Below are 144,179 nucleotides of genomic sequence, written 5' to 3'. Positions count from 1 at the left end.
GACACGCAAGTGGCGGGAATCAACGCAGGAACTCGTGGATAACCACTCCCATTATATCAGTATAAATAGTACCATCTGCATTCACAGCGGCATGCACTTGAAAAAGGATCAAAATATCCGAAACGCGTTGTGCTTCATGCCTTGCTGTGGTACCTGGACTTCAAAAGGTCTTATCATTGGGCTAAGCTTGATGGTGTGTTGATGAATGGCCTAATTGGATGCCTTCAACACCTATTTTCTCACACACCACCATTCCTATTTGGTATGTTCCTTTGTTCATCCTAAAGATATGTTTATTGGATGATCTCGTCCCTTCCTTCGTGATAGTAGGAATATTGGACTAATTTCCCTTTTTTTGCACTTTATATTTATTCATTCACATGAGATTATGCACTGTGACACTTTATTTCATGTTGAATTGTGAGTTTAATAAAATTGTTTACATCCTTCCAGTAATTAGCGCAATTGTATCCATCTCTTTTATTTTCTATGAATGTAGGAGCATTGATGTTCACTCTTGTATGGTTCTAATTGCTGCAGAATACTGGTTTATTGCGCAATTGTTATTACTATTTATTTTGTAATCAGCAATCTGAAAACCACAATTGAACAATTTGAAGATTTATTGCCCGATATTAGGATTTTCCAATCTAGCAATCTGTGCCCATACATTACAGATCATTTTCAGTGATTTGCAGATCATTTTCAGCAAACACAGATCTGCCAATCTTGAAAGGCTCCATCATTTTACTAGTAACAGTCTGCAAATCTGCTGATCATCTCCATACACAAGCAATCTACAGCCCCAATCGATCTGTGAAATCCAACATGTTGGACAATTTGATTTACCAATTCCGATCACTTTTTGGTTGAAATCTGCGATCTGTGAAGCTCATACATTGCAGATTTTTATACACAATCGTCTGCAAATTGCAGAATTGCCACAATCGATTGCTGATGTATGGGGGCCTTTGCTCCCATTATCTGGAGCCTTGAAAATAATAATAAAAGAATAAAACACCTGTCTTATATAAATATATATTATATGTGCCAAACTATGTAACTGCTTTAGGGCTCATTTGCAGTATGACATAAGTCAGTTTTATGGCACGCATCTCAGGTGGAGCAGTGCACGCCCTCTGCAGCGTGGCGCACATAGGTGCTGCTTTCACAATCTCCCTGAAATGATTTTCAAGAGTAAGCAAGTTTGTCTTTTATATACCTTTTTCTATGAATGGCTGAGGGGTTCAGTAGGCATTTTTTGGCAATGTGTAAGTACTGACCGCTTTTCAGATGCAGAAAACAAATACTAAATATTTTCCGCTTCTAGCTTTTTGACCTTTAAACTCATTTAAATCACAGAGAACAGCCTGCATATTACTACAGCTAGATTGCTAATGGTGCTAGTACAGAAAATAACTGTATTGTCATGATCAGTGTATTATAGTGAGGTGTAACAATAAAAGGGAAAATAATCTGGTAAACATTAAGGCAGGGGCATTTAATTAGGGAGGGGGCCCATGTGCAATCTCCATGCCTCCCCCTGTGCAGTCTCTAGTATTTTACCAGATTCTGCTATGCATTGCATACACAATATCTCCAGTAAAATGGCTTCTGAAGAAGGCACCAAGAAAATGGACCCAGTGGCCACATGGTAAGTAAATTCAATGGGTGCAGTGAGGGCAAGTGCATTGTTGCAGTAATATTTAAAAAGTCATGTAGTAAATGAAGTACATATGGGATTGTACAGCAGTTTCGACATTTAATAGACATGTTCCCCCAGTACATTCCCAGAAAAATTAAGGGTCTATGTATGGATGGAGATAAAGTGGACGGAGATAAAGTACCAGTCAACCAGCTCCTAACTGTCATTTTTCAAACACAGCCTGTGACATGGTAGTTAGGAGCTGTTTAGCTGGTACTTTATCACCGTTCACTTTATCCACATCCTAGGCTTAGTAAATAGACCCCTGAATTCTCAAGGGGCTGTAAGCTCCATTTGATCAAGACATGTAACATTTGCTGATGCGTGCTGATTACCTTCCATGCCCTCTGATCATTACCTTCCAGGTCTCGATCATTTTTTATCCAGCAAATATTTTATTAAGTAGGAAGAATTTGCATATTAATCTCTGAAATTCAGCTGAAGCTAGTTGCTCATCTATAGTCATGATGTCTAGACCAATCAGATTGGATTCAATATTTATGTTTGGTGCATTATTATAAATATAGGATATAACTGCATTTTATACTGATCGCTTGGGGGCAAAGATTTTACAGTTTATCTTTCTGCAATTTTTAGCATAACTGATACAAATCTTCCTAACCTTGTATGTATGAGCATTTGTTAGATTCAGTTTGTCGTAACTGCAATAGTGCATACAAATTTCTTTATCTAAAAATTGGATTGTGATTTTTCAATACTATTCATCCCAATCATCTGTTTGGACTAAATGATAATTGATTAAAACATGTAGTTTATTGACATTTAAAATGATGCAACCATGTGTAATTAATTGTAGGCATTATTGATTTGCTTTTTTAATTCAAACTAGTTCATTCTGCATTTAATGTCTATAGGGGCATTATTAGATAAATCTGGAGTAACTTTTTCTAAACCAGCTGCCGTAAGAGCTGTGACATATTGTTATTTCTTATTTATTAGTACATGCAGAGCACATAAAGAAAATACATACGTGTACATAGTGAAAAGACATATAAAAATCCCATTGCATTTATCTACACGTTGAATATGTGTTAGTCTCCATTTAGATGTATTTCACATATTTGCATCTGCATTTTTTTAACCCCTTTGTGGCACCACTACTGTGCTGAGGCATTCTTCTGTTTGCTCTTGTGACAATACAACAACTGACTACCATATACTAATGCTGAGCACACACATTGCCGTAACTAGACTTTTTGGTGCCCTGTGCCAGAAAGAGCATTGTGGCCCCCCCCCCATTTTTTAAATAGGGACATAAGAAAGTGCACCTGAAAAAGGGTCATGGCCTCATGGGGAAGGGCCAGGGAAGAGATGGGGGAGGCCAGGAGATGCCGGGGATAAAAGAAGAGGAAGCTACAAGTGGGAATGATAATAAACAGGAAAATTGACAGGCCCAAACAGCGCCCCCTGCTCTGCGGTGCCCTGTGCCATGGCACTGGTTGCTCCACCCTAGTTACGGCCCTGGGTACACAGATCAGATCAGTCAGCAGACCAATCCGGTGTTAAAACGGTCGATTGGTAATCTATACACACTCACCAATCGGCCACTCGATGTGTCTGGGCTGGCATCACAACTGAATGGGCATTTAAATATGCCCACCCAGTTGTGATGTCAGTGTCTGTGGTCCCTGCAGCCAGTGGGTCACCTGTATCCCCAGACAGATGCACCGATATAGCCTTCAGATGGAATGGGTATGAAGTCCTGTCGGATGAATAGCCTAACCCTAACCTTCCCCCCTAGGGGTGCCGAGCCTCCCCCCCCCAAACCTAACTCTAACCCCGCTATGCTCCCTAAACCTAACCCTTCCCCCAGTGGCTAACGCTAAGGACGCCCTGGACTTACCTCGTTCGGGCTGCCGTCCTTCGGTGTTCCAGTGTCGGGATTAAGATAGGCATCGGTATTTTGATGCCTATCTTAAGTTACTTGCCAGGATTCCTATGTCGGTATTGAGACGGCCGCCGGTCTCATAACTACATCGCCCTTCAGATATATGGGCATCGGCTGTGCTGCTGGTCTGGCCTGATACGTCTGTGAACGATGTTGTTCACAGACATATCAAGTGTACACACCCACGGATGCACTCGCGATATATCGCTCATCGATATAACAAGCGATATATCACCAAGTGTGTAACCACCTTAAGGCTATTATCCTTTATAGTAAAATAACCTCATATAGTTGTATTCACTATAGAGAGTGCCACCTAGAGAACTCTTGATAGTATGCAAAAAAAAGGGAAAAGAACAGGATCGGTCTCATATGGTGGAGCACATATAGAGCCTGAGTCTAACGCACCACCGATGTTCAATTGAGCAATTTTTTGCTACTGCACATATGTAAAAATCCCTAAAAACTGTTATCGTGCATATGTCCCATGGTGTCTACGCACGGAGGTGCAATTGTGTATTGATATGCATAGTAACAGAAAGGTATTGGAAACTTGTTGGGCGTTCCTGGTAGAGATGAGCGGGTTCGGATTAGTTTGGATTTTCCCACCAAATTTGGATTTTTTTTCTCGCCAAAAATCGGGTCTCAGAAAGAGGCAAAACGTCATCTTTCATGAACAAACATGACGTTTTGGCTCTTTCTGAGTCCCGATTTTTGGCTGGAAAAATCCGAATTTGACGGGAAAATCTGAACTAATCCGAACCCTCTCATCTCTAGTTCCTGGGCAGAGACTGGGAGGTGGCTATTCAGATGTACAAAAATGGTCTCTCTTATGGGAGTGTCGCGGTCATGTTGATCAAGTGGTTGTTTACACAGAAGCTTAATCGCTCACATTGAGGCCATACTCAGATGGGAAATCTGTACCTAGCATGGAGCTGGTGCACGCTTAGCTTGTGCGATTGAGAGTGGTGTCTAAGGATGCACCAAGCAGTATTACAGCCTCTAAAGAAACAGAGTGGCTGTCTCAGTCCTAGCCCATTCAGATGCATGGCTGTACACCAGGGGAAGGCTAAAACTACTAACATTAGCATATAGTCACAGACAGATTAAGGGAGGGCACAGGGGGTAAATACCCCCGGGCCCTCTTCTTTTGGGGGCCCCCGGCCGGAGCTGCTCCACCCTAGCTCTGGCTGCTGCTGCTCTCCTCCCATGACAGGGCCAATCCAATGATTGTGACCGGGCCTTGTGCCTGCGCCACTGCAGTAATCAACAGGGCGCATGCATTGCGTACCGGAGCTGGGATCACGTGACCCATCACAATAAAAAAAAAATTTTTTGGATTGCACGTGTGATGTCATGACAGCAGCATGATGAAGAAGAACAGAGACTCACTGTGAGGAGCCTGCTGTTGTCACCACTGAAATGAAGAGGACTCTGGAGGAGCTAGTAGAAGATCTAGGTCAGTGAGGGGGGGAGGCATTTGAGGCTATAGAGAGATACAGAGGGGTGAGCCGAGGCTGTAGAGAGACACGGGAAGGGCTGAGGTTATAGAGAGACACGAGTGGGGGTGAGCTGAGGCTGCTGGAGAGACACTGGGGTAGAGCTGAGGCTATGGAGATATGTAGCAGGTTGAGACGCAGTGGCAATAAAAGGTTGGAGAGAGACACAGTGGGGAAGGGGCTGGAGATTTTCCGCAGCCTTCAAGATTAGTAGGAAAATGGCTGGGGCACATAATCTTCATTAGGACATCAATTCTAAAAAAAAATATTACCTTTGTTGTATGCTAATGACATTGGTTATATTTCTACATAAACAGGCATCTTCCAGAGCATGTAATTGCCTATAAAATAGTGAATACCGACTGAAGTTATAGTCTGCCCAGGAAGATCAATTTCTTAAGAGGCACCCCATTGCAGAGCAACAACCATATAGGTAAGAAAAGACTCAAGCCAACTGGCCTCTACCTAGCGGGGAGGGATGGGGGGGACAAGAAACATTTGTGTACTGGGCCCAAAGATTCTGTTGTGCTGCTGTCCGGGGAAGTTTCTGTTTATCATCAGCCCACGCTGCCAGCAGCAGTTGCCCGGCTGCTGCTGGGAGTGCTGCTGCTGGAAGAGCTACTGTTGGCAGTGGAGGCTGGAGAGAAGCAGAATTGGACCCCGCACTACACAAGAGGAGGCTCCTGAGTCAGCCCCTCATTGCAGGAGTACAGGTAGGACCTATATTTCAACCTCATGGAGGTCCTGGCAAGAAGATGAGAGACCCCGTGTCTTAAGTGCCCCAGGCCCCCCAAGGGGTTAATCCGGCCCTGGTCGCAGAAGTGACTATGGCAACAGACAGTAATGTGGTTGCAGCAGCGATACTCAGAATCAGGCCCATAGCCTTTGAAGATATTTTCTACATATTTAAAAACAAAGTGTTCAGGAGATGTGAAAAAATAATAGAATATTCCTGAAATGTTAAAAGAATGGCTGCAGGCAGTAGCAAAGCTCTAAGTGTAACAAATATTAGTTGCTTTTACCCTTCTTGTGAAATATCCAGGATAATATCCTTATTACAACTCAGTGTGCTCTGTTACATTGTAGCCAGATTCTGTAGGCAACTGTTACTATTATCTGAAACAATATATTTTTTGTAATAGTTTCTATATCTATATTCATTTGTGTCACAAAGATGTAAACGTTGCTGTTGACTGTAATGAAGTTTCCTTATTTCTTTAGTTCAAATAGCAGGATGCAGAGTTTCACATTCAGGCAACATTGGTTCTTATATATAAACCATTAATATAAAGCAATCAAATCACCATAGTTGCCAATTATATTCACTGCCTATATATTATGCCCCCATTTCTTATATTTTCACACTATTTCATCAGTTTGATATCAAGTTGCTCTATTACATAAGGTCACTTCGTTGGTAGGATTTACAGTGAAATAATTCAGGTGGAAAAGTGATATTACATGTATATGTATCAATCATTGGTAGTATATCCTTCAAATAGGCTCATCAAATAAATCCCCATGCAGCTGATCATATCGATTGAGGGAGAGAGAGAGAGAGAGAGAGAGAGAGAGAGAGAGAGAGAGAGAGAGAGAGAGACAGACATATATAGATATAGATTTTTTGTCCGCACGCACAAATTATCATTTCAGCATTTACCATTATTTTTCATTGTTTTTTTTTTAACAAATTTGTTATTTTTACATAGTTTAGAAGCTCAATAAATATCAAGTTTAAGTCTTATATTCTATAGTCTCTTAAGAGCTACTAATATGGTAGACAACAAGTTGATCAGCGGCTTTGACAAACCACTCCTTAGTAATCCATAATTTAGTGCAGGAAGTTGCAGGAGCACAGAAATGCAACAACCACTCCTTCTCCTAAGTTGAAATGCATATTACATTATATTATCTGGTAAGCAATCACCATAAAATAACTAGTAAGGAGCCAAATAAATTGAAAGAGCTGAATTCCCATCTGAAGTCAGGATAGGGAGATCTGGGTATTATAAATCCACAACTCTGGGATTCTTAATGACTGTTCTACTATAGGGTGTATTGTCTGGTGATCACGAGACAATTACTGCCAAGGGGTACATCATATGAAAGAGGGGACAAATCTCTTTCAAGTGAGGGGCCACATTGTTTTTTGGAGCCAGGATGGTGAATATCACCCCTTTCAAAACCCTGGGCTGCTTATTATTTTCTGTACCGTAGGGTCTGGTGATCACATATTGTTGTCAAAAGTTAACTTAGTGGCCACATCATTTTAAAGTGATAGTACTCCTGAATTTATTGAAGCCAAGATGAGAGACACAGTTGCAGTTGGGGTGCACAGAAAAAGTATTGGACATTCCTGGGCAGTTATAGGGTGGTGGTTAGATAGAAGCATAGAGATGGTCAGTCTTATGGGCATGTTATGGAAGTGTCACTGATAGTGGTTGCAAACTCAGACACTTACTGTAATTGCCCATATTGGAGGGCATTCTCTGATGGAGAATCTACACCTAGCATGAGGCTGGTGCAAGTTTCGATGGTGCGACCAATGACTGCATCTAAAGATGCACCAAGCAGTACTACAGCATCTGAAGACTCTCAAAGTGGGTGCCTTAGTCCTTGCACAGTATACCAGGGGAAGGGGTTATACTGGCATTAGCATAAAGTTATGCAACTATGGCAAAAGACTTTAAAGCTATTGCAACAACGTGCGACTCTGAATCCATACCTTGTAGTCTAATGAGACACTGGTTTTCACCAGGGATGCCTGCAAGAGGATTTAGGCTTCGCTGTACATACTGCGCAACTTGTGTCCTTCCAGATGAGTATGGGTCGTGTCTAGTAGGGAATAACACAATAGCATATATTCTGTTACTCAGTGCTCAAAGTGGGCCTGTATACGCTGTTATTACATACTGCCATTTCCAGGCTCTGCTGGTGAAACATTTAAAAAAGTTAAAACATTAATATTGGATAAGTAAGTAACTACAACCTTCCACAAGATACTGAAATGCTAATTTTGCTAAACTTCAAACTCCTCAGGACTTTGTGTCTGTGAACTTCAGAAGGAGTCCTGATGAGAACTGATTAATATTTAATGGTTTGAGTAAGGATATAGGGAAGGAATTTGGTATATGCAAAGATGGTGGTAAATGAAGCTTGTAATATACCGGATTTAAAATGCAAACAATCTAAAAAAGGACCAATGTAGCGAGGAGCCAGTTTCATGATGGGAATTAATAGATGGATATTCTTGGCAGAAAGCCAAACACTATCACCAAATTTGGGACTAGCTCAGTGAAGAAATTAAAACACTCAGAAGCTTTTTAAAATTGAGAGAGTCACCTGTGCAGATATACAAACCTATTAGAGAGACAGTAACGGATAGGGAGGATCCATATAAAGATGAATCATCACTTCTGCTTTCCATGGTTTGCCACTGGCATTGAACAATGGATGAGAGAGCTTTGCATACATGAGCAATCAACTGGAATCAGAAAAGGTAAGTATTTAAAAAAATATTTTTTAAATATAAAAAGTAGTTCTCCCTAGTTGTATAGTAGGTATAAAGTAATACAATCACAACAGAAAGCTTTAGGTGCAGTATTCCACAATAGTAACAAGTTATAAGGGCATTCAATGCCTCATAGGGAGAAACATTTAAAGAACAAATAAACAGATTTGAATCATACATAGAAAATATTAAAGTCACTCTCATAGATTATATTACAAAAATAATTTGAGATTGACTAAGATACATTTAACTATTAGTTTTGCACATAACTAGCATTAGGTAAGTCTGGTAGTTTATAAGTGCAGAGGTTCAAAGTACTAATAGGCAATTAGAATCCCATGTGGATATACTGTGAAATCACTTTCTCTCAGATAATATGATGTTATAATAAGAAAATGAGATCAATTGACTAAGATTCTATGAATCATTTTTTTGTGCCAGTGCTGCATATATTTTATCAGCAGGTAAATCTGGTAATTAATAAGTGCATAAACAATTAGGAACACCCAGTGGTCTGACTTGCGTTTCGCCATGAGGGTTTGATCACAGGGCTGTATATCTGTACAGGTGACTCTCTCCTCCACCATTCACTGCCACGTGCAAACAGTGGACAGAAGAAGTCCCAGTGCTCATTTTACCACCCTCTGTTTCTCTTTTGTGGCATGTGTGCAGCTCTCTCATCCCCTGTTCACTGTCCTTGTGACACATAGGGTGCAGCAGAAGTTGCACAATCCCATTTTGTACACATTACTCTATCCCTTTTGAGGATTACATTATTTTGCACCTCACTTGAAGAGTACCCCTTCATTATTGGTTTAAGCTTGCAGGAAAGATACATTTTGGATTATCCATGAAATATATTTCCATTACTAAGAATGTGGTGCATTCATTTTAATTGTGTTTTTATCACTGAATACCTTGTCACATATTTGTTATATTTTGCCATTTTTATTTACATTTTGTATATACACTATTGTCACAGTGTTGTGCATAATTTTCTGTAGTTTTGCAATTTTTTTGTTGTTGTTTCTATAGTTTTTTCTTATGTGTTGTAGGCCTCTTTATTTTAACATATTTACATTAAAAAAAATAATTACATTTACATCATACTAACAACAAGTGAGGCCTCAACACAATGAGTACACTTGACCCTTTTTAACATAAGTCTAAACATAAGGATTTTCCAGCAGCACCTAAATCTTGTAAAGCAGGAGGGAGACTGTACAAGGGTAATGTTGAGTGAACAGTCAGTAGGTGGAGGTAAGGAATGATACCTAAATTGCTCTTTGTTTCCAATTAGGATTTGACATTTCCCAGCAGCTGAATACATACAGAGGCATAATGTGTGATGGAAGTTTCTATCCCATTGTTTAGGAGATAAATGAGAATGTCCTATATGCATTAGCTCATCAATAGAATGGACTGGCACTTGAAATTTGGGTGCCAGTCTAATCCTCATGTGGACTACATTTCCATTATACAAAGACCTTTCCCTGAGATGAAATCATCCAAATACATGCAAAGTTCTCAGGCAGCCAATACATCCTTATCATGTCTACTAAACTCTGCCAAGATATTGTACCTAAGGCTTCATCCTACTAGAGGAACTCTCTAGACAAAGTGCAGAATTATACCATGTAATAGCCAATTGACAGCAATCCATGATGCAGGTATAAAATGCTGGAGGCAACTGACCACACACCAAATATCTTCTGGAAGTATTTCAGGAATCCAGAGTAACTGTGTAGCATAGCTTCCTTTCTTTCCCATAGCGGAGATGCCCAAGCCAATGCCTGGCCAGAGAGGTGGGAGATCACACAGGCCACTCTAGTTCTGCCAATGGGAAAATTCCCTGGCTTGAGTTGGACACTGATAAACTTTGACGGAAAGAGAAGTGTGTATGGACAGGTGAAGAGAAGGTGTCTAGACAGGTGAAGCCTTCAGAGTCACTTGAATTGTGTCCATGCAAGTGGATACTTTCTGTAGATATATCATAACTTGGTTTTAAAAAGATTCTTTTTGGTGTAGGCCAATGGTTCTCAACCTCAATGCTAATGTATCCCCAATAGGTCATGTGTTGAGGATTTCTGTCTGTGGAAGCAGGTGGGATCATTATTGACCCAGCAAAAGATATCCACAAAACATGACTTGTTGGTGATACTTGGGGACTGAAGTTGAGAACCACTGGTCTAGGCAAAACGTGTGCCATATCTTTCTACACAATAGGATTCTATTCCACCATGGTCAGACTTTATTGTCAGACTTGTGCTATTTGAGAGAGAGGGGGAGATGTATTTTAGTGGTACTTATCGTGCTGCTATAACGCTTCCTGCTTTGCGTCTTTACTGAGGCAAAGCAGGAAGCACTAATAGTGACTAGCATGGGGGAACATGAAAAAGTATATTCTGTTACTATAATGAAGTTGACTGGGACCAACTAAACACACACAATATACAACTACAATATAAATATAAAGGAGCCAAACAGCAATATAAACACCACTGAACTATAGCTATATATACATACATATTAAAGTACTTTTTTGCTACTCTATTAGAAGTCTCTGAGTGCTGCCTGAATCGCATCTTTTTTTATATATATATTCGCATGTGGGAACAGCAGCACTCACAGGACTTCTACTGGAAAGAATAACACCACAACAGGGATATTCCCTTCAACGTTTTAGTCGTTAGACTCTTGATAAAAGTCTATCGACTGAAACGTTGAACGGAATATCCCTGTTGTGGTGTTATTCTTTCCAGTAGAAGTCCTGTGAGTGCCGCTGTCACCACATTTGAATGGGTTCAGTATTCCCAATACTACAGAGGGCACCTGGGTGAGTATTAGCGTTTATAAGTGGAGTGCTGACTATTCTTTGCTGTATATATATATATATATATATATATATACAGTCAGGTCCATAAATATTGGGACATTGACAGAATTTTCATATTTTGGCCTCTATTCACCACCACAATGGCTTTGAAATGAAACAAACAAGATGTGCTTTAACTGCAGACTTTCAGATTTAATTTGAGGGTAATTACATCCAAATAAGGTGAACGGTGTAGGAATTACAACGGTTTCTATATGTGCCTCCCACTTTTTATGGGGCCAAAAGTAATGGGACTATCAACTCAAAAGCTATTTCATGGACAGGTGTGGGCTATTCCCTCATTATTTCATTATCAATTAAGCAGGTAAAAGGTCTGGAGTTGATTCTAGGTGTGACATTTGCATTTGGAATCAGTTGCTGGCAACTCTCAATATGAGATCCAAAGAGCTGAAACTATCAGTGAAGCAAGCCATCATTAGGCTGAAAAATCAAAACAAACCATCAGAGAGATAGCAAAAACATTAGGTGTGGCCAAATCAACTGTTTGGAACATTCTTAAAAAGAAAGAACGCACCAGAGAGCTCAGCAACACCAAAATACCCAGAAGACCACGGGAAACAACTGTGGTGGATGACAGAAGAATTATTTCCCTGGTGAAGAAAAACCCCTTCACAACAGTTGGCCAAATCAAGAACACTCTCCAGGAGGTAGGTGTATATGTGTCAAAGTCAACAATCAAGAGAAGACGAATATAGAGGGTTCACCACAAGATGTAAACCATTGGTGAGCCACAAAAACAGGAAGACCAGATTAGAGTTTGCCAAACTACATCTAAAAAAGCCATTACAGTTCTGTAACAACATCCTATGGACAGTTGAGACAAAGATCAACTTGTACAAGAGTGATGGGAAGAGAAGAGTATGGAGAAGGAAAGGACCTGCTTATGATCCAAAACATACCACCTCATCAGTGAAGCATGGTGGTGGTAGTGTCATGGCGTGAGCATGTAAGGCTGCCAATGGAACTGGTTCCCTTGTATTTATTGATGATGTGACTGGTGACAAAAGCAGCAGAATGAATTCTGAAGTGTTTCGGGCAATATTATATGCTCATATTCAGTCAAATGCTTCAGAACTCATTGGACGGCGCTTCACAGTGCAGATGGACAATGACCCAAAGCATACTGCAAAAGCAACCAAAGAGTTTTTTAAGGCTAAAAAGTGGAATGTTATGAAATGGCCAAGTCAATCCCCTCACCTGAATCCGATTGAGCATGCATTTCACTTGATGAAGACAAAACTGAAGGGAAAATGCCCCAAGAACAAGCAGGAACTGAAGACATTTGCAGTAGAGGCCTGGCAGAGCATCACCAGGGATGAAACCCAGCGTCTGGTGATGTCTATGCGTTCCAGACTTCAGGCTGTAATTGCCTGCAAAGGATTTGCAACAAAGTATTAAAAAGTGAAAGTTAGATTTAGGATTGTTTAGTTTGTCCCATTACTTTTGGCCCCTTAAAAAGTGGGAGGCACATATAGAAACCGTTGTAATTGCTACACCGTTCACCTGATTTGGATGTAATTACCCTCAAATTAAATCTGAAAGTCTGCAGTTAAAGCACATCTTGTTTGTTTCGTTTCAAAGCCATTGTGGTGGTGAATAGAGGCCAAAATATGAAAATTCTGTCAATGTCCCAATATTTATGCACCTGACTGTATATATTATATATATATAGTATATATATATATGTGTGTGTGTATATATATATGTATATATATATATATATATATATATATATATTTTCTCAATACTGTCCAGCACTCCAAAAGGTCATTGCAGACTCATACCTTGCTCCTTGTGCCCTCCTTGGTGGATTTGCACCCCCTCAGTACATCATAGCAAAATAGGCGGCATTCCAGAGACTTTTACCTAGAGATCAAACACGCTGTTTCACGGAGGTAAAAGTCACTGGAGTGCCGCCTATTTTGCTATATATATACCTGTTCCACTTGCGACGGCACTCAGGTATAAAAAACAGCAACTCAGCAGCCGGATTAAACTCCAACGTTTCGATGCCAAGTTTATTGCGTCATCCTCAGGGTTTTTTTGTATACCTGAGTGCCGCCACAAGTGGAGTATTTGTACTGGGTCCCCCTGTAAGGGTACCTATGGAGGGCACCAGGGACTGTTATATCATTCATGGGAGTGCCGCCTATTTGGAATATATATATATATATATATGTGTGTATATATATATAGAGAGAGCGAGAGAGACTATCATTATCATTAGGATAATGTAGTCTAAAGGATGATGTTACTTAGTTAGAGACAGGCTCACTCTGGTGTCTGTCTCTTCTCTTCTTCAGCCAGGCCAGTCGTAGCCACGGCAAGTTTTACAGCTCCTGGGAGCCTGCTGGCTGCTGCAGTGCTGACATGATGGGCACTGGGTGGCGGCTGCTAAAAGAGGCAGATGCAGAGCCGTGAGTTGTGACTTACAACTCAGCTCCGCAAAGGTCCATGGAATAGGGGCCGCGGCTGGGCATGCGCAGTATGTCCTGCCATGGCCATCGTGCTCATAACCAGAATGAGCTTCTGAGCAAACACGGGTATATACTACATACACAGATGTGGGCACATCTCAAGATACATCTGCATATGGGCAAATTAAATTAACATATATTATTGTGTGCACACTTTTTGCATACAATGTACAAACGATTTACTTCCAAGTCTCTATGTCTCCATCTCATTAGTACTACTAAGCTGAGATAATTAATATAAATGTTGCACTTTAGAAGATTTGATTTAATTTATGATTTTTCTAAATAAATTGCTATTCTTACTTATATATGCCATTGATCTATAGTAATTATTTAATTCTTCACATTCTGCAACATTCTGTGTTTTTAAAGTTAAGTTTTATTTGGAGACCCTACAGTTTCATACTCTGCTGCTCTCACCACCTACTGATTAATGAGGCATAATAACTCTGTTCATTCGAGTGACTACAGTTATTCTATACAAATATTTGTCCCTATCTATAATGAACTACTGTACATATCTGCAAAGGCAGAACATTTGGAGAGAACATTTCCTCACACTTTTAACAGTGACCAGCCAGGTTGGTAGAGAACTGAGGACCTCATTCAGAGCCGCTCGCAAAATGCAAGCACTCACTCTGAATGAGGGCAGCTGCATCGAAAAAATGATCCGGCCTCCGGCTAGGCTGAGAGTTACCACCCACAGCCTTAATGAGTGGTCAGGATGATGATCGCGATGGTCAAGACCATTGCAACCATTGGGGCTTGCGAAGAGACCCTTGTGGTAGGGTCTCGTCTGCCGCAAGCCCCAGAGAGCTTTCGGCTCTAATAGAGCCGGAAACTTTCCGACTGACATCACTGGTGATGTCAGTGGGGCCGCCCACAAACGGCAGGCGTTCGCTTGGGAACGCCTCCATTTGTGAAGCCACCCCCCCTGCCACGCCTACGAAACGGGTCAAGCTGTCGACAGTCGCCCCTTTTGTAGTGGGTCACGGAGTGAAAGAATTTCTCTCTCGCTCTGGGGCTTGTGCACGTGCAATGCAGCCTCTGCGCGTGCGCACAGCCAAACATCGACCTGCTTGCGAGCACTCAGGCACTTGCGAGCGGGTCTGATTGAGACCCTGAGACTTTTTGGCATATTTTTTTTTTACATAAATAGTTATTAGCCTGTGTTACGGCGAGTATATAAATGTAATTCTGTGGACACATTTATCACTTTCATTGGTGTAATTGAATTAATAGTCCATATGGTTAGCCACTATCTTATTTGACATTCTACTTCTATAGTTATAGTCTACTTGTCTAGTCTACAACTACATAAACTGCTAATGGTTATAAATTGTACCACTAGGACCTTGTTATGAAGAAACTAGTAGATGTAGGACAGAGTGCATTTCATATGCAAGGAGTTAATTGTGGGTGTCGGTCTCTGGATAGTTGTTTAGTGAGGTAGTGTTGTGGGGTGAGGTTAGGTTTGGCTAGCCTGTAGGAATGGCAGGGGGTGGGTAAGTGTTATTCCAGAGTTGCTGCTTGGCAGCCATTTCATAGAAATTTCTCTGGTCGGCTGTTTCCCGCCCTCCCTCCCTTCATTGAGGTGTTTGGTGTTGGCTTTTCCTCTGGCGAGAAAGAACGGTAGCAGTCGCCATCTGTCTTTCGAGCTTGAGGTGCTCTCCCTTCCAATACATGGCTTAGGCTGATTTTACCCTACTGGGGTCAGCGGCAACCACCTAACCAGGTGGGCCTCACGTCGTGTCATTGGGGTGGGAGGTGGATACCTTGGGTGTGGTAATGGGTTAGAAGATTGGTGTGAGTATGCAGTTGGTGATCTTGCATTGTGGGGGCGTTCTTTCTGTGACACCATACTTTGTCTGTCTTTCTTCTTCTATTAGTTATTTCAGTTATGCATTAAATAGTTTAATTAGTAAATAAATAAATAAAGCTGAACTTCCTTTCCCCTTATACAAGTCTCTGTGTTGTTATATCATTATGACTATTGTTGATGGTTTACCCTGCACTGTTAGGAGGGAACACTCATCAGGCGATGGGGAGTTTATGTAAAGACCAAATAGGATGATTTTCTTTTACAAACACGTCTGTGTAGTTCTTTCAATTTGAGAATCCTAAAGTAAGGATAACACTTCATCTCTTTATACTTTGTTCTGTTTTCATCTCTGAGAAAAATATATATATTGTTCAATTAAAGGTAACCAGAGGGGAAAAAAACCTTTGGTTTTCATACTTTAATGTGCTGTATTCATGTTTATACATTAATCCAAATTATGCATACAATATGTAATAAGAAATACAATAATTATGATCATAATAATAATAATTATGATAATAATAAGTGCAGGAACTTACATCCACGCGTAGATTCCTTCTGAATGTTGCCCAGTAGACAAATTCTCTAAAAGTATTTAATCCAACACATGATATCCTGGTGTATTAAATAGGTCTGGTCTCGATGGGTTTGTCTTACCCTCTGTAATATTGAATGGGAAATTTCCCAAGTGCTCCTCATAATGTGTGACAGGCAAGGTTGCTATGGCCAGCAATGTAATTAACGTTCTGCTGCACCACACATCATCTTCTGCCTCTGTTACTTGGTGCTGTCAAGGATGCGTTCAAAATTCAGTTGTATCAAATTTACCACCTCAAGCCCTAAGTATATTAATGCGCGAAATACAACCTGCTGTCCTGCATGATATATATATATATATATATATATATATATATACACATATATACAGGCTGAGTCTCCCATATCCAAAATGCTTGGGACCAGGGGTATTTTGGATAACGGAATGTTCCGTATTTTGGAATATTTGTATATCATAATGAAATATCTTGGGAATGGGACCCCAATATACACACAGAATGCATTTATGTGTTATATACACCTTATACACACAGAATGCATTTATGTATTATATACACCTTATACACACAGAATGCATTTATGTGTTATATACACCTTATACACACAGCCTGCATTTATGTGTTATATACACCTTATACCTGCAGGTCATTTCATACAATATTTTCAATAATTTTCTGGCTCAAGCAAAGTTTGTGTACATACATGAATTTCATTTATGTTTCATATACACCTTATACACACAGCCTGAAGGTAATTTTATACAATATGTTTAATAATTTGTGCCTTAGACAAAGTTTGTGTACATTGAACCATCAAAAATCAAAGGTTTCATTATCTCAGTCATGCCAAAATTATTCCGTATTTCGGAATATTCTATATTTTGGAATATTTGGATATGGGAGACTAAACCAGTATATATATATACTGTATATATATATATATATATATATATATGTATATATAGCCATACAGTATTACCCCCTTGTTTTTAATCTTCTCAGCTGCAGTCCTCAAGTACCACCAGCAGGTCATGTTTTGTGGATTTCTTTAATCATGCACAGGTGAGTTAATCTATTTTGCGTCCACATAGAGAAGTTCTCTAAACAATATCTGGTGGGAAACATTGAGGGTTGAGAACCACCATTTTAGATATTAAACTGAAAAGGATTCAACTTTACTTAGGTGCACATGGTGTAAGATATCCCATTTTTCCGATTTTGGCAAATCATAGACTTGCTTTCCCTTAAGCCTGGAGAAGCGGAACATAGGCAGGCAAGCATGCTCTTGGTACAGTAAGGGCGTATTCAAGTGGCAACATAATTAGATTTGAATGCATCTCAGTTATGTCTATTAGGTGGTCTATGTCTTCTGGGAGTGTTTTAGGTTTCATTACTTTTTTTATGAGAATAACTGTCAGGACACTATTCTCTCTTATGTATATGACACTTCATTATATTATTATATTTAGTACAAACAGGGTAATATGATTATTGAATTTACTACTAAAGCTACGTACACACTACACGATGTGTGTACCCAGCAATGGTACGATGCGACAACACGATACATTGCGCTGTCCGTACACACTGCACGATGCAGTGGACAACAACGCAATGTGCAATTCTATGCTGCATTTAGCAACATGGCGTCATTCATTGCATCGTCCCATCTACCGTGCTGCACAGCGACCTGCGGGCACACTTGATCAGGCGTACACACTATGTGATCTGCATGATATATAGCTCTGATTTGCATCAGAACAATATATCGTTCAGCAGATCATGTAGAGTGTACTTAGCTTTACACTATTAGGGGCTGATTGGCAATTGCAGGCAAGTCCATTTTGCAGTAGGATCTTGTGAGTTATAGCAAGTTGCCATGCATGGGAGCCTGCACACGAAACTTTCAGCACTTACTGCGCATTAAGGGCCTGATTCAGACCCACTTGCGAGCGGCTGTCCGCTCGCAAGTGGGTCGATGGTCTGCACTGAGCATGCGCACGACGGAGGGAGCTCCGTCGTGCGCATGCGCCAGACACGACGAGCGAAGGACTTTCCTTCGCTCGTTGTGTCCGATCAAAGGGGGCGTGCTGTCAATGTTGATTGACAGCACGCCCCCATTGGTGGGCGTGCCGGGGGCGTGCCTCCCTGACGGGGGCGTTCCCACGGGAACGCCTCCCGTCAGAAGCCGGCCCACTGACATCACTAGTGATGTCAGTGGGAGTGATTTTGGCTCTGATAGAGCCAAAATCACTCCGGAGCTTGCGGTTGAAAACCTCAACCGCAGGCTCCGGCTCGCAATTTCGATGGTCGCGATGGTCACGACCATCGCGGCCATCAAAATGCACGCTCGTATAGCCTGTGGGTGGTGACCCACAGCTATACGAGCGTCCAGGAGGACGCTCCATGAAAATGGAGCCCGGCCCTCATGCAGAGCGTGCGCTCTGCTCAGAGCGTACGGCTCTGAATGAGGGCCTAAGAGTCATAGTTATTTCAGCCGCAACTCCTCCTGCTGGTTAGTGTGTGTAACTACGGGGCAACTGGTCGTATGTAGGATAATTGTTCTGTGGGTGTGTAGACGGAATTACAGGCTACTCAGAAGTGAGCGTACGCAGAGATCCATCTAACAGATATATGATATAAGAACCTGTTGCGCTTTTCTTACTTTGCATATTCAATTTACATTATAAATACAGTTTTAATTTCAGAATTGCCTATCAGTCCATGTCACACAATTAATGGAAAGCAGAGAAAGACCAGGCAAGGTAGATCACAATAATTAGTTTCTTCATTCATGGTAATCCCCAATACCTATTGAATCTCTTTGGGCTTAGCTGTTACAGGTAAAGATGTTCAATATGCTCTAGGATCATTGCTAGAGGCCAGATGATATAGGGACAGTACATGCATCAGCACTGTACACACATGGGTCATGCCCTGAGCTTACAGGAAAGGTCATTTTACCTTCAGTTGCAGTAGGGGGGCTTACTGTAACAGAACTAAAGTTATGGGATCAGCTAACAGAAGATAAAGTTGGGTAATGTGCTAGATAAATTGCAAAAAGTCAGTAAAAAAATATATAATCGACAAAAAGGACTAATTAGTGACATGCACAAATAATAACGGATTTGCTTGCACTCAGCAGCCAAATAGCAAAATATATAAAATATTCCGCTTAATTCTGCATTAAGTACATAACAAAAAGCAGAAGTCTCAGTTGCATAGTACAATAGGTTTGCTGATATACGTATAAGCTATCCATTACTTTCAAGGTGCTTCTGCCAAAAAGATGATCAAGACTAATGAATGAGAGTAACAAGAGTTAGTGATTTGGCTCATCGCATGGACCAATAACATCCTTATAAAATGAAAGAAGATTGTTTGACAAGACCAGTCCAGGCCCTTGCTGAATAGGGTCTTTTCACAACCTTTAAAAAATCTTCTGTACTATAGATATTATAATTCATCAGTTACCAGACAATGACCTTGGGTGTATCTAATAAGCAAAACTAATGCAAGTTTGCGCTAATGAAGTTTATTGCTTGTTTCGGCAAGTTATTTTATACTATTTTGTGGACGGAATTCTATTCAATGTTTATAAACAGAGACTGTTAAAAAAAAAATAAGTCTATACAACTGAGGCTGACTATGTATATTTATATACAGTATATAAAATCAATTGTCCTGACTCACTGACTCATCAACGCCCAGCCCAAACCCTGGACCTAGAAACATGAAAATCAGGGAGAATATTCTTTCCATGACGTAGGTGCCCACTAAGAAGGGTTTTTTCGAAATTCTACTCCTAAGTGGGTGAAAAGGGCTAGAATGTTACCTCCCCCTGTGCAATGTCCTGCCTGACTGACTCATCGTGGCTGCAGCACAGTTCAGAATTCAAACATCAAGGGGCATATTTACTAAAGTGCGGCAATCAGTTTCTACTTAACATTTATCTAGCATATTCTAGAAGATAATAGCAAGAATGTGATTGGTTTCTATAGGCAACATCACCAGTTCTAAAAACCCGCACTTTAGTAAATTTACCTCCAACTGTCATCCCAAGTGCTGCCAAACATCACTGCCAGTTGATGTGGCTCCCCTATTTGAATAGTGATGGAAGGGAATGTGTTACTACAGAGGTGAGAAAGGAAAATGTGTTACAACAGCAGTGAGAGGGGAATGTCAAATGTGTTACTACGGGGTGAGGGAAGGGAATGTGTTACAACATGGGCGAGGGAGGGGAATGAGTTACTACAGGGGTGAGCGAGGGTAATGTGTTACTCTAGAAGTGAGGGGGGAATAAGTTACTACAGGTTTGAGTAAGGGTAATGTGTTACTACAGGTGTGAGGGAGGGATTGTATTTCTACACAGGTGAGGAAATGGAATGTCACATGTGTTACAACACATGGACAAGGGAAGGAAATGTGTTACTACAGAGGTGAGGGAGTGGAATGTGTTAGTACACAGGTGAGGGAGGGTAATGTCTTACTATAGCAGTGAGGGAGGGGATGCATTACTATAGAGGTGAAGGATTAATGTGTCATTGGAGTGGTGAGATGGAAATGGAAACAGTAAATATCTAAGGTCTACCCAGGTGAAACCAGGTACATCAGCTAGTTTATGTATAAACATATGTTTAAGTCAGGAGTTTTCCATTATTTAAAACTCCTAGTGATGCTCACAATTAATGCAATATTGATTAGTGGCAGATATTCAGAGCGATGTGCAATGATGAAAAACATCTGCCATTAACTGTAGAGACAAATTGTAATTCACAAACCGCAAGACCTACATTGTGCAGATCGACAAGTGCATCTACTTGTCTGCCAAGTGTTTTTTGAAAACGCAAATATAAAATCAATTTGCTCCTAGTGTTGCAGATTGTGGATGCTCCAAAAAGTGAGCTGGGTGGGAACAATAAAAAATTACATTAAAGTTTTTGCCTAAAGCTGAAAACACCCTTGTCGATATATCTTTAGTTCGATCGAAGAACGATATATTATTAGTGCATCAGCAGTTGTGTACACCCGATATGTCTGTGAATGACGGTCACAGACACATCAGGTTGGCCCTGCAGCACAACTGATGCCCATACATTGGTTGCAGGGACCGCTGACACTGACATCACAACTGGGCAGGCATCTTCAGTTGTGATGTCAGGCCAGATATATTGAGCGGCCGATTGGTGTGTATAGTGTGCTGACCGATCCGTCATTAAAGTCTATACCCACCATAAGATATTGTTTGGTTTAGTTTAATTTATGGCTTTAATAAATCATGCATAATATTAGTGAAGGGACAATATCCACTCTCTCCTTTTATCCAATTTTAAATATCCCACAGAATTAAATCTTGGGTCTACAATTCGGACCAAAGTACGTTGCAAGGAGAACACTTCATCCACTCAACTCTCTCCATTAGGCAGCACGACTATTGCATCCCGATCCATGAGCAGCCTCAAAACATTGGCTGTAATCGTGCAAAAATAGGCAAGTGATATCATAAATCTTATTTTTCATAAATAACGAGAATGTAGAGTGTCATTATAAATCTTTCCAAAAAGTGCTTGTCACCCATCTGATCGCTTTGTTCAATAATGTTTTAAAAGGCGACCCCCTTCTCAAAACATATTGAATCTAAAATAATTGTGATTCATAAAGAGGACCCCACTCACTGGGAATGATTCAGAGGTGGTCACAATGTCTATGTCTGCTTAGCTGAGTAATTGTTTTAATACTGCACATGCGTAAGAGTGGCACTGCGCATATGCCAAATTTCATTACCGATGGTGCTCACAGTGTGGACGTGGATGCAGTGTGATGGACAGACAGGGAATGTTTGGGAATGATTCAGAGGAGGCCGTAATGCCAATGTTTCCACAGTTCAGTTGAGTGTGATTGACAGACAGGGAACATTTGTGGGTGGTAGTGTGGAGGGAGACTGAAACGCAAGTGTGTCCCGACCGTTTGGGGGCATGTCTTTGCCTTCAACTGCAAAACCCTACACTATAGTTAAGGCTCAGGCGGTTTACTTCTGATGGACATACTGAGAAACCCAGGGACATATTAAGAGGGGAGAGGGCCCGTGTGCATTCTCGTCTGGGGCTCCCTCCTCTCTCCTTGGCTGCTTTCAGCGAACTGACAGCAGCAGTAGACTCTGGGCACTAGTCTACTGTACATGCGCAGATCACCGGGAAAATGGCGTGGTAGCCATTTTCCCAGTGATTTCCTACTGCGCAGGTGCAAAACGCTGGGAAAATGACCACGGCGGCCATTTTCCAGGCATTTTGTTTTGCACTACTCCGTGGAACTTCGGAGAGGTTAGTATAAAAAAAGAAGTATGGGTGCAGTGTGTGTGGTGTGGGCCCCCCCCCCCCGTACCAAGGGGCCCGTGTGCACCCATTATAAATTAGGGGTGAGCGAGTTCGGTTCTACTCGGTTCCGTTCGGTTTTAAAAACCAAATCTTATTGGCTATCCAAAACTTGTGATAGCTGATAGCCAATAAGATTCGGTTTTTAAATCCGAACGGAACCGAGTAGAACTGGAGCCGCTCACCCCTATATATAAATACGTTCCTGGAGCAACAGTAGGGTTGCTCAGAACATCGATGCTGCATCCGATGTACAACCAATAACACATCTCATACAACTGCTACATTCGGTATCACAGACGTACATGCATTAGTGTCCACCTCTGAATCAGGCCCACAGTTCCCGTTATCTTATTTTCCTTTTACATACGGACTTTCAACCTTATTCTAAAATACTGTCCTCCCATTTAAACACGGTTCTTCCCCATTACGATTGCTATGCCGTCGCAGCACAACATAGGGACACCCACCTTACCTTACACACATTCCATAATGTTTGGAAAGACTGCAAAACCATCGGTAACATGGAGTACCATCGCAGCCTCACGCACACTTGCACAAGCTCTGACCTTACTTAGGAATTGCTATCCTCATCACACGCACTGAGCACTTGAGCTGCGTTTGGCATCGCAATGGATAATTTATGCATGCCCCTGCAATGACGCTCGAATGCACTGGCATGGCTGACCACCCCCCCCGTCACCTCCCTCAATCACTCTGTGATGGGTCTGCACAGCCACGGAGATCGCAGTCCCGATCGCAGTGGCTAGTTGATGCACACACACTGCGATGCATACACGTGTGCAGAGCGCAACAATTGGCTGATTGCATGCATAATTGCAGTTGCGATCCATAATGAATCAGGCCCTATATTATTGCCCATCTGCTAGCATTTCATTTAATGGTGTGGTCACTGAACTTTTCTCTCTCTCTAGCGGGACTAGGCAGGGATGCCCATTATCCCCCCCTAATATTTGCTTTAATTATAGAACCCATGGCCACTAGGATCCATTTCTTCCAGAATGTTGCGAGTATCAAACTAGGCTTCAAAGAGTTTAAAAATCTCCTTATTCACGGACAATGTTTTACTTAACCTCTCATCCCCTCACTTATCTTTTTCAAACCTTTGGGAAATCCTGTCTACCTTAGGGACAGTCTTGGAGTACAAGATTAACTACTCTAAATCTGAGTCTCTGCTACTTCATTTTCCTGTCTCCCTCATAGATAAGCTGCAGGATAGCTTTAACTTTGCATGGGGGGCAAATAAAATATGTTATCTTGGTATCTTCCCAACCCATAGTTACTATTCTCCCAATAAAGAAAATTACTCCATTGTACTTTCGTTCATAAAAGCTGATTTATTCTGTGGTGTGGCCACATCATCTCATTGTTCGGAAGGATTGTGGTCCTCAAAATGAATATCCTGCCAAGCCTCCTTTACCTGTTTCAGATGTTAGCAAAAAATATGGTAGTTGCTCAATCAGCTTTATATACTACAGGTGCTTGTAAAGGGCGGGGTTTACACTGAACACAGAAAAAAGAAAATTGCCCTCCAGCATACTGCAGATAAATCAAAAATACTTGAATCCTACATGATAATAGAAATTCAGAGGTTTACATACATTTGCAAATATATGAATAAGCGCTGGGCCGTCGTCAAGGCTCCTCTATACCAGCGTCCCTAAAATTAAGGGGTTCACGTCCGAGAAGCAAGGCACCCCAAAAAAGTCCAGCCAAGGACCACCCCCAGGGCATCACACGAAAAGGGGAAAAAAGGTGATAGTGAAGTGTTAAAAGATAGGTGTGTAAAGATAAATCAATAAGTGTTAATGAGATGTAAAAGAATTAAAATGACATAAATAATACACAAATGCATAGAAAAGTGAAAAAATATTCTATGTGAATTAAGTGGTGATGCCATGAGCAAGGTCCAGCCAGAACAATCCCGGGGGCCCCACTCCCAAAAGCTCACCCCAAAATAATTATTGCTACATAATAGTAGCACCCACTCTGGGTCATATAATAACAAATTGATGTACTGCATGATAACAGTACATGTATGAGCTGAGAGCTAACTTACCTTGGAGGTACCCCAAAAAACCTCCACATGGCGCTATAAGGATCAGCACCTCCTCCTAATGCTGACTCCTTTCATGCCTCCAAACTGCAAGCAAAAAATATGGTAGTTGCTCAATCAGCTTAATATACTACAGGTGCTTGTAAAGGGTGGGGTTTACACTGAACACAGAAAAAAGAAAATTGCCCTCCAGCACACTGCAGATAAATCAAAAATACTTGAATCCTACATGATAATAGAAATTCAGAGGTATTGGTTTACATACATTTGCAAATATATGAATAAGCGCTGGGCCGTCGTCAAGGCTCCTCTATACCAGCGTCCCTAAAATTAAGGGGTTCACGTCCGAGGACCTCTAGCATCTGTCTCTTCCTTGGCAGTGGCCATTTTTGGATGGCCGTTTTCAGGAGAGTCCATGCGGACGGCTGGTCCGCATGGAATCTGCTGAGAAAACGGGCAACCAAAAATGGCCGCGGCCAAGGAGGAGACAGACACTATAGGTCCAGTAAGGACCTCTAGCATTTGTCTCCTCTTTGGCGGTGGCCATTTTCGGATGGTCGCCGGATGGCTGTCAGCTTTTTTCACCCCCCCCTCAATCCCCACCCGGTGCACGTGCACCTCTAGCCCCCCCCTAGATAGATAGATAGATAGATAGAGTGGATTTATCGCCAGTGCGGCTGGTGTGTCACACCGGGGGCCTCGTCACTGGTCAGATCATCTTCATTGATGATCTGCAGCGCCATCTGCCTTCAGACTGATGGCTGTCAGCAGCTGCTACCTGACCGGATTGCCTTGGACAATACCAGGCAGGCTGTGATCTCGCGAGTGCCGCAGACAGGAGGAGAGGGCTTCTTTGTGTCCTCTGACCAATCTATCTGCTGCCATCTGGACTGCAGGTCACCATTTGCCTCTCCCTGTCACCCTATACCCATCACACTTTGCCTCTCCCAGTCACCCTCTGACTCTGTCACCCTCTGCCTCTCCCTGATCCTCTGCCTGTCACCCTCTGTCTCTCCCTGTCACACTCTGCCCATCACCCACTGCCCCTCTCTGTCACCCTCTATTGATCACCCTCTGCCTCACCCTCTGCCTCTCCCTGGTACTCTCTGCCAGCAGACCCATCTGTGGGGACTGCAAGCTACGCTGCTGACATCAGACTAATGGGGCACAGATTATAATTATTTGATTAATAAAGGGCACAGATTATTATTAGGCAATGGGTTGCTATCTGTATTGTTTGGCGGTCACGTGGCAAACTATTATGTGGCATTTATAACTCAGCATGGGGCCTAGAAGGAGGGGACTCAAAGCATTGGGCCCACCACTCACAAGTTCTAACTCTGATACATATATAAATATCCTACTATCATATATATAGTTATTAAATAGATAGATATGTATCATACTGTATATCTATCTATTTAGTAGCTATCATACTTGTATGTGTTTAAGTTTTGGGTTTCTTACACAGGTCTGTGAGAATGTATTGCTCTATAGTCTGAGGTAATCTTAACAAAACAGTATGTAATATGGGTAAACTCTTTACACGTAAATAATCTGGTAAAACAATCATAGAACCTTGTGTAAAAAAAACATCACTAGCTAAAGAGGTGTGGATCTTCCTAAGTATTTTTCAAGGACATGATATATTCTTTTAAGCAGTTAGTGTACAAAATAATTTAATACAAGATGAGGCATTTAGTCTGAAAATATGGCAATTAAATAGTATCCTTTCAATCATAGCATTAATTTAAAAAAATTTCACTCAGACTCCAACAGCCAGGAGGGGAATAAATGTTATATATTCATTTATATAATCATGAGAAGGTCAACTGTGCTGTACTAAAATACAAACATTAATATGATCAAATCAATTTACACATAATCTATATCAAATACACAATCCATAGTAAATGAATCATATACCATAGAGTCACTGTTGTGAAGTGTTTAATTTTTTTTTAGTTAGAACATAATTATCTTAATATGTCAAGGATATTTTCTAGAGATATAGAAATGTATCTTAATTGTTATTACAATTGCTTAATCATCACTATAATGAATACTATGATACTGAACTCATGACACACACACACACATATATATATATATATATAAAACAGATGTGCATGCGTGTTTTATATATACTGTACATATATATATATATATATATATATATATATATATATATATATATATATATAGTATATGGCATTAGTTATTATGTGTCTTAGGTTGAATGAATATGTATACTGTACTTAGAGTATGCTTTTTATTTTGCACAGAATAAGACGACCCTGATAATAACAAGATAAATAATCCTACTGCGATAAATCTGACCAATTTCCGATGAATCAGCAACTGTATTATGTCTTGGGGGAAACATATTTTTAAGCAATTAGTCCCCACTAGTGTCTTGTTATGCAATACAGATAGTACCATACCACACTTTAAATATTTACATATAAAAGGATCTCTTTTGATATATGCCAGCAGATGTAAAAATGACATCAGTAACCCCAAACATCTGGCTTAATACACCAACCATATCGGTTCATGATGCCACCTTTAAGAGAGTGTGGTAAATGGGGGTGGGGGGTGCATAAATATGCAGTGGGGCTGAGTGATTGGATGTGTAGGGAAGGGATATAGAAATGTAATGTGATTATTCCAGCCCCATCCAGGATTCAGGAGAGAGGAGAGAACTCCCCTTCCAGCAGGGACTCATGCATCAAACTTCAATTTTCCGGACGATTGAATTAGTGATTTTTTTTCTCCTGAACTAAAATACACTTAAGTCTTTGGGATTAATTACTACGTTCTGGTCCCTCAGACTGTAGTATTACTTATCGTTGCCACGTTTGACATCCTCCCTGACACCTCATAAAATAAGGAACTGAATTCCACTGACTCAACCTGCAGCAGCCCTGTTGGATCATGCAGGGGGGTGCACTCATTTTGGGAGGTTTTTGATAAGTGAACAAGATGAAATATGGACCTCATGTCACCTTTCCAGGTACCCTGTGGGAGATCATCTGGCAGTGGCTATAATCATATACACAAAATACAGTACATACTAAGCTATGGATGTGCGTACAGGGCAATACACAGACGTAGTGGAGACAAGGTGGGAGTTCTAGAATGGAAACAAACGGCCAATTGTGTGTGAGGTATTATTCCAGCACCCATGAGTGTACTTGGCAAGAATCTCTAGACATCCCCTTAATGCCAGAGGAAATCTTATACATTTATGAGTCTCAAATCCCAATGCAAATGCTGAACATGCTGCGCGCCAGGGATGAGTTCAGATCTGAAGCTGAGATATAATTCACATCACTGAGCTTAGACACTGGAACACCTGCTTGTTACATACACTGCACGTTTAGTTGTGCTCTAGAACGTAGTCCCAGCCCACAGCCTCGCAGACCTCAGCTATTGCACCAGGCAGGCAGAAATTTAATTACAAGCGCACTCTTGGGTCGTCCACATGGGTAGACTTTATGATCCACCGGAATAAATGCAGCCTTGGCGCATTAACTGTACTGACATGGCAAACAGATCAATACTGGAAATCTTCACATCTCCGGGTATTCGGGTTTCTTTCTTCCATCTCGCTCCATACAACACAAATCGATTGTGTATCAAGTTGAAAGGGTGTCACCAAGTACAATTCTGTGTATCGATTGTTCTGTCACCCGGGTGACGATTCTGTCCAAATACTAGGCTGTGAAGGATCTCTACTGGCAAGGGTTGAACATCGGAACCATGGGCTGAGGAATATATATATATATATATATATATATATATATATTTACAAGCACAACATGAGCTACGGTAATATATATAATGTATATATATATATATATATATATATATATATATATGTATATATATGCACACACTGTATATACAGTGTGCATATATATATATATATATATATATATATATATATTGCCGTAGCTCATGCTATGCTTGTTTAAATACAGCTAGTGAACATACAGATAGATGATAGATAAATATTTACAATAACAGATCTCTCTCTCTCTCTCTCTCTCTCTCTCTCTCTCTCTCGCTATACATCGGAATCTTAGAATGTGAACTGATACCATTACCACTGGCCTGAACACCTTGCCGCAGATTCGGTCCTAAGTAAATGAATTAAACAAAAATAACCAAAATAATGACAGCTATAATGGCAGTAATATTTGCCCCAGTACCTAACTAATAAATTACTTTATACAGTACATGGCAATGACTTGTCACCAGGAATCGGTATGTATGTTGGCCACTCCTAACTAGCTTTATATCAAACATTTATTTACACCATCCCTGAAAGCTGTGGAACAGACAGTGCACTTATTTTTGCTGAATGGGTATATTACCAGCCTTTGCCACGTGTGGTAAACTTCACTGCCCTCTTTGTATTATTCATTCAACCATTTATCTCCCAGCACATTTCAGGACAAAAGCTCTAACCCAAATTAACTCTACTCCGTTCTCCCTTTCTCCTCTTCCACTCCATTGAATTGTAGCGTTTTCAGCCTCATTAAACCCACTCTAAAACAAAGGGATAAAAGCAAAAGAGGGGAGAGGATAAAAAGAAAAAAAAGGAAAAAAAAAGAACAAATAAAAAGGCTTTAACTAGATCCTGGCACAAGTGTCACAGGGGCTAACATTTACGACTTGCCATCTTAGCATAAAGCACTTTAGTTGAAGATTGAAGACTATGTAAAGGGGGAGGGGGAGTAAGAAAAGACAACAAAAACAATCATATATGGACAAAAGTCAAACCTATGATTCCCACCCAAAAAAAAGGCAGAGCAGTGTTCTCCAAGGCAGGGAAAGGGGGTAAAGTGGATTTCATTGTAATTCATAGACTTGCTCAGAATGCCAGTAAACACATGGAATTGCACAGATGCCCTTCATGAAGAGAGAGCCATGTATTCATTATTGCTTTTGTAAAGTGGAGTTAAACAGTCTCAAGGAGGGTTAACCCAATCCATCAAATTGTCTAAAAATTGTGAAGGAAATTCAGAAACCATATGGCCTCCAAACGCTCTTCTCATTCTCTGTGAAGGGCCACGCTTGTCTCAGCATTGGGAGCTGCAGGAGGCTGTGCACGGACCATTGTCACTTGTCACATCAGGGAAGGGGACTCATTTGTCCCCAGTTTTCATGCTTTACGCTAAAATTATAGCCCCATCCATTTTCAAAGCGAGAGAGAGAGATTTATATAGCCTCGGAGAAACTGGCCCAAAACTCAGTGGTTTTTTTTTTTAGACCCTTCTCCCCCCCCTCCTCTCTCACTCCGCCAGATTTGAGCTTCTCACATAAATTTTGCAAAGAAAAGCAAAACATGGGTTGCTGGGTCAAAAAGGCAAGGCACACTTTGGATATAAAATCACCATTATGCTGAGGTTTTAAACTCAAAATACTCTGATAGGGTGCAGGTTCAGGGCAGACATAGGTGCTGATTATCGCTATTTAAAGGAATGTACTTTGCCCACATGTGGATCAAACGGGTGTTGTGAAGAGCCCTACATATGTTTTATTCATTCCAATTACCGATATAATTCAACAAGTTAAAATCGTTTTAGTTATTTATATTGTTATACAAAAGACAATCCACGTGTTAACGTTATAGGCAATTGGTCGTAGTAGTAATAATAATAATACTAATAATGACAACTATATATATATATATATATATATATATATACATATATATATATATACCTATGCAAAGATGCAATATACATTTGTAATATTATTAAAATGTAATTTATTTTATTATTGAATTTGAAAAAGATTCTCTGTACAATTTCAAAATAAAGTAAACAGACCAGCATTGATTCTGGCGCTTAAACTTAAATAGCAGGCCTTTACAATGTTCTTTTTTTTTTTCTTCTTTTTTTTTTACAATTTTAACAAACCCTTTTTTTGTCTGTACATTTCATATTTATATAACTTTTTTTTAAATGTAGTATTATGCCGTCGTATTTCATCGTATCATGCAAATTTCTAGAAACAAGTAAAAAATTATTGATTCGACCTTTGTATTAATATTAAGAAAGGTAGGGTTATTTAAATAGAATAAGAAAAAAACACATGAAGAAAATATATATGGTAAATGGTAGAACGAGATACATAATCAGAGATGAGAAAATGACATACCCTGGCAAACACATGCCATGTAGGGAAAGAAAATAAAATCCAACAAAACGTAAACAGTGATGTAAAGAAAGCAAAAGAAATCATAAAAAAATCCGTGCAATTTAAAATAGAAAATAATCATGACAAGAAAAAGCAGATCAATTGAAAATAGAGAAAAAGGTTGTGTCGCCAAATACTCATTAAGATTATTTTTTTCCCCCCAAAGCTACGTGATGGGTAAATTATTTAGAGGTTAAGAATCAAAGCTTAAAAAAATATGTTTAAATATTTGTACAGAAGCCATACACAATTGCACCATTCCAAAAATAAAATAAAACAAAATATTTATAATAATAATAATGAACAAAAAAAAAAGAAGAAAAACTACCTGATCGGGCAGTCGTAGTAATTTAAGTCTTTTTTGTGTGTTTTTTTATATTTCTTATTGCTTTAATTGAAAAGAAACTGCCTTGGGTGTAAGGTATGATTTAGTTTTCAGCAATGTTTTATGAAACAACAAGCGCAGCATACAAGCACTGTCCATTCTTGCTTTCATGTTAGTCTTTTTCGTGTGTATTATAATGAATAAAAAAATAAAATAAAAGTCAGTCGTCAACATCTATTTCCACGTCATCTTCATCCTCCGAACACTCCTTGCTGGTGTGCCCTTCTGTAAGAGGGGATGAGGGAGATAGCTGGAGGTGGCTGTCCAGCACCAGCTTGGGGGACCGGGACCTGCTTTTGACGCTGCTCATGGACTCCGAGTCCTCCAGTTCTGATATGGTGAGCACTGCTTCCACCGAGGATGGGCTGAGTTTTTTGGAGGACTCCACATCTGCTTTCATCTCCTCCAGGTCTCTCTTGAGTTTGGCTCTGCGGTTTTGGAACCAAGTAATGACCTGGGCATTGGTCAGTCCAAGCTGCTGAGCGATTTGGTCCCTGTCGGCCGGGGACAAATACTTCTGATACAAAAATCGTTTCTCCAGCTCATAGATCTGGTGGTTTGTAAAAGCTGTTCTCGATTTTCTCCTCTTTTTAGGGGTCTGCCTCTGACCAAAAATGGTCATCCCATCTCGCCCTGAAAGTAGAAGATCATTTCGTCAGGACTCTAATGAACCTTTCAAAACACCTTAATATATTTTATTTATTATTTATTTCAAGTTCAGTTCTGTGCAAAAAAAAAATGTAAAAAGAATATCAGCAAACATTTTTCTTAATCTCTCCAGATATACACCAAGAAAAGTAATTTACAATAATTATTCAGTATTTGTCCTATGCTAACAGAAATATTGTTTCATCATTTTATTCGCTTTAGTATATTTGTAGTACAGCGATAAAAGCTGAAGCAAATAAAATTGAAAAACCAACTTTCAATGATGTAATTCACTCAACAAAAATATCAACACTAATAATTATAATAATAACTATTATTATTATTATTATTATTATTATTATTATTATTATTATTATTATTATTTGTCTTGTGGCTGTAACGGCTATTATATTTGTTTCAATTACCCGAAAAAAATAAATAAAGACTTGATCCCTACCTTCAGCAGCCTGCAGGACACTGACTTCCAGACCTTTGAAGGTTTTGCTGGCCAGCTCTTCCAGGGCACATAGAGGTGAGGTCTGGGAGAGGAGAGTCCTGCTGGACAGGGGTAACCCCGCAGGAGGGGGCTTCTCAGAACTGGTCAGTAGGTGAGCTGTCCCACAGATGGTGTAACTTCTCCTGACTGAGGGCTTGTTCAGGATGTCCTCAATGCTGAAGGGAGTCAAGGGCTTGTTAGAATTTGCAGGAGGTGGCAAGTGGTCCAAAGCGTTCCTTCTCCTCTCTTCCACAGAGGATGATTTGGCTTCTTCTTTGGAAGTCATTTTGAGCTCCACAAAGGCGAATGCTTCTCCCCCCCAAAAAAGTTCTCTCCAGTAAGTCCAAGGTCTCTCTTCTTGCTGTCTTCTTAAAGGCAGCCTCGGCAAGGTTAAAATGAATTTAAAAGGGGGGGAGGGAAGTGGGAATGAGCACTTACAGATTCCACCACCCTGATTCGAAGATTACTTTTTGCACAATTGTCCAAGAAGCTGACTTGCTGCTTATAATCTACCCCCTCGCTTCTCTCCCTCAGAGTCAATGCAGACTACTCCCAACTAAATTCATCCTTCAACCGGGGAGAAAGACAGAAAAAAACACACTGAGAGACTGATACATTGACTATGGCTAACAAGTTATTGTTGATTGGGATGTAATCAATTATCTCCGATGGCATGTCTCTCACTCTCTGGCTGCCTCTCCCTGCCTAATGCAGGCGTTTGCAGGCTGGGAGCTCCATTAATTACCAGGCACGGCTGGTAGGTGGAGCCCAGCTGAATTATAATGCCTAATGCACTTGTCACTTTCTCCCCCCTTATCATTTGTTTGGCCATATATATTTTTTAAATTACATTACCCACAGTACATCCAGCCTTTATTCAATAAGGATATTGCCATACGAATGAAAAACTAAAACAAACAAAAAAAACCCCAGTATGTCTCTTTGTTTTTTTTTTTCTGTTTTTTTTCCACCCCATTACCAATAGAGAGATGATTTTATCGCTTCCGTCGCTCAAAAAGAGCAGAACGTAATTGCGGATGGCAGGTAAGACAATGGCATGCTTAATATATATATATATATATATATATATATATATATATATATATATAGATGATCCCTGTTATTTTTCCTCTTATGATATATGCACACACACATTGTTTCATTGTTTAAAATCATTGTATATACCTGTTATTATCTTACAGTGCGTTTTTGCTTACTATATTGGCAGCTTTGCATTTAATATGTGTGTAGATTATGTACTTTGCATTGTCGTTTCATGGCGTTCTCGGCTATATTTAATTGGCAGTGATATTAAAACCTTAGGGTCCCTGAAGAATTTTCAGTGTTAATTTCCCTGCGTTATTTAATTGCTAAACCCTTTTTATTTGTACTAGTCGGCTGGTAGTATGTTATTGTTGTCATTATTGCCATTATTCATATTTTTATTGTTACCTTTGTCATGGGTGTTTTATGTCTGTATTAAACCAAACAGAAGGCAGAGCTGGGTAAAAATACTTCTTAATATCTCACATTTGAGCTACACGTTCCGATCACTTTAATAAAACTCCAGATGCATCTCAGGCTAAAATGCAACCAAATGATGGCGTATATGCCCTGACATTTGACGCTGGCATTCAGTGGGTGCAGAGAGACGAACAGGGGACGGTGAGTGTAATCCCTGTGCTCCTCTCTGAGCTCCGGGAGGCTCGTAAATCCAGCTCCCTTCCAGAGTCCGCAAAATAACTCCTCATCTGATACAAATATGAGATAGATCTCACTAAACCCCTCGTACATATTGTAAATGCACATTAAGGTGTAAGATAAGATAGGATGGAGGATACAGTTAGGTAAGGCCTGGGCTCAAGGTCTGACTCACTCGCATCTCATGCTTTCTGCTGGAAGTATTTATTTTTATTATAGCAGAACGATACAGAAGGACCGAATCAGACAGAGCTATATATATATATATATATATATATATATATATATATATATATATATATATAAACAAATATATATATATATATATATATATATACAAAATTAGCCAATACAATATATACCTCAATGTTTGTTTTTTTTCAAATGCCTGAATGTATATTTTAGTTATTGCTTTATGACATGCGGAATACTAATTGCACCAAATTTCACACGCACTCCAATTGCAATGATAACAATTATTCGACAGATTGATAGATTATATAGATAACTAACTGACTAGAATATGAGACTTGTCTATCTATCTATCTATCTATCTATCTATCTATCTATCTATCTATCTATCTATCTATCTATCTATCTATCTATATTTCATGATATATGTATCTTTTACCCTCCCTTATTTCATATGGGAACGAAAGCTCATAGAAGTTACTGGCTCCATCTCTTAAAGGGGCCGTCGTATGTGTAACGTGTTAGTACAGTATCTGTAGTGTTTTGTTTAGCACGCTGTAATGATATTATCAGGATGAAGATGTACAGGGCAGTGTCTGCTGCCCATCATCTACCCTCTGCCTTTATTCTGAGATTCCGATCTCTCCCTGACGCTCTAATCCTAATGAATGATGCAGTGATTGGTTCCTTCTAATGATCTGTCCACCCTGTTATAGCTGCTGATTTTATAATGAAGAATATAATGGCGTATATGAGCTGGGTTTTTCCGAGTGTGCTTGAGTTTGTGATCAGTATTAAATCATTGATTTCTGCGCCCCTTCTTCATTGGCACCGGTAAAAAAAAAATATAATTATATATATATATATATATATATATATAAAACTATATATATATATATGGTTCTGCTCTCTACTGATGACTGAACCAAGTTTGCTATTTGCTACTTAGCGAAATGTCAACCTTAAAATGTTTGTTTGTGCAATCTACAATTTTTCATAATGGCCAGTGGGGCACTAAAACTTACCCTTAGAATAAACAAAAAAACAAAAACAAAACATATACAGCATTTAATTTAACTTTATACAGTGCATTTGGGCTATTTGACCCTGACTTTTCCAGTTGTGTGTGTAGATATATATATATACACATGTATATAGAACCCTATAGCGACAACAGTATAACTAACGGCATTTTGTAAATGTCTACATTTGTCTCTATATCAAACTTGAACACTTATCTGTGTAAGTAGGTGAAGGTAGGTGTGTGTTATGTCTTCTGATCACGTGAAGCCGTCTGACCAATGGAGTTTCTTCATTTCCCCATCACAATATATTGATAAAACAAAAACAAAGAAGCAAAGTGTATGAAGTCTGTGCAGACCCTGCTGGTCATTACTAATGTGTGTCTGTTATCTTTATTACTTACACAGGTATTGGCCAGAGAGAGAGCAGAAGGCATCGATGTGGGTGACAGGATGCAGGAGGATGGAGGTACTTTTTAGCAAGAAATCATATAACATATCTATTTAATTTATTTATCTATCTACCTACCTACCTACCTACCTATCTATCTATTTGTCTATCTCATATCTATCTATCTATCTATCTATCTATCTATCTATCTATCTATCTATCTATCTATCTATCTCATATCTCTCTCTCTCTCTCTCTCTCTCTCTCTCTATCTATCTATCTATCTATCTATCTATCTAATCTATATATCTGTATCAGATAAACACAATTGCTTCCTATACTATAACCTGCTCCGAAATTCATCTAAGTTTGATGGTGTTATCAATTGTCTTCACAGCAATTACAATAATTTATGACATTTATATACACAATCTTAGACATTTGATTGACCTTGTTGTGAATAAAGATGATCCCAGTGTTCTATTGCACAGATTTTGGTGAAGAAGATCTTCTGTATTTCTAATAAACTAGCAAACCTTATGAAGATTCTACTCAATGACCTTACTCAGTAAATATTTCAGATGGTGAATATAAGACAACTGAATATGTTCTTTAATGTACACAGGTATAAATGTTTGGATTGCAAATCCCTATGTAAAAATATAACAAAATTCCCAGAAGCTGGTATGATCCTGTTGCATACATGACCAGAGAAGTACACATTGATGACATCACTGGGCGGAGTCTAGTTTTTGTGGGCATCGGGACAGCCTGACAGGCCAGTAATGTAGATGATCTGATTCCTGCAACTCATTGTCTAATTACCCTAGTCTTGGCCACAATGATAAAGGTCATCTAGGCGATTTTCTATACATTTATTGTGGGGTTGTTTGTTTGTTTTCTGCTTATAGATAAACATGATCATTGCATCTGGTTTTGCAATGGAGACGTATTTGAAGTTGTATTAAGTAATCATTTGAAACCATATTGTTTAAAATCATTATCATTAAAGCTTACACTATTAATAGGACTCAGGTATTTAGTGCTAGTCTTTTAACAAGTGTCACCGAATTAATTGCCATAATCTATTTATTTTTGCCGAAGACCTCGTAAATTCACAGACATAAAATAACGTCTGGGGCTAATATACACTACAAATCCCCAGATTAATGAAAGGAACGCTGCAGATTGGGAACAGCGATTGATGTGAAAGGCGTAGTAATGACTACTTGCAGCGTTTCAAAGCAAAGATTGGATTCTCTTGAAATCTGCAATGTGGGCAACCATATAATAAGGACATAAAAAGCCTATATCAGTACATACATAGATAATAATAATATCACCACCACCACATCACTTATCCATTGACTACAAAGAAAACGATTATAAATGAGTCATAGAACGGTGTGGCAAAGGTTCTGCATGTAAATACGAACTACAGTATATAGGGCTGTAGTGAATGTATCAATTCCATTGAAAGCATTAAAGTATTTACAGAAATGTTACACATGTAACTTGAAACAATCTCTCTGGTTTTTACACCACATACATTAGCAAATGTAGATTAGCATTAATTTGATTCACTGGATTGTGCCAAAGTTCCAAAGTTAGGGAGGGTGGGAGGTATAGGAACATCTGCCTGAAATGAAGTTGCTATATTATGTAGAAATTGAATTAAACTCTCGGAGTCACTAATTTGAAAGAAGGACATTTCGGCACTATTGACAGTGTCTAATTCAATAGCATACCACATACACATCCTACGTATATGATAATATATAATATATTTATTACAGAAAACTTGTCTATAATATTGTTATTGTCTGCTTTCTTCAATACACTAATCAGTGCAAAGGATAAGGACAGGACCGTACAGAGTCAGCAGGAATTCTAGTAGATTAAAAAGATTCACCCTGCCTGCCACAATAGTTAGAGTGGGTTGGAAGGAAACCTCACAACATGCATAATAAGAATTTAGAATAACATGTAAGGATTAACAAATTCTGGATTCATTTTAATGACACAGGAGTGTTTGTCCCATCAAACTAGAATCTAGTAGTTGGGGAATTGGATTGTTACGAAAGCACAGGTTCTCAAACTCGGTCCTCAGGACCCCAAACTGTGCATGTTTTCCAGGTCTCCTCACAGAATCACAAGTGAAATAATTAGCTCCTCCTGTGTATCTTTTAAAATGTGTCAGTGAGTAATGAATACACATGTGCACCTGCTAGGAGACTTGGAAAACGTGTCCTGTGTGGGGTCCTAAGGACCGAGTTTGAGAACCTCTGTACTAAAGCATGCTAGCCAGCCCAGGGTGGCTGCTTACTGCACTGATTATATAGGAAGGTCCAGGCTGGCTTATTTTTTTTTTTTGAGTTTACAAATTACACCTCTGGTCACGCATATAGAACTTTTATTCTAAAACTTTGTTTTCTTTCAATGAAATATGAATATATATATATATATATATATATATATATATATATATATATATATATATATATATTCACTGTATATAAATGTAAGATAATTCTAAGTTAGTTTATCCAGCCTTTTTAAAGTCAGATCTTCCTTTGTTTGTCATGAGAACAATGAGAATTTTACTAAGTCTTATATAAACTGACATTAGGATTATTATTGGGGAATCCAGCAGGTTTCACACTATCATTGTTATGTGGTCAGCATCCCTAGTAACTGAGCTCCCCTTTGCTATGATATAGGTATTAAAACGTGCTAAATACGTGGTGCTGTATAATTAGAGATTGTATGTTGGATCAAAGGAGATAACTTGACATTTCCTCAACTTTGCTGGTTGATCAAAACTTTTCTAGAACTAATCTGCAATTAGACATGCACTCATTGTTTTTCATTATTGTCACCAAATGATCAGATGATTTTCTATATCTTTGTAAATATGTATTCCTCTTGATTTAAGGTTAAACTACAGCAAAGTGAATCCTAATAAAACCTGTATGCCTTTCTAAAGCTCAAACTCCCCGTCCCTCTGTCCTACTACAGACTCATGTAATACAGCATGACTTGGGACCATGACCAGTTATCAGTCAGTGTAGTTTAGAAATGATTAACTTTTATATCTGAAGTGAAGTGTAAAGTTAGGTTTTTCCACCATAAGACAACATAATAGAAAAATAAATTACTATTTGAAAAACATAAATGGGTCTTTTTTATCTGGTATTTACTTAAGTCCTCTACATAACATTCCCATTAACCTGTTCCAAACAACTAAGAAAATTGAACCTATATTTATTACACAAGATTAAGGATTTGCTGTATGCTATTAATCAAGCAATCAAAACGTACTGACCAAAGTATTACTAGAATATTGCTTTTTTTCTTTAGACAAATAGTTTAATTTTTGTAACTTTGTAAAAATCTTATAGGCAGGATAGTAACTTTGACATAGACGAAATACAAAGGCAAATACTAACTAACTGATCAATGTCACATACTGGTAATGTCACATTGCGACCATTCGCCATACTGAGCACTGATTACATCATATCATTGTTATAATGGAGATAAATGCATACACAAATTCTAGATCAATAAACCTAAAAGTGACACTTTTATTTGCTATGATTTTAGATTATAAGGTGCAGACATTTTGCAATGGTAATTTCCTATTAAATTTCCCATACAACAATATGGTGGTTTGTGAACCTCAATGTGGAAATATAGAAGAGCCAGAACGTCTCTTAATTGTCAATTTGCATAGTTTATATCTTGTGTGGCGCTGACTGCGGCTCCTTATTGTATTATCACACATGTAACCATCCACTTATGACACATGTGGAAATTAATTTCCAATTATCCTTGCAGTTTCAGGCCATTCCGAGGCTCCTCCCCTGTAATAATGAATAATTATGAGACAAAAATATCTTCACACTCAAGTTTTCATTTAAAGGACTGTAAAACAGATCGTCAGCCTGTCTCTGTCTATTTATATCAAAAATATGTTTATTAGATGGGAGAATGTATGGGTTGAGGATATCAATTGGTCTACCAGCTCTCAGGCAGATATTAAGGGGAGAAATGCTCATTTAAAAAAGTTGCAATATTAATATACAGTATATAAGCATGTGTAGCGAGTTATATTAATTCCCTGCTCACAACCTAGAGTAAAAAAAACCTTTATTTTATAATTGTTCAATGACATAAGGAACATGGTTCTCAATGAAGAATATAACCTTTATTCACATTTTTTTTAATTGTGAAATAATATATAATATATATATATATATATATAGCATATTTTCATATATATTGATATCCTTATCTAGTTTAGTAATGGATAATATGTGAATAGACATCCCTCTTTCATGTGCCAAAGTGTCACTGTTGATATGATCATCTCATAAACGTCTACAGTGTAAATAAGCAGACACCTTTTTTTAATTCATTGTTAAAATTTAGAATACAAAATTCCTTCTCTGGCATGGAAAGGCAACAGATATAAGATGAGCCTAAATATGGATGCTGCATGTACTTATCACCACACTCAAACCTCAATGTGAAAAATACTATTAAAAATGTAAATAGGTAACTAAAGCTAACTAAAAATACATGTAAATAAAAAAAAAAGTTTTTTTATTTTTTTTTATTTTTACACTCTATATAAATTACCAGTTCACTTGCAATACCTGCTTATATCTTTGGTTTATTGGCTTTTACATGCATTCCAGCAACTTTTACTAAAGTTATTCCTGTATTATTTTTTCTCCTATCTGTGCTTCCTAACCATGTATTTATAGTATCAAGCAGTATTATTTGTCTTTGTGTTACCTTGCTGTTCTCTCCGCACAGCAGAGCATGTTTCATACAAATTGCTCACAATAGTATTTAGAGGGCAGATCTGAGTCTTAGTACATGACATAAAAAAACTTCCTGATAATATAAATACATTGCTTAAAAGCATATGATGAAGTTAACTTTAAAATACAAAAAATACAATAATGACCATAGTACAAGTTGCAAGTGGGCAACCATATAAATCAATACCATCAGTTAAAGGTAGAAAAAAAAAGAACCTGTTTAAAATATGAAAACTTCCCATCCCAGCATAATCATATACGCACATACACAGATATTACAATTGCAATATTAATTGAAAGCTTATAGACAACTGTCATCCTAATATGTTGTGTTTTATTGAATGACGCAGTTGCACATTGAACGCATCTGCTATCAAGGAAACATTTTGTAGGTTATTCCTGTGGAAAGAGGTGATGGAGGACAGCACCTGTGTACCTGGAATAACAATGTTCACTCATTTAGAAAATAGACTCACTTAAAACAATGTTTTTTCCCCCCCTGAACATTTCCTAGCACAAAAGTCACAAAAATGCACAGTGATTTATGGCTGTGTTTTATGTACTGTGCTGTATGAAGCCTCCACTGCCAAATTCAGGGCACTTAGATTTAGCAGCTGTTTAATTGCCTCTGATTCTGTCTTTGAGCTCATTGACTAAAATGTCAGTTTTCATACGGTTTTGCCACACCACTTTGCAGTTTTTTTTAACCCCGTGTTTGCTGAGAAGTAATAGGCTAAACAAGAAAAGAGATGAACAAGTGGGACATATGGACTTCACAATCTTCCTGTTTAGTTTAACAAAAGCCTCAGGTCACTGATCTGATGTCTGGTTAATGTTTAGGTTCTTGGAATGGTTACATCTTGGCCTAATTTCTCTCACTTCAGAGTTTTCTGGGCAGAGGCCCGATAGCTGAAATACTCGGTGTTCCTGTGAACATTTGCGTGCCATGGCTATAGGTTGGTCTAACCTAACCCAATTCATCACCTACTCATAGATGTGTTTGCGGTCTAATAAATGATTGCAATAAGTACTTTTAACCAAATCAAGCTCACTTGCAAAGTTATTTTAAAAATGTCCAAACCAATATTCTAAACATACTCTGCTTGTAACAGAGTCACAATATAGTAATCTTTTTGCAATGTACCACTTATTTTATGCCCATTTTTTCTCTTAAGTTGATTGGAAGGATAGAGATGAACACAGCTCAAGCTGGGAGTGAAGTTTTACTTATTTTAAAGCAGCCATTTAATTGAAAGTACTGTAATATCATTATTTGGCTGAATTGTGAAATGAATGCATGCAGCCAATTTAGATGAAGATCTTGCCTGATCTTCCTATTGGTTCATGTGGTCAAACTCCCCCTTCATCACCCCAGACAAAAGTAGGCTGGTGCAACTGCTTCATGCCTGGATGGGCAAAGGGGGAGATGTACTAAACCTTGGTGAGAGATAAAGTGGAGAGAGATTAAGGGGTCCAACCAATCAGCTCCTAACTGCCACTTTACAGGCTGTGTTTGAAAAATGACAATTAGATTGGTTGGTACTTTATCTCTCTTCACTTTCTCTCTTTCCAAGGCTTAGTACATCTCCCCAAAAAAGTGGCTGCACTGTGGCACAAGCTAACATTCAGTGGCAATGGGGATGAGCCTTAGAGACAGAGACAGTGCTTAGATTTGACTTTGTATAAGGGCATTGTAAGATATTCAGAAGCTGCCATGCAGTTTCTCAAGGATGAAAAATCTAGGAAAATGTGTGGTTATTCATCTATGTATGTACATGGCATACAGCCAGACACAAAACACATAGTAAAAGACAATAATCTATGGTCTCAATACCAGTTTCTAAAAGGAGACATACAGATTTGTAATCCACTTGCACATCAAAAATTACAATCTAACAGTTATTAATCAAAACTCTCTACTCTTACAAATGTATATATTTATTAAGTGAAACTTGTCATAATTCTTTGGCTAAAATGTCACTTTCCCAAGGATTTATTTTCTAATACCCCTTTTCCACCAAAATTCAGGGTCTGACCCAGAGTTGGAACAGAGTTCCTATCCGGATCAGACCCGGATTTAACAGGGTCTGATAGCGCCATAGCGCCACTGAAGCCGGACCAATAGGCCGGCTAGCAGTGCACTCCAGGTCATCGTGACCCGGAGTGCGCTGTTCTCACAGCAGGCTTTCATGGGCTACGCCCGTGTTAAACCCTGCTAGTTATCTGGGTTGGATTGCCGGGTCACTCAACCCAGCGATCCAACCCTCTCCCCTTTTACACCAGGGAGCTGCCCGGGTTAACCCTGCAATAACCCGGGTTTTAGCTTCGGTGTAAAAGGGGTATAACTGTGCTTTTATTTGTAAAATTTGCAGAAGCGACCAATCAGATCCTTGCTGTCATTATCTGTTTTGCACTAGACAAATGTAAGCTAATTGTTGATATGTTGCTGTGAGTCACTATTAGGAAGCATTTTAGGTCACAAGCCCTACAGATCATTATTGTGGAGTACAGGACATATATCACTTTTATAATAAATGTGTCAGAATATGCAATATGTAATTGAAGTCTATATTACTGCACAGGATGACAATCTACTGTACGCTGGCTTGTTAAATTCGTTGACATTGGGTACATGATGGGAAAGTCCTGCAGGCTGCGCAATGTATGCGAATTGGAGGTTTTCTAAAAGAGATGGGTAAGAATCTCTGTATCGTAACAATCACCAACATCTGACTGTAACTCTAACACATAACAACTACATCTGTCTTGTTAAGAAAATGGTGTTTAGAGCAAAGTGCGACTGTAAACGTTTCTAGCAGAGGAGGTGTAGTCGCCGAAGAAATCCATTCATGGTGGAGTCCCCTCATTAGGCAGGCACCTGTGCCCAAGAAGAGGAAAATTGTGGTAATGCCAGGAAAGATTCAAAATGTGCCAATGGTGTGGATGCTGTGATAGCAGAACATAATTCAGTTGCACTAATTAGTTAATACCACTTTCATAGCAACATTTAAGTCTTATCTGGCATCTGAACCTCTCATGGCCCTGAGAGGCTCATAAGATTGTTACTGATGTTGGTAGTCAAGTGGCATCTTTAAGGTAAGCAAAAGGTGACTGGGATATCTTCCTAATGGAGGAAGACTCCATCTTAGCGGAGCTCTTTTTTAATACCCATGTGCAAGGTAAAGTAACTGCTCCAAGTTTATTCTGTCATCTACTGTTTAAGGAGCTGACTCAGAATTGCACGCAAGTACAATGCTGAACGCAGATCCCGATTATCAGGAATCTGCGTGTGCGCAGGACCCATTCTGTGAGTGTGCAGAATGGGTCCTGTATAATCGCACGCAGCTCCTTCGATGCCTCTGCCTGATTGACAGCAGAGGCATTTAAGGGGCGGTGCGGGAACAAGGTCGGCCAGCATTACCGGAATCGGGGGTGTGTCCACCCCATTTTCCATGAGTGGCAAGGCTAGGGAACGCATCTAACAATGCAATTTTCTGGCATCGCAAGCCAGCCAGCCTGAGTAAGCTGAGGCATACATTACACTTACCTCTTCTGCATCGGCAAGCAGTGAATAGATGCTGTGTGGATATGCGCAGTGTCTCTTAATTGGAGAGAGGGAAGGGGGGGCATAACCATCAGTGGGCAGCACAGACGGTGTAATGGTTAGCATTACTGCCTCACAGCACTGAGGTTGTGGGTTTGATTCCCACCACGGCTCTAACTGTGTGGAGTTTGTATATTCTCCCTGTGCTTGCGTGGGTTTCCTCTGGGTGCTCCGGTTTCCTCCCACACTCCAAAACTATACTGGTAGGTTAATTGGTTCCCTACAAAAATTAACCCTAGTGCATATGTGTGTGTGCATGTGATAGGGAATAAAGCTTGTAAGCTCTTCTGGGGCAGGGACTGATGTGAATGGCCAAATATTCTCTGTAAAGCGCTGCGGAATATGGGGGTCATTCAGACCTGCTCGCGAGCGGCAGTACGCTCGCAAGCGGGTCGATGTTCCCCACTGCGCATGCGCATGATGGAGGGAGCTCCGTCGTGCGCATGCGCGAGACCCGGGGAGCGACGGGCTTTCCATCGGTCCGGGTCTCGCACCAAAGCGGGCGTGCTGTCGATGTTGATTGACAGCACGCCCCCTTTGGTGGGAGTGCCGGGGGCGTGCCTGCCAGACGGAGGCGTTTCCATGGGAACGCCTACAGTCTGAAGCCGGCCCCACTGACTTCACTAGTGATGTCAGTGGGAGTGATTTTGGCTCTGATAGAGCCAAAATCACTCTAGGGCTTGTGGCAGGGAGACCCTACCGCAGGGTCTCCGTCGCAAGTCCGATGGTCGCGATGGTCAAGACCATCGCGACCATCTTTTTGGCTGCTCGCATATGCTGTGGGTGGTCACCCACAGCTATGCGAGCGGCCAGGAGGCCGCTCCATTTTCATGGAGGTGGGCCCTGATTCAGAGCGAGCGTTCTGGTCAGAGCGTTCAGCTCTGAATCAGGCCCAATGTGTGCACTATATAAATAACTGGTAATAAATAATAATAAATAAATAATCAGTGCCCAGAGTACTGGGCATGCCCCCAGCATGACAAAAACAGGTGGTGTGGCTCGCAGGTATGAAATTTCCTGCAAGGACATGCCCATTGTCAGTAGTTCATGCATATTTTATTGGGGCGCACGTCTTCAGCATGTGCAATAGTCCTGACTTCACTTTCCAGAATGTTGGGAGGTATGAATCAGCCCCATTGTATATCGCCACTGCCTAGAATCAGATTGGTTAGGGGTAAAATATTTTGTTTTATTATACATTCATTTAAAAGTGTCAACATTAATGGTTTGACGTTGGTGAATGGATTTGAGATTGATCTGGAACACTGTGACCATAAGGATCATTGATCCTTAATTATTAGTATAGGGACTATATAGGGGTGACAATGTACTACTTACCTCAGCCTAAGCTTGTTTAAGGGGCCCTGTAGGAGCCCAGGCCAGCTGTGGAGGGGAAAAAATGCCCCATCCTTTGTGCGCACCGCCACTGCGCAGCGCTGTGCATAGCAGTTTCCATTATTATTTTCTTGTGCTGGTGTGGCCACGCCGCCATGATTTGGCGGCTAAACCTGACCACTTTGGGTGCGATCAGCATGAAAATCTGGAACAATTGTATAGCGGCCCGCGATCTCCTGTCACTTTAGACGGGAGAAACAATTGAATTCCGCACACAGACTATAGTTTGCAGAGAAACAAATGCTGCAGTGCTAATGGATACTTTTGTAGCAATATTAGTAATTATAAAAAGAGATATTCTATGGAAAAAAATATACTAAAATATATATAATAAAACCAATGGGACTGATTCAGAGTTGTAAACAATGCCGATGTTTACGGGTTTGATTGACTATCAGTAAACTATGCATCCATCTAAGCCGCAATGCACATGCATCATGGTAGATTACTATAGTAGTACGCAGCGACTTTTTACTTGCAGTGTGATTACTGGTCAGGGAGTGTTTGGCAGAGGTAACGGGTAGTGGTGGTAAAGAACTCAGGTGTGTTGTGACCATTTTGGGGCGTGTCCAACCCTGTGTCTGCTATCCCATATGTAAGAAAAATGGCTCCTGCGACTGCGGGGCCATAGGGTTACTCAGGGCTGCGATAATCAAAGGATCTGCGACCAATGCTGCGTCTTTGTACGCAGATGCTTGGATTTGCAAAGCTGCAGGTGGGCATCTCAATACATCTCCAGGCATCTGCGACATTTGCATATCTACGCATAGCACCTGTGTATCTACGCACATTAAACGCAGCGGCAGCCCAATATATACCTATGTGAATGGTCTTTTTGGATTCAATTAAAGAACTCAATGGGTATTACTTAATAAAAAAGTGTAAAAGTTAAATTGTGTAGTAACTCATAGCAACCAATGAAACATTTGCTTTTGTTATATACCTTCTCTATACTTTGAAGCGGCAGATGCTACAACAGTATGTCGCCAATCTCAACATTTCAGCGTTAACAACAGCACATAGTAGTGACTGGGGAAAGATTTCTCAAACCTTCTAAAGAGGACAAGTGGGGGTGTTACTGTTACCCCATTTATGTGCATCTCTGCATTCTCATTTATTACAGCACACAAGATTTATAGGGAACCTCTATATAGGACAATTACATGTCATTGGATAATATTACATGAGAGAAATAATACAAATAATACAAATATTTGAATGTAGAAAGGTAAGAATAGCTTATAGTAAGAGTGTAAATAATAGAAGGTTATTACAGAGGGCTCTTCTTCCTCCTCTGCTTTTACCTTCCCTCACTTATGCAGGCTTGCCTACCCTCCCAATTTAGCCCAGAGCCTCCCGATTTTCGGGTGCCGCTCCCTGCCCCCCGGAAAGGCAGGCAAGCCTCCCGGAAGCCTGTGACCCTCCCGACCTCCCCCCAGAAAAAAATAGAAACTGCCGCAGCGGGTAGGGCGGTGACGCGATTCGCGCTGAATAGCGTCATTGAGGCCTCGTCCCCTGCTTCACAATGCTGGAAAAATGGCATTGTGAAGAGGGGGTGGGGCCACGATGACACGATCGCGCGGCCCCGCCCCGGCTCTGCCCCCAATGTGACGTCAATGGCCCGGCTCTGGCCCGGCTCCGCCCCCAATGTGACGTCAATGGCCTGCTACGCCCCCCGCTGTTACACAACAATCAGCTCCCTTCCGGAAGGCTGGAGTTGATTGTCGGCAAGTATGCTTGATTTATGCCATTCTTCTCATTGTCAACAATGGCACCACACCTTTGTGTTCCGAATGTGCTGCTTTTGTGTGTATTATAGCTGCATGTGCAACAGTGGTTATATCCTATGTTCTGCAATGTTCTGTACTTTAAGTATTTTGCTTTTTTTTTTTTTTTGTTTGCACTGTTCTTTGTAAGGCAGGCTCCTTATGGCACCATATAAATAAAGGATAATAATAATAATAATAATTCCTATGTTTAATATAAGGGACAATGTAGCTCCTACTGTAAATTATATGAATATTAGAATTCATTGAGTAATTCTGTGTCATATAAAAAGGCCCTTTGAGAGGTTTATAGAGACCTCTTATAAAAAAACAGTAAAAATGCATTTAAATTGTATTTTAAATTAAGCAGTAGTGGGTGTAGTATCAGAATTTACAGTAGTGAGTGTAGTATTATATTAAGTGCCATTTCCTAATAAACACGAAAATGTTTGCATAAGAACTGCTGCTTATACAGTTATTACTTACATGACATGCATACTATATAAGTGTATATATTTCTCACTAAATATGAAAATTGTTTGGTATGCTTAAATTGGTACTAAGGAATGAACGATCAGTGGCACCCTATATTGAAGCAAGACCATTGTTTGCACATAAAATATCAAACAATTTGAGAGATTATGGGCTATATCAAAAAGGGTGAGAGTTTAGAAAATGTGAGAGTTTAGCAGTAAACTCTCAGTCTTTTTAAAATCAGCCAGTGTAATAGAGCGTGAGAACATGCAAACTTGCATGTTTTTAGATTTAACGCTCATCCAAATGATTTCCCATTTTGAAGATAAAACTCGACCATTGTGAGAGTTTACTGTTAAACTCTTACATTTTCTAAACTGTCACCCTTTTACATTTGGCCCGATGTGTCAGATACGGAATCGGTATGCAATACCAACAGACGGGATCCACGCGGTCAGAATCCTGACGCCTGGATCCGGACAGGGTTAACATACCGACACTTGGAGGTCAGTATGCTAACCCTCCCCCTTTCCCTACCCTAACCCTAACACTCCATCCCTGGTGCCTGAACCTAACCCCCCCTCGTAGTGCCTAAACCTAACCGCCCCCTCCCGGCACCCTAAACCTAACCCTCCCCCTTAATGCCTAACTCTAACCCTCCCCCTAGTGACTAACCCTAACCTATAAAACCTAACCCTACCCCACACCCCGCTCTTTATATTCGACATCCTGGAGGTCGGGATGCTGGTGCCGGGATTCTGACCGGCATCGGTAATCTGGCACCGGTAAGGTAAGCATCGGCATCCAGACAGCCGAGATGCCGATCGTATACCGTCAGATACTTATGTGATTAATTCTAGTTGTATTAAAGGCAGTTATTTATACAGCAGATGCGCCCCTTGTAAATGTATGCAACCTTTTAAACCATGTATTAATAGAAATAAATCATATACTTAAAATTACATATAAATTGTGAAATCTTCTATTTAGGGTACATGTAGAAGTTGTTTTGTAGGCTGCACCACTGATCAATAAACAGTTGTATAAGTTAATAGTTCTTCCATTTAAAGATAATAACGCAATGACACAACATAATACTACAAGTTATAATGGCTTAAGAACTGATTTGAAAATAATTTATATTCTTGTATATTATAGGTAGATAGAATTTCAGTTAGCATGTAATATTATACTATTTATTTTTTTATATCTATAATTAGTAACAAATATGCTTATTAATTATTTTTGATGAATTAATTAACTATCATTTTGTGGAGAATTCCGGTCCAAAGAGAGCAACTTTTCTTCTGTAACAAGATAAGTGTTATTTTTTCAAGTGTTATTTAAGGCGTAAGGGGATACCATCCAAATAAAGTGTATGTATATGTTTGATTCTGGTGAGTATAAACACCGGCTGGATGTGCAACCTCTAGCTGCCTTTAGGCGCAATTTTAGCCAGTGCCAATTTTCTATATATATTATTTTGGGTGCATATGTTGCACATGTGTGTTTAATATGCAAATAAAAGATTCTATGTGATATAGTTTATTCCTTGATACCAGTAGCATATATTTTAATGCTTTCTTTAGCGTTATAGTCTCAGAGTCCCACAAGTTATCATTGATATCTGCCCAAAATACGTATATATGTTTACATGTATATAGTATTTACAGTTCTTCTGTGGTTGTCACTACTAACTTCTGTGCTGTGAATTTTGTAATTCTTTGATTGGCTACATATGTCAATCCTTCTGGATAATCTCTTGCTGATTGGCTACAGGGTGATTTTGTCCTGTGAATAAGTTTTAATGCTTTGATTGGCTACAAGTTGACCTAGCCCACTCTACTACATATGCCATCAGATATCGTGGCCATACACTGTGAGATATTTTACAGTGTATGGCCATAATATCTGTGTTCCTCCCCGGGGAGGTAACATTTTCTCATTCATCCCTTGTGAAGTAACAGGGGAAACGTTGCTTGGTTGGCCACAGCAGTCGCACATACACTGCCAGATGCGGCCAACCAATTGTCAGATCTTTTGGATATGCAAGATAATGTCAGTTGCAACAATACACTGTTATTGTACCAATCAGCTGATTATCGGCTGTTTGGGTTGATAATTGAACAGTATAGGTCCAGCTTAAGTAGCTGCATCTTAAACCAAGCTTGCAAAATTTCTGGTTAGCTTCATGTTTGTTATAACCTCATCCAATTTAGTTAATAAACCTGGCCACACATCTAAAGATTATCTGTCCAACCAGCCAACTAGTTGATTGGTTGGAATGAAAATCTGGTAACATATGGGAGTAACTGATGATCAGCAATTTGCTCCTAAATGCCAGAAAACAGATGAAAATGGTCAGTCGGACAAGTTTGTTAAATGTTTGATCTAAACAATTTGTTCAAACAACAGTTTTTGTCCATTTTCCAGCATTTGGGAGCAAATTGTTGATTGTCATTTGCTTTCATACCTTACCAGATTTTCATTCCAACCAATCAACTAGTTGGTTGGTTGGATGTAAGTTGGTCTAGTGTGTGGCCAGCTTTACACTCAATCATTAATAAAAGAAGGGACACAATAGACACCAGAGTAAAATTTCAATAAAGTAGTGATATAATAACACTATCTATCTGAGCTAATTGCTAGATACTAAGCGCTCCATTTAACAACATACCTTAATACCAACGGTATATTTCATTTAGTATCGTAGTGAAATATGCCACTGGTATTCAACATTACTTACCTCTCTGATGGGGTCCAGTGACGTTCCCCTCCTTGGTGGTAACCTCCACTCTGCTGCTGGCAGCTGCTACCACTGCCAGCGTAGGGCTGCGATGTCATGCATGAGTGCTAAGGCCAGTCTGCACATGTGCCTGACACTTTCACCCGGCAGGGACCCGGCAGTGCCTGGAAGCTTTGCTGAAGCCAGAAAGGCTCCCATATGCCTTTCACCATCTATAGATGGCGTAAACAATATAGTGACAAACAGCAGTCATCTTAGATTACCACTGTTTGTTAAATATTGAAAGGAAGACATAAAACCTATAGTGAGTGCTAAAGGGGTTATGTCTCATCGTTAAATGGGGCCTTAATTTTGTTTCCACTTTTCTGGATGTTTGTATCTCGGTTATAATGTACCAGTGGTTGTTTGTTGGATCATAGCTTGAGAATCACCTCTATAATGTATGATTAATTCATCCCACTCACTTTGAAATTCATGTGCCAAAATTGTGGAAAAACTTGACTATATACTATTATAGTATATAGTTATTATTCAGTATCTCCTTGCTGTACTATTTATTTTTATAGTAACGCACTTTTGGAGGGTATGTCTTCCGATAAAAATACAGGGCTGTTAAAATTAAAATACTACGTATAGTACTCTGGAGCGAGAACTAAGGCTGGTAATGTAGAGAAATTGGGACAAAGGGTACTTCAGAGGCTGTCCTAGCCAATTATTATAAAAAAAAATGTTTCAGTTACAAATCTACAAGGTGTTGGGAACAGTTGATACATAAGGTAGTGGAGTCCCAATTGCAGCTGCTGGTGAGGAAAATATGTTATTGTGAGACAGAAAAGAAACAAAAAGTAAGTTGTGCAATGCTGCTTATCTGTGTTTGCAGCAATGTATGTAGGCAGGGGACAAAGGATTAGTGTAACAAAAATAACTCTGATTTAAAAGAAAATAATAATAATAAAAAAATATATATATATATTTATATATTATAAGGGCATAGTCGTGCCCTTATATTAAGGCTGCATCTAAAAAAATGGATATCTCCATAGAAAATTCCGGAGGGGGGGGAAGGGTGTTTAATATATATATATATATATATATATATATATATATAATTTATTTAAATAAAATAATAAAAGTACTGAATCTGTAAAGCCTGCAACTATGTTCCAATAAAAGAGGTACGTCTCAAAAGAGAATATTTTTTTCCATGGTATAGTATTTTTAAATTTATTTAATACACCACACATAATATGTCCTGAGGACGGTGCGATACTGGGACTCTCACCAATATTCTGATGGTATCCAGCTGATGTTGGGACATTCAGATAAACAAATAAAAAAACAATTACATTTAAAAGTATACTTATGTGTGGTGTATTAAATAAATTGAAAAATACTACATCATGGGAGCCAATATTCTCTTTTTGCATGTGGAAATCTTGCACTAATGGGTGAATTTACATCCTGATAATTATGGTCCTGTATATCCCCATAAGGAGAAGGTGTCCTGAATGATGATCCCTGGATCTCCAAAAGATAATATTGTGATGACCTCCTTTTTATACCTATATGGTACACACATTAGGAAAGCAATTGTTTCTCACCTGTTTTAATACTGAAACATTGAAAAAGCAGCTCAGTCTCTTGACCTCTTATTCCTGTTACTCTTTGCGAGTGCCCCCATTCCCCACATAAATGCTGTATTCTACTGTGGAAGTTACCAGAAAAGCTGATTACTGTTGGAAGTGGAGTGCCGAGCTTATGCATGTTATACATAGAAATATTTAATGGTGCCTGCGCTCAGCTCACTCCTAATTTATATACAGTAGTTAAGATGGTGAGAGTATTTCACTAACTGGTGTCACAAACTGTATATATTAAGATGTTAGGACCTCATTCAGAGCCGCTCGCTGCTGGAGGGGAGGCGCTCGCTCTGAATGTGGGCGTATTTTTTTTTTCCTCCGGCCGCTCGCAAAGCTGCTTGTGCGAGCGGCCAGGAGACCGTCGCGATTATTGCTACCATCGTGCTTGCAACGAGACCCTGGGGTAGGGTCTAGCTGCCGCAAGCCCGAGAGAACTTCCTGCTCTAATAGATGATTAATAACCCCTCCTACAAACGCCAGGCGTTCCTAAGGGAAGCCCTGCGTTTGTCCAACCACCCCTCCCTACCCGCCCACAAAACGTGGCGAGCTGTCTATCAGCATCGACAGCTGCCCCATCTTGTTGCGAGCCACATAGCGACTGAACTTTAGTTGCTCAGTAGGGCTCGCACACGCCGGACGTGGTGCGTGCGCAGTGGGCAACTATCAAACCGCTTTCGCATGCATAGCACTTGCAAGCGGCTCTGAATCGGGCCCTTAGTGTCATGACACATGTACAAAGTGGTTTGTGTAATAAGATATTTATTAGTAAACAAAGGGGAGTCACAATGCTCCTATTATAAAGATGTCGTCAGGGTAGTAGAAAAGAAGTTATTTGCTGCCAATGGATAGCGGCCAAAAACTAGGTTTAGAGTAAACATTTTTTTTATAGAGTGTCTCAAATCCATAAGAAAGTCAATCCTGTATATATGTAACTGTTCAGTGGGTGTTGTGCTCTGGAGGGGTGGCGTCCCATGCCCTCCGGTCCGTCAACTTACCTTATTAGTCCTTTAGTGTTGTATCTTCTCCTGATTTCCACTTTAGTTGCTGGTGGCTGTGTCCCGCTGCCTGCCTTGGAGTGTTTGCCTGGTTACACGCTCTCCATTTGGCACAATGTAGCTCATCAGCTGCAGCGAGACTGCCGGGTCCCACGCTCTCATGTGATCACGCACAGACTATATTATATATATATACTAATATTATTAGAACGTTGTGTCTGTTTGTTTGCTCCAAGTTGGCACAAAAACTACTGAACTGATTTTCATGAAAACTGCATTTAGTAGTAGAAACTCCTATAAGTAACCTGCACTTTGTTTCACCTCGATCCATCCAGTTAAAGTTGAGAAATAACAAAAACAATAATCTTTGACATCATCAATGCAAGAGATAGGTGTGGCACCATTAGTGCGGCCAGTAAGGGGTGGGGGGGATGTGCTTGGGGCCTACGTTCATTACCGTGAGTGGTGGGTGAATAGGATAGGCTACATAGCAGTCTGTGCACAGGGCACACAGTGACATTGGTGTGAGTGGTGGGTGAATAGGATAGGCTACATAGCAGTCTGTGCACAGGGCACACAGAGACATTGGTGTGAGTGGTGGGTGAATAGGATAAGCTACATAGTAGTCTGTGCACAGGGCACACAGTGACATTGGTGTGAGTGGTGGGTGAATAGGATAAGCTACATAGCAGTCTGTGCACAGGACACACAGTGACATTGGTGTGAGTGGTGGGTGAATAGGATAGGCTACATAGCAGTCTGTGCACAGGGCACACAGTGAGATTGGTGTGAGTGGTGGGTGAATAGGTTAGGCTACATAGCAGTCTGTGCACAGGGCACACAGTGCCATTGGTGTGAGTGGTGGGTGAATAGGAGAGGCTACATAGCAGTCTGTGCACAGGGCACACAGTGACATTGGTGTGAGTGGTGGGTGAATAGGATAGGCTACATAGCAGTCTGTGCACAGGGCACACAGTGACATTGGTGTGAGTGGTGGGTGAATAGGATAGGCTACATAGCAGTCTGTGCACAGGGCACACAGTGACATTGGTGTGAGTGGTTGGTGAATAGGATAGGCTACATAGCAGTCTGTGTACAGGGCACACAGTGACATTGGTGCATACTTGCCTACTTTTGAAAAAGCATTTCAGGGAGTTTGTGAAGCAGCACCTATAAGCACGGTGGCAAAGTGGCATGTACAGCTACATCTGAGGGACGTGTCATAAAATTGATTTACATCCACATGTAAATGAGCCCCAAAGCAGCTAGTAACATCTACTTGTTGATGAAAACACACTGATACTTCTCAGAAAATACATGTAACCATAGGGATTATTGTGCCTTATAACCAATGCAGGGAAATTATACTAATGATCGCATTTGAATGTATTTATCTCTGCTTTTTCTTTTATATAACAGTGTCATAATGGGGGTAAGGTGAAATGAGGGAGATTGGCAGACTCTTCAGGGAGACAGGGAGATTGCTGCTATTTCAGGGAGTCTCCCTAACAATGAGGGAGAGTCGGCAAGTATGCATTGGTGTGAGTGGTGGGTGAATAGGATAGGCTACATAGCAGTCTGTGCACAGGGCACACAGTGACATTGGTGTGAGTGGTGGGTGAATAGGATAGACTACATAGCAGTCTGTGCACAGGACACACAGTGACACTGGTGTGAGTGGTGGGTGAATAGGATAGGCTACATAGCAGTCTTTGCACAGGGCACACAGTGACATTGGTGTGAGTGGTGGGTGAAGGTGCTGCTGCCACCAGTCTGTATAGCGCTGCTGGTCACATGGGCCACTCACACAACAGAGCCTCTATACAAAGCAACACAACTAGGACACCTTAAATAAAAACAAATGATGTTTCATCACCGGTGAGGACTGAAACGTCGATCCTCTGTTTGATGGCTAAACTGTGATTAATGTCCTGCTTTTCTACCATGCAAGTCGGGTGAGTGCATCTCATTCTCTGGGTTACTTTGGATTAGAGCCACTATGCTCTGTTCAATGCTACCCCAGCATTGAACATATATATGCAATTACTTCACCAATATTATTAAAATAGTTATCATTTGTGATACCCCTAGTATATTATAAGCTCCAAAAGTGGATGATATCAATTAAGTCAGGCAATCTTTAGGAAAACTGATGGTCCAAGATTTGTGGACAGTAGCAGAGACATGCACAATATGTTATTAGTTGCCTTTGTCTGCTCACAGTCCTGCATTCAGGTACAATGGGTGATAGAAGCACATTCCATGCTTCTCCACCCTGACGCATTTCATTCTGAGAGTTAGAACTTTTTTGTTTCTTGTCTATAAATTGTGCGATAGTATCAATACTTCACAGGGAGGCAGCACTGGTTCTATTTAAAGGAGACATATGCAATTAATTATTTTTTATTTTTAGTAAGTGTCAAGAACACTGATTTTTGTATTGTACTGCAAGTCAGAAACATTATCAGCTGCCAATAATAAAGCAGCATTGGCAAATTAAAGTTTGCTTGTCTTCCATTGGTGTTGCATGTTTGGAATGAGGAGAGAGTGGAAGGTGAAGATATGAACCAAGAACCACTCACTGTAGAAATCTAAAAACATTCATCTGCTAGTGACCATGATTGTTCATTATTATAATTATTACAATTATTATTATTAGCCTTTATTTATATGGTGCCACTAAGAGTCCACAGAAGCATCTATCTATCTATCTATCTATCTATCTATCTATCTATCTATCTATCTATCTATCTATCAAATCATTCATTTGTATGTATGTTCCCGATAAACTTGAGAACTACTAAACCAATTTTGATTGGGTTTTTAATGTAATGTTCCTTAAGATTCCCCAAGTAAGATAGGCTATGAATCATCTTGCTATCATGTTAATTGGCTACACACACCACACATATACTGTACATACACACACACACCACACATATACTGTACATACACACACACCACACATATACATACACACACCACACATATATATATCTCCACACCACACATATACATACACACACCACACATATACATACATACACACATACCACACATACATACATACACACACCACACATATACAGTACATACACACACACCACACATATACTGTACATACACACACACCACACATATACAGTACATACACACACACCACACATATACTGTACATACACACACACCACACATATACATACACACACCACACATATATATATATACCCACACCACACATATACATACACACACCACACATACATACATACACACACCACACATATACAGTACATACACACACACCACACATATACATACACACACCACACATATACATATACATACACATACCACATATATACATACACACACACACCACACATATACATACACACACCACACATATATATATATATACACACCACACATATACATACACACACCACACATATACATACATACACACACACACCACACATACATACATACACACACCACACATATACTGTACATACACACAACACACATATACATACACACACCACACATATACATACACACACTACACATATACATACACATACCACACATATACATACACACACCATACATACACACACCACACAAATACATACATACACACAACACATTGTCTAGGAGAAAATCTTCACTTGATCGTGACAGTGTTGCAGGGAACAGGGCGCTCCCAACTTCTGTGATCACTGACTTCCACCTGTCAGGTGTAGGACCTTTGCTTTATGGTTGTATGTATATAACTACTGAACAGATTTGATAGGGTTTTCACTGAAATGTTCCTTGAGATCCTCCGAGTAACATAGGCTATAAATCATCTTGCTATCATGTTACTTGAGTACACACACACATACATACACACCACACATAAACACACATACATACACACGCTCACACACAAGACACACCACACATATACACACACCACACACATACATACACACCACACCACACCTAAACACATACATACACACGCACACCATATACACACACCACACATATATATATACACATACACACACATCACACATATACATACATGCACACCACACACATATACACATACACACATGCATACACACACAATCCACACACATGTACTGTACATACACACCACACATAAACACACATACCATACATATACACATAAGCCACACATACATATATATATACACATATACATACACACACATCACACATATACATATACTGTACATACACACACACCACACATATACACATCCCACAGATATGAAAAAAATATATAATTGAATAAAATTAACACCCACTCGTCATCAATGTCTAAAAATAATAATCACTCACCAACGATGGGTAGGCACTGCTAGTAATACATAAACGGGAGCAGGACAAATAAATAACCATGAAAAAAATGAAACAGATTTACAGTATAAAACATTGCAGAATAAATTATACAACCTATAAAAAACATTGCTGCACATGTAGTTATAATACCCACAAAAGCAGTGTCAGCTGAACTGCTGCCATTGTCACTGGGGGGAGACGATTGGTATATGTGAGGGAAGGAGAAGCACATGAAGGTAGAGGGCCCTGCTCCTAAGAACTTATCTTACCTAGAGATGAATGGTTCTTTTCACCAAATTAGCGCAAGTTCAGATTAGGTCAGATTTATCTTATTGCCTATCCAAAACACGTGAGACCCGGATAACCAATACGATGCCGTTTTTGAGATCCGAACATAAGCAAACCGCTCATCTCTAATCTTAACTGAACCTCTTCTAACTGTAGAGAAGGCTGATCATTGTATTGCTTCATGACAACTGCCTAATGCGGAACAGCACCCACTGTTACTTTACTCTATATGCTATGGACCAATGTCCAATGACATAATTCCTTCTTGGACACTGTGGCAGATGAATAGGCACATTATTATGTCAGCAGTCACTGAAATGAAGGATTACATTTTCTGTGCTGTCCAGTAATATAGTTAATAAAATAATCAGATGCAGGATCCATTACCATAAACACAGCCCAATGTGACCTATTTCTAGCATCTAAGCCTGCGATATGTATAAACAGGGGAGATTGTAGCTCATTGGGCGGAATTCAATTGTTTTTGCGGACCGCATTTCCCGTCTAAAGTGACAGGAGATCGCGGGCCGCTATGCGATTGTTCCAGATTTTCGTGCTGATCGCGCCCAAAGTGGTTGGGTTTAGCCACGTAAAGTGCTGGGCGCGAACGCGAACGCGAAAAGTGATGTTTGGGCGCCCAAACATGTCACTTTTCGCACATTTCAGCTCTCATCCCCCAGGGGCTGCGAGCTGAAATGTAGCGCTGGCAGCTGATCGTGCCCAACAGGAGCAAGAACTGAATAGCTCCGTCGGGCACGATCGGGGCAGGAATCAATTGAATTCCGCCCTTTAGCTGAAACTTGTAGTTCTACAACAGAGAGACACGGGTTTCCCATACATGCTATAAAGTATCAACTATTTCTATTCGTTTGATCTTTTGTACATCTGATGTAAAGCATTGTGATTATTTTCAACTGATGTAAGGGACATTTTAAATATTAAAGACATCACAACTCTTTTCAAAGTCATTTTGACATATCAGGACAAATTGCAACACGATCACTGAACAACAATAATCAATCACTTAATCAATCAATCTATAATTAACATTTATCTGTAATGCTGGGCATACACTATACAACTATCTGTCAGATATCTGTCCAGTCTGGATGGTTGCAATGAAAACCTGGTAATGTATGGGAGTCAATGACAATCGTCCATTTGCTCACAAACACTAAAAAACAGACAAAAATTGCCATTCAGACAAATTCGTTAAATCAAATGAATTTAACCAATTTGAACAATCATTTTTGTCCTTTTTCCAGTGTTTAAGACCATATGGTCGATTGTCATTGGCTCCCATACATTACCAGGTTTTAATTCCAACCAACCAGATTGGACAGATATCTGACAGATAAATGTAGAGTGTATGCCAAACATTAGACTATGAGATAAAAAAATCATTGAGTATGATTGGCTGCTATGGTTTAGTATTACATTTGTTCAAAAATGTGAATATTAAATGTTAACGGTACTGCTTCTGTTAAGGGTGATTGCACTCCTGTGAAGTTACACACTGTACAGTCATTCTACCTGATCTGCATTCACCTAGTAGTAAAATTAATTGGATTAAAAATAATTAGATGTTATTTCCCTATTCACTGGACACTATATTGATCAAAACGATTCTTACTGAATAACACTGAGCCGGTCTTTCAGCCAGGTCCCTGTTACAACCCCAAAGATTTGTGCGTACAATCAGCGGTTACACCTTCCTGCCCTCTCTGCTTGTTTTGTGGCTGACACCCTGTACTCTCAGGTGGCAGCTTCTACCAATTGGTTGTCGATCTCCCATATCAAACAAGACTCTACAGTAACTATGACTTGACAGAACTGGCAATCCTAAATCCTAAATAATGCGACTGTATAAACAATGTTGTAATAGAGCAAATTGGTAGAGTGTGTCACCTCTACTCTGACACAGAATGCAAAGGGTTAAACAATGTTCCCTGCAATCAATGGAGAAGTCTTTTGTTTTATCAGCCTGAAATGGCACCGATTATTTTAAAGTTATTTCTTGTTTCCAGTGATCAGTAACATTAATCTTTTGAACAAATTCATAGATACATGGTAATATGTGTGTGCATAAAAATAACATATATATATATATATACACACACACACACACACACACACACACACACACACACACACACACACACACACACACACACACACACACACACACACACACACACACACACACACACGTCACCCCATATATAGCAAATTGCTACTTAAGGGACATCTTATTTTTGAAAAATATCCAGGAGTTTAATTGCAAACTGAATTCGGGCAGGACCTACCTGTTGTAGATAGTTACAATATCACTTCCACTGCAGCCCATTGATGCGTCTATGCAGCCCATACTCTTTTTGGTCTCCTAGGTAACCAAAGTGTTAAAATATATTCATCTTGAAACCTGAATGAATTTCGTTGCGGTATGTACAGTAAATGCCATGATCATCATCAGTTCTACCACCTTTGTTCTTTGTTTTGTTTGGTTTTGTTTTTAGTTGAAGAGTGATGTACTGTATACAGTGTTTTGTGATTGCTCTTCAATCACACAGGCGAATAGCACTCCAATGAGCTGCTTCCTTAGGGCTGTCTTGCTTGCCATGTACACCTACATTAAACCTCCAGCTCCTGTTCATATATTCGTTTTATCTCAAATGAAAATACAATTCACTAAAGAAAATCACTAAACTTGCAAATTCCAAGTGCCTTACATAAAATGTTAAACTTCTGATAGGTGCATAGTGCAGGATTGGTAAATGTGCAGGCCCTCTACTTTTGTGGTACCACAAGTCCCAAGATGAACTGAAAATTAGAACCCTGCGGTAAATTAGAACCTCGTGGCATCAGGAGAGCCGTAGGTCGTCAACTGCTAGTGTGCAAACTATACACAGGGGCTGATAAGACTTTAGACGAAATATCTTTAATTGTTTAGTCATTTTCTAAATTTTTATACAAGCTCATGCATATGTACACTTTATTTTACAAAAGCAAGCGGACAAAACACGTATTTGTCGTTGCAAAATAAAAAAAAGCAATAAATCTAAAAAAATAGTTTTCTCTTCCTTGCAAAAAAAATGTTGGAATAGTTTATACGTTTTTGGCATGTAACAGAGAAACAAAGACAGAACTAGTGACTGTTTATGACGAGTGCAGTTTAGGGGTGATGGAATCAAGGTAATAGAACATTTCACTTTGAAAGCTTTAATATTGTAGTTCTGTGCAGCTCAGCATTTATTAATAATGTATTTTGTATTAGTGACACAAGCTGCACATCAAATAAAGCTGAGGGTTGGCCTCGGAGTTGAAACGCTCATTTTGTAGCGTTAATGAGATGTATTTCAGATCGATGGAAAGTTAATAAAGATGGGGAGACTTTACAAAAGTAACCAGGATTCTTCCAATTACGAACTGAGCGTCTTAATAATTTACACTACAGGGATGGGATTAGAGTGAAACAAAATTGATGCATTTCGATGGGGATCAAGACAGACAACCAAATAACACATTTTCCCACAAATACATTATAGAAGCTAAAGTTCTACCGAAGCTGTGAATTTGGAACATTTTTTTATTATTATTTAATTTGTGCAGAAACAGCACAAAAAATAATTAAAGTGTAATATTTTTCCTCCTTTTTTTTAATTTTCCAATAAAACTTATAGTGAGGAGGAGCAAATGAAAAGCTGTCATGATGTGCTGGAATTTAATAATATATATTTTTTCCAAGACAAATCTTATTTAAATTATTTCGATTTAGATATGCCCACTGCAGTCTGTGCCGTCGACCTGCTCGTACAATAGTCACTGTATACTGTACTCGCTTTAAGTACAGATGTTTTACTCAGATGTGTGTAAAAAGAAGTTTAAAATATTAAATCATTCTGCACCCTACAAACGTCTACAACGACTCATGCTGATAAATACTGGGCATCACAACTACAAATGTAATATATTATCTCCATTATAATGTACTACATTAAACAGTGTTTACTTTTGCACAAACAGTACTTGCAACATGTACATAACACCAAGTACTTTATATATATGGTACCAGGAGTCATATACAAATCTAGAGCCTCAACACTCTCTCTCTCTCTCTCTCTCTCTCTCTCTCTCTCTCTCTCTCTCTCTCTCTCTCTCTCTCTCAACTGTATTTATATTAAGTTGCACATGTTATTCATTTAGTGATTGTATGTTAAGTTTAGTGTAACATCTTATTTCGTGTTTTTTATTATAAAGACGAGTAACGAGCATGAAATTAAATGCATTTGTTAGTGATTCCTAAAATTAACAGATTAAAGTGCTTTCTTTTTTATCTTTTTAATGGACAGTGGGACAATGAAACCTATGCAAAACACAGCTGTTCACAATCCCAGCACCTACGACAGCATACATTTCTGTTTATTTTAGATACAGGCAATATTGACACGGATTTGTGCTATGGGGGACATGTCAGGAAAAGAATGCATGAAAATGTCCATTACTGGCAGCTGGACACACCCTGTTTAATTCGAGTAGTTCATGTGTATAGGGTCTCTTCCGTTATAGTATACCTTATAGTCAGAATGACCAATCCACAAATTCCCCAACCCCTCTCATACAATTTTGCTTGTAAAAGACATGTCTTGGTTGTTGATGTTGTTGTTGTTATTATTATTATTATTATTATTATTATTATGATAAAAACAATAATTATTATTAGCACTACTACTAATACTACTACTAAATATTATTATTATTATTATTATTATTATTATTATTATTATTATTAACAAAAACAATAATTATTATTAGCACTACTACTAATACTACTACTAAATATTATTATTAATAACAAAAACAATAATAATTATTAGCACTACTACTAATAGTAATACTACTAACTAAAATTATTATTATTATTATTATTATTATTATAATTATTATTATGCATATTGCGTTGGTTGCCATGAGTTAATTGGTCATGCTGATTCTGTGGGGGAACGTCTGTCTCCTTTTCTAAAAGTGATATTCGCCTGTCACCCACCCACTCTGGGACACACTGCACAATGTTTATTAGAAAGTGTATTTTTCTAATTAGGATTATTTATAACCACAAAATAAATCCTGACACACCAGGTTACAATGAACTAAAGCGATAAATAATGTTCAGTGGACCGGAAGCTAGGTCTCATTATTTCCTATGTAAAAATGTGAAGCACAGATTTGTATTGGTAATTGTGATTAATGCAATTGTGTCTGTTTCAATTGCACTTTCCAGTTTCACACAACTAGTCAGTTCGTAACCAATCTCGAGATGTGCAACAGTAGCCCCTTCTCATTAATATTTTACTTTATTCTTGTATATATGATCATAAATCCTAGTTAAGGTTAGAACGCTTGTTAAACATTAACACACTGTTTTTGTCAGTAGTTTGTGTCAGTTTGTAGCACAGTGTTAAGTAGCACTGAGCTGTCTGTACGGAACTGACTGTACACTGTAAGCAATTGGGGTTGCGTAGGGATGCTGACTACATCCAAGCAAATGCTGGGGACTCCCAAACAATTCTTATCAGCAACTATTAAATTATAAGTAGAGCAGGAAATCCGTGGTTGAGGTTAATTAGAGACCACGAGTTATGATATGTCTGAAACGCTGGAACCCAGATCAGACTGTGGTGTTGTCATTTGTATCAAGTGGCAGCCACTCAACGTCACAGCAGAAACAAAGTGAAACAGTGTACAGTAACTGTAAGAACGGCGGGAGGTGTTATCACGGCATTTTAAATTCTTCTACAAATGAGAAATTACTAAGCACATTTAATTGGCTGTGGAAGGCAGCTTGTGCCTTTCAAGCTGTGATGGAACTACAAGTCCCAGCAAGTCATGCCAGGAAGAAGCAAAGAGAGCCTGATGGGATCTGCACTACCAAAACGGCTCTTAGAGGGTATATATATATAATCGTATACTATGTTTTTTGTTTTTCTCCAACTTTAATAGAACTATAAGTTCCAGCATAATCTTTGCTGGGACTTGTAGTTTCACAGTGACTGGAAAGCCATAAGTTGCATTAGCCTGATACAGCTGATCGCATTGTGTTAATATTACATTAAAAAAGAGACAAAATAATTTCTAAAAAAAAGTTTAAAATAAAAAAAGATTCTGTGCACCATTAATGTATAAGTATAGTGAAGCAGTACAGTGTACAGTGTAACTCGTCCATTTCCAGTGCTAGTTTATACCAAATGTTTTGGCTTCTACCATTCACACATGTACAGAAGTGCCTAGCCATGATGCTGGTGGCATATTGTCCTATTGGCAGCTAGTATTCAACCATTATAGCAACTATCCCATTATTTTTAGTAGAGTAACATATACTAGGAACTGATTCAGAGATGTGCGCTAATGCCGCCACAGCTGCATAGTACTCAGCGGCAGTGCGAAAATCCGCAAATGTCACAGCGCTGGGATTTGTACTAAGACGCCCACCGGCATCATTGGTCACAGAACACAGAACAGTCAATTATCGGACTTCTGAGTAACCCTATGGTCGCACAGAATGGGCGATGGAACTGAGACACCGGGGTAATTTTTATGGCGGATGGGATAGGAGTCACACACTGAGGCACACCCCAAAAACACACGAGTTTGAGTCAACTATCTATCTATCTATCTATCTATCTATCTATCTATCTATCTATCTATCTATCTATCTATCTATCTATCTATCTATCTATCTATCTATCTATCTTTATAATAGTGACATTCATATAATAAACGAACAACAAACAAGCTTTACTCTCATAAATGAGTATGTGGGAAATAAAGACCCTAAACATTACTCTGAATTATATGCCGGTAGAATTACATAATTCCACAATTTCTAAAATGATACTTATGGCAATATGGGATTTTCACTGGGACATTCTTGGCCTGATTCAGAGACGGACACAATGGCGATTTGTACACAGATTGAGGGATTGTTTGCTAACGCGCATGCGTGAACTCCGCACTGCGCACACGCCGCGACTGCATTGCAATTATGAACACACAGATGACCCACTTGCAAAGTGAGTGGCAGTTAGTCAGCATTTGGGGATGGTAACAGGGGGTTGGTTAGAAAAACGCAGGCGTGTCTGACCGTTTAAACGCTGTATCATTGGTGTGCATCATGAAACTTCTCTGTATGTCAGGCTAGCTGCAGTGTTTGCAGTTGGTCAGACCTGACTTACATGCTGCGTGACTGCCCAATGTGCGTCGATGGTACCGATGTTTACCTGGTGCACGTCATCGTACATATATGAGAAGGCAGCTGTGGGCGTCCCTATGCTTGGCTGTGCTTTGGAAGGCATTAGCATATATTGCAGTAACTGCGATCCATGAGAGTATGCAGTTACATATGCATTACCGTCGTTTCTGAATCAGGCCCTCTGTTCACAGTAGCCCCCCAAATCTGCCCTCTGTGCCCTACCGCTATCGTCATGGCAAATATTGAGGTATATTTTGAATATTATACTTTTGTGTCAGAGCTTTCTTCTTATTGTACTTTGGGTTCATGTAATCCCATTTGGTATCAGGGCTCTGAAGCACAGGCTACTGATCTACACAGAGCTGATACTGGATTTAGAACATAAACAAATGATGGCAGCAGAAAAATATGGTAACAAGCGGGCATGCCCAGGCCCCTTTTCTCTCTCTGGGAAGGCTTCCATTCTGCAAGGTCAGTGCGATGAAAGGCTAAGATAAATTTGGGAAGATGGGTTATAACTAAGCCAGGTGGTGTAGATGGTTTTAAGTAGTGATTAATGAGCTACTGCTATATGATCTAGACACATAAGCAGAGCTGCTTATGCTTTACCTCTGAGCATAGTAAATTCTTGTACACATTGGTGTCACAACGCCTGCTAAAAGCCTCTATATCTTGTACTGTACTTTGTTCTTGCTTTACCGTCAGAATTGCATTACTGAAGTTTCTACTATGTATTTAATGACCTTTATTAGAACACAATTGTATTTTACAGACTCTCAGGGATCTATTCAGCAATGATTTTTTGACATAAAAAATGCGGAAATCTTCATTTCCGCATTTTTTATGTAAATTCACTATTCAGCAATGGGTTAATAGAGAAGATAACGCTATTCAGCAAAGCAAAAATCATTACTTTATATATAATGCCATCTCAGAATGGCGTTATACGAAGAAAATACATAAAATTCCCAAAAAATTGCAGGGACAGAGGGAAATTTTCCCATAAGTCCCTGCAGCATCTTGTAACTCCGTCTAGTCTCCATCCCTGCTTTGCTGTGACCGCCGAGGGTAAGTAAATATCCAGCATGTCAAACTTGCCTAAATTGATTACACAGGCTTTATATTAGTCTGTATACATGTATATTTATGTGCTATTATATTTAACAGTTAAATGTAAACTATAAAAGCACATAAATAATAATATACATGTATACAGAGTACAGACTAATATAAAGCCTGTGTACAAATGTCAATCAATTTGGAAAGGCTGTATTTGGACTTACCCTCGGCGGTCACCTCAATGCAGGGACGGAGACTGTTCCTGAGCGCATGACTGAGCATGCGCAGAAGCAGAAACAGAAACAAAAGATATTGTTTTCGGAAAATGATAACAATGCCTTCTGTAACATCGCAGGGACAGAGGGGGTCATTCAGACCTGCTCGCGAGCGGCAGTACGCTCGCAAGCGGGTCGATGTCCCCCACTGCGCATGTGCACGACGGAGGGAGCTCCATCGTGCGCATGCGCGAGACCCGGAGAGCGACGGGCTCTCCATCGCTCCGGGTCTCGCACCAAAGGGGGGCGTGCTGTCGATGTTGATTGACAGCACGCCCCCTTTGGTGGGCATGCCGGAGGTGTGCCTGCCAGACGGAGGCGTTCCCATGGGAACGCCTACCGTCTCAAGCCGGCCCCACTGACATCACTAGTGATGTCAGTGGGAGTGATTTTGGCTCTGATAGAGCCAAAATCACTCCAGGGCTTGCGGCAGCGAGACCCTACCGCAGGGTCTCCGTCGCAAGCCCAATGGTCGCGATGGTCAAGACCATCACGACCATCATCATGGACGCTCGCTATAGCTGTGGGTGGTAACCCACAGCTATGCGAGCGTCCATGAGGACGCTCCAAAAAAAGGTAGGAGGGCCCTGATTCAGAGTGAGCGCTCTGGTCAGAGTGTTCAGCTCTGAATCAGGCCCAGTGTGTTACAGCAACCGTTGTCCCTGCATAAAATATTGCTGAATAGCAGCCATAAATTTCAATAATTGATAAAAAATCGTGACGATGTTGCCCGATAATATTCTGGGCAACATCGTCACTATTGCTGAATAGATCCCAGAATGAATCTGAATGCTGTAGACCATGTTGAAATTGATGCAAAGTTAAGAAAAGTGTTGTCAGTATGTGTACAGAACCCAGGGCCATATTTAGGACAATGTAACAGGTGCTGCTGGCCAGGGCCCAGGGCACATCCTTAGGTAATTCCAAGCACTAAGTAACCTGCTCCTAGCCTCCTCATCTGTGATATCATGATGTCACATGCGATGGAGGTGGAGGCTCAGGAGGCCAGCGTAGTGGTCAGGAGTACCCTGGTACATTACTCACAGGACGATCTGCTTACATTAGTGATGGACAACAGAAGCCTGTCATGGAATGGTGGACAGGTTTCTGGCGTCAAATCTTCTCTATATCTTCTCTATAACTAACCATTGTAGAAAATACCATGGAGGCATCATCACTTATACAAATATCTTGGGCTGTATTCTTCAGCTGTATTCATCCATCAGAAGACCATCACTAATGCAACATTCAAAGGTGGATAATTTCGCAAAACCGCAATTGAATGTGGAATAAAATATCCCGTAGCAACAAAACCATCGATGGTTGTAAGCCATTGTCTCACAATGTCCATCCCCAGCTTACATTTATTTTTTTACTATCAGACACTAAGCTTGTTTAATAGATTTGAATTGATATAATTTGTAAGGTGGCGAGAAACATTTGAACTCATGTAAACGTACTGTACATTTGATATGCTATAATTATAATATAAAGGTATTTACTTTAATGTACATTCATTTTAATTACTGACTCTAAAGCAATGCTACTCAAACTGTTAGGCTTCCTTTAATTTAGGCAGGTCATAGAAACATAAACATAGAAACATAGAATTTGATAGCAGATAAGAACCACTTAGCCCATCTAGTCTGCCCCATTTTTAAACATATTATTACCTCAACCCTTACTGATTGTTACTTCTTCTGAAGGATATCCTTATGTCTATCTCATGCATGTTTAAAATGCTCTACTGTCTTACCCTCTACCACCTCTGATGGGAGGCTATTTCACTTGTCCACTACCCTTTATGTGAAGTAATTTTTCTTCAAATTTGCCCTGAACCTACCACCCTCCAGTTTCAGAACATGTCCTCTTGTTCTAATACTTCTCTTTCTCTGAAGAATGTCTCCTTCCTTTACCTATCTATATAATATAAATAGCCAAACACAGATGAACAGGTACATCAAACGTGAGATGTACAAATGGCTGGATGGTTGAGGACATAATAGATAATCTACTTTTACATCAAATAGGTTTATGTGTCAGTGCATTTAGCTAGTGTTCAGATCATATGGGTTGGGTATGGGATGCCAGTGCTCAGGAATCCACTGGTCAAAATCCTGATGTCGGCATCCCAACAGGGTTAGAATACCAACACCTATCGGTCGGTTTCCTAACCCTCCCCCTCTCCCTACCCCTAACCCTCCCTTCCCGGTGCCTAAACCTAACCTTCCCCCTAGTGATAAATCTAACCCTCCCTCCCTTCAACCTAAACCTAATCCTCCCCCCATACTGCCTAACCCTAACCCTCCCCCTAACCCTGCTACTTACCTTGGGATGCCTGGGGTCGGGTTGCCGACCACGGAATTCTGACAGGTGTTGGGATTCCGGCACTGGTATTCTAAGTACCGGCATCCTGCACATTGGGATATTCACTGCATCCCAATTATATTACTGCTGGTAGACCAGTGTAACTGTCATAGGAACATCTATGGTATTTGTACGTTACTCTCAGTGAATGCAGTGATGTTAGACGAGGCTTCCTTTATGTTGGTTATGAATCTGGGAGGCCCACTAAAAAAGTTTGAGGAAGAAAAGCCTCTTCTGTAGAATTCATTTAATGTGATCCATGTAAAGGAAATTTGCTTTCTTTGGGTATCTACAAGGAAATGATGTAGTAAAGAATCATATGGTTATCAAGACTGAATATATTTGAGATAATGTTGGTGGAGAGACTTTAGTTTCTTATACACATTAGACTGCTGGCAATTCCTGTGGGAAACCTCTATTTACAGATATTAACGTATAAAGTGGAGAGAGATAAAGTAACAACCAATCGTCTGTCATTTTTCAAACACAGCCTGTAAAATGTGCAGTTATAAGCTGATAGGTTGGTGCCTCATCTCTCTCCACTCTACCTCTCTCCAAGGTATGATAAATCTCATCCCTAGTGTGGTGCACACATGTGGTGTGGAGGGGGAGGGGGTTGTCTGAGTATAAAGAAACTGCATATCTGCTCTTGAGGATCTCATCTTCCCAATGCAAGGTCAAATTGCAAACTTATCCTCTCAGATGGCTACCTGTAAATTCAAGTTATCTGACCTGGATGGTAGGCTCCGGAGAAATAAATTGTGATTTGTGGGTCTCACGGAATGTACTGAGGGGTGGCTGGTGCAATTGTTTGGCATGGACACCTTTTCTCTGCAATTCTCTGTGGAATGTGCCCATTGCCCTCCTTCCAGACCCCAACTATCTGGAGCCCTATCGAGGACTTTCATAGCTCTGCTGCTTCACTAGAAAGATAGGACGCTGGCTTGCGGCTGGTTCGGCTTCATGGTTCCCTCAAGTTGGGAAACCATTTGGTGTCAGTTTTTCCTGACTTTGCTTTTGATGTTCAAAAAAGCCATCTCAGTTCTTCAAATTAAATGGAAACTTTGTTATCAACAATTTCAGTACACCATGCTTTTTCCGGCTTATCTCCAGGTGGTGGCAAACTGGACTACCCACTTCTTTAATTATACTCTGGACGAGGCATGGCTGGAGAGGTGCCTGAAGCCTCATTACTGATGTACCTTTTGCTAGATTTTCTAGTATTTTTCTGTTTCCAGGATAGGGGACTTGTGAGGTTTTTGTTGACTTTATTTGGCCTCAACTGTATTACCCAATTGTTATATTGTATTTTGTTTCATACTAATCTGTGATTTAATGCTGTGTTGCTTTATTTTTTATGCAATGTTGTTATTTGGGGAACTCTCATTTCTATTGGGATCACCACTCCATTTAATATTGGTGGACCTTGCTAGAAAAAGCTTCAATTGAGTTGCCCTATTAGTGGTCTGGATGCATCATTCCACTAATTCCTATATCTCTTAAGGTGTCACAGTTTTGGTTAGTATACATTTTAATTTTCGACTGGACACTCTGCAAATGTACCCCTTGGGCTGCTATGTATTTTTTTTAATTCCTTGCTGTTCAGATTTTGGCTGTATATATCCCTCCTCCTTATACTAATGTTGTCTTAAAGCGGACGCCTTGGTTTGTCACTCTTTTCCTCTCCTCTCCGGTTATCTGCTTGGGCGATATTAATCATGTAATGGATAACTCATTGAACCATTGGAGAGATTCCCTTTCTCCTCCTCCACCCTCCGCTACTCCTTTCTTTAAGTTGGTTGCTGGGTTGGAATGGATAGACGCCTGGCTGGTACCTTTTGCTTCCCAATTTTCCTGTCAGTCTTCCACTCATCACGTATTCTCCCGTATTGATATGATTCTTTTCTCTCCTTTACTGGCCCCAAGGGTTTCTGCAAATGACTATTTGTCAAGAGATATATCCGACCATTCCCTGGTTTGCATTACTATCGGCACTTCACTCTCTGGTGCCCATTTTTGGAAACTCATCCCAAGCTGGTTTGGCGTCCTGGGTTCCGGCTCAAAGTTGGAGGCTGCATGGCTTTCATGTTTTGAGAATAACACTTTGAGGATTAATTTCTGTGGGACTCATTTAAAGTTTTTCTTAGAGGCACTTTGATCAAACATATTGCTAACATTGCATTTTATAAGTGGAAAGGGGATGTTGCTCTTGAGTGTTACTGTATGGACCTGGAAGCTCAATATTTAGCTTTGCAGGCTGATTCTGATTGGGAGGCCATGGTTTGTGCTCAAACGGAGTGATCAGATCACCTATTTGACAAATACACAGGTAGGTTGTTATTTTCTCATCATTTACAATATTCCCAGATGGATGAGGGAATATGGACTCTTATAGGTAAATTTCCTTACTAACTACATATATTAGATTCTGGCCAATTTGCTAGCTATTCCACTCAACTCGGTAGTATAATACACCCTGACCAAATTGGTTTTATGATGAGTAGGTCTATCACCCAGAACCTCAGATCTATTTTACAACCTACAGATGTCTCAAGTGGACGGGCAGTGGTGGTGTCTCTTGATGCTGCCAATGCCTTCAAATCTGTTGAAAGGGTGTACCTTTGGAAAGTCTTGGATATATTTGGCTTGGGCTTGTGGTTCATTGCTCTCCTCTACTCCTCCTCAGCAGCTGTGGTGTCCATGAAAGGTTATGTTACTTTCCCTTTCCCTCTGGTTTGTGGCACTCAACAGGGATACCACCTCTTTTCCGCACTGTTTGTGTTGGCAATTGAGCCTTTCATGTCTGATCTGTGCAGATCCTGATATAAGGGGCCTTTGGTCTGGTAATATTGTTGACACAATAGCCCTATATGTGAATGACATGCTTCTATTCCATATTCTCAGTGCTCCCGATCCCCACTTAATGGACTCCTCTGCCTTCCCCTGCCTATTACAATGGACTCTCTCCTAATGGTACGTGGGTGTCTTTATCATCATTATCCCTGCAGATTTTGTGGCCCGTAATTTTATGATTCTTATTGCTTATTTAAAATAAAAAATACATAAAATGGTTATCCAGCCTAAATATGTACATGTTTTAGTAATGTCCTAATTTTATCCCTATAATTCTGTTTCTGTCATTTATATATTAATAGTAAACCTATTAATTTAATGTTGGGGTAAAATAGGTCTAATTATTAAATACCCGCCATTGCCCGGGTTGAAGAATGGACCGTGAAGATCATCAGTCACCTTCATTTTTTATATTATCCTCGCCTATAACCCCATTCTAAAAACATAGGGCCTGATTCAGACCCACTCGCGAGCGGCTGTCCGCTCGCAAGTGGGTCGATGTTATGGACTGAGCATGCGCACGACGGAGGGAGCTCCGTCGTGCGCATGCGCCAGACGCGACGAGCGAAGGAAAGTCCTTCGCTCGTTGTGTCCGATCAAAGGGGGCGTGCTGTCAATGTTGATTGACAGCACGCCCCCTTTGGTGGGCGTGCCGGGGGCGTGCCTCCCTGACGGGGGCGTTCCCACGGGAACGCCTCCCGTCAGAAGCCGGCCCACTGACATCACTAGTGATGTCAGTGGGAGTGATTTTGGCTCTGATAGAGCCAAAATCACTCCGGAGCTTGCGGTTGAAAACCTCAGCTGCAGGCTCCGGCTCGCAATTTCGATGGTCGCGATGGTCTCGACCATTGCGGCCATCACAATGCACGCTCGTATAGCCTGTGGGTGGTGACCCACAGCTATACGAGCGTCCAGGAGGACGCTCCATGAAAATGGAGCCCGGCCCTCATTCAGAGCGTGCGCTCTGCTCAGAGCGTACGGCTCTGAATGAGGGCCATAGTCTTTGGTTGTGCTTTAACAGTGAATGGTCTTGAGAAGGGACACATTTTTGCAGGCTGAGATGTGAAAAGAACAAAGCTTAGTTTGAATGTAGCATACAAAAGGAGAAAAGCTTTGACAAGGAACACAAAAGTCATTCACACCTGGATAACAATGCAATTTAGGAGTAAATGTCTGTTTGGAATGGGGTATATCAGATGCAGAGAGACTTACAGGACAGAAATCAGTATAGCTTCCCAAATCACTGTGGTTTCAGAAATCACTGCAGAACAGACCTCAGGGCTTGATTCAGAGTTGGGAACTGAATAAGATATAGAAAGTAACTGTGGGGGTCATTCAGACCCGCTCGCGAGCGCAGGACGCTCGCAAGCATGTCGATGTTACCCCAATGCGCATGCGCACGATGGAGGGAGCTCCGTCGTGCGCATGCGCGAAACCCGGCTGGCGACAGCCAAGCTGTCGCTCCGGGTCTGCAACCAAAGGGGGCGTGCTGTCGATGGTGACTGACAGCACGCCCCCTTTGGTGGGCGTGCTGGGGGTGTGGCTGCCAGACGGAGGCGTTCCCATGGGAACGCCTACCGTCTGGGTCCGGCCCCACTGACATCACTAGTGATGTCAGTGGGAGTGATTTTGGCTCTGATAGAGCCAAAATCACTCCAGGGCTTGCGGTCACCGAGACCCTACCGCAGGGTCTCGACGCAAGCCCGATGGTCGCGATGGTCTTGACCATCGCGACCATCTTTTTGGCCGCTCGCATATGCTGTGGGTGGTCACCCACAGCTATGCAAGCGGCCAGGAGGCTGCTCCATTTTTAGGTAGGAGGGCACTGATTCAGAGCGAGCGCTCTGGTCAGAGCATCCGGCTCTGAATCAGGCCCAGTGTACCTGGACAAACCATGTTGCAATGTAAGGGGGATCAAATACATAATTTTTTTGCATGTGGGGTAAATACTGGCTGCTTTATTTTTAAAACTGGAATTTAGATTTCAGTTTTGAATCGCCGCTTCCAAATCTAAGTCTCTCTGCACATTTTTTATCTGCCCCACCTGTAGTGCAGCATGGTTTTACCAAGAAGTTGCTTGCAGTTACTTGTTCTGTCTTACTCTCTTCTCAACTCTTTATCAGGCCCTCAGTGCAGAACAAAAATCATTGTCGAGCAGAAATCTCATCAGACCAACATTGGAGACCATGGCATATGAAAATGTGCTTGGAGGAAATTAGTAACTGTCAGTGCAGGTGCAGTGTGACAGGAGATCCTCTGACTCACTGCTCTTTGCATAGAGCTCTGCCTGACCCCCACTGGTACTTAGAAGCCTGTGCTTTCAGATTAGTGCAGTTTTAGGCACTAGAAGACATCCTGAGTGAACTTACTTAAACAAAAATGTAAAATCAGAGACTCCACGCCCAACTTGGTGGGCACCATGTAGACCTCCATGGCCCTGACGAACTTTAAACATAGCCAAATACCTAATCCTGGTCAAACTATTCCTTTTGGTGGAGCAAGGTACAAAACTCTGCCCATGCATAAAGGACAAACAGACAGACACACTTCTTGCTTATTATATAGATTAATACTATTCAATTTATTGTCTAGGCTGGATGGATGGAAATAAGTCTATTTATTAGGCAATATTTTTTTTTATGACTGAGCAGGTTGCAGGAGGCGGGGGGAGGCGGTAATTATTAAATGTGTTTTTTAACCATTGAACTGACATGGTCTCATGGGATGGACTTTAGCTGACACAGTCGTATCCCATGCTGTTCTGCTGCATTCCCCGGCTTTTAAAGAGGAGATCCACCCAATGCAGTGATGTAGTGTTTAATGACCACCAACATCACTGCCAGAATTGCCCATCAGAATGCCGTGCGAACAGCATTCTGGTTTTCATGTGCGCTGGAGTAAAGTCTGAGGAGGGGAACACAGTTCCCCCAAGCATGATCTGGCTAATCTCTGCAGGAGCAGAGATCAGCTACATCAATATGGACTGATCATCAGTCCCACCTGACCCACACTCTATTTTTCAGCCTTTATTGGGTCTAATGGGTCCCACACAAAAATTGATGCAGGGATGTTAAAGTAGTTAACAAATGACACTGGTCACTGGGTCTATAAACGGATCTATTACACTGGGGGTTACAGAAATGTGGATCTATTACTGGTTGGGGGGGTAATGCTAATGGAGAGCAATTGTCTATTGCTAATGGGAGTGGGGGGTAATTTTCAATAAAATATTTTAATTCCTTTTTATAAATGTTTTTTTACTGAATCAAATAGAAAAAAAATTCTACAAATTTTGAGGTTTATTTAGTAAAAAGAATAGTCAGTTAAGTGGTTAATTGTCAACATATATTTAGGAAAAATTGTTGACAGGAACACATATTCGGCAACACAAAAACATAGAATGTGATTGGAACCTACAGGACCATCTGTCCTATCCTTTTTGTGTTGTACGTACACCCATAAGCCATTCAATTAAAACCACTGACAGGTGAAGTGAATAACATTGATTATCTTATTTCAATGGTGTCTGTCATGGGGTGGGATATATTAGGCACCAAGTGAACAGTCAGTTCTTGAAGTTGATGTGTTGGAAGCAGGAAATATGGGCAAGCGTAAGGATCTCCGTGGCTTTTGCAAGGGCCAAATTGTGATGGCTAGACAACTGGGTCAAAGAATCTCCAAAACGGCTGGTCTTGTGGTGTGTTCCTGGTATGCAGTGGTTATTATTATCATTATATTATTAATTTATTTATTTAATTAATATTATGGGTGACAGTGATGACATGGTATTTAACAATGTCTGTTTTTTTAAACCTTTTTCTTTAATTGCACCTTAAATCTTAGTATTAATGTCAAGTCTTTTAGAACCCACGGTGAAGGTAGACAAACTTTCTTTTCCCAAAAACCCATTTATCGCTCTCACATAACCATTCACACTCTTTTCATGCTAAAGCTATAGACAGCAGGATTGATAAAAGGTCGGCTAGGGGAGCAGCCTCACCTCCAGGTTATTCACATTCAGCAATAATCCCTCCTGGTTCTGTCCATCCAGGTGCAAGGCACTGGAGACAGGCAGCAGTCAGTGGCGTATCTATAATGGGTGTGTGATGCACACAGGCCCATAGGCCCCCACACTGGACACCCTGCACCCAGGGCCGGCGCTACCACTAGGAAAACTTAGGCCACTGCAGGGCGCCGCTGGATTGATGTGTAGTGTGGACCACACATATGTGCAGTCCGCACTTCACTACTAGTAACCAACACACAGCCGCCGTCGTTGGCAGCTGTGTGTTTGTATTAGCAGCCGATGAGAGTCAGACAGACTCTCATCAGCTGCTGTGCCCACTGCTGGAGACGGGCTGGAGCTCACTCATGAGCTCCATTTTTCCCGCAGTGGGTCATGGGAGAGACATCATGATGTCTCTCCCATCATGCAGAGCGTGCCGGCCCGGGGGAGACAGAGGAGAGGAGGAGCAGATGCCGGAGCGGGGATTAAGGTAAGTGGAGTTTTTTTTTTTTCCGTGTGTGTGTGTCTGTCTGGCCGGGGGGTGGGGGTGGGACTACTACTGGCACTACTGGGGGCACTGATGGGGGGGACTGCTGGGGGGCTGCTACTGGGGACACTGCTGGGGGGACTACTACTGGGTGCTATCCAGGGTGGGGGCGGGGGCGGAAGGCTGAAGAAATGCCTAGGGTGCCAAGAAACCTTGCACCGGCCCTGCCTGCACCTATGAGAAAATTTGCGCTGCAGAATCCCCTGTAAGTGATCCCAGCAGGGTCTTTGCTCTCTTTTGCATATGCGCCGTCTTTCCAAATATCGATGGCTCATCTGCATGACTACCAACAAAGGTATGAGGGGGGCCTGCTGCACCTTGGCCCCCTCATCTGTTAAAATGGCCATGGAAGTAGTAGTAGCTGTCGGAAAGCTGTATTGCTGCATTTGCGTTCGCACTGTTCTTAACTTGCACACAGCGATTTCATACAAGTTACTCCATGACCACTGGCATAGTGCTCAGTCTGCATCTGCCCCATAGCGTCCAGCTTTCCTGCCACTAACAGAATTCTGTTTTGTGATTACTGGTACAGTATCTTGAGGGCTGCCACTCATTATATTAAATAAGATAGAATCTAACAATTCTGCAAATAAATTCTGCACATGTCCCTGTCACAATGAGTAAGGATGGCTGTAGCAGACTTGGTTTAGATTTCCCAACAATAGGTAATGCAGGAAGTGTAAAATGTACTCCAGCCTGATTTGTGTTCTGCATCTGTAACCATAGATATGTTTCATGAAAAGAAGTGAGATTGATGGCTGCAGATGGATATTGGAAGGTCGGGCACTGGAAGGCTGGGCTAGAGATGCTGAATCTCACAGGGTCTAGTCTAAAGGTATATTTACTAAAGTGGAGATGTTGCCCATAGCAACCAATCATATTCTACTTAACATTTATCTAGCACCATAGGCGTGAACAGGTGCCGGCACAAGGGGTGCACCTTCGGCACTTCCCCCTCTGCTGGGTCATGGAATGCCCTATCCCCACTCCCTCCGGGACATACATTTCTCACCTGGACTCACCTGGCCATCCAGATGAGTAGTCTATGTCCCGTTGGGAGGTGTAGACGGGGTTGTCCATGACCCGGTGGAGGGGGAAATGCCGAAGGTGCACCCCCTGTGCTGGCGTCTGCGCACGCCTATGTCTAGTAAATTCTAGAAGATCATAGCTAGAATCTGATTGGTTGCTATGGCCAGCTTTATTTTTACATTGCAATTTACATTAGAGTATGGCCATATGGACACTCCCCTCCTAACTCTGAATCTCTCTGCGCATTTTAAATCTTTGCCCCTGCTGTGCAACATGGTTTGCTAAGGTGCAAATCTACTACCTTATTTCTATTTTCTCCCAACTCTGAATCAGCCCTAGGAAAGCTTAAACTACTTGCCTGGCATGGTCGCATCTTTGGCAACCATGCCTGACTATGTGTCACCTGAAATGGTCACAACCTATGCGAACAGTCAGAAATGTACACCGGACGACTCCCGGAGGATAATCTTCCAGTAGCCACCATTGGCAGAGGGATCTCCTGGCCTCTCTGCATCCCAGCACCCTCCCCCCAGGTGTCTGATCCCTGATGACCCCCATCTAAATTAGGGGTGTGCACCGGCCACTTTTCGTGTTTTGTGTTTTGGTTTTGGATCTGGATCTTTCTTCGTGTTTTGGATCTGGATTGGTTTTGCCAAAACCACCCTTCCGTGTTTTGGGTTCTGGGTTTTGTGTTTTGGATCTGTATTTTTTTTTTTTTTTAAAAAGCATAAAAACAGCTAAAATCACAGAATGTGTGGGTTTTTCTGCTCCTATGCTATTATTAACCTCAATAACCTTAATTTCCACTCATTTCCAGTCTATTCTGAACACCTCACATCTCACAATAGTGTTTTTATGTCCAAAAGGTTGCACCAAGGTAGCTGGATGACTATGCTAAGCAACACGAGTGGGCGGCACAAACATGTGGCCCATCTAGGAGTGACACTGCAGTGGCAGACAGGATGGCAGTTTGAAAAACTAGGCCCCAAACAGTACATTATGCAAAGAAAAAAAAGAGGCGCAAGATGGAATTGTCCTTGGGCCCTCCCACCCACCCTTATGTTGTACTATAAACAGTACATGCACACTTTAACAAAACAATAATTTCAGCGCCAGGGTCTGCCACACGACTGTGGCTGAAATGATTGGTTCGTTTGGGCCCCCACAAAACAAGCTGGCAATTAATCTGTCCCTGTACAAACTGGCTCTACGGAGGCAAGATGTCATCCACATCCTCCTCATTCACCGATTCCTCACCCTCTTCAGTGTTGTGTACATCCTCATCCTCACAGAGTATTAATTCGTCCCCGCTGGAATCCACCACCACAGGTCCCTCTGTACGTTCTGGAGGCTGGTCTCCCTGGAAGAGTTGATCATTCATTTTTATGAACTTCATCTTCTCCACATTTTGTGGAAGCAACCTCCTACGCCTTTCGCTGACAAGGTTCCTGGCTGCACTAAACACTCTTTCGGAGTACACACTGGAGGGGGGGCAACTCAGGTAAAATAGAGCCAGTTTGTACAGGGGCCTCCAAATTGCTTCTTTTCCTGCCAGTACAGGTACGGACTGCTTGACATCCCTACTTGGATGCTGTCACCGATGTAATCCTCCACCATTCTGTCAATGGTGACAGTATCATATGTAGTGACAGTAGACATGTCAGAAATTGTTGCCAGGTCCTTCAGTCCGGACCAGATGTCCAAACTTGGTCCTACCTGCCCTGCATCACTGCCAGCAGGTTGCTTAGGATACCTAAGTTTTTTCCTGGCAGCCCCAGTTGCGGGAGAAAATGAAGAAGGAGCTGTTGACGTGTCACGTTCCGCTTCAGCTGACAGTGTTTTCACCAGCAGGTCTTTGCACCTCTGCAGGATTGTGTCGGCCGGAAAGAGAGACACCACATAGGCTTTAAACCTAGGATCAAGCACGGTGGACAAAATGTAGTGGACTGATTTCAACAGATTGACCACCCTGGAATCCTGGCAAAGCGAATGAAGGGCTTCATCCACAAGTCCCACATGCCGAGCGGAATCGCTCCGTCTTAGCTCCTCCTTCACTTTCTCCAGCTGCTTCTGCAAAAGCCTGATGAGGGGAATGACCTGACTCAAGCTGGCAGTCTGAACTGACTTCACATGTGGCAAGTTCGAAGGGCTGGAGAACCTTGCACAACACGGAAATCATTCTCCACTGCGCTTGAGTCAGGTGCATACCCCCTCCTTTGCCTATGTCATAGGTGGATGTATAGGCTTGAATGGCCTGTTGAATTTGTCCATAAACCTTTTAATACATTCCTGCCTATAAACCTCTAAGATTCACCTGCCTAGAACCTCTAAGACAAAACCTGCCTATACCTTCTGAAACCACAAGATGTCGCTAATTAGCGCTGTGTTTGATTATACCATTAATGAAATACTGAGACAGTTGAATAGCGGTCTAACGCGCTAAAGATTATTATTCAGGTAAAAGTACAGATGTTACAACGCTATGATCTAATAATGAGCGCAAATAAATTGTACAAACATTAGGTCATAAGGTACAGTTAAAATGCATGAAACGATTATTAAAGATCAAAATACAATGAGCAATATGAGACAGAGAGACAGAGAGAGAGAGAGAGAGTGAGAGAGAGAAAAAGAGACATCAAAATACAATGAGAGAGATATCAATGTCTGCTGGGAGCACATGTTCAAGATGGCTGGTGATGGTGTGTGTGTGTGAGTTTGTGTTTGTGTGTGAGGGGGGGGTTAGGAATGCCTCCTGCCCTATTGTCCAAACCGCATGGTCTACAAACAAACTCCATTATGAAGCTACCTCATTGAAATCTCCCATAATGCCATAGTTAATTAAATATGCAAGCTGGATATCATATGCCAACACATCAGGCAAACACTGCACCATTTAATATTCCAACATGTACAACACAAGCTGATTCCAATATACAACAATACCATCCTACAACAGACCTCATCCAGTACCCACTAGACCGTGGGGAGGGGGAAGGGCTGAAACACATGCTCTTCCTTTGTTTGCAAGCCTCATGATCCCTAGGCAAACTCCAATTTGAAAACTCACATTAAGTTGTAACTCTGTAAATCATCCATCCATCAATGATCACAATTATAATAAAGACAATATACCTATCTGACCCATACAACACCATAACTGGGTAGAATTATAATTTCCTTTGTTCACCCCACATGGAAGTAGCCATCTCTAATAAACTGCAGACAATATACCTATCTGACCCACACAGCAATTACTTATGACCATTCAAAGCTGTTATTAATTCAACTTCCATAATATATAACTGATACCACCCTATGATTACATTCATGAGTATACAACACATACCAAACCTATCTCTCCCAAGCATTGATATTGTTCAAGCACATGGGAAGGCCCTAACACAGAACACATGGGAAGGCCCTAACACAGAGCACATGGGAAGGCCCTAACACAGAGCACATGGGAAGGCCCTAACACAGAACACATGGGATCTCAATCAACCAGCATCAATCATTTACAAATATTACAAAAACTCCATAATCAATCCCTTTCCTGCATGCTGATAACAGACTATTGTACCCTACAGTGTAGATGAAGAGTACAGATTAGATAACATATCATCCACTGTATGCTAACACAGACTCATGAATATCCTTAGAAAACTACAAACCACACACCATGCTAAGCTAATAACAGATTAACACCAAACATAGCTACAGACACCCAAATAGGCTAAATATTGCACATTTTATACTTAGCTTTAACCCAGAGGAACTGAGACCCATTTTTCCGTTGTCTTGTGAGGGAGCGAACCTCTCTCTTCCAAAGATCTGCAAGTGTGTCTGCTGGCTGTGTGTTCTCAGGATGTGCATGCTATGTTCCCACCCCCTTTTACCTGTGAGGTCATCAGAAATGGAGTATCCTTTTGGTTACCTGAACTACTGCTAATTAAATCCTAGTCCCAGTTATTAGACTGGAATAACCAGTCCTTTGGACAAAAATGTAAACAAGCCTACACCATGTTATTGTCTTTTGGTAAAGGTTAGAAATCTGTTACAGGGCATTTATTGGACAATTCCAAATGGATACAAAAGGTCTCCAACCTCCTTTTGTATCCCCCACATGCAAATCTAAGCTGCTATGGCAAACAACATTTCAAATAGTTATTCTCTCTAACATTCATATTTCATAGCCGCATGTTCTGATCTTCATATTGATGTCACCGGAACGCTGTGGAAACAGAGTAGATCAGTACGGCTCCACACACAGTCAAATTGTCATTTACTAAGCCATAGTTACAGAAAACATTCATTTCTTTATATACTGACATTGTGTTTAAACCAAGTAATAATTATCCTTTTTGCGTTATGGGACCATTGCTTTTAAATGTATGTATGCGGGGAAAACAGCACTGAATTGCGTTGTGCGTCTGAGGGTCGGTGGGGCACTCAGCGAGCAGCACTAAGCTGGAAGGGCATCTATGTGTGTGTGTGGCCATGCCAGTATGATTTTGGGAAGGATCACTAAAAAACTGACTGTGTTTTGTTTAACATTGTTGCAGGGAATTTTGCTACTTTTCAAATATAAGTCTGTGTGTGATATTATACACATAAGTCCATGCATGATGGGCCACATGTACACACACATATATATATATATATATATATATACACACACATATATATACATACATATATTTTTCTGATGTTTTTAAACTGCAATTGCAAAATGTGTTTATACAGTGAATTTAATCCTCATACAGGAAGGAGGCTTCCAGCTGTGCTGACGGAGCCTCCCTGTTTATTCTGCCTGTTTTGGGTTGAAGATGGGCTTTGTATAGGGTTCCAAATGCTAATAAGTTAGTGTTTGTGTTAAACACTGTCTGCCTGTGTTTGAGGAAGGCTGACTATGTACCTTTCTTTTACAAAATAGTGCTGTGAGATTTTATTTCTAAGATGGAGTCTTGACGCCCTTTACAAGATAGCATTGCGCATATTCCAATTGCAAACAGATTCTGTCTTCGCCAATTATCCGGTTTTGACAGGCCTTTTGCTGCTCCTCCATCCTCTGAAGCATATAGAGGGTTGAGTTCCACCGCGTCACAACCTCTTGCTTCAGGTGATGGCGGGGCAGGTTCAAGAGTGTTTGCTGGTGCTCCAGTCTTCGGCACGCAGTCGCTGAATGGCGAAAGTGGCCAGAAATTTTTCGGGCCACCCAAAGCATCTCTTGCATGCCCCTGTCACTTTTCAGAAAATTCTGCACCACCAAGTTTATTTTGTGAGCAAAACATGGGAAGTGCTGGAATTTGCCCAGATGTAATGCCCGCACAATATTGGTGGCATTGTTAGATATCACAAATCCCCAGGAGAGTCTAAGTGGGGTAAGCCACTGGGCGATGATTTCCCTCAGTTTCTCTAAGAGGTTGTTGGCAGTGTGCCTCTTACTGAAACCGGTGATACACAGCGTAGCCTGCCTTGGGACGAGCTGGCGTTTCTGAGATGCTGCTATTTGTGACGCTGCTGTTGTTGCTTCGTAAGGTGATACATGTACCCAGTGGGCTGTCACAGTCATATAGTCCTTAGTTTGCCCTGTTCCACTTGTCCACATGTCCGTGGTTAAGTGGACATTGGGTACAACCTCATTTTTCAGGACACTGAGGACACTTTTTCTGACGTTTCTGTACAGTCTCGGTATTGCCTGCTTAGTGAAGTGGAATCTAGACGGGATTTGGAACCGGGGACACACTACCTCCATCAATTGTCTAAATCCCACTGCACTAATGGCGGATACCGGTCGCACGTCTAACACCAACATAGCAGTCAAGGCCTCAGTTATATGTTTTGCTTCAGGATGACTGCTGTCGTACTTCATCCTCCTCGCTAAGGACTGTTGGAGGGTCAATTGTTTAGTAAAAGTAGTGGTGTTCCTACTTCCTCTCTGGGATGATGAACGACTCCCAGCAGCAGCAACAGCAGCAGTGGCAGCAGTAGGCGTAGCAATGCAGGATCCGCCGGAGAAATCCCGGATAGGAGAGTCAGTCATGCCAGTGACATGGCCTGCAGGACTACTTCCGATCCTGACTAAGGAGGAAATTGACAAGGAGGGAGTTGACGGTGTGGTTTGCAGGCGCTTGGATACAACAGGACAACGGGATTTAGGTGTCCCTGGACTGCTTACTGTCTTAGCCAAAGTTTCTGAACTTGACAGTAACTTTTTATGAACGTGCTGCAGGTGACGTATAAGGGAGGATGTTCCTAGGTGGTTAACGTCCCTACCCCTACTTATTTCACCTTTACATATGGTACATATGACCTGTTGTTGTCCGGATTTGGATAGAAATATTGCCAGACCAAAGAGGTCAAATGTTTGGTCTTCTGCCCAGGCATGACCGTGATGGGCTTTTTCATCCCACGGACAACAACTGTCACCCCCGGAGCCTGATTTAAACAAACCACATCACCATCAGACTCCTCCTCGCCAACTTCCTCCTCATCGCCAGCTACACCAGTATCCTCATCCTGTTGTACTTCAACAGTGACATCTTCAATTTGCATATCAGCAAGTGGACTGTGGGTGCTCCTTTCAGCACTTGCAGGGGGCGTGCAAATGGTGGAAAGAGCCACCTCTTCCCGTCCAGTGCTGGGAAGGTCAGGCATCGCAACCACCACCACACTTGGACTCTCCTTGGGGATTTGTGATATCTTCTTAGAACGCACAGTTCTTCGCTGTGCTTTTGCCAGCTTAACTCATTTGATTTTTTTAGCGGGAGGAGGGCTTCCATCGTCATGTGAAGCTGAACCACTAGTCATGAACATAGGGAAAGACCTTAGCCGTTCCTTGCCACTCCGTGTCGTAAATGGCATATTGGCAAGTTTACGTTTCTCCTCAGATGTTTTAAATGTTTTTTTTTAAGGTCATTTTCCTGAACTTTGTCATTTGGGATTGTATGTGCCCTCTACTATGACATTGGGCATCGGCCTTGGCAGACTACGTTGATGGCATGTTATCGTCTATGTCATGACTAGTGGCAGCAGCTTCAGCACTAGGAGGAAGTGGTTCTTGATCTTTCCCTATTTTATTTTTATCGGAGAAAGTTTAGTCCTCCATTTATGTTATATTGATATATACATGCGGCTAAGGCGCACACAAACACAGAAAATAATTTTTTAATTTTGTTGGAGACTAGTGCACTTTGTGGGTTACACCACCCTTTAAGAAATGAGCCAGCCGGCTCTTTACTTATGGGACACAGGCGCACGCTTGGTGCTGCTCCTTTGTTGATGCACGTGCAGCTACAGCACAAAGACAGAAAAAAAATAATTCTTTATTCTTTGTGGAGCGCACTTTGAGGGTTACACCACCCTTTAACAGACAGATGCACGCTTGGCGCTGCTGCTTTGAGGATGCACGTACAGTGCAGACAATTCACAAACACAGAAGAAAATGTTTTATTTTTGTTGGAGTGCACTTTGGCGGTTACACCACCCTTTAACAGACAGACGCACGCTTGGCTCTGCTGCTTTGAGGATGCACGTACAGTGCAGACAATTCACAAACACAGAAGAAAATGTTTTATTTTTGTTGGAGTGCACTTTGGGGGTTATACCACCCTTTAACAGACAGACGCACGCTTGGCGCTGCTGCTTTGAGGATGCAGGTGCAGCTACAGCCCACAAAATTCACAAAGACAGGAAAAAAAGGAGAATTTTTTATTTTTTGTGGAGTGCACTTTGGGGGTTACAGCACCCTTTAATGGACAAGCCAGCTGGCCCTTTACTTATGGGACACAGGCGCACACTTGGCACTGCTCCTTTGTTGATGCACGTGCAGCCACAGTGCACACAATTCACAAACACAAAAAAATATATATTTTTATTTTTTTTGGAGTGCACTTTGGGGGTTACAGCACCCTTTAACAGACAAGCCAGCCGGCCTTTTACTTATGGGACACAGGCGCACGCTTGGCGCTGCTCCTTTGTTGATGCACGTGCAGCCACAGTGCACACAATTCACAAACACAGAAAATATTTTTTTATTTGGTTTAGAGTGCACTTTGGGGGTTACAGCACCCTTTAACAGTCAAGCCAGCCGGCCCTTTACTTATGACACAGGCGCACGCTTGGCGCTACTTTGTTGATGCTCGTGCGGCTACTGCGCACACAATTCACAAACACAAAAAAAAATATATATTTTTTTTTTTGGAGTGCACTTTGGGGGTTACAGCACCCTTTAATGGACAAGCCAGCCGCCCCATTACTTATGGGACACAGGCGCACGCTTGGCGCTGCTCCTTTGTTGATGCACGTGCGGCTACTGCGCACACAATTCACAAACACAGAAAAAATATTTATTTTTTTGCACTTGGGGGGAGCACCCCTGATGGACAGAGCACCCCCTGGACAACACAACAGCACCCCTTTAGGACTGGGACACTGCACAGGACTTTGGAGTGGATACAGCCCCTATGGACAACTGACTGCACAACACAGTCCAGCCAGCCTCTATGGACTTTGGAGGAGTGGACGCAGCCCCTATGGACAACAGCAGCACAGTACAACACAGCCAGCCCCTATGGACTTTGAAGTAGTGGACACAGCCCCTATGGACAACAGCAGCACAGCGCAGCACAGCACAGCACAACACTACACTGCACTACACTACACTACACAGCCCAGCCAGCCCTAACTCCCACCCTCCCTCTTCACTGTCCACAGCCGAGTGAGAAAATAGCGCCGACGCGGGTACCTTATATAGAATCCAAAACCCGCGAGACCCGGAAGGCGGGATGATGACGTTTTGCCTTGATTTCAGATCCGAGTCAGGCGGGAAAAGTTGAGCCTGACTCGGATCGGCCTCGGATCGGGGGCTCGGATTTCAGAAATCCGAACCCGCTCACCCCTAATCTAAATGTAGTAGCCATCAGCCCCCCAGTGTATACCTGGCGGCTGCACAGAGGAGCAGGAAGCGTAAAGTTGTGATGGACCGATCATTGATAGTCTTATATATCGATGACTGATATGTAAATAAAATCAATATTGTTGTGTGCTTAAAATATATATAAGTAGAAAAAATAGAAAAAAAGGGGGGGGTAGCACTCACCAGTCTTCTTAAAACATCTCTTTATTGCATCTCAGTAAAAATGTTACACCATTTCAAAATCCGACATTTCGGTCCTGTGCATGGACCTTGACAAAGTTCCATGCACAGGACCGAAACGTCAGATTTTGAAATGGTGTAACATTTTTACTGAGATGCAATAAAGAGATGTTTTTAAGAAGACTGGTGAGTGCTACCCCCCCATTTTTCTACTTTTGCATGAAGAGGATTATTGTGATCCCATATGGGTGTGTCACCCCAGCAATTTATTATTGAAGACGAAAGTGTGGACCTATTTGGACTATATATATATATATATATATATATATATATATATATATATATTTAATACAATTGTGTTGGAAAAGCTATAAATAGATGTTCTTGACCTAATTCAGTCATAGAAAACTGACAATTTCTGAGTTACTATAGTTCAGAAACAGAGAGAATATGAAGAGCATCCACAATGCGGAAATGCGGGGCTGTATCTGCTGAGGTCACTCCCAAAGGTGGCTCTCCCAGACTCCGGGAAGAGTAGGCAAGTCTCCTGGAAATGGCTCACTACCGTCTGAGGCCACCCAATTCCCAAGTGAGGTGGGTGATCTGAGGGGTATGATCTCCGGGCCCCGGACAAGTAGCATGGCCTAATCATGGGAGGCATAGCTACGACCCCTTATAATAAAAAAAAAGTTCTTTGCAGCATGGCACGCTGGGGAGGGGGTCGCTGTGAGCCACTCAGCCCGGTGCAAAGCCAGGGGGGCACGATCAGCGTGATCGCTCCCTCCCACAGACAGAGGAGACCGCACTCTCCCACTGCAGCCCAGCACACAGCAGCGTGTGCTGGACTGCTGTGAGGTAAAAGGGAGGGGGGGGGGCGGTGCCAGACCTGGGCCCCTCGACGGGCCTCTCCAGCAACCCAGGGTAATTAGTACCTGCTCCCCCCCTCTTGGCATACCCGGGTATGATGATACAATTTGTGGTGAATCACTCCATTGTGGCCCCACACCTGCTTTACAAATGCCAGGAATTGAGCCTTTGTATGGCAGGCAGCAGCGGCACCATGATAACACAATCATGTTACCACATCCCCACACTTCCCACCAGGATATGACATGCCCCCCCACACCTCCAACCCGCACCTCCCACCAGGCTGCCCAGCTGAAATGTAGGCAAGTCTGTTCTTCCCCTCTTACTCCATCTCTCTCTTCTTGTTTATCCCTTTTTTATCCCTATTATATAGATTATACTTAACATAACCTTTTTTTTTTTTACTATTGTACTCTTTGGAACATCCTCACCTTTTCTCCTCTACAGAGTATTTCTTTCTCCTCGCTGCCTGTCAATGACCCCCCCCACACACACACACACACACATTCCCTCTGCCTGTCAATGACCAGGGTTGTCTTAACAGCAGTGTGGGCCCTGGGCAAATCAATGCACTGGGGCCCCTACTCACGGGAAAAAAATGTAAATGGTCAATAAAATTAAACCTTCCTGCAAACCCATCAGACCTCCCACACATGCAGAGAGACTTTGTCTGACTGGTCTGAAGCCGGCGGATGAAATGAAACTGGGACTGAAGTGAGTACTCACGGCTGTAGGGGGGCAGCTTGGTGGGCCCCTATAAGCTTCGGGCCCTTGGGCAACTGCCCAACAAGCCCAATGGAAGAGATGGCCCTGTCAATGACCCCCCCACACACACACATTCCCTCTGCCTGGCATTGACACCCCCACACACACACTCCCCTCTGCCTATCAGTGACCCCCCACACACACTCATTGCCATCTGCTTGTGAGTGACACCCTCCCACACACACACACACACACACACACACACACACACACACACACACACACACACTCCCCTCTGCCTGTTAGTGATCCCACACACACACTCCCCTCTGTCTGTCAGTGACCCCCCCACAAACACTCCCCTCTGCCTGTGACGCCCCCTTACACACACATTGACCTCGTAATGTCAGTGACAACCCCCCCACACACAAACACGTCCCTCTGCCTGTCTGTGACTCCCCCATCGACACACACATTCCTCTCTGCCTGTTATTGACCCTACTCACACACACACACTCTCCTCTGCCTGTCAATGACCCCACACACATCCACACACATTCCCTCTGCCTGGCACTGACCCCCCCCACACACACATTCCCTTCTGCCTGTCAGTGACCCCCCACACACACATTCCCCTCTGCCTGTCAGTGACCCTCCCCACACATATTCCCCTCTGCCTGTCAGTGACACCACCCACACACACACACACACACACACACACACACTGATCTGCCTGTCAGTGATCCCCCCACAGAAATACCCCTCTGCCTGTCAGTGACACCCCCCTCCACACACATTCCCCTCTGCCTGTCAGTGACACCCCTTCCACACACATTCCCCTCTGCCTGTCAGTGACTCCCCCACACGTATTCCCCTCTGCCTGTCAGTGACGCCCCCACACACATTCCCCTCTGCCTGTCAGTGACACCCCCCTCCACACACATTCCCCTCTGCCTGTCAGTGACACCCCTTCCACACACATTCCCCTCTGCCTGTCAGTGACGCCCCCACACACATGCCCCTCTGCCTGTCAGTGACCCCCCCACACACACACACATTCTCCTTTGTGTGTTAGTGACCTCCCCACACACACACACTTCCCTCTGCCTGTCAGTGACTCCCCCCCTACCACACACACTCGCCTCTGCCTGTCAGTGACCCCCCACACACACACACATATTCCCCTCTGCCTGTAAATGACCCCTCTCGCACACACACTCCCCTCTGGATGTCAGTGACCCCTACACACACATTCCCCTCTGCCTATCAAGGACCCCCACACACACACACACACTCCCCTCTGCCTGTCAGTAACCCCCCAACAACACACACATCCCCTCTGCCTGTCAGTGACCCTCCCACACAGAGACACTCCCCTCTGCCTGTCAGTGACCCTTCACACACACACACACACTCTCCTCTGCCTGTCAGTGACCCAGGGCCGCAACTATGGGTGGGCTAGAGGTGCACGTGCACTGGGCACCAGATTTGAGGGGGTGCTGAAGGGCTGACTCAGCCTTTGCAGGTGTCTTGGGGGCTGTAGATTCCAGGCGGACTAGCCGTCCGCATGGAATCTGCTGAAATGACTCTCCAAAAATGGCCACCGCCTAGGAGGAGACAGATGCTAGAGGTCCTACTGGACCTCTAGTGTCTGTTAGGCCAGAGAATAGCACATAGGGGTCTATTTATCAAGCAGTGAAAAGTGTGGAGAAGTGGACCAGTGGAGAAGTTGCCCATAGCAACCAATCAGCTCCTACCTATTATTTTATAGACTGTACTTGATGAATGCTACTTCAAAGCTGATTGGTTGCTATGGGCAACTTCTCCACTGGTTCACTTCTCCACACTTTTCACTGCTTGATAAGTAGACCCCTTAGTGTTCCCGGAAGTGCCGGGAATGCTGGCTCTGCCAGGAGAAGCTGCATCTTCTTCCGTGAAAGCCCTGGCAACAAGCGTAAAACCCCTGACAATGAGCATGAAACCCCTGGCAACGAGCATGGAACACCTGACAACAAGCATGAAACCCGTGGCAATGAGCATGAAACCCCTGGCAACGAGCATGAAATGAATCACATCCATAGGCAAACGCAGGGGGGGTTTCCGTCTGCCTGGAAACCCCACTCCATGACCACAATAGAAATAGTAATATAATATAATTTTACTAGTGCTGCATGTTATTCTCAGTATCGCAAATGAAATAATTAGCACTACCTGTGGATCTTTTAACATGTATCAGCTAGTAATAAATAACCTGTGCATCAACTAGGAGATCTGGAAAACATTCACTGTTAGAAATGTGCTGCTATAGAGCCCAATATGTACATACTGTATATGTCCAGGGCAGTGCTAGTTTATTCTGCTGCTCCCAGACTCCTGGACTTGCTCTAATACTCTGGAATGGTAGCCACATCTAAGATAAAAGCATTCAGCTCAGGCAGGATGGGCCATACTGCCGCATTTAATGGCTTACTGTGATCTCTGGTCCTGTATATGCTGGAATTACGACACACAATACACTTTGTATGATGCATGTTAAAGCTGGTTAAGTGCTAATTCTACCCTCTTCATGGACTGGCCACACTCACTCTAAAATCAAGCATTTGGAACCCCCCCTCTAGAAATCCTGCATTTGCCACTGACATCGGCTGTAACATTAACATAATGACGCAGTTGCGCTGTGTAATAAGACACAGTCGCGTCTCTCATTACCGTCCACCTCTGAATCAGGCCCACAGACACTGGCTACTACACCAGGCAGTGTCCATACCTTGAATCAGGCCCTGTGTGGTATGTTCTGTCAAAATGATTGGGCACCCAGACAGCACTATCTATAATGGGTGCAGGGTGTGCAAAGGGCCCACACCCAACACCCTGCACCCATTTCTTCAATAATTACCTCTCAGGAGTTGGGAAAATGGTGTAATGGCTATTTTCCCAGCGTTTTGTACATGCACAGAGGAAGAAGTTCTCCAGGAAAATGGCTGCCGCATCATTTCCTTAGAGACTTGCGCATGTGTAGTTGATGCATGGACCCCCTCCTCTCTTAATATGTCCCTGCCAGATGGTCAGTCCTAGGTAACAGTTCTTTTTTCAGAAATCACAGCTTCCAAGTGTTTCTTGTAACTAAGATTGGGTCCTGCTTTAGGAATTTATTTCCCACCCTTTCTTGTATGGGAAATAAATTAGAAATATTCTTAGATTTTTTTACATATACTGGATGTCTGAGATTTCCCCAAAGATTTTCAACCACATTCATATCTGGGCAGTGTGGAGGCCACTGTATTTCACTGTGAGTTTTGTGTTGAGGTATATTTTAGTTCACATGCTGAAATATCAAATCTTTTTTTAGCGTTAATTTCTCTGGGACTCCTAACTTCTAGTCTGTTGATATTTAGTTGAATCCATTCTTCCTTTTACTCAGAATATAGTTATTTTGCCACTGGCTGATGTGAACCTCCAATGCTGAGCGCAACCCCCATTAATTATGGTTGGTAAGATGTTCCATCTCTCAAATGCCTCTACTATTTTTCTCCAAATGTATCCTCCATGCTTGTGGGCAAAAAGTTGTATTTTAGTTTAATCAGTTCACAGCAGGGGCGTAGCAAGACATTTTTTCAACCTGAGCACCCCCCCCCCCCACTCCTCAATACATTTGACAACATGACATCACAGAAGTGGTTTGCTGGAGCAGGTATATATGTGCCGCTCCCTCACTACTAAGTTCCATGTCACACATGAACTGTTCATCGGGAGCTTCATAATTTGGGTTTCAAGGGTGAGCAGCTGTACCCCAACCTGAAGTCAACATGCACAATGCCAAACCTCAGCTGGATTGGTGTAAAGTACCATCATTGGGCTCTGAAGTGAAGACTCACACTTCAACATCTAACAGTGTGATGGATGAGTTTGACATATGTCAGAAGAACATTTCCTGCCCAAATGCGTACTGCCAATAGTAAAGTTTGTTGGTGCAGAAATAATTTGGCTTCTGCTTCTTAGTTCCAGTGGAAGTAATTATTAATTCTACAGCAGTGACATTGTAGAGAATTATGAGCTGGCAACAGTTTGAGGACAGCCCAAGTGACAATACCCCTGTGCATAAAGTGAGGTACATCAAAAAACGGTTTGCTGAGCTGGGTGTGGAAGAACTTAACTGGCCTGCGCAGAGCCCTGACCTCAGCTCCATCGAATATCTTTGGGAAGAATTTGCCTGTGAGCCAGACCATATCACCTACCATCAGTGCCGGATTTCACCATTGCTCTTGTGGCTGAATGGATGGCCTTCCCGGAAGACTGGAGGCAGTTATAGCAGCAATGAGGGAACAAATCCATTTTAATGCCTATGGATTAAGAATGAGACATTCACTGAGCACATATGGGTGTGATGTTTAAGCGTCCACATACTTTTGCCCATGGTGTGCCTCAGTCTTCTAGTCAATAATCCTACAGAAAGACACAGGGGTGTTTTAAGAGAGGAGGGTGCCAGTGTGCAGCCTCCGTTTGGGCCCCCCCTCTCTGACGGTGGCTCAGCGGCACTGAGCGCTGTAGATTCTGGCTTCATGCCAGAATCTACAGCGCATGTGCGGGTCTCCGGGAAAATGGCGTCAGCGCCTACTTTCCCGGGGACATCTTTTCTGCGCATGCGCAGATCACTGGGAAAATGGCCACCGCCATCTTCCCAGTGAGTGTTTGCTGCTCTACAATGCCGGTCCGGTGCTGCGGAGCAGCACTTCGGGAATGGGTGTAGAGGTAAGTATAATTACCTATGGGTGCAGGGTGTGCGGTGTGGGCCCCCCTGGACCCATTACACTGTACAACAAATTAATACTTTTAATTTGTTTCCTTTCTAAAAATAGTCATACATTACTAATTTGTGGTCAAGAAAACAAAAATGATTTCAGAATGTTTTTACTAGCTCTATTTTTTGAGCTACACTACTCTACTATACTGTATGTACATTAATAATATAGTCATAGTGAAAAGCTAATTTAAAATAATCTGATATTTTCTTGATAGAAAATAAATAAGTTGTTTTAATTCAATCAATCACAAATAAGAACACAAAACGAAACAAACATACAGCATACGAAACGAACATACAGCATACGAAACAAACATACAGCATAGGAAAGTACTATCTAATATAGTGGTCTATACATGGGGGTGCTTTCTCTTTGCTTGTCGCTTGTACTCCTCTTCTGGGGCTTCTCTTGTCACTGTCCAACAGTAGTGATCACCGACCCTGATATCTTTGTTCCATTGGTGAAATGTCTTGGTGGAATCGCTCACTATGCTTGTCACTCAGTGCACCACAGTTATCTTGTGTGGGTAATCCCGTGAATCACATATATTTGAATAGGGGAGGGGACAAATAACTGATTCATTAAATTGGGTCATTAGGCCCCGCCCCCTCTGCGCGGAACGCAGATTGCTGGTAAGATTCTCTCCATTCTACCCACTTCACTAGGAATACCCCTACATCGTCATAAATGGGCTGTATCTCGGAACTCAGAGCTAACAGAGAGTTTTAAATGTCATATTCATTCTCTGCATGCTGACATCAATTAGAAGTAACTATTTTCACATCGGAAACATTTTCATTGTTGTGCAGTGTTATAGAAACACCCCTGGAAAGACATCTTTAGCACCTTTTGTCATATATACTGGTTTATGTTATTTGCAGCTCTTCCATTCAGTGAGACTTTAAATAATTAATTTAAATGTTAAATTGATGAATTTGCTAAGTTTAATTAGTTTATGTTTAACTACTTTACTGGATACATAACTAGAATTCTACTAATGGTGGATACCCACTGGCTTCTATTTTACATGCTTGGTAGATTCAGTCACAACAGCTTATACAGCTAGTTAAATAGACATAATTGACCGCAATAGTGAAGAGGGCTGTCAGTACACACTAGCAGCATCCGGAAGCTTGACTGACTATGGGCCTTATTCAGCAAGGAACGCACGGATGCAGATGTACGCACCCATCCGCTGCGAGAATATGCTAATCAATGCATACGCATGGAGACCGCAGGACAAGATGCAGACGCCCAGCCCCATACTAAGCCGCCCATCTCCCTTTACTCACAGCCTGATCAGCACGCAAGATAGCGTAAACATCGGTAACATCGAGAACAATCGGATCCATTAGCATAATAGTGGTTGACTGAACTGCCGCAGGATTTTGCCAGCTTCCTGTGCACAGCTTACAGTATGGCTGCGTATGCCGCCGCACTGCCTTAATTATGTACGCCCTTATAACGGCGTTATAATGCCTGCGTTCGCCTGACCACCCCCCCGTCACCACCCACAAACTGCACTACCTGTCAATCAATATCGGAGGGGCCTGCGTACACACTGCGTGTAGTCTGCATACCCTAACCCAAATGCACTGGCTAGTTCGTGCATGCGCAGTGCGATGCATATGCATGCGCAATACAAAAACATCGGCCAAATGCGTGCGTTCTCTCTTGTGCGTTCCTTGCTGAATCAGGCCCTATGAACGCTGATTGTAACATTCAAGGTTGGCCAAGCTTTCAGGACATTGTCAGTGTGTACTGATAATCATATACAATATGAAAATCGATGATCACTACTTAACTAGCCCTTCAAGTGTCAGACTAAACATGTGTGCATCTGTCCTGAGAGCTAATACACTTATACACCTTTCACACTGCCAGTAATAACCCGGGTTATTGCACATGAATGCGCAGCAACCTGGGTTATTGTGCAGTGTGAAGAGCCAGGTTGAAATAACCCAGGTCGAGCGATCCGGCATTTGAACCCTGGTGACGAGCAGGGTTAAACAGGGGTTCAACCCGGCTCACAGCACAGGAAGAGCCGACGCTTTGAGATGAGATCATCTCCAAGCACAAGCTCAGCACGGGATGGCGGTGACGTCATTGACCCAACAATAAGCCGGGTCGGGCTGCCAGTCTAAAAGGGGTCTCAGCCAGGTCGCACCAAGGATGTACCTGTGTACAAAATTCCGGGTGTAACCCGGCATTGCGATGTGAAAGGGGTATAACTAGCACTTGCAAAGATGATCTGCAAAATGACAAGAACAATTGGGAAAAAGGTGTATCAGTACCTTATATAACTATCATTATTTGGTTGAAAGATGTCATCACTGGTTTACACTACTATTATCAGACCTGGTTTAAGGCCTCACCAACAGTGCATGTCTGTGTCTCAAGTAAGGACAGGTGAATTAAGCAGTGGAGTTGCCAATATAATATATTCACCTGTGCTCCTCTGTATAATCACTTCCAGTTGATAGCCTTGCACAGTTCCATTGCCCGTAAAAGGACACCATACATCAGAGATTGATTGTAGCAATCGTACAATTTGCAATCGATTGTGTATAAAAATCTTTTCCTTTTTCAATCGATTGCAGATTGCAGAATTGCCACAATCGATTGAAAAAGGGAAAGAGATTTATACACAATCAACCTCTGATGTATGAGGGCCTTAACAGTGCATGCATTCTGCAATTTGCAATTGATTGTGTATAAAAATCTTTCCCTTTTTAAATCGATTGTGGCAATTCTGCAATCTATTGAAAAAGGGAAAGATTTTTATACACAATCGATTGCAAATTGCAAAATTTCTGCAATCACTTGCTGATGTATGAGGGCCTTTACAGATTTCCTCAGAATCACAAGTGAAATAATTAGCTCCACCTGTGGTTCTTTTAAAATGTGTCAGCAGTAATGAATACACCTTTGCAAGTAGTAGGTCTGTAAAACATACACTATTAGGGGTCCCTGATGACTGGAGTTGGGAAATGCTGGTCTAGAGCAGTGTTTCCCAAACTCATTTCTCAGGGAGCACTTATACCCCTTTTACACCGGAGCTAAAACTCAGGTTTTTGAAGGGTGAACCCGGGCAGCTCCCTGGTGTAAAAGGGGAAAGGGTTGGATTGCTGGGTCGAGTGACCCGGCAATCCAACCCAGACAACTAGCAGGGTTTAACACGGGCGTAGCCCATGAAACCCTGCTGTGAGAACAGTGCACTCCGGGTCACGATGACCTGGAGTGCGCTGCTAGCCGGCCGATTGGTCTGGCTTCAGTTTCGCTTGGAGATGACGTCATCCACTTTCATGCCAGGAAAGCCGGGTCTATGCAGACCCGACTCCGGTGTGAGCGGCGCCGACTCGGGAATATCCCGAGTCGTCGCCGGCTAAATTCCGGGTCTGATCCGGATAGGAACTTTGTTCCAACTCCGGGTCAGACCCGGAATTTAGGTGCAAAAGGGTTTTAACAGTGCATGTTTTACAGATCTCCTAAGTGGTGCACAGGTGTATTCATTACTGCTGACACATTTTAAAAGATCCATAGGTGGAGCTAATTATTTCACTTGTGATTCTGTGAGACCTCTAATACCCCTTTTCCACCTATATTCCGGGTCTGACCCGGAGTTGGAACAAAGTTCCTATCCGGATCAGACCCAGAATTTTGCCGGTGCTGACTCGGGATATTCCCGAGTCAGCGCCGCTCACACCGCAGTCGGGTCTGCATAGACCCGGCTTTTGCGGAGTGAAAGTGGTCGCTTGGAGATGACGTCATCTCCAAGCGCCACTGAAGCCGGACCAATCGGCCGGCTAGCAGCGCACTCCAGGTCATCGTGACCTGGAGTGAGCTGTTCTCACAGCAGGGTTTCATGGACTACGCCACTATTAAACCCTGCTAGTTACCTGGGTTGGATTGCCGGGTCACTCGACCCGGCGATCCAACTCTCTCCCCTTTTACACCAGGGAGCTGCCCGGGTTAACCCTTCAAAAACCAGGGTTTTAGCTCCGGTGTAAAAGGGGTATAAAACATGCACTGAAGCTGGCCACACATCTAAAGATTATCTGTCCAACCAGCCAACAAGCTGATTGGTTGGAATGAAAATCTGGTAAGGTATGAAAGCAAATGACAATCAGCAATTTGCTCCCAAATACCATTCGTGCCCGTGCATCGACCATCGTTTGGTCGTTTGCAGGGGCATTAAAGTGAACGATTTGAAAGATAAGATCCTTATCATTATCGTTTAAATCGTTCACTTTATCTGAACGTGTGTACGCAGCTTTAGTGCTCCCTGAGAAATGAGCTTGGGAAACATTGGCCTAAAGCACAGGTTCTCAAACTCGGTCCTCAGGACCCCAAACAGTACATGTTTTCCAGGTCTCTTCACAGAATCACAAGTTACTTAATTAGCCCCATCTGTGGATCTTTTAAAATGTGTCATTGAGTATTGAATACACCTGTGCACCTGCTGGGCGACCTGGAAAATATAGCCTGTTTGGGGTCCTGAGGACCGAGAGCCTGATTTAGCTTCAGACGGAATTGCAAAGCTGCTCGCAAGCAGCTTAGCTATTCCGTCTGTGCTGATATGCTGATGCAGCAAGAGGCATCACGCCTCCTGCTACGTTACGTATCTGAGCAGCGTTGTACAACGCAGCATCGGATAGTCTGCAGAACATCGGCCGGCTAAGGTGACCCAGCTGATGGAGATCCTGGCTTCTTCCCTCAACCCCCGACGGCGACGACACACCTCCGTTTTGGCAAACAGAGGGCATCGCCGTCCCCTCCCCGCCCACAAACAGCAGCAGACTGTCAATCACTGACAATCTACTGCCAGTCTGCAAGCGGGATCGCAGACACGTTCTGCACATGCGCAGAACAGGTCATGCGTTCCCGAACTCCGGGAATCTGCATTCAGCATCTGCACTGCTGAATCAGCCCTGAGTTTGAGAACCACTGGCCTAGAGAATGACATGATGACCCAGTTTATCTGGAAAATAGTTGTCTGCTACTGACAATTTGACTAAATTACCCAAGCTCAGTTAGTTCACATATGTAAAATATTTTGTCATCCTCCAGACAAAGAAATGGCACTGTGCAAGGTTGCCAGCTGGAAGATGATTAGACAATTCACAGGAGTTCAGATGAATGGATTGTGATGGGATGGGTTTTGTTGACTTCTCTAGTATTAGGGAAACTGAGGTACAAATGTGGGTGATTGCTTTTCAAACTGTGCAGCTCCTGTAGAGGAGTAAAGTGATGGAAGATCAGACTTTTGTTTGCAAGAGGGATATATATATATATATATATATATATATATGAAGTTTTATTACATATTTGTGGTTGCTTACAAGAGTCATATTACATGTAAAAGCAATTTGTATGTAGTCCTTTTTGAATACTACTAATACTACTATTGATATTTGTGATCAATACAGAAGCAGAACACTAGGGGTGCGATTATGAGATTCCTGTTCCTGTGAAATGGTTACTATGTAAAACTGTTCCTGTGGTCTGTAAAATAAAATATATTTAATCCCATCTGCTAGTAAAGAGATGAAATGTAAAATAAATATGTTTCCTATTTAAGTAGAGCTCTTGTTTCTGTTTTCTCTTATTGGCCCTACCATGACGTGATCTTCTGCCAAGTGAGACAAAGCAATGTGTAGTATATGTAGTATCAAGGGTGGTATTGTCTATATGAAATGCTCAACTTTATGTTCTTTTAACTAGAGGTGTAACAGATGGTTCCATTTGCATCCAAGTAGCAGAGAGCAGTGCCCAATCCGAGTGTAGCCAATCAATCCAGCCACTCTGGGGGGGAGCTGCAAGCTGGGTTCAGAGATGAGCTGCCAGCAATCCAGTGAAGACTTCAGCTGGATAACTTGGTGTGCACAGAAGACGGTGCGTGCAAAGATGTGTTGTGCAACACCAGCTCCCCATGTTTGTGCGCAATGTAACTGCTGAGTTTACAAGGTTCAGGAACCTGTCATAATATTATCAGCTATAAATACTGGTGTTTGTTCAGTCACAGAGTTGTGTTTTTCCATATGGACCACGACAGACCATGAAAGAAGATAGAATAACAGAAGATTGTTATTTTATAATGAATAAAGATGTGAATTTATTTACGGTAGCAAATTGAGCAGGGAGGCTTAGGGATCACTTCTCATGTTTGTATGACAAATAATATACACAATCATACATGTATGATATTTTTATCAGGATGTAAATGTAAGACCTGGCAATAAAGATGATTATGATAAGATAGCATTAAATATATTGCCCACATAGAGCCATCTCTTCTCATTAAGGAGTCTATTCATGACGTTAATTATCAGGGTCCATTCTAACATCAACATTACTTTAATTACGTTAACATTCTAATTCGATGCGAGTGCGGAGCAATTCATCAATGCTCCGGCGTGGAGACAGCTGATCCAAAAATTAGCTGTCTCACCAAAGTGTATCACTGCTTCGAAAGTGCGCACAAGAGCCCAGACGTCCGGCAGAAGGAGGCGGACAAGGGCGGAGGGATCCGAAAGGGCAAGGGCGGAGGGATCCCTCTTCGCAACCTGGGAATCCTTCCCGTAGGGAAGGAGCGGGTTGCAAGCCCGGAGCGTGAGCATTCACCATCTGAAGATGGCTAATGCTCCCGCACTCAAACTCTGAAAATATAAAAATATAATATTTTCGTAGCTTGATGAATTCTGTCCCTATACTAGTGTATGGGGACAGCGGGCCATTCCGCCAGAGGAAGGTAAGTACTGTAGGAGATATCTGTGACATCTCCTGCTTTACTTTCTTGATGAATGGCTCGAACACTTCATTTTTACAAAAGTAGGTGAAAATTAAGTGATGATGATTAGGCCTCTAAGAGACCTCACAAAATCTAGTAAAATATTAAGGATTCTCATAGGTGGAGATGTACTAAGCTCTGGAAAGTGATAAACTAGAAAGTGATAAACTACCAGCCACTCAGCTCCTAACTGTCATGATACAGGCTGTGTTTGAAAAATTAGTTAGGTGCTGATTGTTTGGTAGTTTATCACTGTTCAATTTATCACTTTCCAGAGCTTGGTACATCTGCCCCTATGTGTGGGAATTATATAGGTGATATACCGGATCATTGTAGCCTATGGGCTACATTTGCAAAATTAATCAGGAGAGGGAGCGATAAGATCCATACCCACTGCTTCCCGGTCACTCATGCTCCGACCGACATAGGCGCAAGTGCAGTAGCTGGCCGAAATAGAAAGTAAAGTGATCGCTGATTCATTCACTTTACTTCTACCGATTGCGGGGATGGGCTAATACCCTGTCCAAATGACTCAGTAATAAAATAATACATTCAGGAAAATAAGTATTGCTTATTGACATGAATTGTGGCAATTAGGAATCCTTATTATCGAGTGATGGGCGCATATACTAATAAATATGCCCCTTTATCTGATGTGTGTAATAATAATGTGTGTATTACTAGAGCCATTCAGAGTCACATCATATTTTGGTTATCTTTAGGCTGAGGTCAAAGCATCCTTAGAGGCAGAACTGGATTCACATCATCAGAGCCTTAAAGGTAGGACTGGATTTACATCATCAGAGCCTTAAAGGCAGGACTGGATTTACATCACTGGACACTGTAGATGCACAGTCACTGTTGCTGTCCTGAGATTTACCTAATCCAATGCCTTACCAGTAGATTACACTTCTCTACACAATACAGAGTTACCCCTCTTTCCCTCTTCCAAGTTACTCATAAAGATAAATGCACATAGATTATTTTCCGTCTGTTAATTTTGACTTGTTTATCTGTATATGATGAAGTCCATCTACCAAAGCATAAGAGACAAAATGCGTTGAGGACGTGTTACAGTGTCTCTCCTTCTTCTGATGTTATCCTGTTAACTCTAGGGGGTATATGTACTAAAGTTCGAGTTTTTTGAAGTGGAGTTGTTGCTCATAGCAACTAATCAGATTCTACTTATCATTTACACCTTCTAGTAGAGATGAGCTGTTCAGATTCATTGGAATCCGAACTCTCCCGAACATCGGAAATCCGTGTAGATCCAAGCAGCTGCTCAGATCATCCTGCCTGACTCGGATTCCACTTCCAGGCAAAACGTTATCCTTGTGGCTTTGGATTCTTATGGGTTTTGGATTCAATATAAGGTGCCACGGATGGGGCACCATTTCCTTGTTAGTGCACACTGCGGTATGCTGTGCTGTACTCTGCTGTATAGGCAGTGTTCACACTCACAAGTGGCTGTGCTGCTTAGTCAATATGTATAAGGGTGCATGCTTCTGTACACTGTGCTGTACACTGCTGTATTGTCTGTGCTGTGTCCAGACTCCATCAGTAAGACATTAATGTGCATATATAAGCCTCGTGGCTCCAGTCCAGGCAGGAATAGAGCTGCACCATAAAAAATATAATAATTGTATTGTATATTGTTTGTACTGTTTTGTACGCTTTGTTTTGCTCACGTGCATATATAAGCCATATGGTGCAATTGAAAAATAGTTAACATTCTGTTTAGAGAAGATGAGCAACCAAATACTGTCACTGCAGCTGCTGCCATCAGTCATGATGATAACACTAGTCCTTCAATGTCATCTACTAAAGCCGATGCTCAAGGGCATAGAGGGCCGTCAGGGCATATAAATAAAAAAAAACAATATACAGTGCGAAAGAAAAAACACATATCTAATTAAGCGAAAGTGTGGTGCAGAAAAACATAAAATTGCCAACATGCCATTCACAACACGCAGTGGCAAGGAAAGACTGAGGCCTTGGCCTTTATCTATGAATGGTGGTTCTACAAGTGTCAGTGAGTTATCTTACTCCTCTCATGATGATGCAAGACCTTATCACTCAGAGAGGTGTAAAAAATGAAAACCACTAAGGCAGTAGAACAAACTGTGCATTCAGAAACAGAAATGTCATAAATCCCTGAAAAAAGTCTAAGGCAGTGGTTCCCAAACTGTGTGCCTAGGCACCCTGGGGTGCCTCAGGACATTTTCAGGGGTGCCTCAGGTTGGTGGTCTAGCACAAAATCAAATTATTTATGGTCAATGTAATGTAAATATGTGGACAAACAGAAGCACAAACATGTCCACCACCAAATAACTGAGCCTAAGGATGACAGGTAAGCACAATTTACTTTACTACATTTTTTTCTGAATTTCTCAATAACAATCATTTGGCTTAGGGGTGCGGTGAAAACAGTGATGATACTCTAGGGCGCCGTGATTCAAAAAAGTTTGGGAACCACTGGTCTAAGGGGTAAATTTACTAAGAATCGAGTTTGGTCGTGTTTTTTTCTTTTTAAACTCACTTTGCTTCACCAAAACTCAGGTGATTTTACCCTTTAACAACTCGCAAATTTACTAAGAAGTGAGTTTTGCTGAAAGGGAGTTTTTCGATGGTGAAGCAGATCGAGATTTCTCCCCCTATTTGCGAGTTTAGATGAAATTACTCAGCCGAATTGCAGTGTTTTCTCTCTTGCAAACTCACCAGAACAAGCAGTCTGCACATATCAGTGAGATATGTGTAAGCTGCTTGTGTTTTATACCTGTAAAAAAACGGGTTCATTGTTTAAAAGAAAAAATGACGTGAGGTCCCTCCCCAAAAGCCTAAACAGCCCCAGACTTTTCAGCCTGTCCTGGTACCTAAAATTATGGGGAACAAAACAATTAGGGTTCCACCATAACTTAAGTACTAGCACCAGGCTTCAGGGCTAGTCCTGGTTTTAATTATAGGGAGAAAAATATGCGTAGTGGTCCCCCTATAATTAAAACCAGCACTGGATCCAAAACAACCGGGGTCCCCTTCTTCAAGTAGAATCCCATTTGGAGTACCTGCAATAAAGATCCTATACTCACCTCCTCCATCGCGCTGAGCTCCGTAGCATCCAGGGGGGTCTTTGCAAAAAATCAAAGGGACACCCGAACCATTTCCTAAGGTTAGCACTATATGTGTGTGACCACATACAGGGCTAACTGACTGATCAGTGAGTCAGGAGCCAGCAGCCAGAGTGGATGCTGATTGGCTCTGGCTCCTGACTCACTGACCAGCCCACGTGGGAACTGTCAGAAGCCAGTGTCAATCAGTGGCCGCTCTACAGTTAGCAGCCGCTGATTGGCTCCGGCTTCTGACAGTTCCCACATGGGCTGGTCAGTGAGTCATGAGCCAGAGCCAATCAGTGTCTGTTCTGGCTGCTGGCTCCTGACTCATTGTCAGTTGGGAGCAGGTTAGCGCTGTATGTGGTCACACACATACAGCGCTAACCTTAGTAAATGGTTTGTGTGTCTGTTTTGTTTTTCACACTGATCTGTGTATGTTTCTGCCAAACTCGCAGCTCAGGAGGTGGTCTATTTGAAACTTCAATTTAACAGTGAGTTTGCTACAAACTCACCAGAGATTGTAAACTTGTTTCATGGTAAATTTGCGAGTTGCAACTTTTTCATGTAAAGTACTTCCTAGTTTGGCCCATGGTGAGTTTAGTTGAGTTTGCAACAGTGAGAAGAGAAGTTAGTTTTAACAGTGAGAAGAGAAAACTCACTTCCAAACTCACACCTGTTTGGTCTTAGTAAATTTGCGAGTTTGAAAAAAAGGCTAAACTCCCATGAGTTTGCAAACACAACCAAACTCGATTCTTAGTAAATTTACCCCTAAGTATGTCCACTAGTGCGATGTGTGAGCCTGACCTTTCTGATACTGTAGTATACCTTCCACCATTTCTGCTCCCTCTGCAAATGTGGGGATGGACAGCACAAATATGGCTGACGACATAGAAATTGAGGATGCAACTGAGGAAGTGCAAGAGGATGTGGGGGATATTTGTGGAGCTGACGCCGGCACTAATGAGGATGTTGAGGATGAGGATATTGTTTGTGTAAGTCAGGCACCAGTGGAAGCAGCTCTTGGCCATGATAAGAGGAAGGCCATTGTCATTCCTGGGCATAGGACCAACAAATGCACCTCTTAAGTGTGGAAATATTTTTACCCAAATCCTGACAACAATTGTTAGGCCATGTAGTGTTTGTAAAACCATGGTAAGTAGAGGTAGGGACGTTAACCATCTGGGAACCTCCTCCCTGTTAAGTCATTTGCAGCAAACTCATGAAAATTTTTCGACAACATCAGAAACTGGTTCTAAAAAAATAACAACAAGCAGTCAGGTATCAGCTAGATCCCTTCTCTCAGGTAGATCCCATAGTCTGCAATCTCTACCGCCAACACCTTCATCCTCAATATCCACAGTAATAATCGGAGGTAGTCCTGCATCCAATTTCTTAAGGCTAGGTGACTCTTTCCCTAACCAGGATTCCTCAGAAGAATCCATCAGTGCTAGGCCTACTGCTGCTGCTTGGGATGGATCTTCACCATAGAAGGGGACCAAGAAAAACTACTATTTAAAAAAAAACTGACTATGAAACAATCCTTTGCAAGGAGAAGCAAGTATGACAGCTCTCACACAGTCACAAAATTGAATATTGAAAACAATATTGTGAGCTGAGGTGGTCAAAATTTACTGAAAATGAGTGGAAATTAATGTTACTGAGGTTAATAATACTCTAGAAACAAAAAAAGGCTAAAATTATGTGATTTTAGCTTGTCTTGCCAATTTTTGGAACAAAAACCAAAACCAGTCACGGCAAAACCAGCCGATGAATTGGAACCAAAACCAGCAAAAGTGGTCCGGCGCACATCTCTACCTTCTAGAATATAATAGCTGGAATCTGATTGGTTGCTATAGGCAACATTTCCACTTCTAAAAACCTAAACTTTAGTAAATATACCCCTAGACTCTAAGGGCCTGATTCAGAGCCGCTCGTAAGCGGCCGCTCGTTCGTTCCAAGCGATGTTTGCACAACTGCGCATGCGTATGGATCGTAATACGCATGCGCGAACCAGTCAGTGTGGCCGAAAATCGTTTGTTCGCTAAATAGCGAATGCCTGCTATTTTGAGTGACAGGAGGAGGCGTATGTGGGTGGTAACAGGGGAAGGTGCTTGAAAACGGGGAGTGGAGATCCGAACGCAGGCGTGCTTAATGGTCAAAACGGGCGTTTTAAGGGTGTGCATAATTAAAACAGCAGCGTCATTGACCACGTCACTGGGTTGTTTTATAGTCAGAACTGCTCGCAAGATTGCGGTAGGAAAAACCAACCACAAGAATAGCGAGCAGTTCATACGCTGGTCGATGTACTCGATTAATCTAATAAATAGCGGACATGACGTAGGATGCGAGCGGCCAGGGGGCGTAGTTTTCCAAAAAACGACCGCATGTTTTGTTCGCTCGTTCAGACCTAGAGGCGTGAACAGACCGCAAAGAGCGAACGGTTCATTTGAATAGTCACCCCTTTTTTCTGAACGAGCGAGCGCAAATAGCGTCCGGCTCTGAATGAGGTCCTAAGATCATCAGTGGCGTTACAAGGGGGGTGCGGGCCGCACCCAGGTGTCACCCACCGAGGGGTGACACCAAGGTGCAGGATCCCCCTCAGTGACTGGAGCCTGTTGCTGCACTGTAGCATTAAGTGCAGCACCCGGCTCCTGTCACAGTGACGGAGCTGGCACTGCCCGCACCTCCGTCACCCCCATCACCCCAGTGATAACCACGGGCCGTGCTTCAGGCAGCAAGGCCATGCCGCCTTCCCTGAGGCCACGCCCCTCTCCCGAGGCCACGCAACGGGTGTCACCATGAAGATAAGCTACATTTTTATATATGAGTTTTCTTTGAATTTTATTGTTTTTACTGTGGTAGGTTGATTAAATACTTTATAAATACTACACGATGGGACCTATTCTCTCTTGTTTCCCCATGGGATTCACATGCTAATGAATATTTTTTATGAAAGGAACATAAATATTTTTTTGATCTATGGGCTGTGCAGAATAAACACCTGCCTTTCAACCTCTGCCACCCCTAATCACAGGCCTACTGCTAAAGGTGGCCATCACCATCTGACAGATAGAGCAAATATCTGACATGCTGAAAACCTACAATATCCTTTCTATTCACTGTCAGATAATTGCTCTTTCTGTATGAATGTGAGTACTGATATTTACCCTCTGTCAGATTCATTTATATGTGCACTGATGATGGGTCTATCGCCATAGCACATATACTTTTTACAATGCTGCTGAATCCAAACACAAATGATCGCATCTGTAGGGCATGCTGGAAGATTTTTCATGGCCAACAGACCGATATTTGATGCTCTATAGCAGCCATACACTGTACAATTATCGGCCTGACTAGCTGATAATTGTATGGCTACCTTAAAGCTGGGCATACACTGTAAGATCCTTGTAGTCCCAGCTGGTGCAGGAGTGTGAAAAAAAGCATCTAAAATGTATTTCACACTATTATAGCCCCTAAAGCTTCTCGGGTCTAAGCAGCTCCCAGGCTACTGGCCATTCCCTTTAAATTTTCCTATACACAACAGTGTGCATGTTTGCACGTAGTATTTATCCCAGTTATATTGAGGTTTTACCTTTTACCTTGATCTCTCACTTCCCTTATTTGTGTTTCCATTGTGTATTTCTGTACCAAAATACGTATACAGAATTTGAAAGAACAGTTTTGCAGGGGCAACATTATTTTATTTGCTCTAGGCACCATCAACCCCAGTTGCGCCTTTGGCAGTGGCAAAGCACCATCTCACAGTAGCTCCGCCTAACAAGGGGGGAGGGGCAGTGGGGAGATGAGTACCTCCAGGGGCGTATCTATAATGGGTGCAGGGAGTGCGGGGAACACAGGCCTCTGGGTCCAGGGGAGCCCCTCACCGCACACCCTGCACCCATAATATTACTTACCTCTTGGCACGGGGGTCCGGCGCTGTAAAACGACTGGAAAATGGCCACGGCGGCCATTTTCCCGTCATTTGCGCATGCGGAGTACAGGGAAAATGGCCGCCACAGCCATTTTCCCAGTGACCTGTGCATACACTATAGACTCTGGGCACACTCTAGTGCCCAGAGTCTATAGCTCCGGTGCTGGCCATGCACAGCTCATTGCGCTGCCGGCCACCGGACGGAGAGGAGGGGGCCCGTGTCGGAGACTGCACACGGGCCCCCTCCTCTCTAGAAATGCCCCTAAGTACCACCACCTCTCCATGACCACTTTAAGCCCTGTGATTTAGCATGATCACTGTTGTGATTTGCAATTGGTAGTATGACCATACCGCTTTTGGTGATCTGCAGTGAGATAGTGTTTGCTCAGTGTGACTGACTAGCAGGGTAAAAAAAAATTCTGAAATGACAAAAGTAGGTATAAACTGTCACATTTGGGGGGCGATTCAATTGTTAGCACCTGTGGCTGCAGGTTCCGGGCGCACAACAGGGGAATTCAGTTGTTGCTCTGTACGGGCGTGTACAGCCACGGGAGCATACATTTCAGCTCGCAGCCCCTGGGGCTGCAAGCAGAAATGTGACATAAGTCTGCACTTTGGGCACCCAAAGCAGGACTTTAGACGGGTTTAGCCGCTTTGTGCGGCTAAACCCTATTTGTTTGGGCGTGACATGCGCTATATGCATGGGCGCCCAAACACAACTGAATATCGCACCCTGATCTCCCGTCACTTTAGACGGGAGATAGGGTGCGTTAAAACAATTGAATCGCCCCCTTGATATCCCATCACTTAAGCATCACTTTTCAATATGGTTTGAAATTCACTGAACTTAAATGGATTTCTGAGGAAGCGCTTGAGAAAGACATGTCAGGGCCAAGATTAATAGGGATTGCTTACAGTTATGTGATATTATTATAGCCATTGAATAAATTTATTGGAGCGTTATCACCGTTGTATTATATTAATTTATTGATGAGTTATTAATTCATGGTCCACTAGTGATTCCACACACTGGCCCTGATTCAGAGCCGGACGCTCTGACCAGAGCGCTCGCTCTGAATCAGGGCCCACCTCCATTAAAATGGAGCATCCTCCTGGACGCTCGTATAGCTGTCGGTCACCACCCACAGCATATACGTGCGTGCAAAAAGATGGTCACGATGGTCTTGACACACAAATACATACATAGTCACATACTTTTACACACACAGTCACACATTTATTCACACACATACATCACAAACAGTCATGTACTGATACACATAGTCACATATGAATGCACACACACACACATATATATATATATATATATATATATATACAGTCACACACTTATACACATTATACACATACACAAGTACAGCCACACACATACAGACAAACTATATAGAGCCCCCTCTTACCTTACAGGTTGGATAATCCTCATTTCTCTTGACACACTGTCTGTAGCAGCTCCTCCCCTTCTCTCTTCATGCTGCTCTGCCTCTGGCACTGACTGTACGGTGCCGTGTAGCCCAGATCCCCTGCTTTAACCCTTTTAGTCTCCTCTTCTACAGCTGGAATCCTTAGCCTTGCAGTGCAGTCCTGACTCCTGATCTGGAGCACATGACCGCTGTGCCCCCCCTTCTTCCCTCTCCATAATCCGGCTCTAGGTCAGAGGCCTGTTGAGAGACCTGTCTCATGGTCACATAGTTGCAGTCCATCTAAGGGTAGAGATAACCTCTGAGAAAATTTTGCAGTGACATTTTTTCTGGCCAGGGGTCCATAAAGATGTATCTGACTACTGTATATCCTGCCCCGAGTCAGTATCATGCACCCAGGCCAAATTATAGAGGACCGCTTGTCCCATTACCTGTTATTGAGGTCCCATTTGAATAGCTTTGGATTTGGTTGGATCTCTAATATAGTCTGCCTGGGGTCATCAGTATATTTTGGTAGTAATGGATTACCCAGAATTGATACCATTGCGCAATACATCAACAAAGACAATTTTTTGGGGGGTAGCTGGTACATGTCTTTAGAGGAGTGGGAATAGCTAAATATACCTAACTGCTGCATTTTTATATCAAGAATCATGAAAGAGTTGTGTCGCCTGTTTAACATTACTCAGCTAATGACCTCTGTGTATCACCATCAGACTGATGGCTTAGTGGAGAGGTTCAACAAAACTTTAAAGAATAAGTTACAGAAAGTGGTGGATAAAGATGGGAAATATTGGGATTATTTGTTACACTATTTATTGCTGGCCATTAGAAAGGTTCCACAATCTTCCACAGGGTTCTTTGCCTTTTGATATGCTGTATGATAGATATGTTGGATATTGCAAAAGAGATATGGGAGGGGCCACCAGGTCCTTATGAGACAGTTATTGAGCATGTTTTTTAGAATAGTGATGTGTGGTGAGGTCAATGGCTGGGGAGGCACACATGGAGATAGGTCTGAGTGCTGAAGTAACCATAGCCAAAACTCTCTCAACTATTCAATTGCATAAGGCTAAATAATTTCTCATAAGAAATAGAGATTTCAATTATGAAATACCTGGTAAAACAACATGACATAATCAACCAGGGATTAAAGTTAACCTAAAGCCCTATATAATACCAGAATCCTAACGGGAATCTGTGTTTACATTTTTTTTTTAAAGTTGGCATTAGATATATTTGAAGAGTCACATAGTGAGTGGTCAAGTCCCATTGTATTCATTCTATAACCCGATGGGCGCGTAACACTTCTGCAATGATTTCTGTAAATTGTATAGTGTGTCTAAGTTTGTTGCCTACCCAATGCATTGTGTTGATAAACTTATTAAAAGGTTGGGAACAGCATGATACTTAACAATTCTATACTTATCCAAAGGGTACTGGCAATTTTTATTGACAGAGAAGGCAAAAGAGAAGACAGCTTTTTCATCATTGGATGGTCTGTTCCAAAGTAATTTGCTGCCATTTTGGGTTGCATGTGGTACCTGCCACTTTTCAGTGAATGATGGACAGCATTCCAAGGCCTCATAGACAGTATGCTGCTGCTTATCTCAGTCACTTATGGTTAAGTGGAGTCCAGAAGCAGAGAAAGCTTTTCAGGCATTGTGCACCCAATCAGACATCTGACTTTAAAAATTAATTTATCATGCAAACAGATGCGTCAGATGTAGGAATAGGTGATGTGTTGTCTCAAAGCAAAGATGCTGAAGATTATCCTCTTATTTATTTAAGTAGGCTATTTGATATCAAAATATATAGTAGCTAAGGCACTAAAAAGGAAACTCACTAATACAATATTTCACTTAACACAGCTGTTGAATGGTGGCAAAAAAAGGAAAAAAAGGCTATTTAATATACACGAGGAAATGATGTCACTGTTAAAAAAAGCATTGGCAATTATGTGGGCATTAGAAACACTAAGGCAGTACCCTTTGGGGTGAAAATTTAGATCGATTACAGATCATGCTCAGTTGAAAAGGTAGAGAATAAAGAGTCCAATAGGATGGTTATTGGAATTGCAAAATGTTAAGTTTTCAGTATAGCATAGGCAGGGAAGCCAAGTGACAATTGCAGATGCTTTGTCCCATTTTTATTTTGCTTAGGGGCTACAAGTGTTCTGCCCCACCGGTCAAAACATGAGGGGGGGGATATATGACAAAATCACTGGAAAGGTTGTCAAGGGGAGATATACATGCCCCAGGTTTTCAGCCTGGTAGACAGAAAATGATTAGCAACCTTTATTGCGAGACCACCTTTGAGAGGCTGATAAAGGATGTGCCATTCCCTGTAATCAATCTCTCACTGTCTGGGGAACAGGTCAAAGGACTGTTGAGAGATTACTGAATGTGTGCTAGGCTAAAGACTTCTAATTTGTGAGAGAGACGTTAGGTCCTTTCACTCTGAATCATTTTGTTTAGTTAGAGCCGGACAGTCCAGGATTTACTTTTGTTTATTTTTGTACTGCTAATAAAACTATCTGTGAGTACTTGTACCAAGGTCCTAGACTGGGGCACTAGTACATGGCTGCTGTATGACTAATGCAACCGTTTACCCAAGCAGATGCACTTTTCCCCTGATCTTGCCAAGGTACGCATAACATACATTGCTTGCAGGAATGCTGACATTAGAAATGGAGAGGAAAAACCATGGGCATTCCTGCGTGGTGACTGGGGGGTAACATAAACTGAATGCAAAAGGAGCTAGTCTCATGGGCATGTTATGGTTATGTCACGGGTGTATCAGAGAAAATGGCTGTGTTCTCACATGCATAGCCCCTTCCACAGAGCCCATGTTTAGACAGACACTGCACTTGCAAGGTGCGAGTTTTGATGGTGGATGCAATGGTCCACCGTTAGTGATCTGTCTAGATCCACCAGCAAACACTTTGTAAAACCCTTCATACCAACCACATATGCAGAGCCACACCCCCTGCTGTCCCGACCTGGCTGCCCCCTCCTGGAGGGGGCAGTCAGAAAGTCAACTAGTATGGCAGACGTACTGCCCTTAGCTCCTCAATGTGAGACACCTAATACCTGCTATTTACTTCTGTTTATGAAATTGAAAACTATTGTATTACCTCTGGTCACTGCTATCAACCCTTGCATTACCTCTGTGTTCCTGCATATCCTGTTACTGCTGTTTACCAATAAACACAGGATCCTAGTTGAGAACTCTTTATGTGGCCTAACAGTTACTTTCACATCCGCTATGCACCTATTGTGATCACCATCCAAATAGGCTATATAAATACATTAAAGGTGTACTATGCCACAGCAACCAATCAGAAACTCGATTTCATTGTCTAACTTACACTGGACAAATAATAAAAAAAACTGATTGGGTGCTGAGTTTAAGCACAAATGCAGTGTTAGTAAATGAGTCCTAATGGACAAAGGTCCTGATTCAGAGGCGCTCGCTATTCAGAGCACTCGCTATGAATCAGGGCAGAATTTTTTTTTTAAATAAAAGCTGCATCCAGGCCGCTCGCATAGCTGTGGGTGACCACCCACAGCTTGTGTGGGTGGCCTGGCGATGGCCGCGATTATCGCGACCATCGGGCTTGCAACAAGACCCTTGTGGTAGGGTCTCATCCACCGCAAGCCCCAGTGAACTTCCTGCTGTAATAGAGCAGGAAGTTCACTACTGACATCACGTGTGATGACAGTAGGGCCGCCCACAAAAGGCAGGCGTTCCTTCGGGAACACCTCTGTTTGTGCAGCCACCCCCCCAAACTGCCTGCAAAACGGGGCGAGCTGTCGATCAACATCCACAGCCACCCCGGTTTGCTGCCAGCCCTGAGTGAGTTAAGTTCTCACACGTATGTGCACTGCCCGACCATTGACCCGCTTGCAAGCACTATGCACTCGCGAGTGGGTCTGAATCAGGCACAAAGTCCTTTTGTGGGCTAAAGCAATATTGGGACAGCTTTTTCCCAATTGGGCCACAAGGCTGGGATTTATGTCCCACTGACTGTTCCTCTGCATAGAAGACCAGCTTTGAGCGGGTGATGTCATATCTGCCACACATGCGCTGCATTCAAAGGATTCCTTTAGGGAAGGGGAACAGGAGAGGTATAGAATATTACTGTATTGACCTATCTAGTGCTCGAAAAGTGTTGGAAACACCCCTTGATGTGCAACCATGCTCCTTCTCATGTGCTCCTTAGCTTGTCCCAATTCCCGACTTTTAGCCAATATGAATTCCAATGATCATAGTGGACGGTGGTGCCACAACTTGGGCCAAAGAAGGCCTTCGTATAATTATACTGTATACCAAAGCCAATCTGTTGCTTGATGCCATATTATTCCCAGTGTGTTTATATCTGCCACCTTTCCTGAATTAAACAATAAAGAGCAAAACAAGGTCACCTCAAAGGCAAAACAAGATACAGTGCAAATTGCCAATAAGAGTTTACAGTCTCTGCAGCATAAAATAAATACTTTCATCATTGTTTGCACCAAATCATGGTGGTCACATACATTAAACTTTATGTACACATTTCTCACCTAAACATCTGTGGTACATAAACAGCTAGTTATTATTTATCTTAATGCAAATGTTAGGGTTTGTTTTCCATTAATTCACTTTTCACCTTATTGTGCGAAATAAGAAAATCGTATTTTAGAGTAAAAGGAACTTTTCAGAAAAACAATAATCCTTTTACTTTAGAGTATTTAGGGCCGAATTTTAGAGATGGTGGGGAATGCAGTCACAGCTGCTTTCTCTATAGTGGTAGCGGGCATATTCAAATGCTAATCTCAGCCTTCCCTTTGTGCTCCACAGTGCGATGGGAGTGTACAAGTGGTGAGACGCCCACTTTCAGGCTGCGTGGTCTGTGCACTAGCGATGAAGATTGTAGGGGGGCTCAGATGGAGCAGGAAGCCAGGTGGATGGTGTCTGGGTAGGAGTAAAGGCGCATGCATATTGCACCTGAAGCCTGAGCTTCCAGGTGCAGATTCTGTAAAAGTTAAAAATAAAATCTAAAAATGTTCAAAGACAGAATTTTTGTTTCTTACTATACAACAAACAAGAACAATTCAAATATTTTTTTTTCTTTATCGCATCTGCTCTTGACATCATGAGATGAGAAGAGCATAGTAGGACAGCCACTGGTATGGTTTCCTGATCTGTCCTGGATAATTCTCTGGTAAGTTGCTTGGCATGGAGAAGCTGTCCCATGAGAGCCACCTGCGATGACCACCATTGACAATAACCGGAGATGGCATTTGCATGCTGCGTTGCTTGATAAATGGCAATAATTAAGATATTTTATCTCCTTGATAAGTAGATCCCTACCACTGTAGTATGGATCGGAATATGTAATCAACAAGCCCCGGAACACTCTTTGTAGGGTTAGATGATGATGATGCACCTCCATCCTCCCAAATTGGCTCCTCCTAGGCATGTTGGCTTCCCATTAGTCTTGTTATGTAAGAATTATATTGCCCTCATAAATTGTTGTTGTAGTTAAAAAGTAAGACATATTTTCTTACTGTCTCATTCATCTTGCTAAGGCACCTGCTCCAGGCATCTCAATAGAGATCAATGATCCCTGTATAACCTGTTGTCTCTTTTCTGCTAAACTTCTGACAAGATGTATGTATTTAAATAACGCTTATCTGTATAAGCCCCATAACTGATTTTTATTTTTACTCTTTGTTTCAAAACATATATTACTTAATTTCTACAATGTGACAATTTGATAAAATATCCCCCTTATTTATGCTCAATCACAGAGAAAAATGGTTTTACAAATATACAAAACAAAAAAAGTGATTTTTATCTTTGTCTAAAAATTTTTATAGTCATAGCCCATCAGAGAACAGCCCTTAAATAATTTTATTTCTGTGAAAAAAATGACAGTAAAAATTGTCCCTTAAAGGATCTGTCATTTCAGGGAACAGATTGTGTAACTTTACTCTATCTTTAATTTTATAACGATAATGTAGGAAATACTTGGCCCATTTTTGGCTTTGCAGTTTGCGCTGGTTGATTATTTCTAGTTCCCATTCAAAGTTTACCATTTGCTTTTAATGTTGGCTTTAGTGCTTCATTTTTAAACACTATTTAAATAATATTTTTAAATTATAAAAATGTATATAAATTTTTTAAAATTTGAACTGTGAATGTAAATGTGATCAAAGTTCAATATTCACTGTTCACAATTAGAAATGAATAAAGTATAACAATATAAACTTGAACATAATTGAGCCAGTTTGCACATGCTCGAACTGTGTTGATTAAATTGGTTCAGAAATGTGTGAACTGGCTCGAACGTGGTCAAACCTGTCGGCTTTCTCATATGTTGCTCAAATATTTTAATTAATCAAAATTTGAGGAAATCCTGGTGATTATCCAGTTCCAAAAGCAATATCGAGCTACTCAGATTCTTTAATAGTCACTTTTACACAATTAGAGGATGATTTAATGACATCTTAAGAGTTATACCAACTTAAGTTAGTTTATGCTGATTTCCAAATTCCAAATAAGTTAGAAGAAAATTTATAAAAATGAATTTGCTTCCCCATATTATGATTTCACCTAGTATGAATGTTGTACAGTTTAAGCCTACAATAAATCATAGTACAAATTTGGTAAAGGAAGTCACCCCAAAAAGTAACTGGGTAGTTTTTCCCAAGTACGAGATCACAAAATATTTGTACATTATGTAAGAATTACACTTATTAAATTTGAATATTTTTCATTAAAGCAGACAGTGATAATTTACTATTTTGTATACGAGCTACCAGATTGAGACCTGTTTTAAACACCACTCAAAAGATTGGCCCTGTTTTGTACACTAGTCAATAGACTCAATAATACTATGGATACTAGCCACCAGTACTAGCTAGGGTCACATTGTAGATTGTAGTTATCAGACTCCACTATATTTCATATGCTAGCCACAAGATTGAGCCCTGCTTTTGTATACTACCCATCAGACTCAGATATACTTTGTATAAAAATATAAATAGAAATTATTTTATTTTGTTACAACAAAGTAGCTATTGAGTCAGTTAGTCAGTTTAATCGCTAAATGCAGTGTAAAATTATAAACAATAGAACCATGACATTCTGTTTAGTAGATATTGGAGATTTTACCATTCCAAACTCTGGGAGACAGAAGGCATTTTATATACCTGGTGGGATTTAAACCCCAAGACTGGGTCTTCCTACATTGATTTCACAGGGATTAAAATTTAAGAGGTATGTTTATTATAGTCAGGTTTTGTTTTAACTGTCTGTTGTATCAGTGTTTAATGGGACTGGTTTTGGGTGGAGTTTTTTTTATTATAATATCTGTCCTCCTGTTGGGATGTCTGTTGTCTATTTGGAGTTTAAATACTGTTTGTGTGATGGGCTGGCAGTTGTCCCAATATATAATCTCAGCGCTCATTCCACACCTAAGCTAAAATACCGTCACACCTGCTGCAGAATAATTAAGAGGTAATTGCCCACCTCACACGATTACTGAAACATACAAATACAGTTCTGTGCTGGTGTGTTTGTATACTACATAAAATATATTTATTCAGTAATACATGTCCCATGAAATTAAGTAATGTAGGTCTCCGGTCAGCTGAAAGCATGAGTTATCTCTCCGCAAGCTGGCCACATTATCTGACAGGCGGGTATTCCAATGAGCTCACTGCTGTGGCTGCTAGTCCCGGCATGTCAGGGTCTGCACGTGCTGGAGGGATCACCAGAAAACAGAGCAACTATGCGTTTCTGTCACCCCTGTGCCCATCTTCAGGTGGCCCCCATGTAGGCATGCTTGTGGTTTAGTTGAGCAAAAGGGGCCGTTGTTTCTTCGACCACCATCTGTTTCACCTTTCTCTTTTGAATAAAACCATTTATCATATACAGATGACCCTTTATCCCTGCCAATATGTCTCCATGGGGTTTATTCACGAAGTGTCGGGTTGTAAAATCCTACACTTCTGTTTGTGTTTTCTCCCGATATTCAAGAGGGCAATGCTTTTACTAGCAAAAAACGGTTGGTAAAAGCATTGCCCTTTTAAATATCGGGAAGAAACGCTAACAGAAGTGTCAGGTCTTACAACCAGACACTTCGTAAATAAGCCCCCATGTCTTACATAAGTTTTATTTATGGTTACCTGCGACGAGATGTAGGCTGATGATAAAAGATGATAGGGCGCTTATATGGTAGTGCTGTGTATAGAGCTTCTAATTCCCTATATCATTTATAAAAAGTCTATAATGATAAGGAAGGAGGAATAGCACCACCAGCTAAGCTCAAATGCATGTTGGGGGTCACACTAAGGCCACCAACACATTATATGTCTTAAATATATTTTACACCATCAGACACCGGAAAAGGCCTACTGTAAATCAAAGACAAGAGCGCAGCATTTAGGAAGCATCCTCTAGTTATGGTTACATGCTTAGTATTCAGAATATGTTATTTCCTATTAGGCTACTTAAAACCAAGGTTAATGAACAGCAATCATACAATCATTTTTGCCTCTGGAAAGATTTTCGGACTGCAAGTGAGGGCACACAGCGCAAGGAATTTGTTGGCAGACCCCAAAGTATGGTTCACGAGCAGACTGCTGTCTCCCATGTTGCTAATCCTATTTCCAGCTTTTCAACAGTGCCATTAAACCCAATAATAACAGCTGCAGCAGCAGCTTTTCACTACTCCTGTTATATGTTGGTAACAGATTTTATTTTTTTAAAGAAAGGTGCTCACTGAACAAGCTGAAAGAGAACACTGGGTTTTTTTTTCTTTTTTTTTTTTTTTTAAATGTAATTTAATTTAATGCAACTTGAGGGTTAAAGCATACAACTGTCCATTCTGGATTTCCTTGGCTGGGCTTGAATGTATTTGGCAGAGTTGAATTTGCACACTGTGAAATCTCATCATTTTCCAATTAATGAATCTTTTCTATCAGACTTCCCTGTGGACTGAAGATGTGTACCATGCGTGGACAAAACATAGATTTTATTCTCTTCTCTACAAAATTGTTATAGTTGTATTGTTCTATTGCAGTATTTTAAAAAAATTTTAATGTACACCCCATGTGAGAATTTACCCCCCAAAATGTGTTAGTTTTTTCTAAGTACTGTACAACCTAGTGTGTGTAAATGTTTGCAAAGAGGGTACTTAGCTATGTAAATGTACAGTATAGCAAGTTTTTATATGTTTTAAAATGACTCCTTCTGATTAGCTTTGTATGTGTTTTATTGTTTACTAAAACATTTCATGTTATTTCAGTTATATTATTTAACTGACTAAAATACCATTACCTCTATTTGAGGTTCCCCTTTGGGTACATGTATAACTGGTTGAGAACCTAGGTACCTATTTATGAAATTGCAACAGGGCATGTTATCACCCTATTCCTCTAAGGATCCACCTCCAGCTTTTGCTTTTCGCATGGGGGTAGTTTATTTATCAAGTATAGTGGCGGAACTTGTGCCACCACAAATTTGTTCTAGTAGCGCCGTCTCAGGATGGAGCTAACAAAACAAAAACATTTATAAAATGTTTTTATGTTAAAAAAGAATAACAGTTGAAATTGTTATTATTATAATTATTATTATTATTATTATTAGGCCCCCTAGATTCTTTTAAAAAACAGAAATTGTTCTGGTGACCAGTATACAAATGGCTCATTTTGATGACCAACATATAATACATTCTGATAGAATAGTTATATACAGTAGATATAACATTCAAATGGCAAGAGCAGTATGCAATACAGAGCCCATTCTATTGCTAAATACATAATACAAAGCCCATCCTAATGATAAGGATGCAAAACAGAGCCCTTTCTAGTGAGAAAGAGACATTACAGAGCCCATTCCAGTGGTAGCTACACAATACAGAGGTCATTTTAGTGGTAGGACATAATACAGATCACATTCTAGTGGTAAGGACACAATACAGAGCATATTCTAGTGAAATGACAAACTGCAGAGTCAATTCTAGTGTAAGCACACAATTTAGAGGCCATTCGAATGGAAGGATACTTCTAGATGTAAGGATACAATACAGAGGCTGTTCTAGTGGTAAGGACACAATACAGAGCACATTCTAGTGGCAAAGACATAATATAAAGCCCATTCCAATGATAATGATATAATACAGGACCCATTTTAGTGGGGAAGACACATTACACAGCCCTTTCTAGTGGTAAGGACACAATACAGAGACTTTTCTAGTGGTAAGTACACAATACAGATAATATTATAGTGGTAAGGACACAATACATTTCATATATTAGTGATAAGGACGTAAAAAAGAGCTCAATCTAATGGTAAGGACATAATACAGACCCTGTTCTAGTGGTAATAACACAATTCAAAGCCTATTCTAGTGTTAAGGACATAATACAGAGTTCATTCTAGTGGTAAGGACACAATACAGAATATTTTCTAGTGGTAAGGACACAATACAGAGTCCATTCTAGTATGAAAGCCCATTTTAGTAGAAAGAATACAATACAGAGGATGTTCTTGTGGTAAGGACACAATACAGAGCACATTTTAGTGGAAAGGATATAATAAAGACCCATTTTAGTGGTAAGGACACAATACAGAACCCAGTCTAGTGGTAAAGACTCAATACAGAGCTCTTTCTGGTGGAATGGGCATAATAAGGAGCCCTGCCTATTTCCATAGTAACTGTGTGTGTGTGTGGGGGGGGAGGGGGTCTCTTCTGGGGGAATATTTCAGAAGTTCCCAGGATGTTGCGGGGGGAGAAAGCAAGTGTGTGCAGGGCCCTTACACAAATTTTACTATTAGCCCTGAAACGGCTTCAACCCTGGTCTCAGGACCCTCTTTAACCTTTTTTCTTTTTGTGTACAAAATCAATTTGCATTTCAGTACAGTCATTAAACAGAGCTAACCATTGTGTCGGTGCTCTATGAATGCTAATAATAAAAATATTAACATTACTTATGTATTACTAAACCTATCACTCATGCATTACATGACAGTTATAAATGATCTTCCTTACAATATTTTGTATTGATTTTTTTTCTTGGACTTTACAAAAAGCATTTACTTAAGCCATTCTATTTACATAGCGATTTTTATTATAGCAGAGCAGGTCTCAATGTTGTATGACAAGGCATTGAAGGACACTCAGTTGACACTTAAATGTGACCAGAGTGTTAATAGACCTATTAACATCTTCAAGGTGAAAAGCATTTCAGCAAGTACTGTTTATGAGTTTTACACTTCATACATTTTTCATGTTCGTTTGAGACGTTCAGAGAATTTTCATTATGTTTAAGTATCACTTGTAAAAAAAAAAGGTTATGAATTTCACAATTTTTATTTTCTTTGTTCTCTTATTTTATCTACAGATTGCAACAATCATGTTAAAGAATTTGTGCTAATAATGGAAGGAATGTCGCCATTCGTGGACCAATTTTTATACTGCGTCCAGTGTGAAGAAAACATCAGCACTTTATAATAATTTTATTTGCTTTTTGTCTTTTATTTGAGAAATATAATTGCAGTGTGTCATCCAAAGATTTATTCAATTAAAAACATGGTGTAGGAATTGCGCTGCTCACTTGTTACCTAAAGACAAATGGATCCATGGCTTATAACAGTATACGCCCAAGCCTCAAGTCTGGAACATGAAATAACTAGGAACAAGATGGAGCATTGGTGACTGTTTCAGAAAAGATTGAACCGAATGCACCCGAAATATAGGATATCCTAAATGTTTCCCATAATGCAACATCAAAGTCAACAGCATCAGAGCATGAACTCAGCTGTTTAAACAACTGGCAACATTTTCAGTCCCTAGAAATTTGCTTAAGTTGCCATGTGGATAACCCAGTACCACTTTAATAACTATTTATACATAATAATAAAAACAATAAAGTAAAACTTTTCTAAATATTATCATATTTGTGCTGTATAGTATTGGATTTTTGGTCATTCTAGCAATTGAATATAAAACATCTCTTTACCATACTTAAACACTGATGACAGCATAGGTCAGCATATATTTCCATACAAACAATTCCATAATGCATGTTATTTTCTTATAAACAAAAATGTTTGTGAATTCGAATTGCTTGGGATATTTTATATTTAAGGACAGTTGCATGTATCAAATTGAATAACGAATGATGTTTTAATGGTATAAAGCTGATGAAATGTAACCCTTACCGTTTGTGCTGTTGCCTCGCAATCAACAAAAATATTACTCTTTGTAAAATGTTTTTAACAGAATTTAAGCTCCTCACTGTACCCAAAAAATGTTTAAAAGGGATTTTTACACATGATCACCTCCCCCTGCTACTGAGTCTACCTATGGTTTTAGTTTAACAGTGAGGTCACGTGTATAGTGTAATGCTTTCCTATTGTTTAATTTCATAAATACCTATTATATCCGATATTGAATGGTCTTTTCAGATTTTTTTTTTTGTAAACTGGTGCTCGGTTGTCAAACCACTATACAACCACCCATCAGTCCTGAAAATCACATACAGTCAGGTCCATAAATATTGGGACATTGACAGAATTTTCAGATTTTGGCCTCTATTCACCACCACAATGGTTTTGAAATGAAACAAACAAGATGTGGTTTAACTGCAGACTTTCAGATTTAATTTGAGGGTAATTACATCCAAATCGGGTGAACGGTGTAGGAATTACAACAGTTTCAATATGTGCCTCCCACTTTTTAAGGAGCCAAAAGTAATGGGACTATCAACTCAAAAGCTATTTCATGGACAGGTGTGGGCTATTCCCTCGTTATTTCATTATCAATTAAGCAGGTAAAAGGTCTGGAGTTGATTCTAGGTGTGACATTTGCATTTGGAATCAGTTGCTGTCAACTCTCAATATGAGATCCAAAGAGCTGTCACTATCAGTGAAGCAAGTCATCATTAGGCTGAAAAATCAAAACAAACCCATCAGAGAGATAACAAAAACATTAGGTGTGGCCAAATCAACTGTTTGGAACATTCTTAAAAAGAAAGAACGCACTGGAGAGCTCAGCAACACCAAAAGACCCGAAAGACCACGGAAAATAACTGTGGTGGATGACAGAAGAATTATATCCCTGGTGAAGAAAAACCCCTTCACAACAGTTGGCCAAATCAAGAACACTCTCCAGGAGGTAGATGTATATGTGTCAAAGTCAACAATCAAGAGAAGACTTCACAAGAGTGAATATAGAGGGTTCACCACAAGATGTAAACCATTGGTGAGCCTCAAAAACAGGAAGACCAGATTAGAGTTTGCCAAACAACATCTAAAAAAATCATTACAGTTCTGGAACAACATCTTATGGACAGATGAGACAAAGATCAACTTGTACCAGAGTGATGGGAAGAGAAGAGAAGGAAAGGAACTGCTCATGATCCAAAACATACTACCTCATCAGTGAAGCATGGTGGTGGTAGTGTCGTGGCGTGGGCATGTATGGCTGCCAATGGAACTGGTTCCCTTGTATTTATTGATGATGTGACTGCTGACAAAAGCAGCAGAATGAATTCTGAAGTGTTTCGGGCAATATTATATGCTCATATTCAGTCAAATGCTTCAGAACTCATTGGACGGCGCTTCACAGTGCAGATGGACAATGACCCGAAGCATACTGCAAAAGCAACCAATGAGTTTTTTAAGGCTAAAAAGTGGAATGTTATTCAATGGCCAAGTCAATCCCCTGACCTGAATCCGATTGAGCATGCATTTCACTTGATGAAGACAAAACTGAAGGGAAAATGCCCCAAGAACAAGCAGGAACTGAAGACATTTGCAGTAGAGGCCTGGCAGAGCATCACCAGGGATGAAACCCAGTGTCTGGTGATGTCTATGCATTCCAGACTTCAGGCTGTAATTGCCTGCAAAGGATTTGCAACAAAGTATTAAAAAGTGAAAGTTAGATTTAGGATTGTTTAGTATGTCCCATTACTTTTGGCCCCTTATAAAGTGGGAGGCACATATAGAAACCGTTGTAATTCCTACACCATTCACCTGATTTGGATGTAATTACCCTCAAATTAAATCTGAAAGTCTGCAGTTAAATCACATCTTGTTTGTTTCATTTCAAAGCCATTGTGGCGGTGAATAGAGGCCAAAATATGAAAATTCTGTCAATATCGCCATATATTTATGGACCTGACTGTATATCTGAAGGGTAATCAGAGTTTGTGGAACTGTCGGTCTTCGCATCTCTGCAGTCTTTAGAGTGGACATTTTGTCAGTGACATATAAATCAGGATGGACTTCCAGGGAAGTGACATCACAGTAGTGATAACAGTTATAGAGGAGAAAAAAGGTAAATATACTCTGGTGGCCAGAGCCGTAACTAGACTTTCTGTGCCCGAAAGAGCATTGGCGCCCCCCTCATTTTTCAAAGGGACATAATGCACCCAAAAAAGGGCCATGGCTTCATGGAGAAGGGCCAGTGAAGAGCTAGGGGAGGCCAGGAGATGCTGGGGATGAAATAAGAGGAAGCTACAAGCAAGAATGATAATAAACAGAAATTTGACAGGCCCAAACAGCGCTCCCTGACCTGTGGTGCCCTGTGCGATGGCACTGGCCACACTACCCTAGCTACGGCCCTGCTGGTGGCTCCAGAGGAGGGGCTGCAGTCCAAAAATCAAATAGGGGAACCACACCAAATGCCCTTCCATCCAAACACTGCGAAAGATCGTCGGTGAGGAATCACTGGTAGTTGGTGCATCTCTCCTATCTGAATTTTGGACTGCGCTGCAGACCCACCTCTGGAGCCGCCACTAGAGGTGTTATACTCACAAAGATGAATACACATAAATGTTTAGCACTGCATAGTGCATTTAGCTATGAGAGCTTTGGAGAATGGGGCACATCCAATGCTTTAGAGGTTGCATCTAAAGGGAGGTGAGGTGCTATCAAGCCATCATCTACGACCCTCTATGGCAAGTTCCATTCTCTTCATATTTGGCATTTAACGCCACATATAGATAGTAACATAATTAGTCTGATGACCTGATCAAGTTACCGTGCATGAGATGTCAGGATGACGGTGATATAAGCACAGAATAATAAAACAAAGGGAAAAACTGAGTTGAATAGAAAACTAGTGATTATTACTTAAATCAAATAGCACTTACTTTATTTTAGTACATATATATAGTTTGACTTTGTATCTTACTTATTGCTTAATTGTATATGAAATGACCGGAAAAGGTCACCTCTGAGTTGACGCAAGGTTTCAGATTACTTTGACATTTGATAATGCCACACGATGCCCTGCAAAATGTGCACCACACTCATATATGCACAACTTGTACTTCACCCCGAAAACACCGGAATAATGACCTGAATGACAACTCCCCCCCCCCTACCCGGCACCTATCATTTAATTATAACTTGCAAATATGGAATAAAGCTCATATAGGGCATAATTCTGAGTCGGAAGCTGCATCCGAGTCACAGCGCGCATATGTCCCGATTGTGTTCATACAAAGTCGCAGTACTTTATATACGCACGGTAGCAGAAATGTATGGAGCTTTCCTGGATGGTGACTGGGAGGTGGCTACACAGATGCATGGAGATGTCGTGTCTTATGCGAGTGTCGCAGGTGTGTCGCTGATAGGTGGCGTTCATAGATACAGAACCGTACGCATCAGAGGCCATATTCAGATGTATAATCTGCACCTTCCATACGGCTACTGCAAGTTTCAAAAGTGCTACTGATGGTGCGACTAAAGATGCAACAAGCAGGTTTTCAGCATCTTCGGATGCTGACTGTAGGCATCTCAGTCCTCGCACATTCAGACGCATGGATGTACACCAGGGAAGGGCTTTGTAGTGACATTTGCATAAAGTCGCAGTCACGACTGCAGCAAGGACACAGACACGGCTGTATCTGACTCACTCCTGCTCATTGTATGGTGCATCATTGTACTCATAATGCTCAAATAAGGTTCAAAAGAAAGTAATACAATATGCCGTGGCTGATGCTAATTAAAAAAAGCAAATTGTCAATATAAAATACACACTGATTCTCACTATTACAGGCAATGTATTGCATAAAATTCCATAACATGAATTTAAATGAAATCACAGTTTCAAATAGTAAAAACATGTTATAAATAGCACAAGAATAAAAAATCTAAAACATAAAATAAATTCCAAAATCACTCAAAACCTACTACGCATTCACCTTAGGACTGCCTGAAGAAGCACACTGGTGCCATGAAACGTACAGTTTTGTTTGGACATTCCTGGTTTACATAGCATACTATATGCAAGTAAATGGTTTGTTCTTTAACCTTAGTAGAGACACTGAACCCCACATTAGCCCACATTTATGTGAGTAATATCATAGTGTTACTTACACTTTAATTGATAGGATTCCTAAAGTACAGATGAATGTCTATCAGCACCGTAGAGTAATGTTATCTTGTTAATTATCCCCAGGGTTTGGGAGACCCTTTTTCTCTTTAGGCTGTAGACAGGAGTCCCTTACAAAATATATAATGTTTCCTTTAAATCAATCCTGAATTATGACCTACAAGAAGGAAACAAAAGTTTGTACTGCTGCTGATAGTCAATAAGTTAATACTTAATTGATCCACATCACAAACTTCTCTGGATCACAAAACATTTAATATACACATAATAAAATTGACAAACTGACATACAGAAAATTCAACAAAATTGTTGCAATTACTGTGACAACTTTTGATAACTGGAGTATCTATTGCACACTTTTTCCCTTAGAAAATGATCCTACAATTAAGGCTAAACACAATGTGTAATGTTTCAGCCATTGAAGCTCTGGTCTGGTTATAGCTGCGCAGCCCATCCTGACTATTATGTGGATATGACATGCATGTGAATCAGCAGCAGCAGTCTACCCATCGATTTTTAAATAGAGCCTTTGCTGAACAACGGTGGGATATAGAACCTAATACACTGGCATCTTGGTCTGTTCATAAATCAACTTCACAGCATGTGGCAGAGCCATGGCGGATGTTTCAATGTGGAAATGAAACGTCAGGCACATGTTACTTAAAAATGCATCAGCCACTGACACAAGACAACAGAGTCCTCTTTTGATCAAACTGAGCTCCTGAAAGATTTAATTTGTAGATTTGACAGTAAGTATAAGCAGTATTGAATTGAACAGGGAAGACAAATAGACAAGCAGAGACCAAGGGGACACAAAATGATGGCTGAATAGAATATATAATGATGGGAGAGGTGAAATGATATTGTAAACTAAATTATTTTGGGACAGCAAGCAGCTTGACTTTATCTAATTATTTATCAGATTGTGTCACAGAGAAAAGATTATGACACAAACAGAAATCTATATGCTAAAGTTGTAATGTTGTAGAATGGTGATAAGTGGAGATCATAGATAATTGCATCTCTGTTTTTATATTGTGGGAAAAGAACTGGTGACATCAACAATATAGAACGGAAAGATCAATGATATCTAAAGAGCAATATAACGGTGCAATACATATTGCAAAGCATTTTTTTTTAATATAAACTATGTATAAGGATTGCAATACATTAAAAATAATGCAGTGATAATGATAATGAAATGCTCAGGTGTCATTTACAATGGAAGGCTCAGTGAATTGGAGTGATAAATAAATTTTTTTCTCTTTTGTGAGGTCCTACGTGTACCTTTCCTCCAATGCACCTGATTTTACAAGTCAAGACAGTGTATTTTGCTATGGTGCACAAGATTACAGTGGATGATGTATCGATCGGGGTGTTATGCAATATAATTATATGTTCACAATTCTGTGCCAATGGCAGGAGAAAATTAAGATACAGGGGTCTATTTACTAAGCAGTGTTAGGAGACAGAGTGAAAAGTGATAAGAAAGTGATAAGGTGCCAGCCAATCAGCTCCCAACTGCCATCTCACAGGCTGTGTTTGAAAAATGACAGTTGGGAGCTGATTGGCTGGCACCTTATCACTTTCTTATCACTTTTCACTCTGTCTCCTAACACTGCTTAGTAAATAGACCCCTTAATATTTGCAGCTAAAATAATCAAATATTTTTAGGCAAAGTGAAGGCCCTGCCTATTTGCATACTACTGCAAAGTCTATATAACACACAAAATGTCACGTTTTTAATACAATGTTTATTTTTGGGATTACCACTGGTTTTAATTACATGCCTTCTTGACCTCCTAGGTGTACAAGAGGGCCCATGATGGGTGATACAATGAGCCAATGTAGTGTCTACCTTTCGACAATGTTCGGATATGCAAGGACAGGGGGTTATGTAATAGAGCTTTAATAGAGCTTATAAAGAGACTCCCTCCTAAAACAAACATTTAGGCCATAATGTAACAGGTTCCAATTTGGCAAAAGTGCAGATTTTTCTGCAATTTTACCATGGGATTTAAATCAACATGTATTAACCTTTAAGAAAATGCTGCTTTAAGTCCTGCAGAAAAAATGCCCCAAAATTTTATTTTTATCAATCCAGGACCTACAGTGATACAACTGAATTCCTCCCTTAGTGTAATTTTTAAAACAGTGCCTGAAGTTTTTTTTTCTGGTGAGCAAAATTTTGGTACTATTTAGGTATGTAAGTGAAATAGTGGATGTGAGTTTATTTATGGTGGGTTAAGATTATTTTTCTACTATCCTTTCAAAGGAAACACACATGTACTGGACAGCATTGCATAGCATATCACTCCTAACCAGTGGCAGATTCTGAAAAAAATGACCCAGGGGCACAAGAATCAGGTAGTGGAGGGTAGGGGTGTAGCCAAGTCTACGAGGGGCTGTGCCATATGTGCGTTATATATATAGGGCCAGGCTGCAGTTGATCGCCATACCACACAGACAGCATCCCAGTGTCTGCCATACCGCACAGAAAGCATCCACGTGTTCGTCATACCACATAGACAGCATCCCAGTGATCCCCATGCCTTGCAGATACCATTCCATTAACTACCATAGCTGCAATGACACTACAAGTCTCAGCACATTCAGCTGACACGGTGTCCAGGGGCTTGTAGTTTCACTACCGCTGAACAGGTAATGGCAGATAACACCCTGAGGCTTAAGCTGGGTACACACTGAGCGATGTGTACCCAGCCGATATGTAGCCCCGACTTTGCATCGAAGTGCGCTCCCGAGAATTCTCCAATTCAATTAAAAATGCCTATTTGCACTACTCGCAGCGGAGAGAGGTGCAAATTGACTGCCAAATGAGATTTGAGAGAAGGGCATGAAAAAGTGGGGCGACCATCTTGAATAATTTCGTTAGTAGGACCATATAGAAGGCTGTTTGTAGGCATCAGGAAGGTACTGTAGGTTTTTAAATGGTGTGAAATGATTGATTTGTGTTTTTTTTTTAATGCAAGAAGATGATAAAAACAGACTTTTTCATTTAATCTCAAAATAATTAAATGAAAAATGCTAAAAAGTAGGAAAAAGGTGATTTGGGGTACTTTGAGGGCACCTTTAAAATGTAAAAAAAAAATGATAAGAAACAATCATTTTTCAATTAAAAAATATTGTAATTAAATTTGGGGTGCCTAAACGAACAAAAAAGTTGATTTTGGGGTATTTCAAGGACAATATTTTACCCCCCAAAAATGACATGTTATTATTGGACTGATTAAGCTACTTGGAAACTTCCAATTGCCTAATTAGTCATTGGGGAAGGTGGGGGGGGGGTGCCCAAGGGGTTCAGGACAGTGTCCCTACATTTTAAGCTTAAAATAAAGGTTTTCCTTTCTATCTCTCATCCTCAGGTGCAGATGGAAAAATGCTAATTCAGTCTGACTGACTCAGTGCGAGTTGCTACTTGGATTGCAAAATGAATTTGTTGTGCAAATTTGAAGAGAAAATAGCAACTCACACCTCACAATTTGCACCTAACTGGATTGACCCCTAAGGTATCAATCCACTTAGGTTCGAATTGCGAATAGTGAGTATGTTTCTTAAAACTCGCAGACTTCGCATCGAAGCGCACTCCTGAAAATTCTCCAATCCAATTAAAAATGCCTATTTGCACTACTCGAAGTGGAGGTGTGCGATTTGACTGCCAAATGGGAGTTGAGAGAAGTGCATGAAAAATGGGGCGACCATCCTGGACCCCCCAAAAAGTATAACTTTGTTAGCAGGATTGTATAGAAGGCTGTTTGTTGGCATTAGGAATGTACTGTAGGTTTTTAAATGATGTCAAATGGCTGATTTGTGGGGTTTTTTTTAAATGCAAGAAAATTATAAAAAATAAAAATAAACTTTTTTCGTTTAATCTCAAGTGAATAAATGAAAAATGAAAAAAAAAGTGATTTTGGGGTACTATAAGGGCACCTTGAAATTTTTTTTAAAAATTATTAAAAAAACATTTATTTTTCAAATAAAAATATATTTTAATTAAATATGTGGTAATCAACGAAAAAGTTAATTTTGTGGTAATTTGAGGACGATTTTTGTAATTATTAGACTAATTAAGCTATTTGTAAACTTCCAATTGCCTAATTAGTCATTAGGGGGGTATCTAAGGGGTTCAGCACAGTGTCCTGACATTTTAACCTTAAAATAAAGATTTTCCTTTCCATCTGCGAATTCAGTCTGACTGATTCAGTGCGAGTTGCTTATTTGATTGCAAATGAATTGATTGCAAATGAAGAGAAAATAGCAACTCGCATCTCACAACTCGCAATTCGCACCTAATTGGATTGACCCCCAAGTCTCTGTTGCAATATCTCAACACTAACCACCCAGTCTACTTCCACTACCAGCTAGGACACTGTGCATTACCATGCAGCTACAGCCCTAACCTGCCAAATAAGCACTTACCTGGTTAATTTCAGAAAGGGAGACACCTCTTATATTGGGAATAATTCGTTTTTTTTTTCTTTTTGAATAATAAAAATGCATTTGTGTAAATATTTTCTGCTAAAAAATGAGGGAGTCAGCCACCCCTTGCAGCTCAGGCCGGCGAGCACCAACATCTGTACACGAGACACATCATTAGCGGTCACAGTATGCTAATCCAACCTGCCCAGGAACTAGGTGAGGCCTCACCAGAGACTTAAGTATTAAGACAAACTAAGACCTACCGAGACTGATTATATCCACATAACTACCCCATCAGGACCTTAACTTTCATAAACATTGGGGTGTGGGACGCCCACCCCCTGGTTGGTCACCAGGTGTCTGAACTACATTGAGACAGTCCATTTACTCCCTATTATTATTACTTATTCCAATACACCTCTCAACATCCCAAGCTCCCCCTCCATTCATCTCCTATCCACCCAATAATGTTGTAGTACTTTAAGATCTACAGTTTCTTGTTTCTAATAAAAAACCTCAAAAGTTGTGTCATACGCATATATTTTATATATACAGTATAGTGTTTGACACCGAGTCAGCAGTCCTTCACGTCAACATAGGGCGCAGTCCGTCGACATATGTGTGTGCTTGCACATATATGTGCTCCCTTATATACTTGCAGAATACTTAGATCCTGGGGAATCTAACCTAGGCCTTGCAGGCCCCCCCCCCCCCCATTTTAGTATAGTGAGCGGCGGAAATCCCAACTTGTCATTGTTTATATACTGCCAGCATATTCTGTAACATTTTATAACTGGTAACAAATAAGGTTTTCCTCTGCTCTAACGCAGACACGCTCCCAATGTGCTGTGATCATGGCCTCCTTTGATTCTGGACTCCCAAATATTGGGAGGTAAATTAAATATAGATTGTATTCTTCACTGAGCAGGCACTTACGTGAATTATTCTATTCACTAAAGTCTCTGCAAAGTGCTGCAGAATATGTAGGAAATACATTAATAAGTGTTCATAAATAAATACAATAGTGATAAAACAATACTGGGTATTACCAGACAGACAAAGAGGTAAGAGGGTACTGCATGCAATCTTACATTCTAAAGGACAATAGGCACTTGGTACATGAGGCTAAGGGCAAGATATACTAATTTGTAATGTGAACATTAACATCCATCATGCCTACCTACCTGCAGTATGGTCCGCCAGTGTTCCTCATTCTAATTCATGCCCCAAATAACCATATGTCCTGAGAATGTCATCCCTTACTTGTTTGGATCTCTCTCTGGGCCACTTTGTGGTATTGTAACTAGAAGGCTATAATGGCTAATGCCAACTATTATGGCGCTAGCAATTGGGCCCAAGCTCCGATACATGCAGCCATATTGCAGCCAAATAGTAATCTATGGGGACTGTGGTGTCACAGGATCCTAATAATACATTTGGAAATACTAAAGTGATGCAGTAAAACCTTAGAAAACTGCACTTTTTAAGAGGTTTTACCACAAAAATCATTTGCTACATCTCATGTCATATATTGCATATTGGTCCAGCCAGATTGCAAGGGTAAAAAGTGCTTCGTGGGCCTAAGGGATGAGTTGGTGTAGGGGGTCAGAGGACTGTTTGATCATAGAGAGAAAACACAAGATGAATCTATGAATTAAAGTTCTTGCGTTGTCTTGTGTGAGGTATGTGCATAGTATGGAAATGTTTCTTAAGGTGGGTACACACTGCACAGATTTATCTACAGATCGAGTGATCTGCAGATATATCTGTAGATGATGGTCGTTCATACACACATTATCTGCTCCTGGCCGCGGGTCCCACTGGCTGGGTGGCGTGCAGCACAGCCAACGCGCTATGTCTGAACGACGTTGTTCACAGACATATTGCTGGTACACACTGGCCAACGGGCACCAGATATATTGGCAGTTAACATTGATCAGCCAAAATGTCTGTCAGTGTGTATCCAGCTTAAGATGTTTGTAACAGGATTTGAACAATGATTAATAGTGGGGAACAAATGGTCTTTAGAAGTAATGGGTAACACCTAGGCAGCAAGCTAGATTGATAGGGTGTTTTGTTGTTTTTGTCAACATATATAGATATGGCAGATACAGGTGTGTCAGTGCCGGATTACAAAATAGGCAGAGTACGCACCAGCCTATGGGCCCGTACCTTTTAGGGGCCCCGTGCCTTTTAAGGGCCCCGTGAAATCGGATCAAAATAATAATGTATTAATGCAATGTACCCATTAACAACTTAAAGTACATAAATCATAGACATCAGATTCACATTACAGTTTGTCTTTTAAAAGCTCATCTTCTGTCATCTGTCAGTATGTAAAATAATTTTGGTGCAACCTACGTACGGTTTATTAAAATTATTGGTTGGTAAAATTTCAAACGTATTAGGAGATCATTTCCAAGGGGGGCTCTGAGATATCGACTGCCTGGAGGCCTCCACAGGGTTTAATCTGGCACCGAGACGTGTCCTCATAAACTGTGGCTTCAGTCGTGTCAAACAGCACCTCTTGGTGCACCAAATCCCATGCGACTCGGCTGCGCAGAGCATTTTATTAGCTGAAGATGTGCACAAATAAACAACTGGAAGAAGCAAAAGTACTATGCCAGATAGCACTGATCAATTTGATGCACGACACCTGTACATCTGTGTGCGAATGAGCCCTATTCTGAATACAATGCAGTGGCCGCGGCTTTCTCTCACAACAAGTTCCGTTGTGCTTCTTCTGCAACCTTGTATGTGTTTAAAAGTAATTCCTGTGCAGTTAAAGTCGCAGCCCGGCATCTGTACTGCACTTCGTGTGGTGTTTTTCTGCATCTGAGACATGAATAAGACAAATTTAAAAAAAATACGCAACTCTACTCCTCTTGGAGCGGCTACGTTGTGTCAGGCATCTTGCGCCGTATGGCGTATTGAGGCTTGGTGCATGAGGACGTATCTGTAGGTAGCTTCAAAACGCGTGTGGATTATTATTAGCTCAGTTTCTGAAAGATTGAATTTGAGGTTAGCGAGTTGATTTCCAAGATTAAGTGTTAATAAGATATTCACAAAATGACGTTTTCAGGGGTTTGACTCCATGTCTCATATGCACCAGAAAGCAAAGTTTTCCACAGCTAGGACCCGGTGGGCATTGCCCAAAAGAAGCCTTTGGACTTCTTTTCGCATTCTGTCCTGAGAGGGATCCCTCCCAGCACCCTCCACGGCACACGTGTTATACAACCCATGCGCAGAAGGACTTCTGGATCATAAACCCGGACGTCCTTCTATTGCAAAGGACAACTCTTAGTGGGAGAGTTGTCGTTTGTGAATTTACTTGCAAATCTTCACGCATACCTGTGTTTTTAATGCCGGCATGCATGCGATGAGTGTCCCACCACTCATAATTAATGATTCAAAAATAAAAAATAAACATTACATACTTTTTTTGCATATGAAGCTGGTGTGCTGGTCTCTTTTTTGTCCTAGATAGGACTCAAGTGTACTTTATATATCATCTATGTGACTACAGCACTTATGTTCTACTCTAAGACTTCTAAGTGTATGCGATTTCTCCATAAACTAAAAACCTTACGGTTTCACATGTCCCATTAAGGCTGCTTAGACATGATCTGAAAATTCACAAAACCTATTGATTTTCTGCCACTCAAACTTCAAAAAGCAATGAAATTTATGATAATTAAGTCTGACGCCTTAATGTACGTGTTCCTTGCGCAATACAGATATGGTATGCCATCACACCCTGTGGTTAACTGCAGATTTGGCTCTCTCACAGAATGAGATTGCTGTCACTCACAAAATGGTGGAGCTGCTAATTCACAGAATTGTGTGCTCAATGGAATACACACATCGAGTATGGAATTTTTATTACAGGTACTCCCCATTGGATTATCTACTGGAGAAGAGGACAGAATGGCTTCAGGGATACTAGGTGAGTATGTGAGATAGTGTGTACATATGTGTGTGCATGTATGTTTTAATAAAATTGTACTTTTTTATGGTGTGTGCTGTGTTTTTTTAATATTGCTTTTGCTGTGGAACTAAAAGTACCAGCAAGCCTGTAATGCCCCGCATGCTGATACTTGTGGTTCTCCAAGTACCAGCATGTGGGGGAGGCTTGCTGGGAACTGTAGTTCCACAGCAAAAGCCAGTATTTATATTTTCATATGCACCACACTTTACATAATCAACCCAGCACCCACCGCCCAGGGTGCTGGGGATAGCCCCGGGCTATCAGCCTGGGCCAGGGGTTCCCTGAGGAGGGGGACCCCTTTTTTGGGGGGGTTCCCCAACTCCCCAGGGATCCCCGGTATGGGCTGACTAGCAGTCAGGGGTGATGCTGCGGCTGGGGGGCCCGGTGAAAGGGCTCCCCTGGCTGTGGCATCACCCCCCCCCCCGCTAGAAGGAGTCCAGTGCTGGTTCTGGTAAATACAGGGGGACCCTATGCATTTCTTTCACCTGTATTTCCAGAACCAGGTCTGGCTCAGACCCCAGTGCTGGTTGCACTAAATACTGGGGAATCCTGCGTCATTTGTCCCCCGTATTTTGGCAACCAGAACAGGTTCTGAAAAGCCTGGCGCTGGCTGTGCTTAATAGAGGGGCCCCCACGTCGTTTGTGCCCTGTATTTAGCACAACCAGTACTGGGGCTCCAAAGCCCGGTGCTGTTTTTTTTCTGGGGGCTGGGCCACACCATTTTTTTTTAATGAAACACAGAAGCAGGTATCAAGGATCTACCAGATCCGAGCCTGCATTCTGTGTGCTGCTACCTCCCCGGGGTCCTAGCACCTGCCCTATCGCCATCCGAACTGCCGCTGCTAAAGCCCGCTACTGTCCCCGGGTTCTGGCAGCAGCTAACGCCCGCTGTCCCCCGCGCCTTTCCACCGGCTCCCGCTGCAGCTAATGCCAGCTTCTTTCCCCCGAGCCCACCACCACTAAAGCCCACAAATGATGGCCATCTTTGTGCACCCAAATGAAGCCACAGTTATCACACCTGCTGGAGGCTCCTACTGTGGCTGCGCAACAAGTTGAAAAGTCCTATCTCTACAATGGCGCATTCTTGAGGTAATAGTTTAAAAACTGTAACTTTCTAATTTACCTGAACCCCAAAAGCACGTACCCTGGCACAATAGCTACCTAATAAAATAAACCCCAAGTCTAAATTCCACCACTACCCTGAGTTATGCCTTCCCAAAAAACCCCCATAGACTACAGCAGATAAGTGGTCCTAATTGAGAATGTCAGAAAAAAGAGACAGTTGGAGCTTTAGATTACTCTCTCAAATACTTATTTTTTATGTTTTTTTGCCCTGAAATGTGGCATGCAGCACCCAGTGACAGTTCTACTCGGCCATGCCGAATATCAGATCTGCACCTCTAAAAGCTTTTGAGGTGTAGCCCCTTGAACACCCTGACCCCCCCTCTGGAATGGAGAAATCAATTTTTTAGATGCAGCCCTACTATAAAGGCACGACTGTGCCCTTATAATAGACATATATATATATATATATATATATATATATATATATATATATATTTGTGACACAGTTAGGTTAGGGGGTCCCTCTCCTGGGTACAGGACTCCTTCCTTACACACACACACAGCAGCAGGGAAGCAGCACACCAGTCTGGATGCAAGTACAAGCTGGTCGGCGCCAGTCTTTATTGTACAATGTCAGAAATAACACAAAGAAAACATAAACGTAAATCCTAGCCCTGTCGGGGCACTAACTTCACAGGTAGTTCCCTCACTACCAGAACCTGGCAGGGCCTAATGCCCTCACCAGCAACAAAGCACAGCACAGTACTCACAGATAGGTTTTCCAAGTGTCTCTGAGCAAACTCCCTGTCTGCTCTCCCAGGTGAGACAATCAGCCCTAAACACACTAGGCTTATATTGGCCACTCTCAGGTGGAAATCCCTCAGGTGGAAACCCAGGCTGCGAGAACCAAAACCTGGAGTGGCCATTGGTGGAGCCCTCCCTCTCCTCTCACTCACAACCCCCAGGTCCCAAACCGGCTTTTGAAAAAGCCGAAACTCAAGCCTGCTACACTGCAGACTTTCTCCTGGGGATTTTAAACACATAGGACAGGAAACTGGGATAAATGTCCCTGCCACAGACCACTTTACCAGTGATCCTATCACATATCCCCCCCCTTTGTTTCGACCTATGGGGCGGAACAACTGAAGCCCCCAAACAATGAACGCGTGACAACGTGTCTGCTTTAAACAACAGGCCCCCTGACCTGTGTTCCACTGAAAATTTAAAAGTTTGTAACGCCCACTTTATGGCCAACGCCTCCTTCTCCACTGTGGCACCAGGTAGGCATCGAATTTTGAAACACTGTTCAACTTTCGGAAGTCATTTCAGAAACGCACACTCCCGTCGGGCTTTGGAATCAACACAATGGGACTTGACCATTCACTATGTGATACTTCAATAACCCCTAACTCTAGCATATTTTTAATTTCTTTCGACACCGATGCTCTTGGTGCTTCTGGTAACCTATAGTGCTTTAGATTAACTTTAACCCCTGGGTCAGTGATGATGTCATGTTTAACGACCGAGGTTTTCCCAGGTACGTCAGAGAACAGCACCCTATTTCTAACCAGAAACTCCTTGACCTCTCGTTGTTGAATTGCCGACAGGGTTTTTGCCACTGTCACTTCGGGAACTAAGGGCCCTGGACTTACTGGAGGGGCTCGGACGGCCAAAAGTACCGTTCTATCTTTCCAGGGCTTTAACAGATTTATATGGTATATCTGTTCCAGCTTTCTTTTCCCCGGCTGGTAAACTTTGTAATTGACCTGTCCCACTCTTTCTAAGATTTCAAAGGGCCCTTGCCATTTAGCCAAAAGTTTATTTTCCACAGTGGGAACCAACACTAACACTCTGTCCCCAGGAGCAAAGCTGCGTAACCGAGCATTGCGGTTGTATACCCTCTGCTGTGCCTGTTGAGCCTGTTTCAGGTGCTCTCTCACTATCGGCACCTCTATAATAGGCAATGGAACTAGTGGTCCCTTAAAACGTGGTCTGGGAGCATGATACTGACACTCAGGGCAGGAAAAATCCTGACACATTGCCATGTGGGGATAGGACAAAGGACAATCAGGGTCTACGGGTTTACCATCAACTACCTTTACATTCTTCCTGGCTTTTACCAAAGTAGGGTCTTTCAACTGCTCCACGGCAAAGACCTCTCTTCTGACCTCTAAATCAGGCAGACGATCAACTGGCCCAACAACACTTCCCACCTCAATGGGAGGCACATCAGTTGGCGGGCCACTGTCACGCTCCGCATTCTCTAGTTCGCCAATCATTGTAGAAAAAGGGAATAACTCTGACTCAGAAGAAACTCCCTCCTCCACTATATCGACAACCTTCTCAAGTGGACCGGGGTTGTTCACTTCTGGAACAAAACAGCTTTCCCACAATTTCCAGAAGTGAGCAAAGTCTCTCCCCAATATTGCATCGTACATCAGACCAGGCACCAAACCCACAGAAACTATAGCAGAGCCACATGGTGTCTCGATGTTCACCTCGGAAGTAACATAATATCGATTATCCCCATGTATGCAGGTCACATCAACAGTTTTCCCCTTATGCCTCGAGGGGTTCACCAGCTCAGCTTTTATAAGTGTCACCAAGCTACCAGAGTCTAACAGTGCCTCTACTCGGTTGCCATCTACAGTGAGTACACACATGTGCTTATCAGTCTCAACCTGCCGGTCAGCCGTACAAGCTGTCTGTGCAAAGAAAGACCCCCTGCGGTAGACATGAGTAGTATCACATTGCATAGGTTCAGTTGTAAGTGAACAATTAGCAGAAATATGGCCGAAGTCACCACACCGGAAACACTGAATCATATTAATGTCTAGTCGTTTACGGGGCAAGAACCTTCCTGGCCTGGCAGGCCTGTCTCCAGGTTCTACACCCTCAGTCTTAGGTACATCCCACCGCCCAGCACCCTTCTCCCCTGGAACAGTCTTACCAGTGTCTGTGGGAGTTCGCCGGTGCACCATCGGGGCTTGGTGGGGCATACTCCTCAGCTCCTCAGCCGCCACATACCTCTCCACTAGCTCGACCAACTGGTCCGCGGTCTTAGGGTCTGCATGGCTCACCCACTTGCGCAGTCGCGGGTAATGATCGCAGGTACCGGTCCATCACGACCCTTTCCACGATCTGTGGTCCCGTCAGCGTCTCGGCCTGTAGCCATTTTGAGGACAGATGGACGAGGTCATGCATCTGTGAACGTGGAGGCTTGTCCATATGGAACTCCCAGCGGTGGGCCCGTTGGGCACTAACAAAGGTGGTGACTCCCAAGCGAGTTAGGATCTCCTGTTTTAGTTTTTTATAGTCCTTGGCATCAGCCAGGCATAAGTCGAAATAGGCCTTTTGTGGTTCCCCAGACAAAAAAGGTGCCACCAGACTTGCCCACTGCTCCTGGGGCCAACTCTCCCTTTCGTCCGTTCTTTCAAATGCGGCGAGATAGGCCTCCACATCATCGCCCGAAGTCATCTTTTGGAGGAAGTGACTGGCTCGTACGGAGTGAGTGGTGGTGGCAGGACCCGTATTAACATCTCTGGGCCGGGCGACCAGGTGCTGTACCACCTCTTTTATGGCCTGGCTGTTTTCCTCGATGGCGACCTGTTGTTGCCTCTGGGCTGTCTCCAAGGCCAACAGTTGCACCCTGGTGGATTCCTGCTGAGCCCTGGTAGATTCCTGCTGAGCCCAGGTAGCTTCCTGCTGAAGTTTGTTCGTCTCCTGCTGAGCTGCTGTAGCTTGGAGCAAGGCCTTAATAAGGTCCTCCATTTTGTTCTGGGGTGTAGGTTGGAAGCTGAACCTTGCCTCTCTGAGCATTGGCTGATGCTTCCTCTATGGGACTCCAAGGACAGTGTTATTTCCACACTCACCAATTGGGTGTCTGTCCCTTTAATTTTTAAACGGAAAGTTTTCCTCTCGCTGCAACTTCAGTGTGTGTGGTTGCCCGCATTCTCCACCATATTGTGACACAGTTAGGTTAGGGGGTCCCTCTCCTGGGTAGAGGACTCCTTCCTTACACACACACACAGCAGCAGGGAAGCAGCACACCAGTCTGGATGCAAGTACAAGCTGGTCGGCGCCAGTCTTTATTGTACAATGTCAGAAATAACACAAAGAAAACATAAACGTAAATCCTAGCCCTGTCGGGGCACTATCTTCACAGGTAGTTCCCTCACTACCAGAACCTGGCAGGGCCTAATGCCCTCACCAGCAACAAAGCACAGCACAGTACTCACAGATAGGTTTTCCAAGTGTCTCTGAGCAAACTCCCTGTCTGCTCTCCCAGGTGAGACAATCAGCCCTAAACACACTAGGCTTATATTGGCCACTCTCAGGTGGAAACCCTAACAAGCCTGATACCAGGCTGCGAGAACCAAAACCTGGAGTGGCCGTGGGTGGAGCCCTCCCTCTCCTCTCACCCACAACCCCCAGGTCCCAAACCGGCTTTTGAAAAAGCCGAAACTCAAGCCTGCTACACTGCAGACTTTCTCCTGGGGATTTTAAACACATAGGACAGGAATCTGGGATAAATGTCCCTGCCACAGACCACTTTACCAGTGATATTATCACAATATATATATATAAGGGTGCACTCACCAGTCTTCTAAAAGCATTCCTTTATTGCATACCAGTAAATATTTACAACATTAGAATTCTAACGTTTCGGTCCTGTATGCAGATCTTTGTCAAGGAACCTTGACAAAGGTCCGCATGCAGGACCGAAACGTCGGAATTCTAATGTTGTACATTTTTACAGGTATGCAATAAAGAAATTCTTTTAGAAGACTGGTGAGCGCACCCCTTTTTCTATAAATTTTATGAAGAGGATTGATGTGATCCCCTATTGGTTAGTCACCCCAGCAATCTGGTACTGAAGACGTGAGTGTGGACCTACTTGGACTAGGAGACGATTTGTTAGCTGTTGCTGCTTCTGAGGTGTAGGGTTTGGCCCTGATTAGGTATAGTGATTCTGTGGTCCCCCGTGTCTCCCCAATGGCTGGACTCAGGGCCTGATTCAGAGGCGCTCGCAAGACCATCGTGACCATCAGGCTTGCGACGAGACCCTTGTGGTAGGGTCTCATGGCCGCAAGCCCCACGGAGCTTCTGGCTGAAATAGAGCCGAAAGCTCTCTCACCCACAAACGGCAGGCTTTCACATGGGAACGCCTCCGTTTGTGAAGCCACCCCCCCGCCACGCCTACAAAATGGGGCGAGCTGTTGATCAACATCGACAGCCGCCCCTTTTGTAGTGAGTCCCAGAGCGAGCGCTTTTTGTGCTCGCTCAAGGGCTCGCGCACGCGCAGAGCACACGCCGTGCGTGTGCACTGGGCCACCATCAACCCGCTTGTGAGCGCAATGTGCTTGCGAGCGGGTCTGAATCAGGCCCTCAATCCCCTGTGAAGAGTCATACTAAGTGTAGATAGTTCAGGTAATTAGCCAGGGGATCAAGGGTGCGGACCGCTGCCAGTGGTATTAGAGTGAGTCAGCTGTATTCTGGCAATAGCGCTTTAATTGTAAATCAGGCTCACACTGTTCTGCACCGATCAGATCTCTGTGTTACAAGTCGCAGTCACGACTTGTTTCCCTTCAGCAATATACCTTCATCTGCCAGTGTTTCTCCTGGAGTCATTCCGTTGGTTGCTAGGCAATCCGGACACCGCAGGATGTCACCTGTGAACCACAACACAGTGTGATTGGATCCTTTCCTTATTTGCACACGCTGGTCTTTTGCTGCCTTGCCGACTATAGCGTTTCTGTTTGGATTCCTCAGCTCTGCTGCATGATCTGTGTTTGCTATTGTTCCTTATTTCAAGCAGACTCTCATTTACCAGCTTCAACACTGCTGCGGCTCACCAAGTTCTCAGGCCGCATCCCCGGCTCTCAAGCTGCACCAGCGGCTATCAAGCCGCATCATCTGCTCACAAGGCTGCATCATCGGCTCTCAAGCCGCACCACCGTCTCTCAAGCCGCACCAACTCTCAAGCCGCATCACCTGCTCGCAAGGTCGCATCATCGGCTACCACCGGCTCTCAAGCCGCATTACCTGCTCGCAAGGCCACATCATCAGCTCTCAAGTCACACCACCAGCTCTCAAGCCACATAAACTCTCAAAGCCGCATCACTTGCTCACAAGGCCGCACCACTGGCCCTCAAGCTCCACCACTGGCTATCAAGCCGCACCATCTCTCAAAGCCGCATCACCCGCTCACAAGGCCCCATCATCGGCTCTCAAGGTGCACCACCAGCTCTCAAGCCAAACTGGCTCTCAAAGCCGCATCACCTGCTCACAAGGCTGCATCATCGTCTCTTAAGTCGCACCAGCTGTCAAGGCCACATCACCTGCTCACAAGGCCACACCACCAGCTCTCAAGCTACACCTCTGGCTCTCGAGCTTCACCATTGGCTCTCAAGCCACACTGGCTCTCAAAGGCGCGCCACCTGCTCACAAAGCCACACTACCAGCTCTCCAGTTACACTAGCGGCTCTCAAGCCACATAATCAGCTCTTAAGCCATAGCACCACCTCGCTAGCTGCATCGGCTCTCAAAACCACACCATCAGCTCATCAAGCCGCTCCACTAGTTCTCAAGCCACACCACCGGTTCTCCAGCCGCACCTCTGAGCCACAAGCAACACTGGCTCTCAAAAATGCACCATAGGCTCTCAAAGCTGCACGACTGGCTCTTTTGCCACACCATCAACATACCAGTTGCATCCAAATCTCCGGCTGTATTAGTCACACTATTTCCCATCAAGCAGCTACTCTCTCACATGAAACTCTGGTCTTCCTAGGTATCTGTGTAAACCACTACTACTCCGAGTTTAAGTCCAGACGGCCACCTAAGTACCATTGAACATTATCAGTTCTAAGGGAACAATGGGTGGTTGTTATTGTTGGAAAACCTTGTTAGCTTGAGTTCTAGGGGGTTTACACAGGGTGGCCTTGGAAACCATAACATTAGTCAGCCCAAATTAATAACATTTAAGAAATTTGTGGCTTATGGAACAGTCACAGAACCCTGCTCAGGTGCTTGCTGCACAGATTCAAGTGCTTACACGAAAAGTTCAGGAGCTTACTCTTCGAGTAGAGGATGTCCAAACTACGGCAGCTCCTGGTGGTCTTAAAGAACCAAAGATGAACCTGCCAGATCGATTCTCTGGAGATCGCAAACATTTCCTCAACTTCTGTGAGAGTTATAAACTTTATTTCATTGTATTACCTGCTTCCTCTGGATCTGAGTCTTAGTGAGTAGGCTTGGACCCTCAGACTTGGACATTTGGGTTACCCTCGACACATGTAGCTCTTCAATCAGTTAACACTTTATTTACCGCTCTGGGGCTTTTGTATGATGATCCAGATAGAAGTGCCTTGGCTGAGTCAAAGATATGCTCCCTCAAACAAGGACAAAAAGCAACAGAGGATTATGCTTCTGAATTTTGTAGATGGGCAGTTGACTCCGGTTGGAATGATCCAGCATTACACAGCCAATTCCATCTTGGGATCTCAGAACTTAAGCTATTAAAGATATTCTTGACCAGCATCCTCCTTCTGAATCTTTAGATGCTATCATGCATTTGGCTATCCGCATTGATCGTCGTCTCTATGACCGAAGATGAGAACAGAATCTTCCTACAAGATCTCCTCAGACTCCCACCTGGGTTCCATCTTTAGATCAGGTGAACCCATGCAAATTGATGCCTTTCACTTACCACCAGAAGAGAGGTGCAGGAGGTGTTCCCAAGGTCTCTGTAAGTATTGCAGAGACAAGGGACATTCCTTGAGTAACTGTCCATTCAAACCAGTAAAAGGTAAGGCCTAAATGTCCAGGAGGAGTTACATTTAGGCCTGGCTCCAATCTCTTCCAAGAATTCCGTTCTTGTACCCGCCGCAATCCAACTTTTCAATTCTACTTTGGCCACTTCCGCATTCTTGGATAGCGGTGCAGCTGTTAATTTTATGGATATATTTTTTTTAAGTCTCTGGGTCTTTCCGCTGTTCCTTTGGATCAACACATTCCCATTTGCGGACTGGATGGAGGACTGGTCTCCAATGGATTCATCAAATTCAAGTCACCTCCCATTCGTTTGTCCATCTGTCTTTTACATTCGAAGGTTATCTTTTTCTACCTTCTCCAGTGTCCTCTTGCGCCCATTGTTCTTGGTCACCCTTGGCTCAGGGATCATAATCCCATTATTGATTGGTCATCTCAGGAAATCCTGCATGCCATTCTCAATGTCTCACCTTACCTATTCGGTTGATTCAACCTGCTGTACCTGAAACGCCTTCAGCTATACCTGTCCAGTTTCAGGATTTTTCCGATGTCTTCTCTAAACAAATGGCTGATGCTCTTCCACCTTATCGTCCGCATGATTGTGCCATCAATTTGGTCCCTGGTGCTAAGTTACCAAAAGGTTGGTTATATTCCTTATCTATTCCCAAAAACAAAGCTATGGAAGAATACATTGAGGATGCATTAGCTAAAGCAGAGGTTCCCAAATGCAGTCCACAAGGATCCCCAACAGTTCAGGCTTTAGAGATATCCATGGTTGAGCACAGGTGGTTAAATCAAAGTTACTATGGTACTAATTAAGCCACCTGTGCTCAACCATGGATATCTATAAAACCTGAACTGTTGGGGAGCCTTGAGGACCGCGTTTGGGAACCTCTGAGCTAAAGGATTTATCCGTCCTTCCAAGTCTCCAGTCAGGTCTGTTTTTGTTTTGTAGAAAAGAAGAACGGTTCCCTCCATCCTTGCATCGACTTCAGGGGCCTTAATAATATAACCGTTAAGAATTCCTACCCATTACCGCTCATTTCTGTCCTCTTTGATCAGCTACGTCAAGCCACTATCTTCTCAAAAATCGAACTTTGGGGAGCCTACTACTTGATCTGGATTAAGGCCCTGATTCAAAGCCGGACGCTCTGACAGAGTGCTCGCTCTGAATCAGGGCCGGGCTATGTTTTATTTAGAACAGCCTCCTGGCCGCTCGCATAACTGTGGGTGACCACCCACAGCTATAGCGAGTGGCCAGGAAGATGGTCGCGATGGTCAAGACCATCGTGACCATCAGGCTTGTGATGAGACCCTTGTGGTAGGGTCTCATTGCCGCAAGCCCCAGAGAGATTTCAGCTCTAACAGAGCTGAAATCTCTCCCACTGACATCACTCGTGATGTCAGTGGGGCCGCCCCCAAACGGAGGCGTTCACATGGGAACGCCTCCGTTTGGTCAGCCACTCCCCTGCCCCGCCTGCCAAAGGGGGCATGCTGTCACTCAACATCGACAGCATGCCCCCTTTGGCAAGAGACCCGGAGCGACGGATTGCCCGTCGCCATCCAGGTCTCGCGCATGCGCACGACGGAGCCGGCTCCGTTGTGCGCATGTGCTCTGGGCCACCATCGACCCGGTTGCGAGTGCTCAGCGCTTGCGACCAGGTCTGAATCAGGCCCTAAGAGTGGTGACGAATGGAAGACGGCCTTCAATACTCTCTCAGGACTCTATGAGTATTTGGTCATGCCGTTTGGGCTTTCCAATGCCCCAGCGTTTTTTCAGGATCTAATTAATTATGTGCTTCATGAATTCCTGGGAGTCTTTTTGGAAGTATACCTTGACGACATTCTCATTTATTCACAGTCATTGAATCAACACCATCCACATGATTCGCCAGGTGCTGCAAAAATTGTGAGAAAACCATCTTTTCGCTAAATTGGAGAAGTGCTGTCTCGACGTCACTCAAATCTCTTTCCTAGGCTACATCATATCTTTCCAGGGATTTTCTATGGATCCTGATAAGTCCAAAGCGATCTGGAGCGGGTTCAACCAACTACCCTTAAAGCTATTCAGCGATTCCTCGACTTCGTTAATTATTTACCGAAGATTCATCAATTAATTCTCTACTATTGTGGCACCCATTGTGTAGTTGACCAAAAAGGGAGCTGACACTTTCAGCTGGTCATCCAAGGCTGTTCAAGCCTTTGAGGATCTTAAGGCAGTAGATGCCTCTGAGATAGGAGCTGGAGCTGTTTTGTCCCAAAGGGATCCTCTTGACAACAAGTTGCACCCCTGTGCTTTTTTCTCCCGTAAACTCACCACTGTGGAACATAATTACGATGTGGGTAATCAGGAGTTACTCGCTATTAAATGGGCTTTTGAGGACTGGAGGCACTGGCTGGAGGAGGACCAAGCATCAAAT

General features: G+C 41.9%; 1 protein-coding gene and 1 long non-coding RNA gene across 2 annotated transcripts; one reads left to right on the top strand and one right to left on the bottom strand.

Moving 5' to 3' along the window:
* Nucleotides 1–30,656: 30,656 nt before the first annotated feature.
* Nucleotides 30,657–33,262, bottom strand: LBX1 (ladybird homeobox 1). Its single transcript, XM_088475198.1, has 2 exons — nt 32,528–33,262; nt 30,657–32,055 (listed from the first exon to the last, which is right to left on the bottom strand). Exons 1-2 carry the CDS (start codon nt 32,850–32,852, stop codon nt 31,583–31,585), a joined length of 798 nt encoding a protein of 265 aa, XP_088331324.1. The 5' UTR covers nt 32,853–33,262; the 3' UTR covers nt 30,657–31,582.
* Nucleotides 33,263–33,320: 58 nt separating this feature from the next.
* Nucleotides 33,321–120,481, top strand: LOC148521413 (uncharacterized). Its single transcript, XR_015878825.1, has 3 exons — nt 33,321–33,610; nt 35,890–35,950; nt 119,494–120,481. It is a non-coding gene; the product is annotated as an uncharacterized LOC148521413 (long non-coding RNA).
* Nucleotides 120,482–144,179: the final 23,698 nt, after the last annotated feature.

Source organism: Taudactylus pleione, unplaced genomic scaffold, assembly GCF_031769625.1.
Source record: "Taudactylus pleione unplaced genomic scaffold, aTauple2 ptg000165l, whole genome shotgun sequence".
NCBI classification, from domain to species: domain Eukaryota; kingdom Metazoa; phylum Chordata; class Amphibia; order Anura; family Myobatrachidae; genus Taudactylus; species Taudactylus pleione.
The sequence above is the reverse complement of the archived record's forward strand: the minus strand, read 5'-3'. Positions and strand labels throughout refer to the sequence as shown.

Bases quoted from the DNA above. Each gene is read 5' to 3' on its own strand.
- LBX1 (XM_088475198.1), bottom strand. From the start codon at position 32,852: ATGACTTCCAAAGAAGAAGCCAAATCATCCTCTGTGGAAGAGAGGAGA. The intron at 32,056-32,527 runs GTAGGGATCAAG...TTCTACTTTCAG, and splicing joins TGTCCTGCAGGCTGCTGAAG to GGCGAGATGGGATGACCATT.